General features: G+C 34.0%; 12 protein-coding genes and 1 non-coding gene across 16 annotated transcripts; 10 read left to right on the top strand and 3 right to left on the bottom strand.

The window, feature by feature from the left end:
• Positions 1–5,888: 5,888 nt before the first annotated feature.
• On the top strand, positions 5,889–7,884 carry LOC130985515 (pentatricopeptide repeat-containing protein At2g20710, mitochondrial-like). Its single transcript, XM_057908517.1, has 2 exons — positions 5,889–6,401; positions 6,531–7,884. Exons 1-2 carry the CDS (start codon positions 6,120–6,122, stop codon positions 7,728–7,730), a joined length of 1,482 nt encoding a protein of 493 aa, XP_057764500.1. The 5' UTR covers positions 5,889–6,119; the 3' UTR covers positions 7,731–7,884.
• LOC130985516 (E3 ubiquitin-protein ligase RMA1H1-like) lies at positions 7,769–8,586 on the bottom strand. The gene has a single exon (XM_057908518.1). The coding sequence runs from the start codon at positions 8,584–8,586 to the stop codon at positions 7,885–7,887; it is 702 nt and encodes a 233-aa protein (XP_057764501.1). The 3' UTR covers positions 7,769–7,884.
• A 21,026-nt stretch (positions 8,587–29,612) lies between these two features.
• On the top strand, positions 29,613–32,867 carry LOC130985514 (uncharacterized). 2 transcript variants are annotated; one of them, XM_057908516.1, is made up of 9 exons: positions 29,613–29,763; positions 30,664–30,826; positions 30,928–31,017; positions 31,704–31,763; positions 31,866–31,905; positions 32,011–32,104; positions 32,302–32,361; positions 32,448–32,539; positions 32,629–32,867. In XM_057908516.1, exons 2-9 carry the CDS (start codon positions 30,720–30,722, stop codon positions 32,713–32,715), a joined length of 630 nt encoding a protein of 209 aa, XP_057764499.1. In that variant the 5' UTR covers positions 29,613–29,763; positions 30,664–30,719; the 3' UTR covers positions 32,716–32,867. The 2 variants fall into 2 exon arrangements, with proteins under 2 accessions (XP_057764499.1, XP_057764498.1); XM_057908515.1 differs by having other exon boundaries at positions 29,613–29,828.
• A 1,227-nt stretch (positions 32,868–34,094) lies between these two features.
• Positions 34,095–35,221, top strand: LOC130985513 (CASP-like protein 1C1). The gene is made up of 3 exons (XM_057908514.1): positions 34,095–34,573; positions 34,653–34,755; positions 34,838–35,221. Exons 1-3 carry the CDS (start codon positions 34,245–34,247, stop codon positions 35,069–35,071), a joined length of 666 nt encoding a protein of 221 aa, XP_057764497.1. The 5' UTR covers positions 34,095–34,244; the 3' UTR covers positions 35,072–35,221.
• Positions 35,222–35,315: 94 nt separating this feature from the next.
• LOC130985512 (probable 2-carboxy-D-arabinitol-1-phosphatase) lies at positions 35,316–37,619 on the top strand. 2 transcript variants are annotated; one of them, XM_057908511.1, is made up of 7 exons: positions 35,316–35,803; positions 36,135–36,286; positions 36,600–36,719; positions 36,796–36,895; positions 37,029–37,168; positions 37,239–37,318; positions 37,404–37,619. In XM_057908511.1, exons 1-7 carry the CDS (start codon positions 35,659–35,661, stop codon positions 37,528–37,530), a joined length of 864 nt encoding a protein of 287 aa, XP_057764494.1. In that variant the 5' UTR covers positions 35,316–35,658; the 3' UTR covers positions 37,531–37,619. The 2 variants fall into 2 exon arrangements, with proteins under 2 accessions (XP_057764494.1, XP_057764495.1); XM_057908512.1 differs by lacking the exon at positions 35,316–35,803 and having other exon boundaries at positions 36,605–36,719.
• Positions 37,620–42,812: 5,193 nt separating this feature from the next.
• Positions 42,813–50,033, top strand: LOC130985510 (callose synthase 11-like). Of its 2 annotated transcripts, none has more exons than XM_057908509.1 (3): positions 42,813–48,560; positions 48,758–48,815; positions 49,496–50,033. In XM_057908509.1, the coding sequence occupies exon 1, from the start codon at positions 43,226–43,228 to the stop codon at positions 48,551–48,553; it is 5,328 nt and encodes a 1,775-aa protein (XP_057764492.1). In that variant the 5' UTR covers positions 42,813–43,225; the 3' UTR covers positions 48,554–48,560; positions 48,758–48,815; positions 49,496–50,033. The 2 variants fall into 2 exon arrangements, with proteins under 2 accessions (XP_057764492.1, XP_057764493.1); XM_057908510.1 differs by lacking the exon at positions 49,496–50,033 and adding an exon at positions 49,194–49,489.
• Positions 46,194–46,272, top strand: LOC130987247 (small nucleolar RNA J33). Its single transcript, XR_009089639.1, has one exon. It is a non-coding gene; the product is annotated as a small nucleolar RNA J33 (small nucleolar RNA).
• Positions 50,034–50,818: 785 nt separating the features above from the next.
• Positions 50,819–53,587, bottom strand: LOC130985509 (50S ribosomal protein L21, mitochondrial-like). Its single transcript, XM_057908508.1, has 5 exons — positions 52,997–53,587; positions 52,794–52,874; positions 51,875–51,976; positions 51,267–51,341; positions 50,819–51,165 (listed from the first exon to the last, which is right to left on the bottom strand). Exons 1-5 carry the CDS (start codon positions 53,408–53,410, stop codon positions 51,037–51,039), a joined length of 801 nt encoding a protein of 266 aa, XP_057764491.1. The 5' UTR covers positions 53,411–53,587; the 3' UTR covers positions 50,819–51,036.
• Positions 53,588–57,292: 3,705 nt separating this feature from the next.
• Positions 57,293–59,735, top strand: LOC130985508 (L-type lectin-domain containing receptor kinase VII.1-like). The gene has a single exon (XM_057908507.1). The coding sequence runs from the start codon at positions 57,491–57,493 to the stop codon at positions 59,552–59,554; it is 2,064 nt and encodes a 687-aa protein (XP_057764490.1). The 5' UTR covers positions 57,293–57,490; the 3' UTR covers positions 59,555–59,735.
• Positions 59,736–60,807: 1,072 nt separating this feature from the next.
• On the bottom strand, positions 60,808–62,729 carry LOC130985507 (uncharacterized). The gene is made up of 3 exons (XM_057908506.1): positions 62,341–62,729; positions 61,802–62,024; positions 60,808–61,508 (listed from the first exon to the last, which is right to left on the bottom strand). Exons 1-3 carry the CDS (start codon positions 62,584–62,586, stop codon positions 61,093–61,095), a joined length of 885 nt encoding a protein of 294 aa, XP_057764489.1. The 5' UTR covers positions 62,587–62,729; the 3' UTR covers positions 60,808–61,092.
• A 26,941-nt stretch (positions 62,730–89,670) lies between these two features.
• Positions 89,671–90,823, top strand: LOC130985506 (transcription factor bHLH162-like). Its single transcript, XM_057908505.1, has 3 exons — positions 89,671–90,035; positions 90,133–90,438; positions 90,530–90,823. Exons 1-3 carry the CDS (start codon positions 89,904–89,906, stop codon positions 90,608–90,610), a joined length of 519 nt encoding a protein of 172 aa, XP_057764488.1. The 5' UTR covers positions 89,671–89,903; the 3' UTR covers positions 90,611–90,823.
• A 10,635-nt stretch (positions 90,824–101,458) lies between these two features.
• On the top strand, positions 101,459–102,374 carry LOC130985505 (uncharacterized). Its single transcript, XM_057908504.1, has 2 exons — positions 101,459–101,807; positions 101,904–102,374. Exons 1-2 carry the CDS (start codon positions 101,702–101,704, stop codon positions 102,185–102,187), a joined length of 390 nt encoding a protein of 129 aa, XP_057764487.1. The 5' UTR covers positions 101,459–101,701; the 3' UTR covers positions 102,188–102,374.
• Positions 102,375–106,649: 4,275 nt separating this feature from the next.
• LOC131025458 (uncharacterized) lies at positions 106,650–107,260 on the top strand. The gene is made up of 2 exons (XM_057955250.1): positions 106,650–107,109; positions 107,202–107,260. Exons 1-2 carry the CDS (start codon positions 106,650–106,652, stop codon positions 107,258–107,260), a joined length of 519 nt encoding a protein of 172 aa, XP_057811233.1.
• The last annotated feature ends 8,152 nt before the right edge of the window (positions 107,261–115,412 follow it).

Here is a 115,412-nt window from a genome sequence, read left to right as displayed (position 1 = left end):
GAAAATAAGGAGGAGAAAATGGTGAACATCTTTTTTATATCAAATGTTGAATAAAATATAGATATTTTAAGACATAAATTTTTGTTATTTTTTTTTTGTATGAATAAATTTATTCATCAAAGTAAACGGCTATCGTGCTTTGATTATACAGTGTAAGTAAATGAAATTAGTTTTAGATACCAAAAGTGAAGATTAAGGTGGGCTTGACCTATTAGTTGGGCCCATATTGTGGGGTCAAGATCCGATATGAATCTCGATCTTGTTTGTACACTTTTAGCCGATTTTGGGAAAAATAAATGGAATGGCCGCGAAGTCTGACTCATGCAGTTAGAGGAATAATCTGGCGACATCATTTATTTAGAGGCAATTCGCTCCTCTAACCTCTTACATAGCAAAATTTAATTAATCATCAAAATAGAAAAATAAAAATACTAGTACTATATATATTGAGAGAGAAAGGATATAACGACACTGATTAAATGTGATGATTAAATAAATTTGAACGTAGAATATTCAAATTTTATAGTAATTGATATTTATCTGGAGTGGTAAAAATTCATCTGAATTAGAATCTGAAAGATGACAAAAATTTCACCACATTAGGTGAATACGGATATTCGTGCATTTTAAATAGTAATCTTTTTATTAATTTATATTGATTCTATTTTTTTATGTACCATCATGTTCATGCTAACATAAAACAAATTTATGCCATGGCTCATGTCACAACGCCTATTTCCGAAAAATAGGCATGTGTGCAAGATGAGAGTTCAATAATAGAAATATAAGGTGGTTCGGCGGAAAGAATTTTCTAAAACGTTAGACGTGACAAATAGCTTTGATCAATATAGATGATTAATAATTAATTTGATTTTCCATCATTTAAGATATTATGTGGAACATACAATACTACTCAACAAAATTAGTCGGTAGCAAAGCTTAATTTGACTATTAGATTTAGGTCCTAGCATGTTCCACCAACCGTATACGGTAATATACCAATAGATTGTATGGACCGTATCCGTATGATATTGGTATCATACTGTACAAGGACATCCGCAGGCGCAGCAGTGTGTTAATTTCAGGCTCGAGCCGGTTCATTTTCACATTTTATGTGCTGCTGGTTCGAGTGCAGCTCTTGAATTCGCACCGAGCTTGAAGGAAAAATGAGGGGCACGTGCACTACACGCGATCCCTTAAATTTTTCTTTTTCTTTTAATTTTAAGAACATTGAAAAAAATGATTTCAAATTTAATTTTAACTAAATATAGCCTATTTTTTTAATTTTAAAATTTAATATTTATTTGAATCTTAAAATACATTTAATTAATTTGAAGATAATAAAAATGAAATTTTTAGAGTATGTTTTAGAACACCTTGCTATGAAGGAATTACTCTTAAGTGCGGACCACCCCTTTAGTATGATTACATATACCTTATCCAATTAGCGGCTGTCTTTGAGGACAGGCCAGCATGGATGATAACCCAGGATCCATCATTTTTGGGAGCCCAAATATTTTTACAATTTTTAAAGGGCAATTCTATACATAGTCACCTTTTAACTCACTATGACCACCTATTTAAAATAATACGTAATAATCATATTAACAAATGTACTATAATACCCCTATAGTCTCTAATTAAATTTAAAATAGCTTCATTTAAAGAAATTGAAAAAATAAAACACGTTCTGTAGTACATTTCCAACTAATATCTGATAAAAGAGGAAGATCATAATCACTGAGTTAGTCGATCATTCTCTAACAACAACTCCAATCCACCATGGATGTATGAAATCAGTAAGTAAATAGGTAGATGTTTGAAGTGGATAGAAATTTTAAAATAACAGAGAAGATGCAAAAACAAAAAACGAAAAAACAAAAACAAACAAACAAAGATCATATAAAAAAAATGTAATTCGAAATAGAAAGCCAATGTATTTCACCAGATTGATGAAGACGTTATAATCTTTTCTCTAGCTCAGACATGAAGAACATATGGCGACTACAAAAAAAGGAAATTAAGGCATTCAAATTAACAAAATCGTGTACTTGAAAATTTATTGAAGAAAACATGTTTACAAAGCTCTCAAAATTGGTCAAACCATCCCACGGTTTAAATAAACAAGAAAAGTTGGAGCATGGAGGCCATAAATAATCGAAGGGATTAGATCTCTATTCACGCAATTTCAAGACATACAGTTTGAGGTTGGAATGGAGAACCGATTGAAGTAGGCTCTATAATCGTTTACGATTGGCATCTTTTTTCTTTCTCCAAGTCTTCATGGGAGCGTTTAATTTCGATGATTAGTCTTGATAGATAAAAATAGTAAGGTTAATCTCTTGCTTACTGGATTGAAACTTTAGGATATTGCAAGGCTCTTAATTATTTCTATCATTCAAACTTGTTTTTACTTTATTATTATCTCATAGAAAATATGGGATTGGAGAAATCCTTAAAGATAAAAATACTCAATCATGCATATAATCAATAATGCAAAGTAAACGTCTTCGAGGCTGTACAAAGTCATATCTTAAGTCTCCATTTATTGTTATTCTATCAAAATTTGAAAATGAGGGTAATAAGGCTCTAAAGTAAAACTATTATTAATTTGTTAGTACAGTATTATTTATTACTCCATAAAGAGCAATACTGAGTAAATTGGGCGCTATGCTTAAAATTACCCCTCTATATATACTATTGTTATTATGAGCTCAAAATTTATTTTGTGTATACTATTATTATTATTATTATTATTATTATTATTATTATTATTATTATGGGCATTGAGAAAAAAATGGAGCGCCAAAAAACTATATAAAAAAAAAATGGGGACCCAAAAATGGAGTACTATATATTACTATTATTTTTGGATAATACCGTATGAGAATTAATTCACTTGCTCTGCTGCGAAGCTTCATCTCTCCAGCTCTGTTGTGCCTTTCATCTCTTTCTCTAGAGCTAAAATAATTTGATGAGGGAGAAAATGCTGACGTTTCATCACCCGAAGAGTCATTCGGAATTGCGTATTTTGTAGTTGTTGTGGACATGATGATTGCTTCTTTAATATATAGATTTGAAGAAATAAAATCATTTGATCACATATTTATTTTTTTTGTTTGATTCAAAAACTATAAAATCTTTGGATGGTAAAAAATTAAGACATTGTTGTGTTGATTTGAAATCTACTTTTACCCATAATAATATATCATATGTTAATTTAGACAATTTATTTACTGATTTAAAAATATTACAAATGACATTGCCAAATAAGATGATGTCAGCTATTGAAATTATTGAATTTGTTAAAATTGCAGATTGTTTCAAATGTTGCAATAGTTTATAGAATCATGTTGACTATGTCTGTTACCGTAGCTTCATTTTAGAGGAATTTCTCGAAGTTAAAATTATTGAAGACATATTTGAGGATTATATGTTGCAATAGTTCTGTATATATTATAATCAAGAAATTAAAATAAGTATAATTATATAACATTTTTCGCTAAAAAAATTGACACAAAATTATATATGAACTATAGTTAATATTTATATTTATATATTGAAAATATCACTTAGTTTTCTGATTGTAGTGCATAAGACAGGAGGGCAACTAATTCATCTTAAATGAAAGATATATCATAAATGACCTTTAATTTGATACTACTATATGGTTTGTAAGAAATGAATTAATATAAATAAGTTGTGATAATTTAAAGTTTTAAAACATTAGATAATTTATATTTTTAAGTAATAATATTTTCCTTGAAACTAGAAACCTTATTTTAAACATGTTTAATTTTCTTTTTATTTATTAATTTAAACATTTTAATTTTTTAAATAATGTATTTCTATTTATTTTATATAAAAAATTATTAGTAGGATATTTTGTAATTATTATATACTGTATTTAAAAAAAAACAAATCAATATAACATCTCATTTATTTAATTTATATTTTTTTATTAATTATATATCTCTTTATGTTAATTATTCGTAGTTTAGAATTAAACAACACCTTCAACAACGAATACGATTCTATTCATAGCCCCTATTTTACTCCTTATAGGCCCTTTTTAAAACAATAATAATAATAATTAAATAGAAATTTACTATTTTATCCTATATTCTATAGTCCCAAAATAAATTTTAAATAATTAGAGCATTACAATTTCTTTTTAATCACAGCTCTTGGTTACAATCCCCTACCCGCATCAAGCCAATGGAAAAGCCCTAGCGGCGTTGAAAGGAGTTGAAAGATATAATGCAGTGTGTAGGAATTGGAAGCAAGTAAACCTTTGTGGGCTGTGGTGGTGTTAAAAAAATTTGAACTTTCGGTTTTGACAATCTCCTGATTTCCTCCCCCCCCCATATTTTCTGCAGTTGTAAATCAGTCTGTGAAGTAGAAAATATGAAACTTTGCCTTGAGATTTGTTAATTTTGCAAAGTTTTCTTGTCATAGGAACATGAAGTTATGAAAAATCATAATAGCTCCTCTCTTGGATTTGGAATTTTGACTTAGCCCACGTTTGGTTGGGTGTTTTTAGAGGTTGGAAAGGGAATCAAGTAATTGAATTCATTACTTGTTGTTTGGTTTGGGTAATGAGATAATCATTACCCTTACTTAAGGGTAACCCAATCACCCAATTTGTTACCCTTCAAAATAGAGGGGAAACAAAAGAAAGGGATTCCCTTACTAATGATTCATTTCCATTGTTAAACCAAACACTCAATAAAAGTAATGGTTATTGTTACCATTCCACTCCTTTATTTGATTCCATTCCCTTTCCATTCCTCTACTTGAACCAAACGAGCACTTAGTATTATCGCATGATTCGTAATGGATGTCCCAATATCCATAGTTTATGAATGTACCGTTAGATTCAATAGCATGAAAACATGAAAAAGTAAGCTTTCCGTTTCTATGGCATGTTTTGCATTTACCCCTTTTTTCTAAGGTTGTCTTTTTCTTCATTCTGTAATGCTAGTTTCTACCAAAATTAAGAAAATGTTCTAAAATTGATGTGATGGTTTCTATATTTGAGTCTTCAAAAAATGTTAGATCAGGAAGCTGCAATGAAGTTATGCCGAATAAGCAAAAAAATTTACTTGGTTTTTCTCATCAAGGCACCATTAATCATGCATGACCCCAATATAAATTGGCCACTATACATGATTCTTTAGTTGCAGTGAGGGGGAATGGCTGAACAAATCTCACCGGTACTCCATTTTGATTTTGAGCTTTACGATGGAGATCCTCATCACTTAAGAACTGCTGACGCTACTCCTGCGCTTCCCAACTCATATATTAATCCTGTATCTTTGAAACTCAAATACAGGATTGGCCACAGACTGTTTGGTGATGTTAATTTAGTTTGAGGGCTACACAACATAGGCTAAAATAGTAAATTTTTATTTAATTATTAGTATTATTATTAGGTGTATTGGCCTATAAATACCCAAACTTTTTGCATTTTTTGGTTTTGCACCTCAACTTTAAAATCAGCCTATAAATACCCGAATTTTGTATTCTTTTTTATTTTGCACCCGACGAATTTTTACCCTCAAATCGTTGATGAGATGATAGCCAGATTGAGAGGGAAGTTTGAAGTTCATAACGAAATAGATAAGTTTGTTGTCAATGTGAAATTTAGAACATGTAATTGTAGATTTGGGATATCATGTTAGCAACGATTTGCGGGATAAAATTCGTTAGGTGCAAATCAGAAAAAAAATACAAAGTTCAGGTATTTATAGGCTGATTTTAAAGTTGGGATGTAAAATCAGAAAATAATAAAAGTTCGAGTATTTACAGGTCAATACCCCTTATTATTATTATTATTATTATTATTAAAAGAGGGTTGTAAAGAGTAAAATGGGGTTAATGAATAGAATCACCCTTCTATTAATTCCAAACTCAATTCTAAATAACTCTCAGACAATTATCTCACTGGGCTTACGTGAGTCTTAAATTATTGGGCTCGAAGTAAGTGAGCCCAATGGTAAGATCCCAAATTCATAACTCAACCCTATCCAACGACTGCAGTTTAAGTTTTCAGAAAACTTAAATGTGTAAACTGACATCTCTCGATTTGGCGTCGACGCTCACTCTCACTCGTAGCGATGAAGCTCTTCTCTATGTCTTCTTCTTCTCTGAGCCGGCGCGCTTATTCTTCCTTTAATAAAACCCAAATCCGGACCCGAAACCGAACCAAATTCCGATGGAAAACCTCCCCCGCCTTTAGATCTCTATATCGTAGCATCTCACATTTGGGGGACCCGGATGTTTCCGTAGTGCCCGCGCTCGACGAGTGGATCCGACAGGGGAAGCCTGCAACAAAATGGGATCTTCAACGACTTATTACTGTGTTGATGGGTTCTAAGAGATTCAGACATGCTCTTGAGGTTTAATGCTTTCATTCTCCTAATTAATTGTCACTATGAATATGAGTTTAATGCCTAGGGTTTTCTTAATGCTGTGATCTCAGATTTTTAGGCGTTTCAACTTGCTTCAAGTTTAATTATATTTTTCAGGTATCTCTGTGGATGTGTAACGGAAAACGTTATCCCATATCTCCTTTCGACATTGGTGTACGATTGAAGTTGATACTAAAAAATTTCAACATTGAACAAGCTGAGAATTACTTCAATAAGATTCCAGAACATCTGAGGACGAATCAGATCTATCTTGCAATTCTCAACTGCTATACGATTTCCAAATCTGTGGATAAAGCAGAATCGATTATGCAGAAAGCTAGAGAGTTAGGGTATGCTGACAGACCAATATGGTACAACCTCATGATGAATCTTTACTGTAAATTAGGAAATAGGGAAAAGCTGCGTGAGCTGCTGGCTGAAATGGAATCCAAAGGCGTCTCTTATGACCAATTCACCTACTCAGTCTGCCTGAGTGCATGTGCCGCCGCCTCTGATGCTGCGGGAATGGATCGAGTTATGAGCGTTATGGAATCGGATCCCTCAGTCACCGTGCATTGGCAAACACTGGTTACCGCAGCGCAGAGTTACTTGAGAATTGGCTCATTTGACGAAGCTATGCAACTACTCAATAAACTTATAAAGCAGTTGGCGAGATGCTCTCAGAGAAATGTTTTGGTAGTTCTTCTCCTCAATCTATGTGCTGAAGCAGGGAAGAAAGAAGAATTGCACAGAATCTGGGAGTCTTACAAGGGTAGGAAGGTCGTTAATAAGGTTTACATTAGCATGATACGCTCATTAATCAAGTTCAACGACATTGAAGAGGTGGAGAAGATATTCGAGGAGTGGGAGTCAGGTGCCTTGACGTTTGACTTCCGGGTGCCTAACTTCTTGATCGATGCTTACTCTACAGACGGTCGTGTGGACAAGGCCGAAGCCCTAATAGCTCGAGTAGTATCAAAAGGCGGCTGTCCACTTGTAACGACGTGGTGTCATCTAGCAGGAGGCTATATGAAGAAGAATCAAGTAGCTGAGGCACTGCGATCCTTGAGGAAGGCCATCTCAGCTTGCCCCCCTAAATTTGCGTCGCAGAAGCAATCCTTGATAACTTGTTTAGAATATTTGCAGAATAACGAGTGCTTGGAAGAGGCGGAGGAGTTGATAAAGTCGCTAAGGACGAGTGGTATGTCGGGAGCGCCTGCTTCTGATGAGTTTTGCGGTTTCAGAGAGGATGCCGGAGAAGAACAAGATTTCGAGGGAGCACTTGTGAGTGAAGATGATGAAGATGTTGATGATTAGGGTAGAAACATTGTTCCCATTTTATCAAGTTGAAGAAATAATAGCAAAATTTTCATGTAATTTCTACAAATACTGTATAATCTCATTTGCCCACAGGCACAATATTTTGTACAATGTATACAAACTAGGGAGAGAACATCCTTCTGAAAGAAAATCAGAATACAAGGAGGCACAAAAGGAAAAAACAGAATAAGAAAATTGTGACTCTGTTGAGAGATTTATCAGCCTGCAACTCCTGCCTTCTTAACCTGGGTGACCTACTTACTACGGTGTGGTATGAATTGGGGTAAGTGTATAAGCTTTGTGAGTTGCCAAAGACTCTAGCATAAACCATCTCTCCAAACATTCCTATGGTGGGATGAGAAAGAGACACTGCTGCTGTACCACCAAGATTGAACAACTGAGGCGACGAATCTTCACCATAGCTCGCATGAGCATTTGGGAAATCATGGCGGTTCTCGCGAGAGGGAGAGGGAAGCTGCTGGTCCGGACTAAACAAGTCAGCGAGGCCCCTGATACCACAGGCCGGTGGCCTAGGAGGAATGACTTTGCCTTCGGGTCCTGCTTCAGAGAGGGATTTCCCACGGCCGTATAGAGGGACCATTGTCTTCTCAGATATCTCGGCCTTGCAAACGGGGCACTGAGGACGCTCGTCTGAACCAAGGGACGAACTTTGGGAGTCGAACCACTTGTATATGCAGGGCCAACAGTAAAGATGGCCGCAGAGGGTTACCACTGGATCGCGGGCAAAGTCTAAACATATGCTGCAATCGAAGCAAGCAGAAGTCTTCTCGGATTCTGTGGATGGCTGAGGAAGAGATTCCCATCCCTGCATAAAGTACTGCTGAAATGCCATGTCTCTGTTCAGAAAAATCGTTGCTTAATCTGTGAAATCATATGAAGCATTGTTAGACGAGTGCCCGAATGATCATATTTTATTTTAAACATGTTTCTCAACAACAAAAATTCCTAAGAGGTAGTTGGTAAAAGTTGTTAAAAACTAGTACACGATCATCTTTCCCACTTGAGAACAAGGAAGATATGTAGATACCCTGCTTACCCACCAACCCAGAAATGAGAAATCTACAGCGATTAAACCTCTCGAAAATATCTCACTTGAAAACATTATTGCAAGGTTCACTATATTCTCCAAAACCTACTGCTGGAAATTGCTAAGGTCCACGGATCCTCAAAATCTAGATTGAATAAGTGAAACCCAAACAGATCCAACTCAAGATAACATTTTAGGAAACCTAGCATATTTCCACCTGACAGGTTTGATTCGTTTGAAGCCCTAACCTATCTTCGAGTTAAAATTTGGTTATTGATCAAGGAATTAAACACACGCCAAGCTCCAGATTGTAGATCGTGAAAAAAAAAGGTATTCCCATAAGAATTGAAAAGCAGCTAACCGTGATCGTGGTTAATAAAGCAAAAACCCAGAAGGAAAGGGGGGAAAATATTGTTTTTTACAAAAATCACCACGCAATAAACGCCGAAAGCGATTCTTGACATCAAATACAGTTTGAAATCGTGCACACAACTGCTGTGTAAGATATTAGTTGTTCTTCATGAGAATCAAGTGCACAAATGGGGTTTGCTAGGGTCAGAAATACGTACCAGATCGATGAATAATATGTGCTCCGACGAAGTTTTCTGAGATAACTAAGCGTAGAGAGAGATAGGTAGGTAGAGAGAGAGAGAGAGAGGGCAAATTGATGTGAAACACTAATGGTGGCTGGGGGGTTTTATAAATGGCTCTGAAAACAACATTAGCTGACGCGGCGGTCTCGCTTCGAGAAAATTAGTGCACCCCTCTATTATTTTTCAATCTCAAATATTTTAATACTAGTATCTTATTAGATAATTATTTGGTTGTGTTATAAAATAATTTCGTGATAATTGATGGCTACTAGACCGACCACCAGTCGACCTGGCAAGGAAGCTTCTGATCATCGATGTATTCCTAAAAGCCCTTTTAATACATATACGTCACAATAATAATATTCTCGATCATCCGTAAATATGTTCTTCTAAATTAATTTAGTACTATTATTAAATTTTCACGAATATATAAAAACAAAATTTATTTATAGAATTATAGTACTCTATAATATCATGTATTCCCTTCGTCCCAAACGAAATGTCTTGTTTTCCTTTTTGGGTTGTCCCAAACGAAATGTTCTGTTTCCTTTTTTGGCAATACACTATCTCTCTATACTTAATATTTAAATAATTTTCACCAACCCACTTTATCTACTTTATACACATTTCTTAATCTCTGTGCCGAAAAGAAATAGGACATTTCATTTGGGACGGAGGAAATATTTAATTGGTAGTTTTTATTGCTAAATATTCTAGATCTCGAACCTTTAAAATAATATTTTCATGATCATCCGTAAAATGTAGAACTGACCTCTAAAGGGGAAGGCTTGCCGAACGCAACTAAGATATGATAAAGTCAAAGAAAGTAGAGAAAAAATAAGAGCAAAATGGAAAAGTCTGAATGAGCGTATCTGACCTGAGAGAGATACTAGATCTGAGGAAAAATATAATATGCATCTTTTGGCGGGAACATATGGTGGATCTTCAGTGGTCCCATAAACGTTTTCTGACAAATGAGGACCACTCGAGATTCGTTGTCAGCTAACATTACGAATGAAGATCTGAAAAGATGGAAGTACCCTTTGGGATAAACCATGGCAGACTTAAAGGGACGAAAATGCCCCTCTGTATTCATATTTGAAAAGAACACCCTTCACTTATAATAGCCTATATACTCTCTACGTCCCCCAAATAACTTTCTAGTATGGGATGACACAGATTTTAAGGAAAATTTGTTAGGTGTAATAGTAGTGGAGAAAAAATGTTATAATTAGTATTGAAAATTGTGAAAATATATTATAATTAGTATTGAGAATGATGAAATATTGAAAAAGTAAAAATAAATAAGTATTATTAGTGGTAGGGTAATGGTCCAAAATGGATAGGAAGTTATTTGGGGGACTGTAAACACAAATTTTATTGTATTCCAATTTTAATGAAATACAAAAATGTGTACAAAACCAAAATATGTGGATTGAACTGAATTTGTTGCGGGTTGCGAATCTCCACTTGATCCTCTGATTATCCTCTTCAAATGTTACTTGAAATCTTTGGAGGGAAGTACGCCTTCTTGATCTCCTTGGATTTGTATTTGATGACTTGAACTTGAATTTGAATTTGATATGTTTCTTGAAATCTTTGAAGGGAAGTTCGCCTTCTTGATCTCCTTGGATTTGATTTGATGACTTGAACTTGAATTTGTATTTGATGACGTCAATCCAGAGGACTTCCACCTTATTTCTGAATTAAATGTTGACTTTGATGAAGAACGTGTTGACTTCCTTGTAGAACGCCTTGAACCTTGAGCTTTGGGCTTTATAACGTTGATGCAGAGGGTCTACGCCTTATTTCTGGATCGAGTGTTGGATTTGACTTGAGCTTTTGGGTTGCTTCCACAAAGAATGCCTTGATTGTTGGAGATGACTTCGTTGTAGTGAATTACTCCTTCAATGCTTGAGCTCTCAAATGATTTGTGTGTGTTTAGAACTGATATGAGGACCCCTATTTATAGTTGTAGGAAGAGTCAAGCTTTGGGCCAGAGCCCACATGATTACGGGCTTAGGGCTGACGTGGCACGATCCTATTGGCTCTTGAAGATTGATATATATCAATATTAAATTTGACTTGCTGCCAAAGAAATTGATCTCTATCTTTGAAATATGGTAAGATCTTTATTAATAATATATCATATTTAATCTTGGATTTCATAAGATTTCAAAATAAATAAAGATATAAAATTAATAAAATATTTTTATTTTTGTTAAATTCGTGTGCCTACAGGGACGTCCCAAAAAATATAGGAAGTTATTTGAAGACGGAAGGAGTATAAAGGAAAAATACTCACTTGTAATCTACGTTTTTTCACTGTATTAAATTGATGTCAAAATCAATACAAACTTCCAAGATTAAGAATATTCGTCAGTGTTATTCCTTTACTACCGTTGTAATTCAATTATACACTATATCCAAATTCAAAATATATTCATTTGTCACATTGTTCGTGAGAACTCCATTGATCTTGTCTACGAAAGCTTGAGTCCCTCTCCGACAAAGACTTCTTTCGTTTTGTTCATGTTAAAGTAATACCGATATATCCAAACTACTTAAGAGGTCCATTTTCGCCTTATTTAAATGATACTAGCGAATCTAATTTAAACGAGTATTCACCATCAAGCTATATGTTTTCTATCTTTCAGCTCTAGCGATTTGGTCGAAGGCTGATATTGGTGTCGGTTTAATACTATATGCCTTCAAGTTTGTTAACTATCTTCTTTAAATTTGACTTTTATCTTCTTTAGGCCTGACTTCATTCTTCAGGTCAGACTTTGTTGTCTTCTTTCAGCTCTGATTCTTGCTATCTTCAGGACTGATTCTTTATATTTGCTCACTTCTGCCACACTTTCGTCTCGATTTTAGCTTCGGCTTTTAGCCTTTCATATATGCTGTAATCATATTTAAAATAATTTATAATTATTTTAATTGTTAGCTCAAGCTAAAAAAAAGAAGGAGGAGGAGGAGGAATGCATGACATTGTTCACAATCATATAGAATATTACGAAAACACTAATTACTGCATCTCTAACTCTTATCTCGTGTCTAATTTAAAGTAGAAATACAATCTTTGTTAATAGTACTTTTTTTAAAAAAATCGTAGTAATATATAAAATGCATTTGAACTAATGGAGTATAATAACTAAAAGGTCATGATAATAATGAAAAAATAATTTACACGATAATATAAAAATTAGAATTCGTTGTTTTTTTCAATTATTGTATATTTAGTTATTTTATGTAATTTTGTTGGATTATAGTAATTTTATGATTTGTTGTTGGTTTTATCTTAATGTTATGTAATTATGTTGTTGATGTATTTTGAATTGAAACTTCAATATAACAAAAAAGTGACCAATGATATCATGGAGATGCCTTTGGAGATGATTATACATGCAAGTATTATTATTATTATTATTATTATTATTATTATTATTATTATTATTATTATTATTATTATAGAGAGAGAGAGATAGGTAATTAAAAACGATTATATTATCTGAAAGAAAAATTAGGTATTGTCTACACAAATAAATTTATACTAATACTCTCTGGTTTAGGTGAAAATCAAATCATAAAGATCTCTTCAATTGGCTGGTGGAGCAACAAAATCAGTATGAGTGGGGTGTGTTTCTTTCTCTGTTTTTTTTTTTCTTTTCTTTTTTGTCGATATTCGTCGCTTCTAGATGTCATTATTTTTGTTTGACCTAAAGTCCCAAATCCCAAATTTTATATGATCCTCTTCTAGAAGTAAGAGTAAATGCAACGCCAGATCGCATGCCTCAAAATCTACCAAAGTCTCAATATAATATAACATTTCAAAATTGAAATCAAGGCCTAAACATATTTGAAAAATAAATTGAAAAAGAGGCCTCAGATGCATATTTAAGCTGGTGGTAACCACACTTCTCCGATTAAAGTATGTTTTTTTATTTAAAGTAACGTCTTAAATGATGTCGTATTTTTCTTTTCTTTTCTTTTTTGGGTTACTTTTACTTGTTCAAGTATCCTAATTAATTTTGTATTTTTGTTATCATGAACCGCTAGTAAAAGGATCTTTCGAATTAGACTATTTTTTTTAAAATTTCCACCGACTTACTTCTTGTGCAATTACAGCCATTAGGGAAAAGAAAAAAAAAATAATAAACAAACACCTCTAAAATATAAATTATCTACGCTCCTTAAAGTTAATTTTATTTGATGAAATTTTATTAAATATGCATTACCTGATTGATGCTCTGTCGATGCCGTAATAACTAAGTTGTGAAATGCGCTGTTTTCTCATTTTTGTGATTTTGTAACCAGAAGATTTATTTTCATAAACACATTTTAATGCAAATTACAACCTCAAGTATTAATTAATACTGCTAATAAGGTATAGTTCAAATAGTAAGATTGAGACATTTGAAGACTCTCATTTATGAGAAGTTTTGGGTTCAATTTCACAATTTTTTCAATTTTGTGTAGGTAGTAGTCTCGTTTGCTTATGGCTATTTTTTCACCTTTTGTGGATAGTGGTTCTGCATGTATGCAGCTATTTTTCCACTTTTATGTGAGTAATGATCCCGCTGTGCAATTATTTTTTCATCTTTATGTGGTGTAAATGTCTCATTTGTTGTGCGAATAACTTATTTAATTATATAACTTAAAAAAAATAGTATCAATTAATACTAGTCAGTATAACATTGAAAATACCCCATAATATTCATTAAAAATTCGAACATGAGATTTCGAGATCTTAAAACCTCATTACCTCTAGCTAAAGCCTCATACACGGATAAACTCATTTCTGTTCTAGAAACAAGAAAACATATAAATATTAAATACTAAATAAATAAATACATAAAAAGTGAAATTTGACTTGAGGTACTATAAAATGATGAATTAAATTAAATTTGTTAGTAGGTGGCTCTTAAAAGTTGATTGCAACCTCTGTGACTCAGACATTTGGATAGAAAATAGCAATTATCTTCTAGAAGGCCACCCATTTTTTTTTTTTTTTTGATCAGGCAAGAGAAATCATTTAATAAAATGAGGTACCAGAAGTACCTAAGAGTTCAAAACAAAGAAAAGAGAGAGGAAAAGAACATAACAATTACACACTTACACAAAACAGTTAAAACCACTCCAACACCAAGAAACCTTGAGCTGACGGAATCAATAACTATCCAGACAATGTGGCCGCAACGAACCAACATCTGAATCCTGTTACCGGCAACTTGAAATCGAAAGCCATCCTCCAACTCCACAGTATAGACTTGATTTCTGCAATCAGTTTATCTTTGTTCCATGGCTCTTGATTGAACTTGCAACCATTTCTTTGTTTCCACATACACCAAATAGTACAACTCCAAAGACCAGTAAGAAAGGAAATTTCCTCCTTCCTGCCAAGATTTGTGAAAGCTAAGAAATGACCTTTTGCCGAATGATGATTGACTGCCACTTTTCCAATCCAAACCAAAATCTCATTCCAAATTTCCACCGCCCTTTGGCACTCAAAGAAAAGGTGATCAATCGACTCTTGATTCGACTTACACAGGGTACACCTCGCCTCAGAATAAGAAATAGGTACCTGTCTTCTTAGAAGATTGTCACAAGTCGCCAACCTTTGCTTAAGAACTTTCCAAGCTGTTAAAACAGCCTTAAAAGAAGCCGGGGCTTTCCATATCTGCTGCCAATCAAAACCGTCTGAGCTGGGACTACCAGGCCTTGCTACCATGCTCAAAGATTTGTAAGCCGTTTTAACAGAAAAGTCTCCGGATACGCCCGCCTTCCACTTCCAAGCATCTCTTTTTCCTGCGACCATATGAATATTGCAAATCAAAGAGTTAAGAGAAGACAAAAGATCAAGTTCTCTCCCCCTTAGTTCCCGATTCCACGATAACCCCCAACTCCACACTCCCTCAAACCATTCTCCCATTTCACTAATGAATCCATCTTTATTGGAGCTCAGATGAAAAAGTCTAGGGAAGATATCCACCAAACTCCTCTCCCCAACCCATCGTTGTTGCCAAAATCTGGTCGACTCCCCCTCCCCAACTTGTAAAACCATATTCTCCCTGAACCAGTTCCCTCCATCACCCCAACTAATACTCAACACCTTTTTCCACCACCCACTTGTTCCGCCTCTTCCTCCCTTCACTCGGAACCCATCCCCCTCCTTCTCTATTTCCCCTTGACTTGCCCTGATTACCCTAGCCACAAAAGTTCTTTTTCAGTTAGGAATCGCCAAATCCATTTTGACATGAGAGCGATATTAAACCACTCCAAATTTTTTATGGCCAAACCCCCTTCCTTAAGATCTAAACACAACTCCTCCCACTTGATCCAACAGATTTTTCGCTCCCCAAAACTCCCACTTCCCCACAAAAACTTACAAAAAAGAGAGCGTATTTCAGCCAACACACTCTTAGGAAGCTTAGCAAAAGAAAGTTGGTAAATCGGCAATGAGAAGAGGACCGATCGTAAAAGAGTTAACCTGCCGGCAAACGAGATTTTTTTGTTGTTCCAGTTAGCAATCTTCTTTTTAATCTTGTCAACCAAATACTCCCAGTTCATCGCTCGGCATAAGCTGATCCCAATTTTGACTCCCAGATATTTCGTTGGAAGCTCCCCCTTTGTGCATTCAAGAATCTCTGCCATCTCCCTGCAATTTTCACCAACATCTCCAATTCCCATGAGGTTGCTTTTCTCGAAGTTAACTTTCAAACCTGAGAGGAGCTCAAATAACTTAAGGATGCACTTGAAGGCCCATGCGTTCTCAATCTTTGCGGAAGATACAAAAATTGTATCGTCCGCGTATTGAAGGTGAGATATCTCCAATCTGTCCCTCCCAAATTTGAATGGTTCCAGGGTCCCATTAGAAACTGATCTTTTGACCAAGAGGTTCAGTCCCTCAGCTGCGACGAGAAAAAGGAACGGTGATAGTGGATCTCCCTGTCTCAACCCTCTTTCCATTTGGAAGTCCCCCGAAGGGCTTCCATTTACCAAGACATTAGTTGTCGCTGAACTGAGGCAGCCGACAATCCAATTTCTCCATCTTTCCCCAAAATTCATCACTGCCAACATTCTATCAAGAAATCTCCAATCGACTGTATCGTAGGCCTTTGCAAAATCGACTTTGAACAGCAAAGTGTCAATCTTTTTCCTTTTGGCCTCTTCCACAATCTCGTTCAGGATAACCACTCCATCAAGAATGTATCTTCCCTCAATAAAAGCACTCTGACTTTCTGAAATAATGAAGTTCATCACTTTTTTCATTCTAGAAGCCAGAGTTTTTGCAATTACCTTGTAAAGACAATTGATTAAAGAAATAGGTCTGAAGTCCTTCAGTTCTGAAGCGGCGTCTTTCTTTGGAATAAGAACAATAAACGACGGGTTGCAACCTCTAGCTATCTTTCCATTTGAATGAAACTCTTTGAAAACGTTAATCAGATCCTCTTTGATGATCTCCCAACACCTCTTCATGAAATGGAAGTTAAATCCATCCGGACCCGGGCTCTTCCCACTATCACAATTCCAAACTGCTTCTTTGATTTCTTCTTCAGTAAACGGTGCTTCAAGTAAATCTCTGTTGTCATCTGAAATACTCTTTTGACCGAACACCTCTGGAACAGTTGGTCTCCACCTGTTCCTGTTACTAAACTGCAGTTTGAAATGTTCTCTCACCTTTCTTTTCACTTCCGTTGGATCGTCGATCCAATCCCCTTCGAGAAGCAGCCCCGCCATCTCATTCTTGATTTTTCGCCCCCTGATTGCCTTGTGAAAAACACTGCTGTTGACGTCCCCTTCCTTAATCCATCTAACCCTTGATTTTTGAGCAAGTAGGCTGTCACGATTATTTAGCTGGATAATGAGATCAGCGTTGGCTTCGTTCCTTTTGATGACCTCTTCCTCATCCAGTCCCAAAGCATCATCAATAGCATCCCATTTCATAATCTGATCTTTCAGTTGAATAATGTTGTCCTCGATGTGCCCGAATGTTGATTTATTCCATTTCCTAAGATCCTCCTTCAGCCTTTTCATCTTTTCTTTGAACACGTAACAACTCCATCCGGTGATACCACTTTTTTGCCATGACTCTCTGACCACTTGCTCAAAACTTTGGTGATTAGTCCAAGCATTTAAGAATCGGAAAGGCTTTGGTCCCCAAAAAACCGCCTTTGTCTCCATAAGGATAGGAACATGATCTGAGACCGACCTTTGAAGACCTCTCACCTTAGAATGCGGCCAAGCCTCCAACCATTTATCATTTACCAAGAATCTGTCAAGCTTTGTCTTGCACTGCCCCTGTGGTTGATACCACGTGAATTTCCTGTCTTGTAACGGTAGTTCAACCAAATTGTTGTTCCTAATAAAAGAATCGAACGACTGCACATCTCTCAACTGGAACTGAGACCCTCTACCAACCCTTTCAGATCCGTTTCTAATAGAGTTGAAATCGCCGACAACACAGACACACACATCTTTATTCTGTTCCACCACCAAACTGATCTGATCCCATAACACAACTCTATCTGAAAAACTTTGGGGAGCGTAAATATTAACCAAACAACAATCAACATTACCTGAGAGCCATCGACCGTTAACAATTGATGCTCCCGGCAAATCCCACTGGCTCGAACTATGAAAGCGAACGTTATTCCACATTGAAAGGATTCCCCCTGATCTACCGTCCGCTTGTCTCTCTGCCACTCCCACATTATCTGATCCCCAAATTAGCTTGATGTCCATATCGCTTATCTTCCCCATTTTTGTCTCTTGGATGAAGGAAAAATCAAGGTCGTGATGTTTAACGAGCTCTCTAATTTCTCTCTTTTTCATCTTACTCCCCAGCCCTCTGATGTTGAATGAGAGCATCTTCATTTATCACTTAAAATGTTTTTCTCCCTGACCCCTGCAATCTCTCTACATTCCGCCAGCTCCTTTGCGATTTCCAAGTCCGCATGAGAGCTAATCAACCCCAGATTTTTCCCAAATTCCCATATTTTCTTCCCTTCTTCCAAGGAACTCGAAACAATTTCCATTGAAGTTTCCTCGTCTGCTTGTTCCTTTGCAAACGTTGCAGTTGATCTGTCACTGAAAAGCTCACCTTCCATCTCACTGCCCTCGATCACCCTACCTTTCTCTTTCCTTCGATCTTGTGATTTATTTGGATTCTTCTTGAGTTTGAATTGAAGAAAACGATTGGCCCCCATTTTTAAAGAAAAGTCACCTCCCACTCTTCTTTTTTGATGATTTCGATTTCCACTACCAATCCTTAGGGAATCTGCTTTTTGCTTTTCCTCAATTAGGTGAGTTTCCTTTCCAGCTTCCTTGTCCTTACTCGTCGGTGAAGTAGGCCCACAAAATTCACAAGGCTGAATTTCGCCTCCTTCTACAGTTTGCGGCAATAGTGATTCGCAGATAATTAGGCTGCTCTCTCTTGCACAATGGGCTTTGGGATCCGTTTCTTTTAGTGGGCTTATATCCACTGTTGCTTTGAGAGACTCAGCTTGAGAGCTGCTTGGGCCGAGAACAGTAGGTGAGAATTGATCTCCGTAAATCTCCCCTCCACTTTTCGAAATCTCCACCTCTGGGTTGCCAGCTGTCATTTCTTTATTCAACGTCTCCTCTAGAAACAAGCCGCCTAAAGATTGTGCCGTATCTGAGCCGTAACAAATCTTTTCGGGGTTCGAGAAGGCGGCTGCATGTCTGTTGGGAATTGAAAGCTCGGCCAACTGTGTCGTCTTCCCGCATGAACTTCCTCCGTCTCCATCGGGTGGTGAAATTTCTCCGATCTGAGCTTTTGCCGGTGACGTCGAGACCTGCTCCGCCTCCTCCTCCTCATCCGTTTCCTCCTCAAACTCCGAAACTGACTGTCCATCGTGTTCCATCGGTTGAATCTCTAATGGCAGGTCTTCAACTTCAACAATATTGATCTTAAAATGAGCACCATCGATGATGCATTCAAAACACCTATTAATGGTAACAAATCCCGTTGATAGTTGGATAAATGCAAAATCCAACCTTTTCTTAGATTTTGTATTCTCATGAATCTTGAGTAGCCTCCCCAATCGAGAGCTTGTAATCTCGAAGAACCTAGTACTCCACGCCTGCAAAGGCACCCCATGCCATCTAGTCCAAACTGTTCTTTGCGTGAAAAGGTGTTAGCACTTAGCAGTCGATTCAATAATTTATTAGTATTAAAAAAATTGAGTAGTTTTCCTAATCAATAGAAATTACATGACAGAATATAACACCAAGACGATTTAAATAAATTAAACAATGACAATTAATTGGTGCTAACTATTAATTAAATATCAATCTTTCAATCTTTTTGCAAATAAGATGTAATTTTCAAAAGGGTTAATTGCATGAAAATACACGAACTTTAGTCACTTTTTCATTCTGCACACCGACTTTGAAATTTACATTTTAAACCATAAACTTTGCATTCGTTCCATTTTTTCCTTAAAATTCACCTCCGGCCATCACAAAACCTGAGGTGGCGCCTTTTGGCGCCACGCGTATGTGACACGTCATTAATGTGTGCTGACGTGTCTTTAATTTAATACTCTCTCTCTATCTACTTCTCTCTCTCTCTCTTTCTTTTCTCTCTCTCTCTAATATTCACCTCCGTCCCCGTGCTTCCCTAGTCCCACACAACTCGAGGCCGCCGCCGCCACTGCCGCCGCACGGACCGCCGCCGAGACCCGTCTCCACGTTGCCGTAGAAGACGTAAAAGAAGCCCACAGAAGGACTCCAAACCCAAGCACTGATGCCAGCAGCAGCTTCGTTGTTCTGAAGATTTGTTTGCACGGAAAAATCTGGTAGATTGTACTGAGGCTTACTGGGGTACTTTAGGAGCAGCAGAACAATGCTAAACTCCAAGGTTTGGATTGCGAGCATTAGGTATGCCTGTGCTGCAAAGAATCAGACGAGGTCAATCATATAAATATAAAGATCCGAAGAAGGAAATACATCCTCATAATCATATTCCAAACTACGAAAGAAGTTTATTTGCTACTGACATGAAATTTGGGATCTAGATTTAGACTGTATGCTAAAAGAAGTTAGCCATTAGATTATCTGAACCACTAGAAGATTATTGTGCATGCATGTGTACTATTTTTAATATTACAGCGACGTTGATTTAAAGGGTTTTCGTTGAGAGTTAGTGCAGACGCTAGAATCCATCAAAATAGCATCTATTGAGATAGTAGGGAATTTGCTCACTGTTCAGAGAATTGGTAAAATTGGTATTGGTAGTGAAATTTGGCTCAAAGTTATGAAACTCGCGATTATGTAAGGCTGTGTAATTTCACGTTGTAGATAGTTCTTGCTAGAGTCGATATGGAAAGATATTGTACACTTGAAAAGACAATTTTTGTCATTCTTATTTTTTTGGTTGATTATAAATGGTGTTCATATTGTTGTTACAGCGTGTGTTTTTACTCCCTTTTGATGGAATGAACTTTTTAATAATCTTTTTTGTGAAGTTGATGATATCTCTTAATCTATCATCTTTTTGTTTCTTCATCAACTTTTCTCTTTTGTTAATGATCTTATCCATAGCCTGCAGTTGCTACCTTCTTGTACGGAGCTGCACACGGTGAGGGGAGGTCGCTCGACACAACTTGAAGCGGAATGCAGATGGAAATCAGTGGGTAGGCAACCTCCAATCCGAAACTCTGCAGCTGAAACCCGATGAGGGCCCTCCTCGTGTTGTTCCGAGGAAAGGGGTCGTTGTCGTTGGAGCCACACAGTGGGTCGAAAACTAGAACGTCCCAATATTCTCGACTGACATGGCTGTTGTTCGGAGAATAGCAAAGAGAATCAGCGGCAGAGGCGGCGGGCTTCCATCCGTGCAGTCTATGGCTCTTGCTCACGGTAAAGGTATGATCGAGGTGGATTGCAACCTGTTGGATACGAGTAAAGCTGGTGGCGAGGATGTGCAGCGAGCAGTCGAGTGCCTATACCGATCTTTCTCAGAACCAAAAGAAGTTTATTTGCTTCTTTGACGTCGTCTATGGCGACGTGGAGGCGGGTCTCGGCGGCGGCCCGTGTGGCGGCAGTGGTGGCGGCGGCCTCGAGCTGCGTGGGACGAGGGAAGCGCGGGGACGGAGGTGAATATTAGAAAGAGAGAGAGAAAAGAAAAAGAGAGAGAAGTAGATAGAGAGAGAGTATTAAATTAAAGACACGTCAGCACACATTAATGACGTGTCACATACGCGTGGCGCCAAAAGGCGTCACCTTAGATTTCCGATGGCCGGAGGTGAATTTTAAGGAAAAAATGGAACGAATGCAAAGTTCATGGTTTAAAATGTAAATTTCAAAGTCGGTGTGCAGAATGAAAAAGTGACTAAAGTTCGTATATTTTCATGCAATTAACCATTTTCAAAACATTTAACAATGACCTAATTTTTCTGTTTGTAGTAAATTCACATCTTTTAATTTTTTGCACGGGTTGTGAGCTAAGATTTTAGATGTGCATCCTACATCAAAATTCAAAATTGATTAGGAAGTTTTAAAGTCCAATCGATTATGTTGTGATGCTGTCGATTTTATCATCGAATATCTAAAATTACAACTTGAAATGTTGGAAGCTCCTAAATTCATCACGTCAACTTCCAATTTAATTATTCAACCGTCAAATATTTGTTTTGAAATAGACAACACAAGAGATAATTCATACTCCCTCCATTTTTTTATAAGTGTCCCATTTAGCTCATTTTTTTATTTCTCAACAAGTGTCCCATTTCAAAATTTGAGAATATATTTATGACATTTTTTCTATTTTATCCTTATTTAATACGTGTATGAATGTAATAATTAGTTGTATATATGCATTTATTATGACAATTACTAAAGTTACAAATGTAAAATATCTTATTTTATTGGTATGTGTATTTTGACGGCTGATGACATTTAATAAAAAACGGAGGAAGTATATACAATGAGATTGTGATTTAATTAGCAGTTAACTTGATAGGTTAATATCCCCATCTTTGATGCATCTGTGGGTGAAGATATTTTTGGATTCCTGTATCCAAGATTGATTGAACGACTTTGAGCATTGATTAATTATTAGACAAATCAATTTAAATTCTTATGTGTAATCTTCTTAACCGTCTATGAATACAAAATATAATACTCACTGACCAAATGCCATGCACACAGCTCGCTTGGCCATGGACTTTAAACATTCTAACTTATATAGGAGTATAATACTTCTCTGTTAAAAAACTTATATAATACTTTATTCGTCTATCAAACATCTTCCTTTTTTTTTAGTACACCCTCAACTTATATAATAATACTTTATTCGTCTGTCAAACATGACTAAATGCGTAATTCATTTTTGCCTCAAATTTCAATACATCCTCAAAATCTTAATTTCAAACACAACTTTATGATATTAAAATTCCTGGGATGGATAGACTAGGCAAGCTCATGAAGTGTAATGTCGATAAGAGATTATTTGAAGGATGAATTATAGTTTTGAGTTATGAGAGACGATGAATTTTGAAACGTGGCTTGCAAGCAAATATTCATAAGGCAGGCAACGGGGTTAATTAATTAATTTGCCAATTAAGGTCCCTAATCTAAGTGCGCGTGCACTTTGAATTTTCAAAGCAGACTAATGCCAAACTCTACGTCACACGTTCCATTTTACTCAAGTTTGGAGTATATATTAGTGAATGTGATTAATGATTATTCGTGTATTCACTATAGTTGTCCATTCTTCTTATGTTAGTTTTATACGGATTGAATTTTCTCCATTCATTCATTTCTGTTATTTGTAACCACTTCTCACATTTCTTTGTTTGTGTGAAAATCTAAAATACATTTTGTCAAATTTCAGCCACGTGTAATATCACATAGAGAAGTCTCCCGGAAAATTCGCAAGGAATCATACTTATATAATTTGACAATGTGCAGTTTTCTTGAATTTGAGAAAAAAGATAGCACGCCGCCGCCCATTGTATGGCAACCTAAGGTTTTTTTTTTTCTTGAGATACAACCTAAGTTATTTCAACTAGTTCGATTCGTGTGATAACCCGAAAAATATGTTTTTTAATAAATCAAAGAATTTGACGACGAATGTTTTGGAAAATTTTAATAGTCGTTGACCGGATATGAATATGATGCACATGGCTTTGACGGTCCCTCTAGAAGATTTGCTATTACCAACATTCAACAGCCCATAGAGATATTAGAGATGGGCCCAGAAAATGGTACATAATCGCTCCAAATCTCGATTTATATTTTGCCTTATACTTACCCTACTTCTTTCTTTCTTTATACGATTCTTTGTATAATGTGTATCAAATTATTCATCTCAATTTGTCTCTTATTAATAATGCAATGGGATGTGACCACTATATCAAATTCGGTAGCTCATAAATGAAACACTGTTTTCTTTATTTCGGCATTTTTCAAAAATATGTCCAACTAAATGTTGTTTGTGTGTTTTAGCTTAGGAATGAGGGAGGGCATAATTATAACTACGTTGTTGTGTAACACGTCTCTTTAGTTAATTGATTTATTACTAGTATACGCCCACTCGTGCGATGCACAACGGACATCGAAATCAAACGATAAATTTAAATAAATAAATATAAATAATAATAAAAATAAAATATAAACAAATACAACATATGTTTTAAAAATATAATATAATAATTAAGATCAATTACTCAATAAAATCTTGACTATAAAATTATAAATTTTCAATTTATATAAAGTGTAATGAAAATTTGCATTATGCATATTATTATATAGTATTATACATCATAATAAATATTTTCATACGCAAACATAAATAAAAAGTTGTAATTTTTTAATGAAGAGACAGAAAATAAAATATTTTATACTTTTCATAACTTATTCGTTTTAAATTCGTTTTTGATTATTTTTATACTATATTGAATTTAAGATACATATGATTATTTTTTCACGAATCAAATTTGATGACGTTTAGAAAATAAATAAAATATAATAACATAAAAAGAAAAAAAAAGTGAAAAAATTGGTGGAAGAAGAGAGAAAAAAAGAGGGAAAACATGGAGGGGAAAAACTCCTCTTTTATGTACTATATAGATAAATTGTCAATTCTCAATCTAATATTAAATTTAATTAAGACATAATAATAACAAATATGTTAATATAAAGAAATATAATTTTTTGTTCATACAAAAATTTAATAAATCTAAATCATATTTGAAATTAATTTTTTAAGATTTAATTAATTAATTATCTATAAATTTATATTAATATAAATTTCAACCTTTAAAATTTATTTTTAAGCTAAAGAGTTCTAAAATGAATAAATATAAGTCTAATCTTTTTAGTTACATTAAATTGTTATAGCAAAAAAAAAAGAAATAGAAAATATTAAAAATGATGTCTAACAATATAAAAAATAAAATAAAATAAATATTAAAAAATGAATGAAATAGAAAAAAAATTGAACGAGTTATTCAAAGAAAGGAGGTAGGAGAGAGGAGAGTATAGATGAAAGATGAGAGAGAGAAAAAAATTGTGACTTTAAATGATAATAATTTATTTAATTTAAATTTATTTTTTATAATTTTTACATCAAATTAAAGATCTTATCATTATCTTTAATTTAACATCCATATAAAATATTTTTTTATAAGTAAAAGTTGATGAATTTTAAAAAAGAATCAAAACAAAAAAATGCAAAGTAAAGAGAGAAATTTTTGTAGAAAAAATTCGTGCATGTTTTATATATATAGATTAACTAATAGATATTTAATGAGTAAATAGTGGGATAGATTGTGGGAGAGAGAATATAGTTTTTTTATAGGAGTGAGAAAAATTGGCGGTAAAATTTTACCGTTAAACTGTTCTTTTATATTATATATAGATAATAATACTTTTTTTAATGCGTTGAGATTCTCTCGCGAATAATAATTCGATTTTCATTTATATTTTCTATCATGTTATAATATCACGTTGTTTTTCTTTTTTAGTAGATAACGGTCATTTAGCAATTAAATGATTGGACTTGAGCGTATTTGAACTTTTAAAATTGAATCTATTATAGATATAAAAATGGTTGGACTTAAGCGTGTTTGAACATTTGAAATTGAATATATTGTATAATATTGGTGATTCAAAATGAAAACTAGTAGTAGTAAATGAAAACAAGAAAATATTTGGAGTGCTGCATGATAATGAAACAAGCAACGTTTTACAGCCTCGTTTTGCTGCGTGGACAGTTTCCACGACTTCCACTTTGTCAGCGTAAATATATTCAAACTAAGACTAGAAATTGAAAACAAAAACTGTGATTCGCATACAAATTCAGAAAATTGAGCTTCTAGGAGCAGTGATATGACTAAAATTGTTAATCCATTTTCCAACTTCCAACTTCTACTAACTAGCTAGCCTCTCCAACTAATTTGTTAGTACTTCTTAAATGACAAGTAAAAATGAATGAGTTTTTAAAAAGTAAATACAAAAAATTGAATATTATTCTATATCACTAAAATCGACTTATAAGTTGCTGGAGATTTGATTTGCTAAATAAAAAGGATCATTTTCAATGTATCCAAGGAAGTTGCACACATTTGAATATTTGAATGTATCACTTTCTATAATTTGAAGAAAATATCCCAAAGATAGAGCCTCCATAGCTTGACAGAGGTAACCATTGTGATATATCTCCTGATAAGAATCACACATTTAAAGAAAACATAGATCCCAAAATTAAAGTACATGCATCATACGATAAGGCATGCTCTGAATAACAGAAATACGTAGCAATAGCAGATTATTTTCCTCTTTTTTTTCTGGCAGACGAAGTTATGCAAATGATAATATAAGTGGTTGACCTGAGTGTGAGTGCATAGGCAACAGCAAAATTATTTAGACAATCACCGTGCTTCTCCAGAGAAGCACATTTCAATTTGGGTGTAATCCATTTGCATAATTTACCAGAAAACATTGAGAGGCAGCAACAAAATTAGGATTCAATACATGCTTAGAAGTGAGCAATATTGGAGAAAGAAAAGAAGCGGGTCCGGGAGGGATGTATATTTTGACGGGGATTGAGAGGGATGTCCACATCCACATTTCAGTTCCCATAGACCCTCTCTTTTGATCAATACTGTGTTTCAAATGGATAACAGAGTCATCATCCATGGAATCTTCCTCTTCGATGATCAAAGAATCTTTAGCGGCAACAGACTTGAGCATTAACCTGGACATGATTCATGTAAGACTGCACCATATTGCTCGATGATTTGCAGCAATTTGGGCATGAGTTATCTTGATTTTAGCCGGACCAGATTCTGCAGAAGATGGAAATAGGAGAAGTTGGCGGATCGGGAGTGATACCTCTGCTTGCAACAAAGAAAACCAGTGTAACAAGGATGATTAGTTACCAGAATTAACGTCGCCTTCGTTTACTTAAATTGTCTCATCATCAGAACCAAAAAGAGCAGTCGTTCTTTAATATATATTGGTTGATATTGAAGTCCTCTGTAGGGTGCGTCCCATCTGTTGAGCTATTTCCATGAAACTATGGTTGAATATCAACATCTGCCACTTCTTTGGATACCTCCACGACTTTGTGAATTCATTCAATCTCAATTTTGATGTAACCGTATTTCGTAATAACAGCCTTACAACTAGGTTCTACTATTACGGTGCTATTGCCATTCATAATTATGACACAACCACACGCCAAATCTTCCAACGCTGTGTGCGACAGGCGGTAGAGCTTGGGGCTTAAGTATGTTAGTCACTCCAATACCACCAATCCTGCTCTCAACTTTGAATCCATACTCTTGTTTAAATAATCTTGTAAATCATCTACCATAATTCCCTCGTATCTCAGGTTTAAAATATGTTTCACTCCGAATATTCTCCTCTTCAAAACCTTGCAATTGGAGCTTCCGCTTTACACGATTTAATACAGCTGCTTCTCGATTTGAGACCTCCAACTTAACACTGGATATCTTGAGATATAAGAACCTGCCAAACATTTTAGTAAATAAGGAGCTAGGGAAAACAAAAGGAAAGACATGTGTTGTTTCTATCTTGTTAAGAAAATACACATTTTGTTGGGTCTTCCAACTCACAAATTGGAACAACTGAATAGATTAAGATGTCATAAAACTGAGAACTAACTTCTTATGATAATGAACCCACAACAAATGCTATTTGTATTATCTTTTAAAATGGTATTTTAACATATCACCCTTGGGGATGGATAGTCCTTAAAGCTATACATTATGGCAACATGATAATGCAGAATCAAGTAGAAAACAATGTTGTGAAAATCGCTGGAGGCGGACGCTGAACCGCACCAATATGTGCGCCTTTGTAAGATTTTTGTGTATGCACGCCTCGTCGGCAAAAGGCGGCCGCCTCAACACGCGGATGCGATGCGAGAATGTACGAATCGGGGGATGCTCGGCAACAATTTCAAAATTTCAGACGTGATTACGCATAAACATGGATTTCAGTAATCACACCAACAAAATGCATTCAATATCATCACCATAAAAAAGAGATATAAGGCGAAGTCATCTTTCATAAATACTTTTTTTCTTGAATCTGCTTTTTCTTCTCTTCTTAATTGAAGAGGAGATGAAAAAAATGAGAACTTGAATAGACGGTAACGTCACGCCCCAATTTCAGAAGGAACAACTTGAAGTGATGTCCGGCCAAAGAAAAGGGAAAGGAGAGCAGGCGGCTTGAGGTCTGTACTGGATCCGATTGAGGTGAAGAAATCAGTCGGGGAAACAGGCCGTCGGCGGCGGCCTGCTGTTGAAACAGCAAATGTTAGAGTATTTCTATACTCTATATTGTTGACTTGTTGTCATTGTGTAGATTAGAAAGAGTGTCTCCGTGAGTTTTACTTGCTGTTTCACAATGAGTGGCTTACTGTGTTACAAGTTTTTGGAGACTCCCTAGCAGCATACACTTGCAGTTTTTTGGAGATTTTCTTGAGCTTATTTTCGGATATATATCTGATAGTTCTCCAGATTGTTTTGGAGTCCTTCTACCTAGGGTTTCTATGCTGCAAGTTTCTATCCAAGAGTTCTACTTCAACAAAACATCCTTGTGGGTTTACATATATTTTGAAGACGACGAGAACTGATGCTGCTGCTAACAAAACATCCTTGTGGGTTTACATATATTTTGAAGACGAAGAGAACTGATGCTGCTGCTACGTTTTTGTTATTCTCTTTATTGGTGAGAGTATTTTCGTGCATATTAAGAGCATACAGTTGGTGAGAGTGTACTATTATTTTACGCTTTGTTTCTTTGTAAGCGTGGGTCGTGGGTTACTTTATTCTTTTGTGCTTGCGATTGCTCCAGCCTGTTGGAGTGATTTTGTTTGTTTGGTGTTGAGCGTGGATTGAGCAGCAATCATGCTCAGGAAGTAAGTTGCTATCTTGCTTTTATTTTATTCACGTAGGTGGAGGTTTGGGAAGATATAGAAGCTAGGAAGATTGGTTCTTTGCCTGTAAGTTCTTTGTATATTTTATCATCACTAGTGAATGTTTATACTCATCACTAGTGAATGTTTATACTGGGCGTGGCCCCCCAGACGTAGGTATTTTATCACCGAACTGGGTAACCATTGTTGATGTTTTTGTGTTCTTTATTTTCTGCACGTTTCTATTTGAAGTTCTTATAAGCAGGGACGGAGCCAGGAATTAAGTTCGGGGGCGCCCCCGAGAATTTTTTTTTGGGCATTCTGTATATTTAAGGTTTTTTTTTATTAAAATACGAGCATAATACTAATAATAACTAATAATATTTTCATAGATTATATAGTTTCAATATATCACAAATTTTTTTTGGACATTTTCGTATATTTAAGACATTTTTTATTAAAAGGCAAGCATAATAATAATAATAATAATAATAACAAACAACATGTTCATAAATTATATATTTTCTATATATTACAAATTAGTTTCAATACATTATAATTTTTTTTAGCATTTCATACATATTAGACATTTTTTATTAAAAGACAAGTATATATAATAATAATAATAATAACAAACAATATTTCATAGATTATATAGTTTTAAATAACAGAATTATCCTTAAATTAAGTATATATGAGAGAATATAATAACCAAATACTCTTTTATAAAACAAAATTATTTTATAATAGGTATAAACATATATCTATATATATTTTAAATTTATTTTTTTTAAAAACTCAAAATTTGGGAGGGGGCTCTAGCCCCCCTGGCTCCGTCCCTGCTTATAAGTGTTCTAACTTCCTATGCATGTGAGGCATGCATATGAATTGTGGATAGGTATTTTTTCAGCAGAGATGCTATAGAGATGATGGTGCAGCTGCCGAATGAGATGGACTGAGTGGACTAGTTTGTGCGTGAGTAAAGAAGAAATGAGTGAAGGGTTTGGACTCATTTCATGGGCCTATTTTACAAATGATGGGTGCATTTCCTTTTATCCCTCCAAATAGATGAATTATATTATGATGATATTTAAGTGAATTTTAAAAATATTTAAAATTAAAATAATAAAATTGAAAATTACTCCATTTTTACTGAGTCATTTCTATTAACATAAAAAATTTAGCCATTTTTATTAAATCATCTCTCTCTCTCTCTCTCTCTATAAAACGTGGCATTACTAAAAATGAAATTCAATGGAATTGACTAGCCATTGTATATAAATTATAAATATATAAGTGATGATGAAAAATTTAATTTAAAGTTATGGTGTTTTTTCTTTAAGGTATAAGAAAGGGATAAATATTATTTACCATCTTATACCTTATTTGTTTTGACATAATAAAAAATTCGAACTATAAATTTTGAATAACTTTTTTTTTTTGGATAATGTATAATTTTATATTTAAGAGATGATATTATAATTTTATGTCACCTTATAAAAAATAAGATAAATATATATAATTCAAAATAAAATATAAAAATGCAATTTTTAATTTAAATAATAAATTTATGACTTATTATATTAATCCTCTGTTTAGATGAATGAAAAACAAATACCTACTTGTACTACAACAAATTTTGTTAAGACCCGAAACATTTTAGCCTTTTAGGCCTTGATGTTGTTGGGTTGGAGAGTTGGAGTTGATCCCATGTGTAAATTGAAGTGGTATCAAACAATTGCTCCTACTCTATCTAGCTCAAAAAATAAATTAAAATCATAATAATATATGTCTCCCGCTCAAAATAAGAAAGCCATTTGTACGATCACAATTCGGAATTGCTTCATTATTTCATCTCTCGCTCTCATATTACAGGCACAAAAACTGAGCACTGCGTACTTAGCTGAAGAATAGGGCAGGCGACGTTCACAATGTCGGCGGCAAAAGCGAGCGCGAAACGAGTTTCCGAGTCGGAGAATTTGAAGGATCGGCGAAAGAGAGTCGTTGTTGAAGATGATTTTGATGCTGCCATCTCTGAGTAAGCATTTCGCAAGGGAGTCTTCTTCTTAGCTGATTTACTATAGTTTTATCACCAAATATACTGTCAAAAGTGTTGCTGAAGGTCTCTTCTAAGTGTAGTGAAATTAAAGGTGTTTTGAGCGCTCTTCAGCAGATCAAGGAGAAGGCGCAGAAAGATGGTCAGAAGAAGAACGAAGAGACAATTTCTAGGTGAAAAACTCCGGAACTTTTTTGTGATCTAGGCTGAATTTAGATGTGTGTCGTTTGATGATCCTTCAGAAAGTAATTTAAATTAAGTTACGCTTAGCTCAAACTGATGTTAATTTTATAAAATTCACAAGTTCGATTGGGGATTTACCTTATGTTGTGTATCTGAAACTGATGACCTTACTTTAGCTGAACTTAAAATATTCTACAATTTATAGGATCATTATGCATCGAACGACTATGAGATGTGAAATGTGTAGAGTTGCTACCGAGTCCTTTAACTCGTTTTGGTCTGGTGTTGTAAATGTTATGTATAAACAAACTGCATAGGATCGAAAACATTTGAAGTTACTTGTTCAATTTCAGTAATCTAATGAGTTCTAGTATGTTTGTGTACTAGGATACTTCCCCCGTATAGCTCGCAAACAGATAGTTGATGGAAATCCGGGGTGGATTATCAGTCAATTGAAAGAATGAAACTCATTCTCATTCATAATCAGTTTCATTTCTTCATATTAATGTAGATAAATGGACTCATTTTCTAGAATTTGGTAGTGAGGAGATAAGCAAGCAAGAAGGCTTCTGCAAGTGTTATTTTCCTTTTGAATTAATTATGGCACGAGGCTCATACTGTTACTGAGACAAGGAGTAATAGGCAGTTCAATCAACTTCTGATTTTCTGATTACAGTGTTTCTTCAGAGATCAAATCTAGTTTGGATGAGTTGAAATCAAAACTTGAGAAAGAAAGGTGAGATGAATATTATTTGGGCAGTCACGTTGTCATCATAATTTTCTGGTTATTGTTATTGCCTGGTTGAACTCAAGTATCCTTCTTCATAATATTTGACAGGCAAAGCTTAGCTAAAGGTCTCTTGAAGAGCTCAAAAGAGGTCCTGACGTGTAGTAGCATACAAAAGAGAACTATTTGGATATTGTTAATACCTTACCACTTCCCATCATTGAGACTTTAACTGGATGTATTTGCATCTGTGTAGTGTGAAAATTTACTGAAGAGTGAGGCTGCCAAGTTCCAAGAAGTTTATGAAAAACTCTGCAAGGAAAAATCTTCATATCTGCAAGGTTTGAAAGGTAATCTTCCTACATCTTCTGTCTTTAGCCTATTCCTTATCTAGTCAGAGCTAGGTATTATGCTTGATTAGTAACTTCTAAGTTCAGATTTTAGATGATTGGGAGCACTGGATGCAGGGATTTTGGCAGCATAGCTACCTATATATAGCATTACCTGAAACATTATTTGATGCTATCTTCAACTTGGGTATTGACAGATGTAATTTCCAAGTATGAAGAGGACAAGGAAAAGTTATCCCTGCGATACGAACAAATGAGTGAGCAAAGGAAACTCCATCATATTTCCCAATGTACATATTGAGATTGAGAACATCTTAGAATAATTTCTAAGAATCGGTTACAGGGAAGAAAGAGAAGAATATGATATCCGAAGTGGAGAAAGCAAATGCAGCAAGAATAGCTCAACTGGAGGAATCCCTCAAGAAGAAGAAACAGGTGAAATAAATGTTCTTGCCTTCTGCTATGCTCTTTGACACCTTAGATTCTAGAATGAGCTATCAATGGCATGTTTTTTTCGTGAGCAGGATGATAAGACCTTCAACATTCTGAGAAAGTCACTGGACTCGTTTCTTGGAAGTGCTTCAGATGAGGACTTCCCTACTGATGAGTGATGACTGAGATTTTTCTGAAGTTAATTGGAAATATCACTTCTATTGATGCATGCTGAAAAGCAATATGTAGTGACCTTTTTATGTATAGCAATTGTGAATCTTCTGAAAACTCTTCTCTCATGAACGAGTACTTTCTCAGTTTATTATCTTCATCTGCTGGATTTGTGCAAGCCTGTTATAGAGAACTTGTTGAATTTTAGCAATTACCATTCTTGCTCATATGGATGTGTTTGCTTGGAAAGAAAATGCGCTAGTTACACAAACTAGCACAATTGGTATTTTGTGTACAATTCAGCTTCACAATTACTTCTGCTCAACAAAACTTTACAATCACTATTTTTTGATGCACACAAAGTAATTGAGTAAAGTTATGATTTGTGTGCATCAACAAATACTAATTGTGAAGTAAGAAAAATAGGCTCTTAAAAGTATGTGATAGATTACACCACCTTTAATCATTTGTAAAATAATATAGTTAAATTTTAAAATTTGCAAATAGAGTGAATCTCATGTCAGATAATTACAAAGTCTAATTTTGACAGTAGGGTATGCAGTGAGACATAGAAAGTGGACTCAAGGATCTCATTCGCGTATCCTCTCAAGCTTCCAATCCATTATCTGCCCCTTTGTTCATACGAAGATGTGGCACCCTCTCCAGTTTGCTAAATTTAAGGCTAAGCTTATTTTAAAAAATTTATAAGTTTTTTGGAGCTTATAAGATGTAATTTCTTAAGAGGTTATAAATTGTCAAAGTATTTGGATAATTAAGCTTATAAGTTATAAGCTAGAGAGATAACTTTTCGTTAGAAGTAAATTAAAAATCTTTGATAGAGAGATAAAATTAGAATGATATATGATGAAAATAAAAAAAAATCATAATTGAGTTATTTTTATAAAATAAATATTTCTTAGTATAAGATATGAGAAAATAAGTTGGGGTAAAAGAACTTATTTTTTGTAGAGCTAGCTTATAAGCTCTTAGAGCTTATTTTCACAACTTATAAGCTTTTTAGAAATTTATTTTACCAAACAACTTTGAAGTAGCTTATAAACACCTAAACAACTTATAAGTTGTTTTAAAGAGCTTATAAGCTTGGCCAAACACCGTTTAAGACGAGACACATTTGGAAGCCTCGATAAAAAAACATGACCTAGTCAAGACTACGTATGTCTAAATATAATTATCAATACTAGATTGCATATAAAAACAATTAACAACATATGTAGGTGAAGCGCCGTACACACACAACCTATAGCCAAGCCAGGTAGTTGAACTGATAATAAGTGACGACACAAAAAATGATTCACCTCTATTTAAATAGCTTCCTAAATCAATATATGTACATCAACACTACAATGTATGAGAAGATCACAATTTAATTAACGCTAATATAAATCTTCATGACACAACCCTCAATAATTCAAACAACACGTAATTAATTTTTAAATACACCGTAACTAAGTATGGTAATAATTTAAAAGGAGAAAATATTGGGGAGTTCACGAAAACGCCCCAAATGGCGTAACATATGGGGTGGCTACCATTAGGTTACCTAGAGATTGACCCTCCAACTCAAAATATAAACTCCCACTCATCTGCCTTTCCTAACTCATCTTCTCCTTCTTTAATATCCACACAAATCTTACCAAAAAAAATAAAACCATTAAAATTTTTGTTGCAACAAGAAGCAGTGAAAGCTAGTATGAGTTTGTCCAAGAACATCCCAATCTTGGTGCTGAGGCTGGTGGCGTTGGCAGCCTCCGTTTCAGCAACGGCGGTGATGGTCACTAGCAATGACTCGGCCACCGTCTTCAACATGAAATTCGAAGCCAAATACACCAACTCTCCCACGTTCAAGTCAGTGATCGATTAGTTCATCGTCACACAACATATATATACATTCAATATAGTTTAATTAGATGGTTAATTGTTGCAGGTACTTCGTATTGATGAATGCAGTTGCAGCTGGCTACAGCCTTATATTGCTCTTCTTCCCTTCAAAGAACTCATGCGGCCATTTCATCTTGGTTCTGGATTTGGTAAGCATATATAATTAAGATTAATTTTGCAATTTGGATAAAGATATATGAGTTAATGTGTGTGATATATATGTTGAAGCAGATGATATTAGTGTTGCTGGATTCGAGCATATCGGCATGTTTGGCGATAGGGCAGGTGGGGAAGAAAGGGAACAGCCATGCAGGGTGGCTGCCAATTTGCGACCAAGTGCCTAAGTTTTGTGATCATGTGACTGGAGCTATGGTTGCTGCTTTCGCAGCTCTACTCGCTTATTTCCTCATACTTCTCTACTCCATTCATAATCTTATGAATCTTTTCACTCTCACCAACACTTAATTTTTCTTTTCTTTTCTTTCACCATGTTGTTGGCTTTCTTCATTCAGAATTACCATGTATGGAACTATGGAAGGCAATATAATCATTATATATATACGTGTAACGCCAATTTCTATTTATTCAAGTCACATTATCATGTTTCAATCTCAATATCTTCTTTTAAGAAATCGCTATTTCTCGCTTGCTCATATACGGCAAAATTGTATTTATATTTTGGACAACGGAAACAAGAATATTCCAGTCTTGAGAAATATATCCAAGACCAAGACTAGAAATCAATTCCAACTAACCAAATTAAAATTCAACAATTCCACACCATTACTTTTTTCGCTTCCAAAAGAACAGAGAGAGAGAGTCTACACCATAAGATTAGATATAATCATACAAACAAGATGAATGAATGGTCAGCCTTCTTTGTTTCTGACAGTCTGAAATATGTTTTGCGTTCAGACATTCAGCCAATCACCCTCAAACAAATATCGCACAACATTCTAGCTCAAGGGAGCATCTCAATTCTCAAGCACAAGCCAAAAGATAAGTGGTGAATTTTTAAGTAACAGAGGCTGGAGCAGATACAGGTTTCCGCAATGAGTTGTAATCTTGTGTCCAACCCCTTCTTGTCCAGCTCCGCCATTGGAGAATCAAGAAAACCTCCAAAAATTCCTTCTTGCGTGGGCCCATCTGTTCGAATTCGATGCTCATCTTCCGCTCCAGAATACTCCATCGCCACTGGTATTCACTATAACTTTGCTTTCTTGATTTTCACTCTGTTTTCATGAGCCAAGAACTGGGATATTGCTGCCTGCTTTATATTGTATATGTGCATCCTCTGTTAAATTAGGGCAATTTGAGTACTGTCTAAATTGATTTCAATTTTGGCAAAATAGTTATGATTTCTCGAAGAGATGATATACCTAAAATGATAAGGTTAAGGTATACTTTTGTGGTGATGTTTTCAATTGAATTATGGTATTCTGTTACTGTGAATTTGTATACCTTAAATTCCAAGAGATATAAACAAAAAAGGAAACGCCCATGACTCCCATAAGTGATTTCACCACAGAGGTATCTGGAAAGAACGCTTCACTGACTGGTGGGGCATATGATTTTGGTAGAGCTACTACTTCACTTACTCAGAAATTGCTGTCTTCTCCAAAGAAGGTAACTTTGGTTCGGCATGGTTATAGCACTTGGAATAAAGAAGGTAGAGTTCAGGTTTGTTCCTAACTCCTCCTTTTATGGCCTTGTATCTTCTGCATTTGCCCTTCTTACTTGTCTGATCATTTCTGAATTTTGGTGCACCTTTGGCTTCAAAATATTGTACATATAGTATCTTGTCAAGAATCTTTTCAAATCTATATTTGCTCCAGTTGTAACACATGATACATGTTACATGACATTTGTTGCATAAAACCTCCTTATTTGGAGTTAATAATATGCAGTGATGAACTTATACATATCATCACCCTCTATGCATTTTCTGTTCTGTTGAGTTTGATAGCTGCTTATTACGTAGTCGTGCATGTAGGGCAGCTCAAACCTGTCAGTCCTAACTGAAGAAGGCATCGAACAAGCCATAAAATGTCGGACAGCTCTAACCGAGATGCAGTTCGACCAGTGTTTCTCAAGTCCAATATCTCGAGCCAAGGTTCTTTTTCATTTGATTTTGCTATGAGGGGTGTATAATTCCTCAGCCTCTCAAACTGTGTGAGTTCACTATGCAGTCTACTGCTGAAATCTTATGGCAAGGGAGGGAGCAGCCTTTGGTTTTTCTGGACTCGCTGCAGGAGGCTCATCTGCATTTTCTGGAAGGCCTGAGAAATGGTCTGTGTCATTTTGATTTAGCATCCTTAGATCTTCCATGAGTGTATGCATAAATGAAAATGAAAGTAATTCATGTTTAGATGATGAGTTAGTAATGCTGTAATAGTATATCACATTTAATGTTTGGAGGCAGTGGATGCCAGGAAGCTATATCCCAAGGAGTATGTGCAATGGAGAGAAGATCCCTCCAATTTATGCATCAATGGAGTTTATCCACTAAAGACACTGTGGGAGAGAGCTCGTGAAGCTTGGTTGGAAATCTTGCTTACACCGGTATGATATTTTTTGTGTGTCTTGTTAATCTTGCATGGATATAATCATATTGCATGTGTTTGATGGATAGGGAGAAAGTTTCTTGGTTGTGACTCATAAATCAATCCTGAGGGCATTGATCTGCACAGCTCTTGGGCTTGGGCCAGAGAGGTGAGTTTGAATTTTGAAAGAGAGATTGGTTTGTTTGATTGAGTTTGGAATGTTGAGGGAAATGGTGTTGGTGTTGTTGTTGAAGGTTTCGAGCAATGGATGTGAACAATGGTGGATTGTGCGTGTTTAGCTTTAACAAGAATGGGGAAGCAATGCTTAAAGCCTTGAATATGACTGCACATATGTACACCGATCACGTCTACCATTACTAGCTACCTTTATACTGCTTTTTCTTTTCCTTTTAAAAGTGAACTTTGTATTCATTTTAATATAAATTTATAGATGAATAATTATTTATATACTCCTTCTGTCCCACTGTATCTGAAACTCTTTCTATTTAAGGCGTCCCACTGTAAGCGAGACTCTTTCCTGTTTTGGTAAAAACATTTACCCTTTAAACACATTTTCTCTTTTTCACCTACAAACAAAATACACTTTTCTTAATTTCCATATCAAAAAAAAGGTCTCACATACAGTGGGACGGAGGGAGTATAAAAATAGAATTTCAAATATGACTTATTATTTATTTTTGTGTATGAAAATTTTAATTATTTATTATGACGCTAATATTCAAAATTATATTTTATTATGTTTTGTAAAATTTGAAATTATATTTGTATTTGAATAAGTATATTTGAGGGGAGAAACTTAGATAAATCTTTTTTCAGTATCAACAATTACTCAATTCGTTATTACTATTACAAACTAGCATTTGCAACCCGTGCGATGCACGGAAAACGTTTTTATATTTTTATATATATAAATTAATACCAACTCAATAATCATATTTATAAATATAAGAAAAAAAATCACTTAATATATTTGAGTTGAATATTTAAAAAAATAAAAAAATAAAGAAAAGTTCACAATAATAAAAATTGATATTGTGAAAAGGCATAAATAATAAGTAAAAAGAATAAAATAGAAAAAATTGATTTATTCAAAAAAAAGGAGAGATGAGAGAGAATTTTTAAAAATCATTAATCTTTAAATAAATATAACTCTCCGTTTTAATCAAATATTTACATAAAATATATCAAATTAATGCTCTTATCATGATATTTAATTTGATATATTTTATAAACAATTTTAATTTCACAATTTTAGAAAGAAATAATGTTAAAAAAATAAGAACACGAAGAAAAAATTATATTGTACAAATAAAACTTCAATTTTTTATAACTACAAAATTGTCACTTATTAATTTTGAAATCAATTTGAAATTGAAAATTATCTTCTTAATATATTATAAATTATTGTATAAATATAAATTTATAAATTATTTATAACCAATGCCTTATAAATTGTGTATATATACACATATAAACATATAATTCATTATGGAATTATAAACGTGGGTTATGCAATTTTTCTTTTTAAACGTGGGGTGGTGTGCATTTTTTTAAAAATTATGGGTTATGCAATTTTAATTGAGTTAGTTACTTAATTTTTGAATATATACAATAAGTCATTATTTTTGTAAGAAATCACAAAATTGCCATCTAAATCAATTTGAAATCAATTTCTAATTGAAAACTGCTGTTTTAATATAGTATAGATGAACTAATTCACATTTTAAGCACTAATCATGATAATTCATGCACTAATCACGATAAGCAAATTTTAAGAACAATGCTACATTTTTATATTTTCTTAATTCAAGTGTAATCACGATAAGAAAAATTTAAATTTTAAGCAACATATATGGGCACATTGACCTTTTTCATTTTTGTGTTTTCTCGGTCTAGTTTATATTTTTTTTGTTCAATTTTTATTTCCTTTCATGTATTACCACTTCAATTTATGTTTTCTTTTTATTCTCCACCTCCATTAAATATTGAGGTTAACGATTTTATTGTAAATTTGTAATAGTCCACCATAACTACCAGCCCACACATTAAATAGTGGGGTGTGAATTAGTGCGTGAATGTGAGTGTGAATTAGTTCATGCGTGAGTGTGAATTTATTTATAACATTTATATTACATATATTTTCAAAATTGCCACTCAAATCAATTTGAAATCAATTTCTAATTGAAAACTGCTGTTTTAATATAGTATAGATTTCTATTGGGCTGTGTTTTTTAACGCTTAATATTCAAATAGGAGGAAAATTAAAAATGATACTTAAAAAAAAAACCATAACTCAAATACTCTATATTAGATCCATTATCAAAATCTTTATAATACACATTTTCCTAAAAATCTAAGAGATTTGAAGTCAGATAAATATATAATATATAAATACAAAGTTGAAAATTAAATATAATTTTACTTTTTATTTATCTTAATATTATATATAAAATATTTAAATTATTTAATAGCTATAATTAGTACTATAGTTTATAGAAAGTTAAAGTTTACGTGTTTATAAATTTAGATTTTTCATTGAGTAATTGATATGAAATAATTTAATTTTAAAAAATTATACTTACCTATATTTTAATTATGTTTAGTATTTATATTTATTTATTTAACATGTTCAATTTCTTGGGCGGGCATACTATAGTAAGTTTAGTAACTATACTACTCGCTTAATCAATCAGGTGCGGAGAGCTACGAAGCCCAGACCTTAGCACGGGCCCCTTGGCCCAACTCTTGGCTTCAAACAGGCTGGCTGATAATTAAACGTTACAGCCCAATAGAAATTTGTAATAGTATATATTATTATATTAAAGTATTTCAGTATTTTTGTTTTTAATCCGAAAATTTTGAATATATTCAACCAACTTTTAGTGGATTTATTAATTAAACTGTAATAATAATAATAATAATAATAATAATAATAATAATAATAATAATAATAATAATAATAATAATAATAATAATAAATTGCTGAAAATCTCATGAATCTAGTTTCCACAAAAAAAAAATTGATGTTTCTAAAGTTGTCTTATTAAAGTGTAACAAAATATTACTCCATCCGTTTCATAAAAATATGAACATTTTGCCATTTTGAGGGGTCTCACAAAAATATAAACATTTCTATTTTGGTATACTACTCCACCACAATTTCTTTACTTTTCATAAAGTGTGATCCATTTTCCACTCACACTATACTTTTATCTAACATTTCTTAAAACTCAGGCCACTTACGAATATTCATGTTTTTGTGAGATGAATGGAGTATTTGTTTTCCTGTGGTTTATAAATTACATAATTTTTTCTTTCATGGAAGACCAACTCAATATATTAGGGACTATAAGGATAAAAATATCAAATAAAATTAAAATACATTTGGATAAATTTTGAGGATTATAATGAGATAAAAAAACGATATCCGATTTGAATTATTAATATTTTATCAATAATGGGCCGATAGGGCAGGCTCAAATACAAATTTGAAATATAGAAATATGCAGAAATATTGGTATGGTAACAGAAAGTGGTGCTGACAGCGGAGCATGGCGAGTGGCGCGGAAGTGATGCAATAAACGACAAGCCAACGGTTGCACGCAGATTTGAAAAGCCAGGCATCGGGTTTCGGGCCGAGCCGGGCTGAATACTTTACATTTAACTTTTGGAATTTTTTTTAATTTTTAGGGGAACTTTTGGAATATTTGGTATGAAGTGCTTTGAAGAATATCCATGTAGCTGTACTGTACTGTACATACCTTGCCGCAACTCATCGAGTCGCGCGTGCTTTACTAACAGCGTAAAGCCTCGCTGCAGCAAGTCCCACATTCTCATTGATATTTTTTTATATAAATACATAATTAAATAAGAGATTTAAAAATAACACCATGATTCCCTCAAAAAAAAAAAGCACCATGATAATTTGAATCAGGCATTAATTCTCATTGATTCTTTAGGCCAAATTATATGGTATTCGCTATTGGTGTTGTTCTACATTTTTGGCACTAAATATATTTCTATTTTTAATATCTACATTTTTGGCACTCAATATATTTCTACTTTTAATAATTTGTATTATATGACGTGTTATTATTATTTTAATAATCTAAGCTATCTAATTCTCTTGTCCTAACTAGTAGATCAACTTAATTCATGAGTCACCAATACTAAATTAATACTCCCCCGTCCCAGTTTTTAGTATCCAACTTTCTTTTTTTGGTCGTCCACATTTTAATATCCATTTCTATTTTTGGTGAAAGTAGATGGGGCCCTTACTCCACTTTAATTATTTTAACTCTCACATAAAATATGAGACCTTTATTTCACTCACAACACATCAATCACTTTATTAAAATCCGTGCCGTTCTCAACTGGATACTAAAAGCCGGGGCGGAGGGAGTAATAGTTATTGTATCATTCAAATTAATTATTTTATAGGTGAGATGAAATTATTTATAAAGAGAAATAATGAAATAAAGAGAACTTTAGTTTTATTTGAGATCTAGTAAACATGCACCAACTAAGTGCAGGAAAATAATGTTGCATTATTATACGTGAGTTGCTTTTTTTTTTCTTTTTCTTTTTTTACAGGGAAGGGAAACATTTTAGTTGCTTTTAGAAAAAAATAGAAAAAGTTTTGAATGCTAATGTATACTGTAATTATAGTTCTTTCTGAAAATCAATCAAATATGAATTTAAATCTTATCAAATATGGATTTAAATCTTATCAATTGCATATTTATTTTATTTATAATAATATATTTTTTTAGAGAATTTATAATAATTTTATGAAAATCGATGTCCATCGTAAAATATGACTATTTTTCGTGTGTGGAGTGACTGTGAGTAATATATATTGAGTTGAGAGCTTCTGGATACTGCTGTCTATCAAATTTAGTTAGTATCTATACCTAGGGATGTCAATCGGGCCAACCCACTCAGTTTCGGGCCAGCCCATTCGGTTTCGGGTTATTTTCAGTTCGGGCCAGTCGGTTTTTTTATTTTTCGGGCTAAAATTTTTCGACCCTAGCCCTAACCCACTCGGTTTCGGGCTAGCCCGTTCGGGCCCACAAATTTACGATTTTTTATATGTTTAATTTTTTTGTATGGATAATCATATTATTGTAATTAAAATATGTCGTGCTTTTTAAATCAAAACATTTCGCCTTATTTTAGATACAAAAATTAGTGTTATTTTAATGAAAATTTACATAATATCTAATTTAGACTTTGTTTCCAATAAAAATTGTATATAGATATAACATAAATTACTAGTATCTTTCTTTGACTTTTATATCATAAATATTTATTATTAATCGTTAGAAAAAATCAAAACATATTATACAAGCATCAAAATATTATTATCAAATTAAAAAGTAAAGTATTAAAGTTTAGAAATCAATTATTAAAAAAGTGTTTGGTTAATCGGGCCAACCCTATCGGGCTCGGGCTATTTTCGATTCGGGCTAAAAATTTTCAGCCCTAACCCACCTTTTTTATCGGTTTATTCGGGTCGACCCGTCGGTTTCGGACTTTTTTGACATCCCTATCTATGCCTTTTCGGATGCCGAATAATAAAAGCACAAATAACAATTTCAAAAAAGGAATCATAATAAATGGCAGAACAAATAAATATAAGACAAATTGTTATACGTAAAAATGTTCGCACGTGTAAAAACTGTAATTACGTGCCCGTTATGGCAATACAAAGCAGCGCCACTTTTCACTTTCATTCGCTTCGTCAGCGCGTGAGAAACACTCACCCTCTCACTATACTGTAACTGACATCCATGCCGCTCGACACAACCCACGATCGCCAAAACCAGTCAATCAAGAAACGCAATTTGGCATTTATCTACTCTATTTTTGATTAATTATTCGTACTATGCGTGTATCTCTCTATATCCTCTCAGATACACACGCAGCAGACAGACAGACGATCACACTTTGATGTGGGTGCATTCGACTTTTGGCGAGGCTGAAATGAAGTGTTTGCAGTTGTATTGAGCTCTAGAAATCGCGGATATTTTCAGTGTTCAAACAGTTGGATGCCATGAATCTGAGGCAGCGACCGCCTCCGACGCGCAACCGTGGGCCTTACGCGGCTCAGCCTCCACCACCGCAGCTGTTGTCGGAGCCCTTCAACATCATTCCAATACACAACCTCCTCCTGGACCACCCCTCCCTCCGCTTCCCAGAGGTACGCGCCGCCGCCGCCGCCTTGCGCTCCGCCGGGGACCTCCGCAAACCGCCGTTCAACCCATGGCACGACTCCATGGACCTCCTAGACTGGCTCGGCTTGTTCTTCGGCTTCCAAAGGGACAACGTGAGGAATCAGAGGGAGCATTTGGTGCTCCACTTGGCCAACTCCCAAATGCGCCTACAGCCGCCGCCCTCCGCCCCCGACCGCCTCGACGGCGGCGTGCTCCGGCGGTTCCGCGTGAAGCTCCTGAAGAATTACAACTCGTGGTGCTCGTATTTGGGGAAAAGGTCTCAAGTTCGTCTCCCCAGCCGCCACAACCCGGATCTCGAACGCCGTGAGCTCTTGTATGTGTGCCTTTATCTACTGATATGGGGCGAAGCCGCAAACTTGCGGTTTCTCCCCGAGTGTTTGTGTTACATATATCATCACATGGCGTTGGAACTTAATTTCATTCTTGATGATCATGTTGATGAGAGTACTGCGCAGCTTTTTGTTCCGTCTACTTGCAAGCAGTATGGTTTCTTGGATTATGTTGTTAAGCCGATTTATACTACGATAAAGGGTGAGGCCGCCAGGAGCAGGAATGGGACTGCTCCACATTCCGCGTGGAGAAACTATGATGATATTAACGAGTACTTTTGGAGTAGGAAATGCTTCAAGAGAGTCAAATGGCCTCTTGATTTGTCAAGTAACTTCTTTTTGACTGCAGGCGAAAAGAGGGTGGCGAAGACGGGGTTTGTGGAGCAGCGGACCTTTTGGAATGTGTTTCGGAGCTTTGATAGGTTGTGGGTGTTGTTAATACTCTATTTTCAGGCTGCTGCAATTGTTGCTTGGGAAAGGAGGGAGTATCCATGGCAGGCATTGGAGAGCAGGGACGTGCAAGTGGAGTTGCTTACAATATTCATAACGTGGGCTGGTTTGAGGTTTGTGCAATCGATTCTTGATGCTGGCACGCAGTATATTTTGGTTACTAGAGATACAAAGTTGCTTGGTATCAGAATGGTTTTGAAAAGTTTGGTTGCTATGACTTGGGCAATTGTATTTGGTGTTTTCTATGGACAGATTTGGAGCCAGAAGAATTCGGATGGGATGTGGTCAGATGAATCAAACCAAAGGATTTTTACATTTCTTAAAGCTGCTTTAGTCTTTGTCGTTCCTGAATTACTTGCCTTGATCCTGTTCATTGTTCCTTGGGTCCGCAATGTGATTGAAGAGGCGAATTGGCGAGTTCTGTATGTTTTAACATGGTGGTTCAACACCCGAACATTTGTGGGGAGAGGTGTTAGAGAGGGGTTAGTTGACAATGTAAGGTACACCGTGTTCTGGGTGGCAGTGTTGGCTTCCAAATTCGCTTTCAGTTACTTCCTTCAAATTAAACCTCTTGTAGAACCAACAAGAATACTCCTCAATCTCACAGGCGTGAAATATCCTTGGCATGAATTTTTTACTAGCACCAACAGAATGGCAGTGGTGGTGTTGTGGGCGCCAGTTGTGTTGATATATTTAGTGGATATGCAGATCTGGTATACAATATTTGCCTCTCTGTGGGGGTCGGCAATAGGGTTGTTCTTACATATAGGCGAGATTCGAAACATTGGCCAGCTCAGGCTTAGATTCCAGTTCTTTGCAAGTGCATTGCAGTTTAATCTGATGCCAGAGGATCAGACTCTTAGTTCGGAGGCAAACGTAGTTCACAAACTGCGTGATGCAATTCACCGTCTTAAGCTCCGTTATGGCCTTGGTCAGCCATACAAGAAGATGGAATCAAGTCAGGTTGAAGCTACTAGGTTTGCACTAATATGGAATGAGATAATCATCACTTTAAGAGAGGAAGACCTCCTCAGCGATCATGAACTGGAGCTACTGGAATTGCCACCCAACTGTTGGGATATCAAAGTAATACGGTGGCCCTGTGCTCTATTGTGCAATGAGCTGTTAATTGCTCTGAGCCAAGCTAGAGAACTTGCAGATGCACCTGACAGGTGGTTGTGGTCTCGTATATGCCAGAATGAGTATCGAAGGTGTGCAGTCACTGAAGCTTATGATAGTCTCAAGTACTTGCTTCTTGAGATTATAAAATATGAATCAGATGAACACTCAATAGCTACAAGATTTTTCAAGGAGGTTGATGATCACATTAGCTTCGAAAAGTTCACAGGGGTCTATAGAACATCAATTCTTCCCAAAATTCATGACCGGTTGATATCTCTTATTGAGCTTCTCCTCAAGCCTGAGAAGGATATCGATAAATTGGTGAATGTACTTCAAGCCTTGTATGAGCTTGCAGTACGGGAACTTCCACGAGTGAAGAAGACTGTTGGTCAGTTAAGGCACGAAGGTTTGGCACCTTCCAATCCAAACGCTGCAGTCTTACTATTTGAAAATGCAGTTCAGGTGCCAGATGTTGATGATGCGTTCTTCTACAGGCAGTTGCGTCGTTTGCACACAATTCTTAGTTCACGGGACTGGATGCAGAATGTCCCAAAAAATCTGGAGGCAAGACGACGGATTGCTTTCTTTAGTAATTCCCTATTTATGAACATGCCTCGTGCGCCACAGGTTGAGAAAATGATGGCCTTCAGTGTCTTGACTCCTTACTATGACGAGGAAGTCTTGTTCGGAAAGGAAAGTCTGAGAAGTCCCAATGAAGATGGTATCTCAACCTTGTTTTATCTGCAGAAAATTTATGATGATGAGTGGGCAAATTTTATGGAACGTATGCGCGGGGAAGGACTGCAAGATGATGGTGAAATATGGACTTCCAAATCAAGGGATCTCAGGCAATGGGCATCCTGCAGGGGTCAGACACTGTCTCGAACTGTCAGAGGAATGATGTATTACTACAGGGCTCTTAAGATGCTTTCCTTTCTTGATGACGCCTCGGAGATGGACATAAGACAAGGATCACAAGATATTCCTTCAGCTGGTTCATTGAGAAATAACAGCAGCAGCATCAATATTCAAGGCTTAGGCACACCCAATGCTCGAAACCTCAGGAGGGCAGGAAGTAGTGTCAGCCTGCTTTACAAAGGCACCGAGTTTGGTGTTGCTCTTATGAAGTTCACTTATGTGGTTGCCTGCCAAATGTATGGGGTGCATAAGGGGAAAGGTGATTCACGCGCTGATGAGATCTTATACTTGATGAAAAATAATGAGGCCCTTCGAGTTGCTTATGTTGATGAGGTTCACTTGGGAAGAGAAGAGGTGGAATACTATTCGGTCTTGGTGAAGTATGATCAACAGCTAAAAAAAGAAGTGGAAATCTATCGCATCAAATTACCTGGCCCGCTGAAACTTGGGGAGGGTAAACCTGAAAATCAAAATCATGCAATAATATTCACCCGTGGTGATGCTTTGCAGACAATTGACATGAATCAGGATAGCTACTTTGAGGAGGCACTTAAGATGCGGAATCTGTTGGAGGAATTCAAAGTCAATTATGGCATCAGGAAGCCGACAATTCTGGGGCTTCGTGAAAATATATTCACGGGTTCTGTTTCATCATTAGCTTGGTTCATGTCTGCTCAGGAGATGAGTTTTGTCACACTAGGGCAGCGTGTACTCGCCAATCCTCTGAAAGTGAGGATGCACTATGGACATCCTGATGTCTTCGACAGGTTCTGGTTTTTGACTAGAGGTGGTATAAGCAAAGCTTCAAGAGTTATCAATATTAGTGAAGACATATTTGCTGGATTCAATTGCACATTAAGGGGTGGCAATGTGACTCATCATGAATACATGCAAGTGGGTAAGGGAAGGGATGTAGGATTGAATCAGATCTCCATGTTTGAGGCCAAGGTTGCAAGTGGAAATGGGGAGCAGATTTTGAGCAGAGATATATACAGATTGGGTCATAGACTTGACTTCTTTCGTATGCTTTCTGTCTTCTATACAACAGTGGGTTTCTTCTTCAACAACATGATGGTGGTGATCATGGTTTACACATTTCTGTGGGGACGCTTGTACCTTGCTCTCAGCGGTGTTGAGGAGTATGCTACAAATTCTGAGAACAATAAGGCCTTAGGTGCAATTATAAATCAGCAATTCATTATCCAGATTGGTATTTTCACAGCCCTTCCAATGATTGTAGAGAACTCACTTGAACATGGGTTTCTTTCAGCAATTTGGGATTTTCTCACGATGCAGTTGGAGCTTGCTTCATTTTTCTATACTTTTTCAATGGGAACACGTGCACATTTCTTTGGTCGGACCATTCTGCATGGAGGTGCCAAATACCGTGCAACAGGGCGTGGTTTTGTTGTGCAGCACAAGAGCTTCGCGGAAAATTACAGGCTATATGCCCGGAGCCACTTCGTGAAGGGCATTGAACTTGGAGTTATTTTGATTGTTTATGCCTCCACTAGCCGGTCCACAATAGATGCCTTTGTTTACATTGCCATGACAATATCTAGTTGGTTCCTTGTAGTATCATGGATCATGGCTCCCTTTATCTTTAATCCTTCTGGTTTCGACTGGCTGAAAACTGTATATGATTTTGATGATTTTGTAAACTGGATATGGTACAGAGGGATTTTAGTGAAAGCCGATCAGAGCTGGGAGACGTGGTGGTATGAGGAACAGGACCACTTTAGAACAACTGGTCTCTGGGGAAAATTGCTGGAGATAATTTTGGATCTTCGATTCTTCTTTTTCCAGTATGGTATTGTGTACCATTTGGATATTTCAAATGGTAAGACAAGTATTATTGTATACTTGTTATCATGGATCTATCTAATTGTGGCTGTGGGTATATATATAGTCGTAGCATATGCCCGGGATAAATATGCTGCAACGGAGCACATCTATTATAGAGTGGTTCAATTCCTTGTTATTGTCGTTATAGTGCTTGTGGTTGTTCTACTTCTACACTTCAGCGACGTCACGGTTAGTGACTTTATCAAAAGTTTTATGGCATTTGTCCCAACTGGATGGGGCATCATACTTATTGCCCAAGTGCTCAGGCCTTTCCTGCAGTCCAGTGTAGTTTGGGAGACCGTCGTGTCCTTGGCTCGTATATATGATATGATGTTTGGAATAATAGTCATGGCTCCATTGGCCCTTCTCTCATGGATGCCTGGATTTCAACAGATGCAAACAAGGATACTCTTTAATGAAGCTTTTAGCCGGGGACTTCAAATTTCTCGTATTCTCACCGGAAAGTCTAACACCGAGACATGATTTTGAGGTAATACTTTACTCCTGCTCTTGTTACCTCATATTGGTTATTTCCATGCAGTCATACTGTCTAGGTAGATAACATCTCAATGCATCTCAATGCTTTAAAAGACTAAACCTGATAAGGAGCAGGAAAAAAGAAGCAAGAATAAAGATTGAAGCTCTCCCGTTTGATGGGAAACTAAATAATTTCCATGTGTTTTGCAGGGCTCTGATTATATGGGAAAAGTATGATTGCGTCCAAGGCCCACTGCATTGGTGTCAGGTTAGTCCTTCTCTGTCATCTACAGAATGAAGAATTTTTGGTGATTTTGTGACTTGTGCTTCTTCCTTACTAAGTTTAGGGTTGAAGCCTGAAAATTATCACCCTAGAAAATTCCCAACCTGCCTGTGTATCTGTTGCATGTAACTTCTTTCTTTTTTAATATTCTGGTACATAGCTTTGTTGCATATAATAGACTCGGGCTTTGATTCTCCTCTCCCAGATTGCAACTTTCTTTAACTTAGATTGGGAAATTGCTGAATCGTCTACCCTCCTGGCAAGATTTCAAGAATTTCATACATACTAACATTTATGGAAAAATTAAAGACTACCTTTTTAGTGCTTTGTTTATGGTTTTATATAGCTAATATGCTTTTGTAGGTTGTATGCTCTGATTCAACTGAAGGTTTATATACCAAGAAAATATGGTTTTTGTTGATTCTGGACATGAAGACATGTCATGTTATTGTTTGCTGTAAAATTGTTATTAGAAGTAACCGTATATTATCACAGTAGCTTAATTTTAACTCAATGATTCACATCAGCCATTTGAATGTGGTGCTTTCCTCTCTCTCTCAAGATACATGGGCAACAAGTAAACCACATTCAAAGTTGGTGACTAGGATTGAAGCTTACCAGTTGTATCTTCTTCCTAACAGCTTGAATTTTTTGACATTCTTTAGGAAGATATGTACCTTGTGGATTATTAATCATCCTCCAATTATGTCAATCTTATCTATCTCATCCACCAAACCAAATGCCTCGTTAGAGAATATCATATGACCATATGAATCAAATTGGAGAAAGAAGCTCTCCTGGAGCTGAGTTGAGTAAAGAGTGTTTATGGTGCGCTGCGCTGCCTTGGGATTCTGCAACTAGACTTGTTTCCTAGTGTTTGTGTGGATCATGTGATGTGCCAAGAACCATGTTGCAGGTGCTATAGAATGGTGATGAAGATCATGGTTCCTATTGACATTGTGCAGTAGATTATAATTATAAATTTGGGCTCTCCATGGCAGTAGGTAAAGCAGACAGTCATTGCTGTAGTATCGATTTTCATTTTTGGGATTGTACATGCACAACTAGTCATTTGTTAATAGTCGGCATTTTGTTTTAGTAGCTTTGGATGCTTATGGGCAGGAATTTGACCATCCTAGTTGCGATTCCATTTCAGTTGATGTAATTTTTTGCATTAACAAACATCCAGACTCCATTCGAGTATATCTTTTTTCCCTCCATGTTTAAATCATAATTTACCGTAACCTGTTTATACAGTACAGTTAAATACAGAAATGGCTTAGTTAAAAACTCAGCAAGTTCTTTCAAAAATGGCTTAGCAACCTTTCCAATCTTATACAGAATTCTAGTTTCCAGAAGATGAAAGATTCAAAAGAGCTTCATTCCATCATATTATAATCTGAAAATATATATATATATATATATATATATATATATATATATATATACAAGGCTTGTTCAGCGGTTGTCAAATGTTGAAAGTGACTTAAAACTATGGTAATGAGTTTAGATGAGCTAAAAAATCTGCATCCAATTCTAAGACAGCCAACAAAGAATAGGATAACATTAGCTGTACAGTATGATACTTTCCCAAAACTAAAATACCAAATGGAAACATAGAAAAAGAAGAAATGTGTTTAGAAGCATTTAATTACCAAATAATCTATGGAGTAGCCACAGCCCACAGGGAGTTTCTGATATGTGGATCCTCAATTCTGATTTTTATTACCCCCACCGACGCCTATCAACCTATTTTACTCATTTTTGCCCTTTGCCTACAAAAATAAAAGTTGATTGAGATACTACCTCAACCAAAAAAAAAAAAAAATTGATCGATTTTGTAGTTGCAAAATGTAAATATTCTTCTCTTCTATGGAATCACTTCTGCAAATAGGTCATAATCCTGAAAATTCATTATTCATTAATGATTTAAATTTAAGCCACAATTCCTTTGTTTAGGAGGTTTGAGCTTGTAACAGTAACACAAATTTATTCGATAAAATTAATATTATTTCCACCAAGAAATAAAAACCCTGACTTTAATATGTGAACCAATCCTACAATACAACGATTTGGGCACTGAATGGCTGAATGAGAATGTAAAAGTCTCTGAAGCAGCAGCCACATTAGGAAACAAATTGTATATCAGCCTTGAGCTCTTGGACAAAATGGATCTTCAAAGTTAGTAGAAAAACATTTGTGCCTATTAAGCTTCCATAGCCACCTTCTTCTCTGGCTTCTTTTCCTTCTCTTTCTTTGGAGATGGAGGGGGAGGCGTCGTATTTTCTGGCTTCTCGATGCCTTGTATATCCGTTATCCTTAGTTTAGTTAATTCCTAAAACACGAGACTCGTTACAGATAGAACAACACCACATCTTTCATGGGGTAATTAATTAATTGGTGAAGAAAAGGAATAGGAGATCTCATCTCAATTACCTGGCGATGACCCTTTGTTCTTCTGTAGTTCTTTCTTCTCTTTTTCTTGAATATGATCACCTTAGCGTCTAGTGCCTGCAAACCAAAATAAAATGAAATCAGTATTATAAACTTCTAGTTCATCAGAAAAAATAAAAATCCTTGACTAAAGTTGAGCAGCAATTTCTCTGATGTTGAAAGGACATCTCATTACTGTTATAAGGTCAGATTATGCTTACCAGTAGCTTAAATCAGAAGTTGTCACAAAGAACAAATGTTTACAAATATAAGCATAGCAACCAACTTGATGCATTTCTAAAAAGATTAAGTGAAACAATATCTGCTTACTGTTTTAAATTATTAGGAACCGAAATTGCAAGCACCACAACTCCATGCCAGTTCACCTAGTTTCTAACTTAGTCCCCTGCCACTTAGAATTACAAATCCCTTGTCTTGGAGAAGAAGACGAGCAAATGTTATGAATTAGGATGATCTTAAGGGGGTGAACTTTGTGTTCTCATAGTCATAGTTCTATGCATAACTCCGGAGACACAACAGCCAAGTGTGGCCATACACACAGTCCTTGTACAAACTGTAACTGAAAATGATATAATCATGGCACAACTTACATGCTCCTCAACAACAGCATGAACAGCTGCATCAGGCAAAATTGGCCTACCGATGATTGTCTGTGTTTGTGAACCTAGCATAAGAACCTTATTGAGGACCAACTGCATAAATAAAAATATATAGGTTAGTCCAAATGAAAGTAAACACCATTCAACATATAACTATAAAAACAAATTGTTAATCGACGTGTACCAGAGCTCTGGATTGATTCACATTCACGAACATCAGCACAATTGATACATACAACTGGATTCCTAATGACTAATGAAGTTCTATAAGGGAGAATTTACTTTATGTGATAGGATAATTAGTTAAAGCATGTGATTCAAGTATTTGCAGGATTAGATGATCAAACAAGTTCAAAATTAATCAATCCATAAAAGTAAATGGCAGAAAAGCCTACATTATTTTTACCTATATATCCTATCAAACAAAGCAAACTGCCGCTAAGAGAATAAATTTACAATTAACTATGTGAACTGAGTATGGGTGATTACGAGTCGAATGAGAGGTGGTTTTAAGATAAAGACTGGACAAGTGATATCTTAACATCGAGTACATACATGAAGCCTCCTACAAGATGAGTATCAGACAACACCTTGAGCTTTGAAGAAGGTTCAACCATCATCATGTGAAGTCATAGCCACATGAACTTCATTTTACACACATGAATCATGTTAAAATGTAAAACACACATCATCATGATTTACTGAGTTATAAGCAATCTAAGTTAAAAGATTCATAGCTTCTACCATGGCAATTGCAAACCTAGCAGAATTAGTTTTAAATGATTTTGGCCTAGTAAAAAAGTGGCTTTTGGTTTCAAGAAGTGTAATTAAGCCAAATTTAAAACAAATTAAAATGGCTACAGCATCTAGAAAATAACTATTATCTGCGTTTTTCACAAAATAAACTGACCTTATCATTGACATCACAGTGCTTTAACCTCTCTGTGTAAATGGTATCCCCATTGCTCACCTTGAATTGATGCGATCCAATCTAAACATTTCACATGAAAATGGAAAAGACGAAACATTAAAAGCTCAGTCAAGCTTCCAATTTACCACACTGGGGTATCAAAAGATCAGAACCAAATCCACAAACAAGTCCGACATTTTCACCTGAACAACCGCGAACACGGGCTCATACAGTTTGAAAACCCTGTCCGATTTCTGGAGCGGACCCATGACCGTGTACCCTATCTCTGCGGCCTCTATTTTTTTATCCTCAGCAGACAGAACAACGCTCTCTTCTTCATTTTCACTATCGTCTTCTTCTTCGCTTTCGTAATCTTCCTCGTCATCCTCCTCGACATCGTCGCTGTCGGTGGGTCTCGAGCTAAAGCTTCGCGTGGGCACTGCGGCACGTTGGTAAATGTCAGCATTATTGACGAAAATGTAGTTTGGGGGTGTGGCGGCGATGGTTTGGTTGAGGGCATAGGCGGAGTAAGGCGCTATGGCCTCCGAGAGAGGGGTTAGGGTTTTGATGGACTGGAGACAGCGGGTAAGGGTTTGAAAGCAACGCCGATTCGCCATTGATACGTGCTCCGAACTTCTCACCGTCGCTCTTTCTTTTTACAGGGTTTTGGAAGGTAATTTTAAATCTAGGACTTTACTAGGTCCCAAATTAATTTAGCACAAAATGCATAATTAACTATTAATAGTAAATGACGTGGGATTAAATCCCACCGTGTGTGAACAGTGAGGTCCCGGGTTCAAACCCCACTGCTCCCCCCTCCCCAACTTCCCTAAGTTAAAAAAAAAAAAAAAGTAAATGACGTGGGATTAATTAAAAAGATTATTCAGTTGTACGAAGGGATATTTACCTTAAAATGCATGAATTTTTATATTTTTTTGATTTTGCACTTGATTTTTAAAATTTTGTCTTTAAATATGTATTTTTTTAAAATTTTTATACTAATTTTATACATGATGAATATTTCTACAGCGAATGTCAGTTTATCCAACGTCAGCTTAATTTTTAAAATGATATAGCAAAGAACGACATGGTTTTGTATATATATCATTTACAAAAATAAAATATAAATTATATTGTGACATTCGACGAACCACATCATGATTTTGGGGACCAAAAAATTGACGCGGGGCATTTTTAATACAAATTTAATAGTTTGAGATTGTTAAAAATATTTGTTATAGTTCAGGATATTTTTGATAAAACGAGTATAATTTGAGGTTTAATATGATATTTACTCAAATAGTTGTGAGTAGCCATTTTGAATAAATGTATAATTTTTGGGGTTATTTGCGTGTAAATACACGAACTTTTAGCTTTGTTTGATTTTTTTTTCATGAACTTTATTTTTTGAATCTAAAGACACGAATTTTGCACTCTTCTTATTTTTCTCATGAAACTTACTTTTTCCCAAATGGATGATGACATGTTCGTCGGATCTGTCAACGTGGAATGATCGACTGGAAATTTTAATTATTTTTTGAGTAATTTGTGTAAATACACGAACTTTCAATATTTTTTTTATTTTGTCACGAATTTTATTATTTTCTTATTTTGTCCATGAATTTTTTTTTTCTCACGAAATTTATTTTCACTATACTTCTCACCCAATGACAATGATAAAACTTTTGAATCCAAATATTATATAGTATTAAAATTTTTCAATTTCTCAACACAATAAAAAAATTTGAATTAATATTTTAATCATAACTAACTAAGCACAAATTCGTTGAGAATATCTCATGATAGAATTTTTGGATCCAAATATCATATTAAAATTAGAAATAATTAAAAGTTTAAACATTTATATGCAGATTTTTTATTATTATAAATTATAACTAGAATATCAATATGCTAAAATTTCGTGATTTTACAAACAAATTTATTTATTAAAAGGTAAAATTAATACTCCCTCCGTCCGCCAAAAGTATTCCACTTTGGCCGGGCACGGAGTTTAATAAAATGTGTGATGATGTTGATGTAGTGGAGAAAGGGTCCCACCACTTTATGAGATGTGTGGTTGAGATTGAATTTGGGGTGAGTTTTTTGTAAATAAAGATTGTTTGTAAGGATAAAATATAAAGGTGGATGGTGGGACCATGGCTTAAAAAGGAAAGTGGAATACTTTTTGCGGACGCCAAATATAGTAATTGTGGAATACTTTTGGCGGACGGAGGGAGTATATGTTTAAAGTTCGTTGTTTTATAACGCCAATGAAACGTATTGTAATTGACAATAGAAGAACGCATACTAGATCTGAAAAAATCTCAGGTAATGCGAGCTCTATCCTATGTATTGGGCTAGGCTGCTATTTTCTTGGCCCAAATGATTTTCGAATTAGACGGGGTTGGAGCCTTGGGCTGGCCTGAATTTTGACTATTCTAGTAAAGCTAGTGAACTCATTCACTTTTTCATTTATCACAGAAAACAGGAATATGATTAGATAGAAAAATTTGTTTGTTTACAAGGTCAAATTGAACGAGAGAGAGGCTCGGACTTGTATAAATTTTAATGCATCACAATCTTATCGTTGAAATTTAACTTGTTTTTTTTTCAATAGTCAAATTAAAAATAATATATGAATCGTAATAAATTCAATTAAACGTAATTCCATATCACCGCTGCACGCATAAACTTGACAAAGAGAGCAAAAAGTCCGGGAATTGATTTTGACATTTTGAGTTCCAATAGCTTGTTCAACCAATAAGTTAAAACTTATATGACGTAAAAAGATCTAATACAACCAGACAATATAAAAATAAAAATATATATACCATCTTATAACATTCTATATATTTTTATTATCAAATTCATTAAAATAAATTAACTTATCCAATTTCAACGGAACAATCAAATGAAATAAGTCAAAGGCAATACAATCAAATAATTGTAGGAGTGTCAAACCGCATTAATTTTAGCATCCCCACCATTTAGCATCATTAAATGCATGTGCAACGAATTAGTAAAACAACTCGATGAAGCTAAAGTAACAAATTTTTTCCCTATAAAATAAAGTGGGCCCATTAGGCCCAATGAAAAGTCTCTTACATCTACGTGAAAGTTCCAAAATTTCTCAAACAACCGCAACCAATTAATCTAGCAAAACCGTACCAACTACCAAACCACCACACCATTCCGTACAATGGCAAATTTGAATAAAATGTCAGCTTCACCATAGCAACAGCAAATAGACAGTAATACTTACCATCTCTCAAATTTAAATAAGCCAAATAATTAATTACAGAGTAGTCACTACAATCAGACTATATCAAATTTACCCATATAATTTCACCGTCTTGTATGTGATGAATCTGTGACTGTGAGATTAATATTGATAAGCCAGTATGTCCTATAATCTACATGGAAATTAAATCCATTATACACATACTAACATATTTTGACTTTCATGAAATTAGCTTTTTTTCTACAATTTAGTCCATTATCATGACATATTAACATCATTGAAGTACTACCAAACTCATTTTAAAGTAGGAAATTTGTTCCAATACTACTGCAAATCGCAAAGCAAAATGTATTTGGAGCCCCTTTTTGAACAATTAATACAAAGGCAATAGAAATGCATATTTGTGTTTCTACATGGACACATTCACCTTTTTAGCTTTTTGAAAATTGTAGAATAAATTATCCCTGTTGTTAATTAGAATTATGAAGAAGATGCACGGTGATAGAGAAGCAAGAGAGATGAAAGTTTTTTAGGATGAATGTATAATTTAGAAGAAATATATATGTATGATTGAGAAAAATAAATAAATAAGTGGAGAGATGGTATAAACAATTCTTTTAAATTTATATTTAGTGTAAATAATTAAATTTAAATTATTATTTGAAGTGATACTTATTGCAAATTAGGTTTGAATTTGGTACAAATTATTGGAGCTGGTCTTAGCAAAGTGTCAGTGGGGAAAGAAGTGGATATTTGCCCACCGCCGCCGCCGCCTTCCTCTCATCTTTGACTCTGAATATTCAAACCAACTTAACATTTATGTCAATAGATAAGATCTCCACTCCAATTCCTCAAATTCATAGTACTATGTAATTAGGTTGATTCTCCAACACATGTTATTCCAAAAAAAAAATCAGCCTATCTAAAGGTTTCATATCTATAGATATAATGTTTGTATATGCAAATCCGTGATTTGATACATAAGTACTATAAAGTTTGACATTTAAGAAACTCAAATGAGTGGATGCTATTTGTATATCAACTTATTGTATCTCCATTTCGTTTTTGAAAGCCTTGAGATCTACCACTAATAACGACATTTTTATTTTTATTTTTATTTTTATTTTTATTTTTATTTTTCTGAAATAAAGAAAACTAAAGCGTTTTATTTATTTATTTTTCCCATCTTTTTCATTGTATCATGTCTTTTCGTGCAGCAGCTATAATAGTACAAAAATTTCAAGTTGTTTAATGTGGTTCAAAACATAAACAATTCCCAAAGTCAGAGTATTATAGCTTTTTAATTTAAATATATAAAGGAAGAAGAGCAAGAACAGCGCACGGCAGCTAAGGTAAAGACGACCTATTCCTCTCCTTTCCCATTTAGCAATTTAGGCTCTCCTCCATTGCCATTTCCCCAAACAACTGTTTCCATGAATCTCAAGTCTCGTCATCAATGAAGAAACGCCGCTACGACCTTCTTCCCCTGCTACTGGCAACATTCACCGCGGCCGCTTCCGCCGTTGATTTCCTCTTCAACGGCTTCGATCCATCCCAAGTTTCCCTCTACGGCAACGCCACCATCGAATCCCGCATCCTCACACTCACCAACGACACCAATTACAACATCGGACGCGCGCTCTACCCCTCCAAAATCCCCACCAAGCTCCCCAATTCCTCCCTCCCTCTCCCCTTCCACACCTCCTTCATCTTCGCCATGGCGCCCTACGCCGGCAAGCTGCCCGGCCACGGCATAGTCTTCCTCTTCTCGCCGCACGTCGGGATCGACGGCTCCAGCTCCGCTCAGCACCTCGGCCTCTTCAATTTCACCAACAACGGCGACTCTAACAATCACGTCTTCGGCGTCGAGTTCGATGTCTTCAAGAATGAAGAGTTCCAAGATATCAATGACAATCACGTCGGCGTTGACGTCGATTCGCTCATCTCCGTGCAGTCCCACGAAGCTGGCTATTGGCCCCAAGACTCGAATTCGTTCAAGAGCTCGCCTCTTAACAACGGCAAGAATTACCAAGTCTGGATTGATTACGTTGACGGAAGCGTCAACGTAACCATGGCACCGGTCGGAATTAAAAGGCCTAACACACCGTTGCTCAGTGTTCCTCTCAATCTTTCCGGAGTTTTGGAGGATGAAATGTATGTGGGATTCACCGCATCTACCGGAGCTCTGGTTGAAAGCCACAAGATTCTATCTTGGAGTTTCAGCAACACCAATTCTTTGCTCAGTGAGAGTCTGATCACAACGGGTTTGCCAAATTTCGAGCTTCCGAAAACCCCATTTCATGAAACCAGAGGTTTCAAAGCAGGTTTGGCAGCGGGGGTGTCATCTACCTTGATCGTTTGCTGCGTTGTTGGTTTCTTGTTAGTTAAAAGGAACAGAGAGATAAAGAGGAGAAGAGCAGAAATGGAAGATTGGGAATTGGAGTATTGGCCCCACAGAATAAGTTACCAAGAAATCGAATCAGCAACCAACAATTTCTCAGAAGCAAACGTGATCGGCATCGGTGGAAACGGGAAAGTCTACAAAGGCGCATTGCCCGGCGGCGCAGAGATCGCGGTGAAGCGCATCTCCCTCGACAGCGGCGAAGGAATCCGAGCGTTCCTCGCAGAAATCTCGACGCTGGGACGCCTCAAACATAGGAATTTGGTGGGATTGCGAGGGTGGTGCAAGAAGGAAAAGGGCAGCCTCATTGTCGTGTACGAGTATATGGAAAATGGGAGTCTTGATAAACTGGTGTTTGAATGTGATGAGGAAAAGCAACTGAGTTTTCAAGAAAGGATAAGAATTCTAAAGCAAGTTGCTTCAGGTTTGCTATACTTGCATCACGGCTGGGAGGCCAAGGTTCTGCACAGAGACATCAAGTCCAGCAACGTGCTGCTTGATAAAGAAATGAACGCGAGATTAGGCGATTTCGGGCTGGCCCGGATGCACGACCACGACAAGGTGGCCGGGACGACGCGCGTGGTGGGGACGGTGGGCTACTTGGCGCCCGAGGTGGTGACGAGCGGCAGAGCATCCACTCAGACCGACGTGTTCGGGTATGGGGTGCTGGTGTTGGAGGTAATGTGTGGGAGAAGGCCGGTTCGAGAAGGGGAGCCGCCGCTGCTGGATTGGGCGTGGGAGCTCTTGGGGAGGGGGGAGTTGGTCAAGGCGGCGGCATTGAGGGGTGGAGGGGATGAGGAAGAGGAGGAGGAGGAGGTGGAGAGAGTGCTTCATTTGGGGCTGCTGTGCGCGCATCCGGACCCCAAGGCTAGGCCGAGCATGAGGCAGGTGGTGAAGTTTTTTGAAGGCAAGAGTGAGGTGAATGAATCGGAGATGGAGGAGGATATGGAGATGCACCTATTGGAGAAGATGAAGAACAATGAGTTATGGTCCATGTATCCTAATATTTTCACTAGTGGCTCTACTTTATCACACCCAACCTATGAGGACATCAGGAAGGGCTTCTCCAATACTACTGGCTCACTCTCTTGGTCCACTACTATTGTGGAGGCTAGGTGACAATATGTTCATCAACAAATTTTCAATTTTCTATCATCGATTTTTTTTTTTTTTTTTTTTTTTGATATATTTATACTTACTTGTACACAATTTTTTTCTATTTTTGAATTTCGAGATAAAACAGTGTGTATATGGTGCTATACGGACGTGTATGAATGGAGTATTACAGTTTGTGTCCCAATATGTTTGTTTGAGAAACATGACTTCGTGATTAGGCTTAATAATCATTTCACACGAAAATGATCATAGTAGGTGTTCACTTTTTTAAACAGAAAAGTTACCACCATGAATCTTGAAAATTAAGCTAACCCCTTATTACTTAATTGTGGCTAATCATCAAGGTTGCCACTTTACTTCACATTTTCAATATTTTGGTTCATTTGTTTTGATTGTTGTTGGCCCAGACATGACCGGCCGCCGATGTTTTCTGTTTTTTTTTTTTTTTTTTCGGCTCTTTTGGGCTAAGTTCCGGATTTAATTGCTTTAAAATCCAATTAATCAGTGCAGTTTTCAGCCAACCAGTTCGTTGGTCTGTATATTCCAAGGCCCATTACTAACAAGCCCTTCATGTGGCTGAAAAAAAGGCGCAATCCGCTGGTATATAACATAATTAAATACTACTCCCTCCGTCCCACGAATCTTGACACGTTTTCCTTTTTGGGCTGTCCCACGAATCTTGACACGTTTCCTTTTTGGGCAATAATTATTACCTTCTCTCTCCTACTTTATCACATTTATTATATTCTCTTTCATACTTTATCACTTTTACTACCTTCTCTCTCCTACTTTATCAATTTTATACTTTATTAATTACACACTTAAAACACTAATCTACAACTCCTTAATTCTCGTGCCGAACCCAAACGTGTCAAGACTCGCGGGACGGAGAGAGTACTATAACATATTCATATTCTAAATGAATCATCATATAAAATAAATCTATATATATTGGGACCAAATAAATATTTATCTCATCAAGTCAACTATCCAAAGATAAATTTTTCACTAATTGAGGTCCACACTTGTACCTCTCTAGTCATAAAAAATTTAACTGACTAGACTCATCGAAAAGAATATACAATGGGCCTAATACATCTTACAGCATTAATCTTCTGAGTTTATGTTTTTTTAGATCAAGTTTGACCCTCTCCCTCTCAAAAAAACAAAGATCTAGTTTGACCATGAGTCTCCGAAGTAACTTAGTAAAATCCATCAACTCTTTCTGAAATTGCTTCTGTTGTACTAACATCTTGTTTAACTAAGTGTAAAGGAAAATTTTATTAATTTCCATAGTTTCGATGACGTCGTTCTTAGTAGGCTCTCATTTTTTACAAAGCTTTTATGTACATGATTGCCCCCTTTTTTTCATTACATTAGTTAGTACTGCAAATACAAAAATACAAGTCGAGACTCATCTTCGAAGCAGGACCTTTTGTTGCGATCCTCACTCAACTATTAATATATATATCTCGCGAGAAAGGGATGGCACAGGCAAAAAGGAAAAACAAAAGGGCAAAAAGGTAAAAACACTCGGAATTTCATACGACTGCAACAACGGGTCTATGCAGATTCTCCATCATCAAGTCGACGGTGAGCAAGGATTTCCCGGGGCGGGCGGGGCGGCCGGAGTAGCCCGAGGAGAATGTTTGCGTGGACGACAAGCGCTCGCAAGTTCTGAGCCACTTAGCTTGCATGTAGCGATGCTTTCTCCACGGCGCCATGTGCATCTTCTTCTCCTTCATGCACCTCTTGGCGGCTCCGCACACGATCTTTAGCACGGCCAGCAGCCTCTCCATCTTCCCCACGAATATCTCCGGCAGCTTCTTCACTAATTTGTTGTACTCTTCGTTTGCTCGCGCCATCTCGAATTGCCCTCGGAAATTCAACTCGATGATCACCCGAACTTCTTTCTTCGGATTCGACCCCTCGATTACATCCAAGAACGTGTGTTCCCCTGCACCAACCATGCCCCAAATGTTATTTCTTTCATCAAATTCATAACACCCCAACTCATATTTTGTGTGGAAGAAACTAGAGAAAACAAGTTGCACGTGATTACTTTTTTTACTTTATCTGGAACAGGTAGTTTCTTGTGTACATCGTTATTTAAATATTGACTATATATTAACAAAGAGTAATCACAACAAAACCAGCTTGCAGTTTGATTATAACATTAATATTTATCTGGTTATTATAATTTTGCAGGTTTCATACGTCTCCAAATTAAAGTCAGTAATATAAAATTACCTGAAGGAATATCGGGCGAGCTCTTCCACTTGGACTTGCAAATTGCACTATTAAACCCCGCATTCTGGAGGCGGCGGCACATCTCCGCCATTAGGCATTTCCGGCAACCGTCGGCAGGTCTGCCGCATTCGCAAACGCCGCCGGACTGTTCTGCTTCTTTTAGTGCTTCTTTGCTGATATTTCGGATTCTAGATTCCAAAGAACTCGTTCTGCATATCGTAGACTGCACAAGATACAGACATCAACATTGATTAGGTTCAGCCGTTCACGATCCAAAAGATATGCTAAATTAGGCAAACAATTCAAATGCCTTGATTTGATCATTCACCTTAAATTCAAACAAAATATTGCATCTCAATTTTGTACAGGCTAGGAAACAAATGAAATCAACGTCCGCTCTAACTCAAAATTTACCAAATTCACAGATTTTTAAAGGAACGCGAATTCGAATTCCTATATTATTCTTCAAAACAACGAACGAATTTGTACTTTTTGTTTCAAACGATTGAGGCAAAAAGAGAATTTCCAAAAAAACTTACTTGCAATAATTGATGTTGAGTTTCCCAAAAATTGTCGTCTTCTGCGCCTCGAATTTCATTATCATTTTGATTTTCTTTCTCAACGTCGTCTGCATCATCGTCGAATATGCTACTCAAGCCTTCGCATTCTTCGCTGAGGAACTGGAAGACGGTGTCGTCGGATAAATTGATAGTCGTTTCGGCGGAAAACTCAGATTCCCGGCCGTCGCACGTCAAAATCCTGTGGTTTTTAGAAACTCTGGCCATTTCTCGCTTTTTTACCAGCCAAACCCTACAAATTGTATTTTATGTTTGGTTAATAAAGATTTGTGATTTTCAACGATCCTTGGAAGTGGCTTTTATATACCCGAGATGTGGGGCCAATTAGCTTACGTGGAAAAAGAAGCGGGGGTGCACATGCTTATCATGGATCCCTCCACAAGTTAATGTTGCCCGAGTCGAATGGTCCAAGTTGGTAGACCAGACAGAGAGGATCCACGTCAGTGTGGGGCAATAATGCGATCGGTGAGGAAGCCTTTGGATATACTCGAATATTCTAAAATTAATTTTTAATTTGATATCTGTTGCTATTCTATCCTAATCCCGTGGGCCCTGGCCCACCACATTTTGGATTAATGTGACGTGGGAGCAATCTGAGACGTCCATTTCTCGGGTTTATCTCACCAGCTGGGGCCAGCACCTAAAATCATTGTCACTACTTACGCGGCGCCAGGTTAATGGTTTTTTGCATCTCCCATCTAGGTTCCAGGATTACCCCTCAGTGTTGCCACATATCTGGATACCCGACAAGGGCTATTTTAGTCATTTCAGCCATCAATCATTTTTCCGGATTGAGTTGCTACGGAATGTTGGATGTTTGTCCGAGACAAAATTATACGGTGGTTGGAAATTATTTGTTTTCGGTTTCGAGTTTTGCTTTTGTTACTGAAATTATGGATAATGCTAATCCCATTCTAATTTGGCAGTAATTTAGCATTTTGAATTAGGAATTACATTATCATTTGGTTGAAAGTTATTGTTCGCTTTGTACTCCTTGGAAACAGTAATTGTTTCGAATATTGAAAAAATGAAAAACACTTAAAATTATAAGATTACGAGTAGCATTAACCATAATCAATACTCTATTATGTTATGCACATGGGATCATCTGTCCCACTATTTTGTGTACCACCGTGTACCACTCTTAATTAATTATAATTTTTAATTATATTTTCTTTAATTTTAATTTATTATGCTTTAATATTATAAAAAGATAATTAACAAGGGTTCATTCATCCCATTAGGGTTTATAATTATTTTTTTTATATTTATTTGAATTAATAATTGATTATTTGGGTTCATTAATTCAAAGTTAGGGTATATAATTTTTTAAAATTTCATTTTTTAGTTATAAATATTAATTAGAGTTCATAATATAATAATGTTTTTTTATTTCTATAAAAAAATTATAAAATAGATAAATTAAGAGTGGTACACGGTGGTACATACAAAATAGTAGGACAGAGGATCCCATCTGCATGTTATGTGCATGCATCGGTGCAGTGATAAAATTCAGCGTCTTAAGTTAATACTCCCTCCGTCCCATGAAGCATGACACACTTCTTTTCGGCACGAGAATTAAAAAAATTGGTATTTTATGTGTTAAGTGTGGTAGGTGAAAAAGTGAAAATGTGTATAAAGGGTAAATTTTTTGTCATTTTTAGAAACGTGTCATGCTTCGTGGAACAGACCAAGAAAAAACTGTGTAACGCTTTATGGGACGGAGGGAGTATTTATTTATTCTTGAAACAAACCAACATCCCATTTAAAAAATAAACGTAACCATCACTATGAAGTACTTATTAAAAAGATATACTATCACTACAGTATACAAGTCACGTATTAATAAAACCGATATTCTATTGCATGTCCAAAAAGAAAACGTGTTCATCCATGTAGAAATGAGATATAGACATCGACAATATTATAGAAGCAACTGGCATACATATGTTGTTTTAATTTACTTTATAATTTGTTTAATGAATGCTTAGAAATTAAATAAGGACAAATTGATGGTCCGATGACTGGACCCTGAATAAATGGAATTTATTAAAATTTGAGAAGGTTGAGTAGGTCAATGAAATTAGGCTTAGGATTTATATCAAACACATGTAGTTGTTATATATAACAATGATAGTAATAATAATTACATAGTGGTGTGAATGACTGAATGTGATAAGCTTGTTAAGTGCGAGCAGGTATAACTCAGTATTATATGTCCAAATAATACAGCCAGGATTTAGAGTAATATTGTGACATTACATCTTTTCTTCTAAAAGAAAATTATTTATTTTCTCCTACTGTTTTTAAGACAACCTGCAGTCCCAGCCTTTCAAGAGCATGGCCTATTAAAACAGAATAAAATAAAGTATCATGAGGCAGAATGAAATAAGTATGTATGCTAAATTGATACTTCCTCCATCTCAAGTATAATGTTTCAAAAAAAAAATTAAAAACACACAAATTAAGAAAATGTAGATAAAGTAAATAATGAAATAAATAAAGAAAATAGCGAAAAAGTAAGAGAGAAATAAAGTAAGTAAGGAGAGAGATAAAAATGGTAAATAAGTAACTTATTTCATTTTTGGATTGAGGCATTATAAATGGAACATGACCGTCCCAATAAAGAAATTAAGACATTATGAATGAGGTGGAGGAAGTATTTTTATACATGTGAGCCTTTATGAGACTCCATCCCATCTATTTATGAGCTGGTTTATTTATTACACTCAAGTCCAGAATTATATATGAGGTCACAAATTCAATATACGAGTAAAGCAGGGTTAAATAAGTTTATTTTCGGATACATGCATCTTAAACTTAATTCATATATAGTTAGGGGCCTTTGATTGGGAGAATAAAAAAAGAGAAAATGAATAAGGGCTCGTGATTCTTTTAGTGAACGTTTGATTGTCATTTTTCAATTTATTTTTCCTATCATTTTTAAGTTCGGATATATAATTCCATTATTTGAACTTTCTCTTTTTCCCACTTACAACTTTATATTAATTGGATTCTTTTTTTCCCACAATCCTTCCATTACTATTACTACTACTACTACTACCATCATATTATTGAGGTTGATGTGAGCTTGGCTTGTTGGATGAACTGTAAGCTTTCTTGTTGGCTGCTGTAATCGTTCTTCGGTACCCCTGGTACCTTTCGTTTATGCTATAATATATTTCTTTTCCTATCAAAAAAAAAACTACCATCATATTATTATTAATATCGTTGTTATTTATTACTACTATTATTATTATTATTGATAATAATAGCAATTATAACAAAATAATAAAAATAAAAGAATAATACATATGCATACTAATTATATATACTTATACTATAAATTACGCCACCGCTACATTTGTGTGTGTGTATATATGTAGCATATATATGACATAATTGTCACGTATTATATAAAACACAAAAATATAATAGTTCAATATATTAAGTAGCCCCCTCATTTAAAACCATCCTCCCTCATTTTTTCAAACATATAAGATCAGTGCATTTAATTAAATTATTAATGTATTTGAAAAGGCACACGAGTTTAGCTTACTTTTATGTGTGGTCTTATACTCTTATTTATCCATCCAAAATATAATTATTAATATAGTTAATTAGAAAGAACATAGTACAGTGATAAAAACGAAATTTTAATGCATATACGATTATCAAAGAAAATGCTTCATATAATTTAGAGATAGAGATAAAATAAAAACAAGTGAGTTTATCTAATTATAAAAAATAAAAAGTGAGTTTGTGTGACGGAGAGAAATTACTGAGATAAAATAAAAATAAGTGAGTATGTTTGTGAGACAACTTTCCATATTTTTAGAGGTAGGTGGGTCAGTGGGTGAGACTGAGAGTGACTATGTGTTGGTACGCTGAAAAGGATTCTACAAATTCAAGTTGTATAACTTTGAAACTGTCTTCATTTTCAGCCTTAGAGATGTCAAGTTCATTTTGATTAATTCATATTAATAAGATATTATGTAATTATAAATAATATCATATTATATTATAATTTATTTTAAGAAACACTAAATCAATATATATTTAGTTTTTGTTTATTTTCTTTAAGTTAGTTATATTTTTTTCGGCTATAACTATTACTGTGCATCGTGCCGAGGGTGATCTAGTAATAAGTTGAAAATAAATATAAAATTAAGAGGTATAAATAAATTGTATCATCTAGGATAAAGAATAACTGTAGTTGCTAATATATGTGTAAAGATAAAAAATTCGCTGAAATCCCCATATGATCGGTGCGAAAAAATGGGGATTTGATGAAACTTACCTTATAAATACTAACGAACGTAAATGACGCATATATCCTTTTTTATTATAAAATTCAATTGCAGTATAATTTTTTATCAATAAATTGATTTCGTCTATTATTTATGAACCGTTAGATCCTTGTAAATCAATGGGAGAGATACCTTCTTACATTTTACTCTTAAGGGGTTTTTTTAATAGAATCTAACCTTATATATATAACTAATAGATTTTCCCCTCACAGTTACTACATCCTACACTGGTGTTGTTGATCCAAATTAATATTAATATTTCATGCTGGCTCAGCTTTTTGTCTGTTGTAGTTATGAAAGGTTAATTTTCCCCAAATGAAGAAGAAAATATCACATTTTACTCTTAAGGGGTTTTTTTAATAGAATCTAACCTTATATATATAACTAATAGATTTTCCCCTCACAGTTACTACATCCTACACTGGTGTTGTTGATCCAAATTAATATTAATATTTCATGCTGGCTCAGCTTTTTGTCTGTTGTAGTTATGAAAGGTTAATTTTCCCCAAATGAAGAAGAAAATATCACATTTTACTCTTAAGGGGTTTTTTTAATAGAATCTAACCTTATATATATAACTAATAGATTTTCCCCTCACAGTTACTACATCCTACACTGGTGTCTGGTGTTGTTGATCCAAATTAATATTAATATTTCATGCTGGCTCAGCTTTTTGTCTGTTGTAGTTATGAAAGGTTAATTTTCCCCAAATGAAGAAGAAAATATCGATCACCAACTGAGCTATATAAGTACTAATTAAAAGTGTTTTTTTTTAGGGAAAATTAAAAGTGTTTTAAAACCGTGGTTGTCAAAAGAAAGAAAATGGTATTTTGGAATTTCTACAATTTAATTTATAATTTATTCTAGTCGATACAAAAAATAAATCAATATTAGGTGCCATGCATTCTGGTTTAAAAGTTTCAAAATTGTGTATCCAATTGTAAAATCTGAAAAATGTATATAATTTTAATAAAATTGATAGTGTAAGATGCTCTTATCAAAACGTAAAAATTGTACTATTTGTTTTCTCTTTTTCTTGGATAGTGACTTTTTAGAAATAACGTCAATTTCGAGAATTGATTGGAGAGTGACGAAGAACATTATTTCCCTCTTGGTTGTAAGATAAATTATATTAAGCCTGAAACCACTCTCACCCTATGCAATATTTCGTAGTAATGGAATATCTTCAGCATAAATTTCTGATGTCTCAGTTTAATTGGCAACAGAGTGGTCCAAACACTAAATCATTTTAATTGGATGATTTTCAAGATCACTAAATACATATCAAGTTGGTTGTATTTAGTATTTTTACATACCTAACAGCTTGAACCCATTTCTTTATATCTTTATCTATGTATATACTTGTATTGCATAGATAATGTAAATCATTTCTTTGTTATGTAAATTTGATCCGTTGTCATAACGTGACAATTGGAATAAAAAAAACGTAAAAGATGAAACGATAATCTGATGTATATTGTATATAGAAAAGAAAAGGAGAGAACGAAATCTGATGGTATATGATCATCATGATTTGAATACGATTTTTATTACAAAAATGGACAGGCTGTCCAAGATAAAATAATAACTGCACACGTGATTGTGATGGTGGTGTGCTGGCTTAATGTGGCATATCGAATACAAATATGCCTTATCCTCACACATCATTCATTACTCACTCCTAACTTCTCTGCCCCAAAATTGGTGCCATGAAATAAATATGCCAATTTTCTCATCCATCACCTTTATCATCGTAAAGGACTTGTTATTTCTCTTATGGAGCTTAATTTGTGGATTATATTGAACTTGAGTTTTATCAAAAATACATTTATGTATTGTGGTAGTAGGGCTCTTCTCGTGCAAATTTAAATAAAGATTAATATAAGGGTTGAGTTTACCTAGAGATCGAAGGATAATAAATAATTTTGATCTTGATGCAGGTAGAAGCGTGAAATATATTTGATACTCATAAATATACGAACTCTGTTGATAATCACTATATACCGGAATACGTATCCGTTGATTCACTCATGAATACCGGAAGAACACTGCGAGATGGAAATAATCCCACCCTCTACATTTTAACTATCAGTTCGATTCCCATAAAATATAAATAAAGCTCTTATTTATAATAAAATCCTAAATATCTAAAAGGAAACAAAATAATTTAACCAACAAAACAAATTAATAATTAAAAATATACATATGTTATACGATTCTATTTTCATCAAATCTACTTTTTGACCCATGAATGCTCCCTGATTGCAAAAGCCACAACAAAAAGGCCGGCATTTCAAGTCAGTATGTTTTATTGGCTTTGTTAGTTGAGTGGATTTGGTTTAAAGTCCAATGATTATTATGGTTGATTATTCCATATAATCAACTTTTAAATGTAATTCGGCCATTAGTTTATTTATAGTAACTCACCAATAATCCATTATCTTTTTTTCATGATATAGAAAAACTATTAGCCTGGAGGATTATCATCTAATAAATTCAACTTCAAATTATTCACGGCACAAATTAAGATCAGTCGTTGAGTCCTACTTCGGCGCAAAACTATTACTACTAGTTTTACCCAAAAACGTTAGAGTTCGAGAGTTTTTTAGGACAGTAATTTAGTTTGATTTGGAAATTAGGATAAAAATTTTTAAATTTGTAAAAATAGGACATTAATTTTTTTTAGAGAAAAATAGGACACTAATTAATAAGTGTTGCATCCGCAGGACATTTCTCGGCCAATTATTGGGCCGAAAAATGTCCTATTTTTACGACGCTTATTAATTAGTGTCCTATTTTACTCTAAAAAAATTTAGTATCCTATTTTTACAAGTCCAAAAGTTTTTGTCCTAATTTCCAAATCAACATAAGTTACTGTCCTAAAAAATCCTCTAACTCAAAAACGTTATGTAGTGTTCATATAATCATATAGCTAGGTTTCTATCATTTTGATGTAACAAAAATCGTAAGATTATGTTCAAACTCTTAATGATTGAATAAAATGTTTATTTGAGGATCCACGTGTATTTAAGATAATTATATCAAACAAATTAAGTACTCCTAAATAATTCAGTAAAAGTTAATACAAAGAGATCAATGAATAAAAAAATTAATAATATTCACATTGCTTGATAGATCCAACACCAAAATTGTTCATAGCTAGGAGGATATAGTTGACTAGCTAGCTAGACTTCAATAATAAACAAAATTTGTAAAAAACCTAAAATATTAATAATAAATTAATTACTCATGATTTTGATAAATTACACGAGTAAATAAAAAATTTAAAAACCGCAAAATAGTAGACTCAAAATTACCACATATCGTTATACCAACACACACAAGTGAAACTTATAGGTATTATATGTTGATAAGCGGGTACTTACAAGGAAAATCAGATCAATTCGAATGTATGTTTATTTATGGAAAACTTATTTTAATTTAATTTGTGAATAAACCGTTGTAGATATATGGTCTGCTTCTTCAATTTTTATATAAAATATCCGTTGGTAATTTTTCGTGTGAATTTAATTTCTTGTAAACCACCACAATATTTCTTACAATTGTTAATTACCGAATCACACAAGTTGAAACCTAAAATAATTAAGCACTCGATTAGAAAGAATTAAAGAAAGATGTATATGAATTATTGAAGTTGGAAAAGGAAATGTATATTAGTTATTCCCATGGTGGATTGAAAAGTTCAACTTAAATAATATACTTTTGCCAAGTGAAGCAGAAAAGTGTAAAAAGGTAATAATCCTAAAATGACTGATAATATAAATAATTAAGAAGTGATAATTACAATTAGGGGTGGGGTGGGGGGGACCGTGTAGCGTTGCAGTAATCTTATCTGTAATATTTGACGCATACCGGCCCGCTGCAAAAGGATAGTTAAAATATGTACATAAAGCTTGACGCCGTGACGTCTTGTAATATATAAATAAAAAGAAGAAATTTGATGTGAAATCTTGTAAAAAATAAATAAAATGAACAAAATTGATGTGAAGTGTACAACCGGATTGGTTTCAGTTCTATTTCATTTCGTTTTCATGCGTCGATTATTTTCTAAATTAAACATATGCATACGCGAAGTTTATATCCCTCTAAGAAAATATACACCATATTTTCGTTTAAAACAATAAAATACGTACAACGTTATGATTTTTCTTCCTACAAATGTTATAGTGATCTTGTATAACTCAATGATATTTCGTTAGGCACAAATTACAAATTTCTCAAATTATGCTAAGACATTAGATATGGCATGCTTGTTGAAGGATAATACAAGGATTGTCTAAATCATGAACGATTTTATGGTGCAACACAATATCGAGAAATATAATACATGCAAAAATATTATAATAAAGTAGCTACAAGAAAATGTAAAAAATAATTAAAAAATTAGACACAATCAAGTATTTTATAAAAATAATGCTCATACGCTTGAGGCTAGTATATTACGGGTAATTTGTACTGATTAGGGTATATAATTATATATCTATAACACTAAAATATTTTGTTTGGTATATAAAAATTCAAAAATATTATACAGATTTTTATGATTCTATATACTCAAAGATATCTGCTAAATTCGCAAGTATGAAGGCATTGAATATCTCAACTGCAGCTTAAAACATCCGAAGAGACTGACACATATTCTCAGAGAAGAACATCTGAGGCAACTATGACATGTCTACATAATGACAATATAATAGAGTATAAATTTTACTTTAACAATACAAATCATAATTATAATAATTAGTAATTATATAATATAATTTTAATACATCATAGTACTGGATAATGATTTACATATTACATATATATTCTATTAAATTTTTACCAAGTAATCTACAATATATTAAAAATGCAACTTTCAGTTTAAAATAAATCTTAATATTGAGTGACAATTTCGTAATTATAATAAAATTAAAGATGTATTTGTAAACTACTCCATATGTTTTCTTTATCTTCTTATTTTTTTTTATTTCTTTTCTAAAATTATTCTAACCAAATTATCTCTCATCTCTCATCCTTTTTTGAATAAATCTATTTTTCAATTCTTTTTTATTTTCATTTTTTTTCTTTTAACTTATTTTATTTTCTTATTTTTTTTGCTTTTTCATAATATCAATTTTTAATATTATGAGTTCTTCTTTATTTTTTAATATTCAACTCAAATATATATAGTTAAAATTAATTTTTTATTACATTTATAAATATGATAATTGAGTTGGTATCAATTTTATATAAATATAGAATATAAAAATATTTTTCGTGCATTACACGTGGTGCAAGTGCTAGTACATTTAGTACACGATGAACGTTCATGTAATTTTCATCGAATTCTCAGTATCTCCAAAATAGCAACTAAATATTAAAACTATTTCAAAATTGGAAATTTGTCTACAAAAACAAATTCGCAAAAGTGCTTGGATTTTTCTCTTTTTCGTTTTTGTTTTACAAACGGTATATATAAAAATCCTTTAGTTTAGGATCATAACCAGATAGAATCCAATAAACTACTTTCTTTGTAATTTTGGAATTTGTCCGTCGTGAAATTATGCTGGTATAATGGGCTTTGATCTAAATCGTATTTGGTCCAGCCCTATGATTTTTATATTGGGTTGAGTTGAAAATCTTTATTTGGAAGCCGAGGATCGTTTTTTGATCGGGAATTCATTTAATTGTAGTTAATCTATATAAAACGATGCATTCCCTAACTAGCAAATTTGCACCCGTATAGACGAGAATTTTTTTTATATTCTATATTTGTATAAAATTGATACCAACTCAATTGTCATATTTATAATTATAATAATTAATAATAAATAATTTTAATTGAATATATTTGAGCTGAATATTGAAAAAAATTTTAAAAAAATCACAATAATAAAAAGATGATATTATGGAAAGGCAAAAGGAATTTAAAAAATAAAAATAAAAAGAATTTATTTCAAAAAAAGATGAATGAGGAGAGAGAATTTTTTAAAATTTTAATCTTTAAATAAATATAAATTTTTACATTTTAAAATATAATATTTACATAAAATATATCCAATTAAACTTTATTGTGATCTTTAATTTGATATGTATATTAAATATTTTATGATTAGTCGAATTTTACATTTTAAAAAGAAATAAAACAAAAAAAAAAGATGATAATTAAAGAAAAAGAAATTAAGAAATTAAGAAAAAGAGATGATTACAATGCGCTGAAATTCCTTTTTTGAAAAGAGACCCATCAATGATGAATTATTACTCTCCATCTTCTTTTAGTTTTCTGTTGATTGATTCTTACAATTAACATTGCTTCATTATCAATACAACTTTGCATTTTGTTTAAACCCATTACCTTAATAAAAATATTTCTATACAATTATAAAAAAACCGTAACACCATCACTTTAATATCTGCATGCAGCCCTGCAACGTTAATCTATATTTCTGATTTTTAAGTTGGTAGAAATCATGTACACTAGTATTAGTATATAGTATATATCATAACAAACAGCGGCCCAATCGAAACGATTATGGACAGTTTGTGAGAAGTCCAAGTTAGGGTGTAAAAGTCTGTTTATTATCGGGGCGAGTTTAATTTAATATAGGATAATTCTATTCATCCTTATTAAATAAATAAAAAATAATTATATTTTTTTATTTTTATCATATAATCTATAGCTTCAAATTAAAGATAGTTCTTTTCATAATTAAATTCAATTTCAAATTTTATTGTAGCCGCTAACCCGAAAAAATTATGTGATAAATCCGGCAAGAGCTTTGGATAAGTTTCAACATTTTTTTTTATGAAAAGGTTTCGACAAGAGGCACCCAAACTTCTTTATGAGAGGTCTTGGATTTAATTTCACTTGCGTGCGATGCAGTTTTTCCATCTTTGTGTGGGTAGTGGTCCCGCCTGCATGCGATTATTTTTCTACCTTTATGTGGTTTAGAGCCTGCATGCGGTTGTTTTCCCACGTTTCTGTAGTGTAGAGGTCCCATTTACGTTTGGATGACTTATTTGATTATATAATAGATACATCTTGTAATTAAAAAAAACTAATTGAAATCATAATCACCGTGAAACGCAACCCAATCAAAACAATCCCATAAGAGAGATCAAGAGCTTAGCAAAACGGTTAACATAAATTGTTCACTATTAATCAAAACTTTGTCTGCGTCGTTGGGAGATGCTGGTAACGAGTGGCCGCATTGGAAGAGTGTATGATGCCATCGATCATGATGACGAACAAAATAATTTTAGGATTAGGTCAGAGTGAACTGCTTGCAACCGCAACACACAGATCAAGTTTGGTCTATTCATGACATTGTTGTATAAGGTGGTAAGTGTTGAAAATATTGTAGCAGACAATCAATATATAGACAAAAATAAAATTATTAAAACGAAATAAAAATAATAATGTTATCTAAAACAACAAGGTAAGGAAAGAGTTAGACTTTTCTTCGTAAGATTATAATGCTCGGCTACATAATGCTCGCGGTCCACAACATATGTCCCCAAGATAAGATGAAATCGAGATGTTATACCACGTGTTGATGTTACAACGAACTATATGAAACATATAATTCGAAGATGATCGAAACTGCATGTTGAAGGAACATGATCTGACATGCTGGGGCCCAATTTTATATATATATATATATATATATATATATATATATATATATATATATATATAATTATTTTTGTTTAACAAATAGTATTCCAAAAATATATGCAGTAACTGAAAAGATATTCTAATAAAAAGTGAATCTACGATAAACTATATCGCAAGACGGGTTGAATGGTTTGGTTATGTTATCAATTGAAAGAAAATTGGTTGATCAGTTAGATTACAAACTTGATAAATACATTTGCCTCTAAAACTGTAATACGTGTTGTATTTAGATAAAGTAAGAAACATATCTTTATTTTGAACTAATTTTTATTGTATGTTCTATCAATATTTCATATTATTTATTTTTTCTAAAATTCTAATATTTTTGTCCTTTTTATCCTTGCTAGATATATTCAATACTGCTACTATGGTGAACCATATTATAAAGTATTTATTTACATAGCTTTGTCTTATGAAAGTTCTTTTCTTCATTTAGATCATACCGTTAATGTTGAATTCTTAATAATTTATCTTTTCTTCTCTTTTGATTGAAAACTCTTTTGAATAATTGGTTGAAAAAGTTTGTGTTAATATATTATTGTTGTTTTATCGATATAAAAAAAATTATAAGGGCCTATTTTTTAATTTTTGCTTAGGGCCCTGTGAGATACAGGACCGGCCCTGTCTATCTATAGGAGGAAGTGGTTGACTCGAAAGGTACGAATTTTAAACAACTCTTAACTGTTGGACCCAAACAGATGCGAGCCCTGACCCTGGGTTGGACCGACGTGTCAATTCAATGTGCCTAGGTCAAGGACGTGCCACCTAAATGCCAACTGTATGTGCAACCGCATGTTCGCACGTCGCTCGTTCACGTACACACTGAACTAAGTCTAGCGCGAGCCGCGACCGAACCACTTGGACCGTTATCGAGCCATTTTCACGAGTCACTTTTTGTAAAAACTAAAGCCTCCTCAATATAAGCACGCCTCAAAGCGCCCATTACGACAAGTGCACGTGCCCAGATTTGAATGGCGCTACTCGTAGGAAAATGAGCTTGTCATAAAATGACTAACACAAATTTTTACTAGGATGCACTACAATAATTAATGCACACTTGATTATCTCTTTCTAGTGTCAATAGGGCTGTAAATGAACAGAGCTACTCGCGAGCTATTCGAGATTCGGCTCGAAAAAAGCTCGTTCGGAGCTCGATTCGATAATAAACGAGCCGAGCTCGAGCCTGATTCCGAGCTCGAAATTTTTATTGAGCTAAGCTTGAGCCTGACAGTGCTCAGCTCGTTGAGCTCGCGAACATGTTCGCTAGCCTGTTCACGAACCTTCAGTCGAGTCTTCAATCGAGTTATTACACGAGCCTTAAACGAGTCGAACTTGAACTCGAATAACATATTAATTAAGAAGATTTTCTTAAATTTATAACAAATTCGAGCTTGAACATCATATATACGAACATCTAACGAGCCGAGCTCGAGCTCAAGCTCGAATTCGACATTATCGAGCATCACCCGAGCCGAACTCGAACCGAGCTCGAGCTTAGTATGTGGGTGACGAGCCGAGCTCGATCATCAAGATAAAAGCTCGAATCGAGCTCGAGCCGAGCTCAAACACCCTAATACTTAAATGAGCCGAGCTCGAGCCTTCTTGTATTCGGCTCGGCTCGGCTCGTTTACAGCCCTAAGTGTCAACATGGAGATGGAGAACGAGTTTCGTCGTGCGTTGTTGAGGGCTATAGTAAACTTTGAAATATAATTTGGTTGTTATTTTAAATGAAAGATTAAAATGAGTAAAATGTAAGTTATAAATAAAATACCCTTTGACATATTTTGTGCGTGTGTGTTGGAGACGATGAAATCTTAAAAAAATAAATAGTTTGAAAAAATGAAAGGAATTTTGGCAAATAAAATCACGAAGTCGAACTAGTTCAAGATTGCAATTTTAACGCAACTTTTGAATTGTTGCAAATTAAATCACCACTTTTTTAATTTTTATAATTTCGTCCCTTCAATTTTTTTTCGATCGTCGGAGTGTTGAATCTGAACTTACGTGAATTAGTAAATACAACGTCAATTCTACATTTAAGGGGATTTTTAACGGTAGATAGCATATCCTTATTGAACCACCAATATGATTGGAATCACACTTCAAAATTAGTGCAACGACATCAATTTTTAAGCGTGATTTTAACTACATTCGAGGTGAATGACGATGGACTACCAACTATTAAAAATTTCATTTAGTGCAAAATATACATTAGGCTCTAATTTCATGGCGATCGGTCATTGATTCAGGTGTTATTTTGATTATAAAAAAATAACTATTACCACATATTCAATATTAACATGATTATTAATTAAATAATTTTTCAAAATTAAGAATATACAAAATAAATTAAGATTGAGCTTATAAATTACCAAATATAAAGAAATAAGTGGAAGCTCCACTCCTGACCGAATTAAGGAGTATAAGGGATGTTCATCCGATTTTTGCCCCCGAGAAATTTTTATGGGCATTCTGTATATTTAAGGTATTTTTTTTATTAAAATACGAGCATAATACTAATAATAACGAACAATATTTTTATAGATTATATAGTTTCAATATATTACAAAACTTTTTTTGGACATTCCGTATATTTAAGACATTTTTTATTAAAAAGCAAGCATAATAATAATAATAACAAACAACATGTTCATAGATTATATATTTTCTATATATTACAAATTAGTTTCAATACATTATAAATTTTTTTAGCATTTCATACATATTAGGCATTTTTTATTAAAAGACAAGTATAATAGTAATAATAACAAACAATATTTCATAGATTATATAGTTTTAAATAACAGAATTATCCTTAAAATAAGTATATATATGAGAGAATATAATAACCAAATACTCTTTTATAAAACAAAATTATTTTATAATAGGTATAAACATATATCTATATATATTTAAAAAAAAACTCAAAATTTGGGAGGGGGCTCTAGTCCCCCCGGATCCGTCCCTATATATATATATATATATATATATATATATATATATATATATATATATATATATAAGAATCATTTTCAGCCTTTAGATTATCAAGATCTACGGTTGATTTGTAATCCTGTTGGATGGATTTATGGTCTTGTATTCGAATCCCAAAGCTAACAAAAAATTATTTTTCACAATTCATACATTTATACAACGAATTCATACGTGTTCTACATAAAATTCATATATTAAAAATTGCTCTTATTTCTTATTTTAAGATGTGTCCTCACGGTATATATGTATATATTAAATAAATATAATTTGATTTTTGATTTTATTCAGTTTTTGTAGAATCAAATCGAATCCAACCGTAAAATCGAATTTTTTTTCAAAATATCAAATCGAGCAAAATTTAAAAATTAAAAGAATCGAATCATATTTTAATTTGAATCGGTTTCGATTATATTTGCTCGGTCGCAGTATTAGTTTTGCAGCGTTTTATCTTTATGGTCCATGGATTAGTTGATGGACAGCGAACACTACTTCTTTTTTATTATTTCAAGACGATATCGATCGATATCGACATGACAATGTCAGTAATAAGGAACCACATATCAATTCTACTAAAATTAACTTAAAAGTGGAAAATTATAAGTATACTCACTAGTCACTACTCACAACTGACACCACAAAGACGAGCAAATGCTTTCGACCATAGAAAATTTTCATTTCTTCGAGCCGTCACATTTCCTTTTTAGTTCGATATATTTCCTTTTGCTATTTTAGATTTCTTTTAAAATTATGCGCTTTTTATTTTTAATCATTACTCATCATAATTCCTTTATTTATTTATTTTCATATTTTTATATTTATTCAAAAAAAATCATCGTGATCCACCGTTACTTTTTGTTAAAATAACATATAATACTATATAAAGTGGGACCTTTCTCTATTTACAATACATTCATCTAATATTTCTTAAAATTCATGTCAGTTACATCCCCATACGTTTTTCACATAGACGGAAAGAGTATTTGTTTTATCGTTTTCTATCAAACGTTACAAGGGATTTTCTGGTTTCCATATATAAAAGGTAGTAAAAAGGAAGCCACAGAAAAAATTATGCGTTATCTTTGAGGGTGGTCCCTTTGCTTTCGTACAAGATAGAAAATCCGAAAAGAGAATAAAAGAGCATACTAAGGTAAAGTTAAAGGCAAACAATATACTACACACACTATATAATATAATACTATTAAAGTGAGAGTCATGTGATACACACCGGTTCTCGTATATCAACCAAATTTCTCTTTACCACAATATTTTATGTACCAACATCTTTAATGCAATTTTTACTTGTATATTTGATAACAATATTCTATGCATAAATGGCATAATCGTACATGATTTTGGATATATATACACATAATTTGTAGTGAGAGATATATGAACAAATGTAGAAGTATTATCTAGAACCGGGTAAAATTGATGACACATAGAAATGGGGACACTTGTGAGAAATGAGTAGCTACAGATAGGATAAGTCATTTTCGAAGATGAAGGCCAAAAACCGATCCTTTTACGACAATAATTTTTCCTTCTAAAGCTACTTTAGGAATTGAGGGGTCGTCACTACGTTCGTCTTTTTATTTACATGAAGATTTTAAAGTGTTTTATTTGTTTATTGCTTTCCACAAGACTTGGGATCGTATGAACTAAATGACTTAATTAATAATATATATATATAGGGGAGCGCTTCAATGTGACCTCCTATTTTAATGAGATCTTAGATACGATTTTGTGCGTTTATTTTATTAATCATATGACTGATATTGTACTTAGAGGGCGATTTTTTTTCTCAGTGTTCGAATTGAGGGAGCGAAATATTTTAAATTTCGTTGTTCATCAGTATATATGTCTTATACATTACCGATTTTTTAAATTCGTTATTCATCAGTATATACTGCCTTGTTCATCAATATACATGTCTTATTCATTGAAAAATAAGGGTCTTATTGGAGCGCTCCCTTTATATATATATATATATATATATATATATATATATATATATATATATATATAGGGTTGCTCTCCAATGAGATACCCTATATGTGGTGAGATCTTACACTGATTTGTGGGTATTTATTTCATGTATCATATGGCTGATATTTACTTAGAGGACGAATTTTTTTTTACCAGGGTTCGAATTCTGGATGGAGCAAAAAATTTACCAATTTTTTATTAATATCGTTATTCATCAGTATATACCGTCTTATTCAACACTATATACTGCCTTATTCATTGTACTCATGATCTCACAAAAAATAGCAATCTCACTGGAGTGCACCCCATATAGGTTGCTTATCATGAAATCATATTTTATCTTAAGAACTAATAATATTTTACTAATGCATGTGTAAAATTATTGCATTCATTGTGAAAATAACTGCAGTAAAAAAAATTAGTAAAAATAAAATTTTGCTCCTTTCAAAATTTAAACTTAGGTACTTTATTCATTTATCAAAATAATACATTTATTGAAAATCTTTATGATTATGATTAAAATTGATGAGGACTGAAATATGCACCAGCGCTGTGCACTATATAATGGGAACATTTCTATTTATGTTTATGATTAGTATTATTATTAAGCTAACCAGTGCAGGTTTAATTGGAGATTTGGGATAATAAAAGAAATAATAGAACTTCCGGCGTAGTCAAGCAAGCATAGGCGATTCAGACCAAGGTCAATGTATTAAAGGGGCTTAAGCCCAGTTATCTTAGTAAATGGGCTTGAGGCCCTAGGGCTTATTTACATGCTTATAAATAGAGACTTAGGAGTGGGTTAGAAGAGGATCATATTATTATTCATTCATCTCTTGTAAAATGTAATACTCTCTCGATTATAGTGAAAAATCCCCAACACCCCGTGGACGTAGGTCTTCTCGACCGAACCACGTAAATCCGATGTCGTTTATAGCTTTCTAGTTTAGGTGTTGGTTTCTCGTTTCACCAAAAATCAATGTGAGCCTTTATCTATCCAAGATTTTCCATTGTCATAAAAAAAACATATAAGAAACATTATAATACTTCTTTTCATATATAACAATAGTTGGTCGTGAGAAAATTAATCAATAATTCTGATTGGATTCCTAATTTATATATATAGGAGCCGGGCAGAGTAAGAATATACCTTATTTTAAGAAATGAGATGACTTATAGACCATATGATCGCTATATTACGGAAAAAAATATATGTGACGAAAAAATTTAATAAAATCTATGTTAATACAAGTCTACAAACAAATAAATTATAACACATGAACAACCAGATTGCATTAATGTGGTAAACTTTCGCTCATTTCATGATTCGAACCTCAGATCAAATGTTGTCTGTGTCATCTTATTAACTTGTGTTCGTTAATCTCAATTCACATGATTAATCTCAACCGAAGGATTTGAAGTCAGATTTGATCTCATTTTCTAATTTTGAAGATCAAACATTTGTATCCGTTCTCTCTATCTCTATCTCTATCTCTCTCTCTCTCTCTCTCTCTCTCTCTCTCTCTCTATATATATATATATATATATATATATATATATATATAGGGTTGCGCTAAAATAAGACTTAGTCTTAACCTATAAAATAAGACACAATCTCAGCGCTTCATCTCACTAAAATAGACGGCCAGATGTTGTTTGAATGGATTAAAATGTAATCAGCCGAAAATGTAAAACAAGGTTAACAATGTCATTACATTTTCATTAATTAATTGCATCCCACAATTTAAGGGATCACGTTGATACACTTTACAATTTCATATCTTTTTCATTCATCCATATTTTCCCACGTCCGCTAATAGAGGTAAAGGATTCGAGTGTCTTCACGCTAGCAGCCTTCCAGATAATTTGGAAAATCCATGTTTTCATGAATTCTCCCAGAATTGATTTTTATTTTTGTTTTTTCGATGACTTCGATACCTGTAAGTAAGACATGCTGTTGCATTATTATATATACTATTTTACTTCTCTGAAAATCCTTCCACTAATATCAATGGTTGTTTTATTGCTTCACAAAATATAAAACCAAATACGATTATTAAGAGTTTTGTTTGTTTAATTTATTATATAAGCGGGATTTTTATTTCACGATTATACACGTAATTATTCATACCGAGAGTATATTTTGATTCATTAATAAGATTAAAAATCATACCCTGTAATCATGTATTGTTTGATTTGTTCAATAACAGCGTGTTCCAAGGATGATTCCTATACGTATTAAGATCAAAGATTAGCTATTTAGATTCATGCACATACAACTTTTTATTCACGATGTGAATAAGTATTGATTCAGTAATATATCTCATAATATATCAACTGTACGAACTTGATTTCATATTAATGGCCATCAATATTGGATTGTTTAAGATATGTAGCGTGCACATTGAAATATCTAAATATTTATACTATATATTTTATCACAAAATATGGATATGATATAATTTTGGTACTACTTTTCAGTTAATTCATTAACCATTTTTTATGCTTCACTCATCAAGCTTTTCACCTGTTATGTTTGCTAATACAGTTGTTTTTTGAACGATGAAGGCTCTCAAAATGGTGACCACTTACATTTACCAATTTGTGATGAATCTATGAAACCATTTGTGGGTCAAGTGTTCAACTCTGAAGAAGATGCATTTCAGTTTTATAAAAAATACGGATATTCATCTAGATTCGATGTTCGTAGAGGATCCTCTAAGAAGGGGAAATATGGTCAGATTATATATCGCCACCTTGTTTGCGCTAAAGAAGGGATTAATCCCGGTACACGTGATGAGACATCCGAATCACAGCCGAAGAAAAAAAAGAGACGTCGTAAGCCATCTACTAGGAACGGTTGCAAGGCACGTGTTATTGTCATCATAAATAACGAGAATCAATATTGCATTAACAGTTTTGATGAAGCTCACAATCACAAACTAGTAATCCCAGAATGCCGCCACTTGATGAAATGCAATCGGAATGTTGATGCGGCCCATCACATGATCATGCTGAAATGTGCAAATGCGAATATTGGACCATTCAGAGCATTTAGAGTGTTCAAGGAGTTGGCTGGCAGCTACAAAGATGTTGGATGCACAAGCCTGATATAGTTTGCCCAGTAGGTACAAGAATATCGCAGCGCCTGATATTGAATGCATCCAAAACCCAGTAACTAAGTCGACCCGGGAGATCTTGGATGTTCAGATCTAGAAGATGCTCAAAACCCAGCTTGTCAACTAAATGGTGCTGGAGGTCATTCATCTCCGCAATCCCTTTCACAAGAGCACATGTCTTTGTGCGTGTAAACAATGAGGCGTAATCCTTCTCAGGCTTGATTACTTGTTGCTTGTAGTTAACTAACATTTCCTATCTCTTTTCGTGATACGTTTTCTTCGTAACAGCAATAGGAGAGACGGGAGCAACCTTTGCCTCAGTCTCAGCAATTTCTCTAATAACCACTCCCTCATTACTTGGTGCAGTGCCATTAAGCTTCCTCTTTCTTGCATCTCCTGCGTACCACACGACCAAAACAAACAAACATAATTAACTGATTATATTTGATACATAATACATTCATTCAATAACTATATAATATTCATCCATTCAAACAACAATATTCATCCTAATTATATTTCACATGTAATACAATACAAAAACAACAAACACTGTCATATAAACAAATAAAAGATAATCATGAAAAAAATGCATACAAATACTTGGATTGATTCATTACGATAAAAAAAGAACAACATCTGAAAGTAATACATTAAAAAAAAATTCACACACGGCACACTTAAAATTCATTTACATCGTCTAGAATATTCAGACTTTTTATATAAAAACCAAAATAAAATTCATACAAAAACCATGCCAACACATGTATAGCATTAATAAGTTCTCATGAGACAGTTACACCAATACATTTAGTTATTTATGTAGTTAAAACCTATCCCAAGATATGTCAGCATTACAATCAATATTTCATACATTAAATTATGATACTCTGTGCATTGTTTCAAACACTAATTGTTCACAGAAAAATTAATATACCAATACATCTATTTAAATAATAGGACAATAATAAAGTCCAACAACTAACCCTTATTAACCGGAGAGTCAGGAACAACATTTGCCTCAGTCCCAGTATTTTCTCTAATAACCACTCCCGCATTATTTGGTGCAGTGCCATTAAGCTTCCTCTTTCTAGCATCTCCTGCGTACCACCCAACCAATTTAACAAAACAAACTAACATAATTAGCAACAAAATAAAAATATTTACCATTATTTTTGTCACAATTAATATTATATGCTATATATGTTTAAAATGATAAGCAATACCAGAGAGGTTACTACTTTATTTTTATAATGCAACCATAATGAACTGATATATTATGTTTGATGTAGAATCAATTCACTCAATAACATTATAATATTCATTCAATTAAACAACAATATTCATCCTAAATATATTACATATATAATACATTATAAACGAATAATACACTATATATATAAAAAAAAACACTGCCACATTTACCTAAAGAAGAGTATCAGGAAAACAATCATCAAAATACTTATAGTTTTTCATATATATATATATCAAACCCTGCCTTTATAAAAAATACTTACAAATACTTGTATTAATTCATTTCCATATCAATGAACAAAATCTAGAATTTATAAAACAAAAATGATTCACACACCCACCAATTAAAATTCACTCACATTAACTGGAATATTCATACTCATCCCAAAATAAAATTCATTTAAAAAACATGGCAGCACATATATAAGATATAAAACATTATCCTGCATTATAACAATAGGACATTCATATTAACAATAATTTAATTGAAAATAATACCTTAAGCTATCTTTACAAACGAAGCAAATATTGGATCATTCCGATATTTTGATCGAACTGGAAAGTCAATAAAAAATAAAGTATTTAAAACCACATAGTGCAATTAGATATTGCGCCCCCTCACAAGTCACATGATTTAATGATTTACCTTCTGTTAAGATATTGCTGGATTCACCAATGTCCAAGCTTTTTCCAGCTTTATTCCTTAAAACATTTCCCACCACACTGCACAATCAATAAAAATAAATATTCATTGACGCATACAAAAAAATGCATACACAAATCAAATGCGAACTAATAAAAAACATTCCCACCGGTCCTTATCTCCCTTGGCTCTCCACGTTCTTTGACTTTCGAAGCTCTACGACGTGTGTAGACTGCCCCTTCATAATCTCCTAAACAACCAAAATCCATTGGAAAAAAAAAATCAAAAAACCTAAACCAGAAAAAACTAAAAACACAAATAGGGACCACAAAAAAAATATAAATCGAAAAATTATGCATTTCTTCTACTAGATCTAGCCATCTCAAACCCCAAAAAATATTAAATTTTACAACACGTGCTATCGGATCTATGCACCCAAAAAAACACAAATAGGGACCACACATTACTTCAAAACCCCACAATCTATATGAAAATTGAATTTTACAAAAGTATGTAAGGAAATCAAATGAACCCAAATACAAAAAAGTTTATGGAAACCTCAAACTTTACAAATCTAATCATTATAGAACAGATTTGCTCATCTCACCCGGTGTAGAAGCTTTAGTTCGTCCCATGGCAATCGATATTTTCGCACAATTGATGAAGGAAAACCCCACTCCTCCTTCGGCGGTCTTGCTTTGCTTTGGACAGAATGAACTTAATTTTTTTTTATTCAGAAGATATTAACTATTTTGTGTGGATACATAATATTTTACTTCAAGTTTTAGTTCATTCAGATGAATTTTTAGGTAGGAATCAATTAATTGAAAATCGTGTAACTCCCTTGAAAATAACGAGTTGTAATCATGGCAAATCTTCACTTTCCTATTTTTCTGCTGCTTGAGAATCGGAAGGGAGAAAATAAAAAATATGGAAGGTCAAAATTCAATGTCTATAATACCCTTACGTTATCATGTCTGCTGAATATTATATTTAATGGCATGAATTATACAGCCCATTAAAAAAGGTAATCCAGCCGTTGAATTTATTTAATAGAGGGTGTTGATTTAGTCTTATATTATAGACTAAGGGAAGACCATTGAATAGCACTACCCTATATATATATATATATATATATATATATATATATATATATATATATAGGGAGAGGTTCAAATAAGAACCACTAAATAAAATTATAACGGAGAACCATTTTAAGCCATTCGATCATCAAGATCTACGGTGGATGCATCATCTTGGTGGATGAATGCAGATCCTGGGTTCGAATCCTGAAGGAAGCAAAATTTTTATTATTTTCGGATGCATTAGATTTAATAGCGAATGCATTAATTTATATAGCAGATGCATTGATTTTAATGGTTCTTATGTTCTCACGATAAGTGTGGTTCTCATTATAACCACACCATATATATATATATATATATATATATATATATGTATGTATGTGTGTGTATATATTATACTCCCTCCGTCCCACCGAAAGTGGTGCGTATTTCTTTTTGGGTTGTCCCACCGAAAGTGGTGCATTTTCTTTTTTGATAATAATTTTACACTACAAAAACAATGTGGCCCCACACACATTTACACACCTTTACACTACGATCTTATTCTCCTTAAATCCTGTGCCCAAAAGAAGTGCACCACTTTCGGTGCGATGGAGGGAGTAATTGATTCATAATTTTTACACAAGAAATAGTTTTTCTCAAAGCTCATAATATATAAACCCTAGAATCAGAAAAGAAAATCTAGCCAGATATAATTAAATAAACAAGAGATAAGATTAAAATAAAAGCAATTGAATTAAATAAACTGATAAAAGTACTCGAAAAAGATTTTACAATGAACAAATCTTGAATCTTCAATCCTGCAGAAAATAAATCTAAGCTCCAAAAACTAAGAAAAATAATCAAATTCTAAAGCTAAAAATATTATAAGGTGTGTTTAATAGGTCAACAAAAGGACCTATATAGACATAGGGGGAAAACACATAACGGGACTCGAAAATACAGAGAAAAACTAAAACTTTGGGCAAAATTTGGACAATATTGGCGACCATGCTCGTAGGTCGCCGAAATTGTCCTTCAGGCCTTTATGAAATCGGCGGTCGTTGTTCCGATTCCCATTTTTCACTCAAAATCCAGAGAAATCGGCGATTGCTTTGACGATCGTCGAAAATTTTCTTCGATTTTTCAAAAAAATGGCTACCAACTAAGCGATCGTTGAGTTGGTCGTTGATTTTTTACTACTGCGTGCGACTTTCTTATTTCGAACATATCTCATTCGTTTGAACTTCAATTTTGCGACCCATTTATGCCGACGAATTCATATCACGATTATCTACGACTTTAATTCAGACAATGCATGTTTATTAATTCAACTTTAATACTTTTGTTAATTTCACCAAAGTACAAGTAAATATCACATTTCACAAGATAAAGCAGAGTCAGAGGGTTTTTTAGGACAGTAGCTTGGGTTGATTTGGAAATTAGGACAATAACTTTCGGACTTGTAAAAATAGGACACTAATTAATAAGTGTTGCACTCGCAGGACATTTCTCGGCTAATTATCGAATTTTTAAACTTTCCCGCATAGACCAAGCACATGACATCCTATTTGGAGCCGTAAAAATGACGTGCTTGCCACATAATCATCCCCTCCGTGCGGGTTGGCATGTACTTGGTCCGTGCAAAAAAGTCCCAAAATTCAATAATTGGCCCATATATGTCCTGCGGGTGCAACGCTTATTAATTAGTGTCCTATTTTTACAAGTCCGAAAGTTATTGTCCTAATTTTCAAATCAACCTAAGTTATTGTCCTAAAAAACCCTCTGACTCAGATAAAGCAACTCAAACACAAAATAATTATCAAATACTCAATTTCTTATAAAATTGACATCTTAAGAATATTAAACATCATAGAAAATTGAGTGTTATCATTAGTATAGATAAATAAAAATAGTAAGGCTAATCTTTTACTAATTTGGTTGAATAGAAATTTTGTGATATCTCTAAGGCTCACGATAATTTCTATCATTTGATAAACCTATCTTATTGAAAGAGTGGGCTATATTAGAAAATTCATAGTTTTAAGAATAAAAATATTAATCATGTATCTTATTGATCATGCAAAATAACATTTATAATTTTGGAAATCATAGTTTGGAGTATAACTAATTAACTATGTCCACTTCAAAATCATAGTTTGGAGTATAACTAATTATCACCCTCAAATTTTTTCACATATTTATACATCTTATTACCACTAATGGACTCAAAAATCAACTAACTATCACAACGTTTCCTAAATTATGGGGTCTATCATCCACTTATCAAATACATAGCTAATTACTTTTCTTAAAATTTATGTCCACTTTATCGAGGAAGAGTTTTTATGGACGGATGAATTATATTATATCATAAAAAAAATAAACAAAAATGACTACTGTGTGCATGTGTTGCTTATAGCGGTAGAGTGATTTATGTTTGAGGCCAAATGACTCGTATTTGATGAGTTTATCGTGACACAACCAATCTTTAAATTTAATTGTTAATTCATAAAAAAAACTATGTAAAGTCTCGTAAATTATGAATTACTTAGTATACATGTAAAACAAAAAAATATTATATATTTTAAATAAATAATTTGTTTAGTTTTAAATGCAATTAATTAGTTTATTTAAGATAATCGCAACAAGCTTTCATGTATCGCCCAATTGAAAACCCTAGCTACATGCATGCTACATTTTTTTAAAATCATTAATTATCGGTACCCATGAATAGGGTAGTAAATGAACCAAATAGCATTGAATATCGTAATTTTGTATTCGTATTTGAATACTAACCGAATCGAATTGAATCAAATCGAATAGAATATGTAAATTTCGAATCGAATATTTATCAAATACGAATATCAAAATTTGAATATCGAATCGAATACGAATTATTTGATTAGTTTACAATCGCAATGAAAAAGCGCGACTTGTGGTGGAAGAATGACTTCAATTTGAAATTTTGATTTTATAAATTGTAAAATTTTACTTTTTAAATTGTGAAGAATGACTTTAATTTAATACATGTTTATTATGATGCTTTGCATTTTCGCTTTTTAAAAAAATACTCAGTGGGGACGAGCCAAAGCTACATGCATGTATACTAAAGCTGTAAATTATCTTATCAGACTATTTTTCTTTGTACTCTACCAAATCTGCAATGATAACTGTGTGCCGAGAAGATGGCCACCTTCTACGGTCACTGACCGGCTGTACGCTAAACCGGCTCACGGTCTCTTATGTACACTAACCCTGTCTAACATCTAGATATAACATGATCCGAATTCGATTATAATAACTCTGGTGCTAGATAGGTATATATAATACATAAATTTTAAAATTGATAGGCAATGATAATAGTTCGCAAATCTTGTGTAACTACAATTTAATGTAAACTTTAGATTTTATATAAGAAAGCCCATGCACCTGATCGTGGTCCGACGATCTAGGTGATTCGGAACTATGGCTCACCTTCTCTTGTATATGACCTTCAATATAAATTAAAATTATCAATTATTATATAATACCATAATTATTTTATTATATTTCTTTTATAATATTATACTCCCTCCGTCCCACGAATCTTGACACGTTTGATTTTGGCATGAGAATTAAGGAGTTATAGATTAGTGTTTTAAGTGTGTAGTTAATAAAATATAAAAGTGATAAAGTAGGAGAGAGAAGATAATAAAAGTGATAAAGTTGGAGAGAGAAGGTAATAAAAGTGATAAAGTAGGAGAGAGAATATAAGAATTATTATCTTATTTGAAAATGTGTCAAGATTCGTGGGACGGCCCAAAAAAGAAAACGTGTCAAGATTCGTGGGACGAAGAGAGTACTATTTATATAGTAATTAAATATTTGTGAATATAAAATTAAATTCATCCAACAAAGTAATAAATTCACTGTAAATTTTACAATCTAAGAATAAAAAACAGTTCATAATTTATTTTAGCTCATTCAAACACATATATATATAATATTTAAATATTTAATTAGGTATCTACGAACATCGAATCGAAGCGAATAACAGAATTTTATATTTTTATTTAAATAATAATCGAATCGAATCGAATATAAAAATTAAAATTTTAAATTGAATATCGAATCGAACTAAAATATTTGATTCATTTGCAACGCTACCCACGATACATTTTGACATATTAAGACGGAACGCCGAAATTTGAATAGTGGTGGATTATATTTTAGGGAAAATCGCAAAATTGGAGAAAATGAAATGGTCAAAAATCACTCCAAACATGGGTGCCACAAATAAAGCGCAAAGGCCCACTACTACTCCTTTTTCTTCCCAAGAGTATTAGTACAATGTTATGGAGTATTTAGCAAGTGCCTTTTCTATCCATATATTCACCTTTATCTTCTCAATCTTCAACATTACTGATTCGCAGTTGCAACAACCCAAATATAAATAAAAAAAATACACACACATCCACTTTGCATCTGGAGATGGATCATCAAAACCCTAGTTGTTCGAGAGCAGACAGAAAAACCATAGAGAAAAACCGGAGAAATGAGATGAAGGCCCTCTACACCAACCTCAACTCTCTAATTCCTCCTCAATCCCATTCCCGACCTAGGGTTAATTGATTGTTTTCAATTTAGTTAACTAGTATACATTCTTCCTTGTGTTTTCCCATTGTCTTATGTATACATTAAGTGTGGTCTGATGAATTAGGAAATGGTTTCGTTGCCGGATCAGCTGGAAGCAGCGACGAACTACATAAAGATGCAGCAGGCTAAGTTGGAGAAGCTGAAACAGAAGAAAAACTGCCTTGTTTGGAGCAAAGGAGGGCCTAATAATTTACCAAACATCGATTTTCGTGTATCGGGTTCAGCCCTAGAAGTGGTGCTCATAACTGGACTTAATTGCCAATTCATGTTCACTCGAATCATACATTTGCTGCATGAAGAAGCCGCTGAAGTTGTCGCCGCTACTTTCTCTGTACTCGACAACACCGTTTTCCACACTATTCATGCCAAGGTGTCTATACTTTTTTTTGGGGGGAATTAATGGTTTTATATGGTTCTGATCAATTGTCTATATTTTAATTTACTATTTGATATTTGACAAGATTGGAGATCAGTCTGCACAGAATCATGGAGCTGCGGGGATTTCCGAGAGATTGAAGAAATTTGCGTACGACTGTATTTAGGCATTTTTGGTTTTGAATTTGAATAAGCTGATGATGAAATTTTGTGTGATTTTGACAAGAATTTGGTGTAAGGCAGTACTGGTCTCTTCTTCAAGAGCTTGCGCATATGAATTTATTAGTTCTACTGTTTTTGAAAAACAGTGTGATGTGTTATATATGTGGAGTAGAATTTTTCCAACATTTTGCAACAAAATGGAAGGATTAATGTGTCAATGTTTGCTGACAGAATACATGTTTTACTACCATCTAGTTAGATATATTTACAGGTTCGGCATGAAATTAATTGTTGGTGTAGTGTACCTAGCTAGAAGAGTATGCGTTATTTTATGAAATCAATTTATCAAGTATTTTATCATCCGTTTTAGACCTAATTTTTTAGCCATTCAATTCTCCCTGTATATTCCAAACTTCCAATAGAAATATATGAAGCCATTTTAGCAATAAGTTGTTTAATTGAGACTCCCAAAATATATGACTTGTGCCTATCCGGATATGGTTATAACAATTGTTTCTCATATGTACAATTGTTTGTCAGCATGTAGTCTGAGTGTGAGTTTTAATGTATGCACAGTGTGGTCAATTCTGAAATATCAGTTGCTTGATTTTACTAGCCAATTACCAACAACATAAATAGTGGATCAAAATATTTCATGTGATGAAACCAACATTGTTAATGTTGGGATCGAGCTCGCAGTGAGATTTGAATTTTTTGCAATGTGGGTGGGGCTTGAGGGATTGGGGAAGCCCTCACTGTATGGATCGGACCTATATAAATAGACGAAATTTATTCTAGGGTTTGTGGTTGATTCTTGTTGCTCATTTCTACCTTATTTTTAGCACATAGTGAAATTCTCTCATCTGTATATGTCACTTTTTTTTCATTTTGGGTTTCCACGTGTTCTTCATTTTCTATTTGTCTATAAATATATATGTGATATAATTCACCTCCTACGTACAAATCTAGAAATCCCTTTTTTGTTTGGTAATATTAATTGGCTAGATGGCTAATACATGCGTGTGGGCTTATCAAATAATTCAGATTATACATATATATCTTTACATAATTTTTCCAGCAGATGTTTTTATGTATGCAAATTTCAGATAGTACTATATATACACCAGAATATATTCATAAAGCATCCTGATCTACTCCATATGTACTCTTTAGAAATTGACTTTGCAATCATAGTCCCACATCAGCTCAGATTTATACGACGACGAAGACTTTATTTTTTAAGTGTAGAGTAAATATGTAAATTTGTAAGTGGTTAATTTCCAAAAACTATTACTATCATGCAGGAGTTTCAAACATAATGTTGTGATAGCGACGACATGTATACATGTTTGCAAATTTGTTTTTTAGTAGACGATTGCCAATTATGTAATTACTAATGCAAGCAATTAATGTCCAAGTATTAATTAGAGTAGATATAAAACTTTTCATTATTTTAGTAGTGGGAAATCTTTCCGCAAGTCTATGGTGTTTTGGGTTAAAACAAAAGACAATATTATGATAGTGGGCTCTGCAGAGACAAGAAAGAAAATTTAACTGTAGAGAGAGCTAATATTTGCTGTCCTAAATGGGAATAATTAATATGGTATGTATATTAAGGGGCGGTGCGGGCAAAAGTGGGTAAGCTGGAAACGTGGGAAGCGCCGAGGCCATGCAGTGTGGTGACAATTTCTACCCCTATTCATCATATATGCTCAAACCACTTCATGTGGAGTATAACTTTTTGTCAAATCTTACACCAAAGCCGCATATGTTGTTTTTTTCGTGCAGAACAGCACATGCCTTACACACACACACACACACTGGGGCGGAGCTAGGGGTGGGGTGGGGCAGGGGGGTCACTGGGGCCCACCGAGATTTTAAAAAATACTATATTTTCGTAATTTAATACTCCATCCGTTCCCAAAATAAGTTTCTCTTTGAGGACGGCACGGGTTTTAAGGAAAAGTAATAAAGTGTATTGATAATGGAGAAAAATATGTTATACTCCCTCCGTCCCATCATTTTAGTCCCTTATTCTATTTTGAGATGTCCCAAAAAGATAGTCCACTTTTCAAATTAATACTATATAAAAATATTGTTTTTACTAAATTAACCTTATTTAATGCTTCATTTAAATGTGAAAAGAATGTGTGAAAATAATAAATAAGGGTATAAAAGATAAAAATATAAAAATTAAATGCATTTTCTTAATATGTGTGAAAAGTGGGAGGGGACTAAAATGGTGGGACGGAGGGAGTAATTAGTATTGAGAGTGATGAAAAGGTGAAAAAGTGTTATAATTGGTATTGGAAGTGGTGAAAAAGTGAACAGTAAGAATAAATAAAGTATTATTAGTAGTGGGGTAGTTGTCCAAAAATGAAAAGAAAGAAAGAGAAACTTATTTGGGGACGTCCCAAAAAGGAAAAAGAGAAACTTATTTCAGGGACGGATGGAGTATTAAAAAAAAATATGATTTTATCTTCATCATTATCGTATTGAGTTATTTTATACTGTAATCGATATGTAAGCGTTAGAATTGGAGCTTAAATGGATTAACACAGACGTCGTCGTGTTTGTGAGGCCCAAACAACGTCGTTTTGTACAATTTTAATTAAAAAAAATCTTCAAATTAGAAAGGGATGTATCCTGTATTTACACCATAATTTTCAATATTTAGTAATTTTATTGTAAACTACATCGTAAAATGAACATTACGTGGAGAATTAATCCACATAAACTCCAAAGTCAACAATTCGATAATCGAAAATCCCAAGTTTTATCTAACTTGATTTTTTAAAGTTGTTTTGTATGAACTTGAAAATTTGTTTGAAATGTATTTTTGTAATTTAAATAATATTTATAATTATATTAATGATTATTATTTATTTTTAATTTAATTTAATTTAATTTTAATTTTAATTTAATTATTACTTTTATTTAAAAAAAATTGGACCCCCCTGGATCAAAAGTCTGGTTGAATGTTCTAATGAGATCGTCTATATGTGGTGACATCTTAGATTGATTTGTAAGTGTTGATTTAATATATCCTATGGCTGATATTTATCTGGATCGCAGCGAGAAAATTATACCTGAGTTCGAATCTTGGAAGGAGTGAAAATTTTACTAATTATTTAAATATCGTTATTCAACACTATATATTGTCTTATTCATTAGTCTCACGATCTCACGAAACATAACAATCTTAGTGAAACTTACCCCTATAGGGAGAAGAACCGTAGAGAACTGCAAATTAAGTAGAGAATGGAGAACAAATATAAAGTTACGAATTGTCTATAATTTCAATGAATAAATCAATGTATCTTATGAATAAGTTTTAGCCTGGGTTCGAAACCTGAGAGGGGCCAAATTTTATATTTTTTCTGTATTTTTACTAAATACACATATTTATTAGTTATGCGATATATTCATTAAATTTATAGATTTATTTAGTGTTCTCCATTCTCTACTTATTTGCAGTTTTTTACGAAACCCAACCCTATATATATTCTTTATTACTATAATGATATTATAAGTTTTGTTGTCAGGTGGTTTACACAGGCAATTACTAGCTATTTATTTTTAATGACTGGTCCGGCACAAAATTTGAAATTCCATTCTGGTGGAAGTTTCTATATATAATTGCATTTATATCTGGAGATAACCTTCTTTCTGCTAAATTAAGACTTCTAGTTCTAGCTAGCAATGCAATGTATAGTTTTAGCTGTAAATTAGAATATGGCAAGACCAACAAGAATCTGATACTGAAATGTACTAATTTAGGTAAAAACAGAAACTAAAATCATCTGAAAAAACTACATTTCACTTTTAAAAAAAAAAAAAAAAAGAGGAGACATTCACTTGTTTTTTTTTTTGAAGGGAAAACAAAGTTTGATATATATTTCAAATGCCCTGTTCTCTTAATTAGCAGCAGCCCAGACGCATAATGGTCCTCACACATAATTATGCGGCTCAGCAAATGGTTGCCGATAGGTCCAAATAAGGCCCAAATCAGACACACTTATGGGGAGATTCTATCCGTGTTGTTTTTTGTTTTTTCTTTCGTTTATAAGTTAAAAGCGTTATATTAAAATTAGCACAATTATAGTGTGTTTTGAGAGCACAAATTACAATAAATGGTTATAACGTGCATTTTAAACGGAGAAATGATTCCACCAAAAATATTGCATTTGACAATAAAGAGTTAAGTTTTTGTAAATATTGAGTATAAATGTATTTACAATATAAAAAAAAGTTGTACGAAAATGGAAACATTACAATTTTTATGAATGGATGAAAATAGTAAAAATATCATAATTTTCGTAGACAAAAGTATAGATATTAATAGAACCGAATTATTTTGACCTTTATCAGTTTCAACCCCCAACTATCTGCAACTGTGACCTTCTCCGCTTGTAATTTCTTCGTTATTATTAAACAAATAAATCGCATTGGGTCATACAACTCATCCTACCATGCCATAGATACCTAGCTAAATGATATAGCAGTAACAAAGAAATTAATTAATTAATGAAATCCATTTACAAAAAAGTAATACTCCATACTAAAAAATTTCAAATATATATATATAGAATAGTTTAATCACAGAAGATCTAATTAAAAACATTATTACAGACATCATGCTAATGACTTGTATAAAATTTTAATACCACTAAATTTTCAATATCATCTTGACGAACTTTCAATATTACAACTTTATAAAATAACCATAGATTAATATTATCTACTTCTAATCTTGCATGCTATTTCGAGAAAGTAATATTTTAACTTCAAGCTAGTATTAACCACTTTATCACTAAATTAACATACATACACTTATCAGCAAAAAATATAGAATTAATTGAGAAAGTTGCAGCACATGCATGGAAACTTCACATACAAGGGAGTTTGTGGAATCCTCAAATTTGGCACGGTGTGCGAGCGCGGCAAACCATAAGTATTAAACACCTAATTAATGAAATAATTGTTTCAAAATACAAGAACTTTCACACTTTTCTAATTTTGCACATGAATTTAAAATTCTGCCTTTAAATATACAAAACTTTTTTTTTGTCTTCCTGAATTTGCATATGATGAATATTTTCGGTGAATTATTTTTTAAAATATTTCGTATTGTTATAGTGGAATTTACCTAATGCCCAACTACGTCATTTATGAAGACTTTTGTGTAAGCCATATTGACAGTTCCAACTTCTACCTCAACTTGCATTCATCGAAAATGTTCATCTACGTATACATCCACCATAGATTTTGATGATACATCAATTATAGAGAGATCTTGATGACTAAAGAGATAAAAATGAATCTAAGTTCTAATTTATATAATGGTTTCATTTTAACCTTCTCCTCCCCTCATGTATATATATATATATATATATATATATATATATAGCCATAAAAAGAGCAAGCACAAGATACACACGCAATGGCTTTGGTCTCTCGTGCTGAATATTGGTGCTTCCTCCTCGCGTATGCGGTAGCGTTGGAGTGCATGGCGGCGGCGAGCCTCCCTCCGGCGAGAATGAAGGTGGCGGTGGAGGGCGCGGTGTACTGCAAAGTGTGCGTGAGCAACCCGAACAACAGCTTCCACGAGGTGGCGACGCTGGCTCCGCTGGAAGGTGCGGTGGTGAAACTGCAGTGCAACAACACAAACAAGGGCCCTTGGGAGGAGCAGATGAAGACGGACGGCCGTGCCGCCTTCTTATTCATGCCGGAGAAGGTGTCGAGCTGGGGGGCCCACAAGTGCAGGATCTTCCTGGTGTCGTCTCCCAGGTCGGACTGCATCGCCCCCACCGGCAACGTCCCCTACTTCGACTACACGCCATGGAGGTCCGGCTTCGCCTTGACCAAAACTAATACCACTTCGTCTTTGCAGTATTACACTACTGCTCGCCCCCTCCTCTATTATTCCTACTGGCCTCACTGTATCTGATCAAATTTCCCATCCATCTCTCTTTCCAATAATTATCTTTTCTTGTATTGTATGGCTTTAATTATTAATCGAATTCAACTGCGTCTAATTCTGTTTCGTTCAAATCAATACCAATTTCCTACTCATAATTTTTATATTTTTTATTTTTTGGCGGGTGTTGAGATTCGTATCAAAGTCATGATCTCACACCATTAATCTATAAAGCTAAAGCATAAGATGCAGCCTACATTCATATATGTTCTCAGAAACCAGCTCCCGTTGTACTTTTGAGAAAGGAAAATTGGTTGAGAAATAACCAACTTCCAAACTTATTTTAAATTTAAATATGGCGGAATGAGCCTAAACCCTTATCTCAGCCCCAGAAACTCCGGCATGCATGGGGGCCAATGCTCCGCCGCGTCCAGGTAGTTTGGCTGCCACATGTACTTAGTCTTGTATCCTGATATTGAAGAAGACTAGCACAGAGTCAATTACATGTCTTCAACTACACAAAAACTATCACGGTCAACACCCTCAGCAAGTTTCAACCCAATTGACATATTTATTAATTATCCATCAGTGTATACATATATACGAGATTGAGGGGATGTATTCCATTCAAAATTTAAAAGATTTTTTTGTATTTCAAAAGTCGATAGGCAGGGACGGATCTAAGAATTTAATTAGGACCGGGCGAGATTTCATCGGATGTTTTTAATGAATTTTTAGTAAAGAAAACAGACCGGGCGACCGCCGAGATTCATCAAAATATATACATATATATAGGTAATAAAAAAAATTTGACCGGGCGACCGCCGAGGCTGCTCGGCCTCTAGATCCGTCTCTGTCGATAGGTATTCAATTTAGATTTGAATTTTTTTTTTAAATCTGTTTGTATTCATGAGTTATGACTCTTAAATATTCATCGAAATCTGGTGATATTGAAAATTTGTAGGACTTTAATATGTCATGAACTCTATATATAGGATTCTAATGCCCTAATATAAATACAAAATTCCTCCAGAAATATCACCTCTACATAAGAGGTTTTGACATTATCCTCTCTCCATTATCATCGACGTTAAATTTTCTAGCTATTTTTTATCTTTTTTATTCAATTTTTTTTGCTCTCTTCTCTCAAATATTGACTATTGTTCTAAAATGGTGCAGTGAAAGAGGATTTTGACAGTTTTTTTGCGAATAGATATAAGGACATTTTTTCTCTCATTTTTTGGCTTTCTTCTCTCAAATATTGACCATGGTTCTGAAATGATACAGTGAAAGGGGATTTTGACAGTTTTTTGTGAATAAATATAAGAACACTTCTCAATCAGATGTATTTCCTAAAAAAAAACAAAAAAAATGGTCCCTTAGCCAAAAAAAATTCCTTATTTTTTCTCAATATATATTTATAAGATTTTTTTTAATGAATATATATTTATAAGCTTGACCAATCTATATATATGTATAAAAGCTAAATCAATTTTCCGTCAAAATTTTATAAAATCTATGAAAATAGAGATACATCAATCTAACATAATTTGTTAAATTCTACATAAAATTAAACGATCCATGAAATTAACAAAATCCTCATATTATAAAAAAATGTCAAAATCTTTTAAATTCTGAATTGAATACACCCTTTAATGGATTAATAAATGGATTAATATGGATAAATATAATTATAATAATAAATAAAACATGGATCTAAGTATCCATGCAGATGATGGGCGGTGTTTTAATTGTTAGCCAATTTTTTCCCCCTCCTGCGAAATTGTCACATATTTATATACATAAAAACTCATAATAAATGTTAGTAAAATGGTTAATGATCTTTTTCTAGTGTCAGTCATGATTCTCTCTTTCTTTATATATTTATAATAGTTGTGGTTTAAATGAAGAAGATAATGTTACTGTATTTAATTGTTTTTGGAAGAAAAATTTAATTTGAATTTGCCTTCATTTTTTTGGAACTAATCTGAAATTTAGTGAAATTTTTTGGAGCAAGTAATGAAATTTTCGATTTTGGTGGGAATGAATCCTTATATGCTTTGTTTTATATGCAAATTATTTATTGCAAAATAATTAAAGGCATTAATTTCGGAGTGATGCTAAACAGCCACATTGTGACCACCCACAAATCACTAGATAGAAAATATTTTAATTTATTTAACTTACTTTTTAAAATAAAAATAAGATTTAGTAATTTTATTATATTTTCTACATTGTAGTTATTTTTTGTAACTTTTTTATTTTTATTATAAAATAAATTAAAAATAAAAGATGCCGTTTATGTGCAGATTATTAAAGGCTTCAATTTCAAAATAATTAAAGGCAGATTATTAAAGGCATTAATTTCAGAATTTTCAAATGCAGATTATTAAAGGCATTAATTTGAGAATAATTAAAGGCCCCAGTAAATAAAATTAATTTTAAAACTAGTTGTTATTAACACTATCTCTACAAATATTTAAAAGTTGTTATTAACACTATCTCTACAAATATATATTTATTTCATTTATGCCTACTTTAATAATTTTATTAGAATTTTTATTTACTCTCAAACGAGACTCATTTTTGTGGACAGAGCTAGCGAATGAAGTAATGAAGTACATAATATAGTAGTATTAAAATAAATGGAAAAAGAAGATAAAACAAATAAAACCGTCAACTGGTACTTCTTTTGGACGCCCCATGTTTCCACAATTGTGTACTTTGAAAAGTCGACTGTCATTATTTGGAATATAATAAAACCGTCAGCTGGGAGTAGTATTTTTAATTGTAACCACTTTGGCATGCTAATAAATCCATGGCCTAACTTTTCTGTGTACAATTGGAAAATCCTTTCTCAGTCATAAATGACATATATATAAATCCCACCCTCTTCCAGTTAATTAATTACGTTAATTCATTCATGGCTTCTCTTCTACTTCTTCTCTCCGAGCTGCTTCGTCATGAAAATCTCGACAACCTTATCTCATCCCCTTCTCCCTTACACGCCGCCGGTGCGCCGCCGCGTCCAGCCACCAAGACCGCAACAAATCTGACCGACAAATGCAAAAGCTATGGGCAGGATCGATTTCAAGAACAACTTATTCCTCGGATCTGCCTCGACTTAGTTTGGCCCTAGCCGATCATTCACCCTTAATTTTACATTTTTCTTTTTATTTCTTCGTCTTCTTTTTTCATTTTTTTTTTCTTTCATCTATGGACCCATCGCTTCTTTTGTTTATTGCAAGAATTGTGCGTATATATATAATAGTATCAATTTCTCTCTCTTTTCTATATATATGTATGCGTGTGTGTTATGATTAATTTATGAGAATATTGTATGGATATATTAACTCCGTGGTTGTTGGTCAATCCTTGCATATTTAATTGCTCCGCTTTTCCGGAAGGTAGCTTAGGAGGATCATTAGGAATATAACGTGACTCGACATGGAAACTCACGCGTAGAATTACTACTTTTACATCGAGCTGAGAAAAATCTCAACTTACCCACGGGATCCAATGCACACAGATCCGTTATCTAATCAAGGATTTTCATGTAATTTAATATAGTGCGTTGATCATCACATGCATGGATATATGAATAGATGAGAGTTGAATTTGAATAGCTAGCTCATCGATCATATTGCAGCAATTGTCAATAAATAATAGGGCTATTTCGCGCTTAATTAATACAGGAAATCAAGTTTGGTTCATTTCAATGTTTCTCATGAAATTTGAAATGATCACAAAATACATAAATTTTATGTTTCTAGCAATTTGACCACGATTTTAAATCACGCCCAAATTAAAATTGGCATGGCATTTCGAATGGTAAAGGTCCAATGATCGTTATGTGCGACGTGGAACTAAAATGAACCCCTCTTGAGAAATTAATTAGTACATAGTCCCAGTTTTATCTATTATATTTGGTCCATGGACTGATACTGCTTAAGCCCAAGCCCAAGAGATTTAATGTTATAACTTCACTCCATGTTATTTAATTATAATATCCCTCTCCTAAATTTATAATTAATTATTATTGGGCCAGAGCTTCAGTACTATAGCGCTTAACATAAAACATTTAGAAAAATATGTGTGTTCTTAAATATCTCTCTAATAGTTGCATATTTATTACTATGTAAGTCGATCTTAAATGACATTCATTCGTGTGTATTGTTTTGTTATAAATATAGAATTATATATCAAGAAAATGATAATACATTAAAAAAATTCATGAATTTACAAGCTCTTCTGACTCGATGAGTTGGCTCAAAATCCGAAAATTTAGGGTTAGAGTCGAAAATTTCTAACCCGGATAAATTTCAACAGCATTTAATTCGATAGAGCAGGCTAGGGGGGCTAGAGCCCCCTCCCAAATTTTGAGTTTTTTTTTTTTTTTAAGTTTTAAAATATATATAGATATATATATTTATACCTATTATAAAATAATTTGTTTTATGAAAGAGTATTTGGTTATTATATTCTCTCATATATACTTAATTTAAGGATAATTTTGTTATTTAAAACTATATAATCTATGAAATATTGTTTGTTATTATTACTATTATACTTGTCTTTTAATAAAAAATGCCTAATATGTATGAAATGCTAAAAAAAATTATAATGTATTGAAACTAATTTGTAATATATAGAAAATATATAATCTATGAACATGTTGTTTGTTATTATTATTATATGCTTGTCTTTTAATAAAAAATATCTTAAATATACGGAATGTCCAAAAAAAAATTTGTCATATATTGAAATTATATAATCTATGAAAATATTGTTCGTTATTATTAGTATTATGCTCGTATTTTAATAAAAAAAATACCTTAAATATACAGAATGTCCAAAAAAAAAAAATCTCGGGGGCAGCCCCCATACAAGTTCAGCCCCCGAACTTAATTCCTGGCTCCGTCCCTGGTGCATACTGATATCGATCAAAGAGGGTTAATTACATGTCTCGAAACTACAAAAAACAATCGCAGTCAACACCTCCAGCAAATACTGCACAGTTGACGATGTCCAATCCATTTCTTAGTTACATTTAAATACGCATAGAATGGATTAGGTAATCAATTCCCGGCCGGCCGTGAAGTGTGGTGATGGGTGGTGTTTGGTTAGGTAGTCTTTTGGGGATTTATCTGGTATTGTGCAGCTGCATGGGCGCAGGATGGCTCCGGCGAGGAAGAAGGTGGTTATTGAGGGGTCTGTGAGTTGCGTGTATTGCGTGATGGAGGGGGGGCCCGGATCAGTCATCAAAACCGACCTTCTTCCTGGTTAATTAATTAATTACCTTCTTCCTTAACTCCATCTATATATGTATCAATCAATCCATGATCACACTGATAGGTATCTGAATTAATTTGCTGCAGGTGCGGTGGTGAAACTGCAATGCAACAACTCGAGGAAGGGCAGTTGGGAGGAGCAGACGAAGACGGGCGGCAAGGGCGATTTCTCCTTCACGCCGGTGAAGGTGAGCAGTCGGGGGGCCCACAAGTGCCGGGTCTTCTTAGTCTCCTCTCCCAGAGGTGTCTGCCCACTCATCATCTCCGACGGTGCTGTCTTGAAACCAGCCCCACCAAACGCCACCTCCCCCTTTCAGCTCTTCACTCTTCAACCTCTCTATTTCTATCCCGCTCCCTACACTTGCCTATGAATTCAATCATCTCTTTCTTTTTTTATTTTTACTTGTTTTTCAACATTTTCAATAAAGTATAGCTAATTCGTCTCTGTTTGTTCAAATATGCTGAACCGACTGCAATGAAGGAAGTAGATGATGTGATCAACGAATTATTCTCCTATATATATTCTCTTTTCTATTTTCCGAGTTTGGAAGAGGATAATTCAATGACACTTATTGTACCAACTTCACATCTTTATTATACTAGCTTGTTGTATATATTTTTAATTTAAGGGTAAAGTATAGTTTGTGGTTCCAACTTTTTAGTAAGTTTTAATTTTAACGCGAAAAAATTGAATCAACTCATCAAATTCTCGCATGAATTATGTAATAAACGAGTGTAATTATAGAGCCACGATACATATCGGAGGGAGGAGGGAACCACGGTACAATACCTAAAAAGAATAGTGAATTTTAACGGACGACTTTTGTAATAGGTATCTAGCTAGGATATCAAACAATAAGTTAAGTCCAAATAACCGCTTTGTCATGAACTAAGATTCAATTCAGTGTGGTTCAAGATGTCTAGACCCGGGGAATGGTTAAGGCATCAAAATAATCTCTTTCAAAAGTTCATTAATTTAAGTCACAATAACAATATGCGAATTATATCATAAAAAAAAACTCAGTGAGCAAAATGTATGTATAGTTCATAGACTTACTTGAGTCAGATCCAACTTAAATAATAACAGAGTGTAATTAATATTTATGTCTAGTGTTAAAAGTTAAACCTTATATATGAATGTGTAATTAACTTAATTTTGTTAATATTTATGTCTTGAGTTCAAAGTTAAACCTTATATATGAATGTGTAATTAACTTCATTATGGTTGGTCGAGAATCTACTTTCATTCCTTTTTATTTATGTTTCCTTTGACGTACTTTTAGCTAATAGTTTAAATCAATAGCGATGTTCTTGAGAGTTGGTTAAGAAATCGGCTTGCGACTTGTGACAATCTTGCTAAGAGGAAGGTGGCGCTGGTTGACGGAGAGGAGTGGTGTAATGGATGCATTTGGAGATTCGAGACGGCGGACCACCTTTTTCTTCTTTGTCCGAAAGCCCAGCAAGTTTGGGATGCTCTTGAGAGTTGGTTGGGGTATAGCTCGGCCAGACCTAACAATATTGCTCAGCATTTCATTTTGTTCATCAATCAAGGAAGAGGTAAAAGGACTGAAAAGCTACTTAAAGCTCCTTGGATAATGTGCACAATTTGGCTTATGTGAAAACGAAGGAATGAAAGTCGTTTGAAGGGAAAGTTTGGGAGGTGCAAAATTTGATCTCGGAGATTAAAGGCAGATTGTGGAGCTGGTGTATCATGTTCAGGGTTCTCGAGGCGGATGTTAGTTTCTCAATCTGGTGCTCAAGCGAGTTTTCGCTCTCTTCTTGTATCAAATTGTAGGTACCTCTGGTACCATCGGTGTTTTCAATAAATTCTCTTTTCTTGATAAAAAAAAAATAGTGATGTTCTTGAGATAGAAAATATTTGTGTCAAAACAAAAGAAAATTATTTTTTTAAAAAAATAAACACATAATTAAAAAAATGAGGGGGAACACATATTTAAAATTTTAAATGAATTTGATTAAGTTCGATCAGAATTCATATATATAATATATCCACCCAAACGGAGACTAAAAACAATAAAATAGAATCAAATTAATTAAATAAGTTCCGCCAAAAAAGCCCACTTTTGATTCGGGTAAAATCCTATGAAATCCAAAATTATTTTCTGGGCTTATAAATCTATTTCTTGTCCTGGGCTTACCATTTGCTACCTTTTAGTTTTTGGGTGACTGACTGATTGTATACGTATCTTTAATGAGAGAAATCTTATTATAGCCATCTTTCATAAAAACATATATAAGTTTTATATCCTAGTTTATAATAGATAAGTTATATAGCCATTTTAAATTTAAAAGACTATAACACCCTTTGACTTTTTGTACTCGATGGCGCCATCGTGTACATCATCGAGTACTCGTGGTGCCATCGTGTACACCATCGAGTACTTCGATTACTCGATAGAGTTGTAGAAAATCTTCATTTTTTTTCATTACTCGATGGTGTACACGATGGTGCCTACGAGTACACCATCGAGTACTCGAAGTTTCAAAAAAAAGTCAAAGGATGTTATAGTCTTTTAAGCCTAAAATGACTATATAACTTATCTATTATAAACTAGGGCTATAAAATTTATGTTATTAACAAAAATGGTTATATGTGATAATTCTCACTCCTTTAATTTTCTCACTATATATAGCCTAACATTTAATTATAATTATAATTATACTATTGTATCCTTCTAATTTTAAATTCTAATAAAATAAATAAACCCTAAAGTTTATAACCATCAATATAGCCTCCGAAATTCATTAAAACCAAATGGAAGAAGAACGAATTAAATATTGCATCAAATTCAAATTTCTTTCTGTCTCTTGCAAAACGAAAAAACGTGAGGCACTCTTTTCATGCAGCAACCTTTACTGCATGTGCTTATATCATTTTTCTTTCTGTAATTCGATACATATTTCATTTTCGTATAAGTGAGTTTAATGTTTGAGACACAATTCCTCAAAATTCAAATTCCAAACTTGTAATTATTCATTTCGATCCTAGTAGTTGACCCGATTCTAAACAAGTCTTTCGTGATCGTGCAAGTATATTTCTGCGAATGGCGATGAATATATATGGTTTTTGGAGATTGGCAAGCAGGAGGGTAATTCTGACAAAACGTGTGACAAAGTATTTTACAATGTTATCCATTTTTTTGCAAAAATGTGTAATAATACTAAAAGTGTGTAATTGTCAAAAAAATGTGTAATAATTTAAAATACACTATCGCACACTTTCTCAATTAAAAATTGCGTAATAATATATTTTATAATGTTACGCACTACAAAAATATTTTGGTAAAAAACAAGTACTACTATTTTCATAATTTTATTCGTATCCTTAATTAGAATTTCCCATAACTAAAAGCTTTTTGCAACATGAGGATGCTGTCTCATCTCATCTGATCAAATGTGTGAGTTTCCACGTAAAAGATTCTCCCAAAATATCAATGATATTGGGGCGCGCAAGTCTAGTCATCCTAGAGTTAATTAAACAAAATTTACAGTATATATAATTTCCAGTGAATGGAATATAATAACGGGGATAAACATTTTATTAAAAATCAAATTAGAAACCAGAAAACAGTGTATGGGATTTTGGCGAAATATTCCATGCGAGATCCACAATGAAACACACCACAATACTAGCCCCAATGCCCTCAACGAAGCATTGCAGAATTTGATGCAACAATTGCGGTGATTATAAAATATGTTTAAATTGAATTTTAAAATAATCAGAGAGGACTTCAAACACAAGAAAAATCGCGGGATCTGCGTAGGATTTAATAACTAATACTACTATATCTGCAGCCAGGGACCTATTGGTTATTATATATACTGCTAATTACTCCTTTTTCTACTTCTTCATTGGTTGCATTGAATTAGGTTGCAATCTCACGTGATCGATAATAATTATAATTCTGATCCCCGTTTACTTCATTTATTAGATTTACGTAAGTAGTGATTTTATTTTATTTCCTGCATATTGACTTCGGCAATAAGCAAAAACTAGCGTCTGAAATGCGTATTTTCCTTTTAAGATGTCACATATAATTAATGTAAGATTTAGCGAGTTGATTTAAGTGTTTGGACTTTAGGGTTTGTATACCCTTGGTAGCACTTAATTTTGTAAATTGTAACATATATATATATATATATATATATATATATATATATATATATATATATATAATTGTGCCACATTTTGGTTTAGTAAAAGCCAAACTAGAATATAATTCGATTTTGTATAATTTACTTGTGTTACCTTGATTCAAAAGGGGCCACAACACTGAAATGATATAAGAGAAACTTAACTTGAGAACTCCAAAAATAGATATATAACAGATAGTGTGATGTATTTATTTGCTCCACGTGAATTCCATCTATCATTTTAGGGTTACTTGCGGTGCAGAAGCACTTGAATAATGTGATAAGAGTTACTAAACACATTAATTTTTTTTAATGAATTAGATTATATAGTTATTAAACACTTGAATAATGTGATAAGAGTTACTAAACATATTAAATTTCTTTGATGAATTATATTAGATCTCCTCATGATTTGAGTTTTGAAATAAGGGTTAAGGTCCAGATAGGCCCCTGAAGTGTGAGCCCTTATAGCGATTTGCTCCCCTTACTCACTGTGTGTGCAACTTACCCCCTAAACTTAAAAAAATCGCACATTTAAGTCCCTCTAACCTAACTCCGTCAGTCAACGTTAGTTAGTCATTTTTTTTTATTTTTTTTAATTATAATTGTGGGGTCCATCTTCTCCTCCGCATCTAAGCCGCTCTCTCCGCCACCGCAGGAGAAAGAGAAATAATTTTGATGTCTAGGAATTACGACAACAGGGAGAGGCTGGTGGCGGCGGTGGTGAAGAGAGAGCAGATTTGGAAACTCTGTCATCAAGATTCTATCTCCACCATCTGCGCCTCTGACTACTCATCAGATCTAGAATTGGGTTTGCCACTTTCACTTGGGAGCTTCCACATTACTGCTACTTTCGATTTGGTTCAACACCTCAACTATGGGAAAACGGATCTGGTTCAACTGTTGCGGGATGTGCAGGTGTCGGACCAACAATGTTTTCGTTCGGGAAGTAGAGCCGTCATCAAGTTAATGGATACTGCAAGCATAACAAAATATGAATTCGAGCAGCATATGATTGTGTTGAGAGATTGTAAGCATGAAAATGTGGCCACACCATGGGCGTACCACTTGTCTGAGGAGAGGAAGCTCATGGTCTATGATTACTATAGCCAGGGAAGTGTGTTTGATATGTTTCGAGGTAATCCTATATACATATGTGCAGACAAGACAATGACTCTCCATCTGCTGATCCTTAAATTAATACTCCTACATGATATGTGATGGATGCAGGAAATGGAAGTAGGCCTGATTGGGAAAGCCGCGTGAGAATTGCGGAGAGAGTGGCTTAGATGCAGAGGACAAGAAGGTAGAAGAAGAAAGGAAGGTGGGCCCCACAATTATAATAAAAATAATAAAAATAAAATGACTAACTAACGTTGACTGACGGAGTTAGGTCAAAGGGGCTTAAATGTGCGATTTTTTGAAGTTTAGGGGGTAAGTTGCACACACAGTGAGTAAGGGGAGCAAATCGCTATAAGGGCTCACATTTCAGGGGCCTATCTGCACCTTAACCCTTGAAATAATAAACAATATGTATATAGCACGTACTTAACAACCAACAAAATCTATTAAAATTATATATGAAAGCATATAATTTAAGCATCACAATAATTCACAATCTTACCTTACATGTCATCTCCTCCATTATTCATTTTTAGATATTTTATATAAATCCATATTCCCACATTGAATTCATATTAAATTTTAATAGTCCATATAACCTAAATAAAAACCTCAATCATCATCATATATTCTCCAATCAACATTACATTGATGTTTTATTAGGGTACGTTATCTTTGATGGTATATATTTTCACTAGCAACATGTTCTCTATGGTGGATAATTTTTTAGGGAAGCATGGAAAAATATTCGGGCAACTCATTTTTCCTTTTTCTCACCCCAATTCATGATAATATTGAAGTTGTCACCTATTCAAACACATAGAATCTCGCACACAAGTAAAGTAAGTGCGTACGCAGATATTGTATCATAGATGGTACTAAAACAGTAAAAAACAGTAAAAAACAGTACTCCAAGAATAGTTACCTAGTTCGGTGATAAAACCTCTACGTTTAGAGGGCTCACCCAGGATAAACGATCCACTTGAAGTTAAGATATACAAGAACTTACATAATAAGACTCGATCTTACTTAAGCCTCTATATATTCCCAAAACCTCACCAACGATGGACAATTGGAAGCAAGACGGTAACTCACTCCCTAGGCTTGAACTCAGTGCAATCACCACCTAAACCCTTAGAAAACTTTCACCAATCACTTAGTGAAATAATCAATTACAGGTTCGCACAACTCAACCGATCGCTCAATAACACAATGAAAAGGCGATCGAATAAGATCACACACTCAAGCACAAAAATACTGCAAAAACTCAGGAGAATAATAATAAAATTGGCAGCATCAATCGTCATCTTCTTCGTTTTAAATAGGCGAACCCTAGCAAGAGATCCAGCTCATATATGGCTTGATTAATGAATGCAGAGCCTATATGTATTTTCCATCCAATAAGGCTTCAATAATTTGGAGATTAGAAGTCGTGCATATATAAAAGATTCGCTAAAAGACAACTCTGAAATATGCTGCTAAAGATCTGCGAGAGAAAACTATCATATTGTTCAGATCCCAACTAGTACATCGGATGATAAATGCAGATTGTCTACATAATGACAATATAAAGAGTATTGATGTATACTCTAACAAATATCATCATGGGGTAACGATGTGATAATATTTTTCCAAAATTTGGAATTTCAAGAAACCAATGCGGCCATGGGTGGATTCGTCCGGCGAGCGACTAGAATGCACTGGCGCGTGAGTTTTGCTCCGAGCTACGAGTATGCTAGGTTTAATAAGTTTGACACAATTTTGGGTAAAAAATCGATATTTACTTGAAGCATTCAATACCTTGCACTTCTTGGCATATAAATACCTCTTAGAAGGTTTGAAGGAATACACTTTACATTATCTTACATTGTGGAACTTTACAGAAGAAAATATTTGTGGAGTTGAAGCAATCACTAGCGAGATTATGCATTTCTTATACAATTTTTTTGTGAATAATTTTATCCTCCACTGTTTATAGTTTGCTAGTTTACACGTCTCTGCGTGGCTAGTAATCTTGTACTAGAGTTATGAAGTAAACAAATGATGATTTTCTGACTTTATTTTGATTGCATTAATCTAGACATGATTTTCCTTTTCATTTTCTTGGATTTATTGTTTGCTTAATTGATTGATCACCAATTTTGCATGATTAATTGCATTGATTTGATATCTGAAGAAAATTATTGACGCTTGAATAAGAACATGGAACCTATTTTTCAATATTAGTTAGGAGGACTTGAGAATTCTGTGAGGATTATAACTTAGGATCTAATGAGAGTTACACGTTTGAGTACGATTTGGGACAATAGGCATGTAATCTACGATTTGTTCACCAGGGAGTAGTTTTAGAGTTCAATTATAATTGCTCTAAGAAGAATTGAGCTCTTGAATAGTCGATCTTAATTTGTTTGATTTCATGAATCTGTTGAAACAAAAAATCTGAGATATTTTTCTCTGTGTTCAAACTCTCTTTGTCTTTACAACGTTTATTTGTTTTATTTGTATGCTTTTAGATTTAAAACAAACTCAAGATTTCCTTAGTCTAGATAAAGGATCTTAGTTCAGGATAGTAGTTAATTGTAATTTTTCGGTTTGTGTGGGATATGATCTTACTTCCTATTATACTCAATTGCACTCTTACATTTGCGGCATATCTAAAAGTAAGCGAATTGAATAGTGATCTTTGGTTGAATTTTACCATTTGAAAACCCAAATAAAAGGACACTTAGATGTATATGAAATAATTAGGCTACCATATAAAATTTATATTAAACTTCAAATTTTGAACCTATATGAAAGGGTCGATCTTCATTTATACATTGATCTTTGATTTTATTAATTAAATTACCACATTTGAACATTTAAATAAAATAATACATATATGTACTTAAAATAAATAAATTCTTCAATTAAATTTAGTCAAATAACACTACTTTATTATATTTAGATTACAAAGAAAATTAATATCGAAACTTTCCTTAATTAATAATTGTCCAATCATCAAATATATAATATCATTACCATTAATAGCTCTCTCTTTAATTTGGAGTTCTACGTGACATTTTTTTGTATTCATTGATTTATATAAAAGACTTCATGATATGAAAATTTATCTAGAAATTAAAAGATATTCATATTTTATAAGTCTTACTAAAAATTCTCTTTTAAGTTTTAATTGATGCAATGTGCTTGAAACTAATATGATTTGCATTAATTTAATTACGTCACTTAAATTGTTTATTTACTTTTGACTGAGCTTCACATATATTGCACCGAACCAAAATGTTAGATTAATTCATTTGTTTAATTTTCTTTCGCTTTTTGCACTAAGAGGTCCTGATAACTAGACAATTTAAGTCCTATTTTCTATTGCCTAAAAAAAAGTCCTATTTCTTTCGTTTTTCAGTTACATTATTTTGTTGCATTTCTTTTTACAACCGCACATATGTAGCGTGCAGTGATTAGTTAGGTTTTCGCTAATAATTTTACATTGATGTGTAAAACTTATAAAAAACCAGCTTTAATTAATAAATGGGCTAATTTCTGCTAAAATCATGAAATTTGATCCGATTACGAAATCAAAAATCCAATTTTTAACTGATCTCGAATATAAATCGATATGTACTACATAAGTTCTTTATAATATTTCATCTTTTATTGTTTATTTTAATCATTATTAATGTTTAACTTGTAATGTTTAAATTATTATTGTAACAGTATTTTTTTTTTACCTGGGGGTGGGGGAGCGGTGAAGTTTGAACCCTAGACCTCACTGTTCGTAGATAGGAGTTCGCATATTTTGGTATCTTCTTGGAGACACTGTAATAATTAATTTATTTTTATAAATTCAAACGTTCAACTAATCTGCGAGTATTGTTACATAGGGTTGGAATTTAAAGTACCCACTTTGGTTAGTTATCTTACAAAATTACTCACTTTGGTTAAGATGTCTTATAAAACTACCCACTTTGCAATTGATGGTGATAGGTTTGCATCGTTTTCCGTAAAAGTTCTTACACTTTTCTTACACAAGTACACTTGTGTAAGAAAATGTGTAAGAGAGGTAGTTAAATATGACTCTAAATCTGAGGAAATGGCATTATTTGCTAACTTACGTCATTATTTGTAACCCTAAATGCCTTCAGTTCGAAAAAATAAAGACAGGTTTTCATGTTATTAAACATCTATAAGAAAGTTGAAAAAAAATTAAATGAAGCGTATTATGAAACAAGTATTTTTTTAAGCTAATACAACAATTACCCGCCGGTTAATCGTAGCCGTTAGCAGTAGCCGGCTGGAAATGGATCCCGGCGGCTACTGTAACCGGCTAGGATTAACAGGCGGGTAAATACTTCATTAGCTTTATAAAACATTCTAGTTTCATAATACTCTTGATTTTAAATTTTTAAACAGACCTAATTTTTATTATTATTATAAACTTAAAGGGGGATTGTACAATTCACGGGTATAATAGCTTTCTAGGGTGGGAATCTATTTGCAGTAAATTCACGAGAAGGAGATTGACAATATAAACTCAATAAGTCTAAATTTATTTAGTTTATTTGATTGTATATTAATTAATATTGTAACACATAAAATAATAGCAAATGGTGCATAAAAAAATTACAAAATCATCTATTATGAATCAGTGAAACATAATACACCTTACCAAGTGGGTACCCACCAGAAATATGTAGCCGGCTGCCGTAGCCGTGGGTAAGAAACTACTCACGGCTACAGCGTACGGCTACTCAGTACTGGCGGGTAAGCTATTAAATATTTTTAAAATAATATTTCATATCATTTTATATAATATTCGTATTTTTTACCCTTAATTTACTACTATTTCTTCTATTTATACACGAAAACCTATTTTTTTTTTTTAAATTATAAGCTTAAAGGGTGATTGGACAATTCATACGGCTACAATGCAGCTTTATAGGGTGGGAATCTCTTTGCAGTAAATTCACGAGAAGGAGATTGACAAAATAAACTCAATAAGTCTAAATTTATTTAGTTTATTTGATTGTATATGAATTAATATTGTAACACATAAAATAATAGCAAATGGTGCATAAAAAAATTACAAAATCATATATTATGAATCAGTGAAACATAATACACCTTACCAAGTGGGTACCCGCCTGAAATATGTAGCCGGCTGCCGTAGCCGTGGGTAAGAAACTACTCACGGCTAAAGCGGACGGCTACTCAGTACTGGCGGGTAAGCTATTAAATGTTTTTAAAATAATTTTTCATATCATTTTATATAATATTCGTATTTTTTACCCTTAATTTACTACTATTTATTCTATTTATACACGAAAACCTATTTTTTTAAAAATTATAAGCTTAAAGGGTGATTGGACAATTCATACGGCTATACAGATAGGCGAGAATCGCGGAAGCTTTATTGGGGGGATATACACGGCAATTTAAAGGCTTGTTTGACCAAGAAACCCATTTACATGTATAAGAATTGAGTAGAACTTTTAACCTAGCCGCACGGGTAAAGTTTATTTTTTGAGAGAGAGTGAGAGAGAGAGGCAGCCGAGAAAGAGAGAGACAGAGGAGAAAGAGCATCGGCTACTCATTTTTAAGAGAGAGGAGAGCATTCCAAACCCAAGGTAAATTGGAATGAATTTTTGTTTTTTGCTTGGTTTTCTTGTTTGTCCATGTTTGAATGAGAATCAATTTTTTTGAACTTGAAGGAGAGCATCCACGATTTTTTCAACGTCCGAAGGCATAGACCATGGCTTCTTCTTCAAATCAAGTAAGTATCCTATTTCGTTGATTTTAAATTCGTGAATAAGGATGTTATTTTCCACAACAAGTAGAAGCATGTTATTTTCGTGATTTTTTTTGGACCGGATTGTTTAATTCGAATTACTTGTGTTTGTGAATTAATTATGTTGGGACGAAAATTACATTGTTTAATTATTGGGACGGAATTTACTTATGTTGGGACGAAAATAATTAATTATTGGTTGTATATTCATTTTGGTTGTAGTCATTATGTTTAATTATTTTGTTGGGACGTGAATTACTTATGTTATTTTGTTGTAGTCATTTTGGTTGAATTAGTTATGTTATTTGTGAATTACTTAGTATATAATTTGATTTAGTTTAATTTTAAAATCATTTCAATTATTTAAATAAGCTGAGATGCCAAAGAATTGAATTGGGTAGTGCATAATTATTAAAGTAACGAGAAGATCCTCTACATGTACATAATTATTTTCGTGAATTATTTGATTTAATAATAATTCTATTTGGTTGAATTAGTTATGTTATTATTAAATTTTGTGTTATTTTTCTTAATTAATTATATGTTGGCTTTTTAATTGATAAATTTTTGGTATTGAATAGATCGGTTATCGGAGGCCCGACACAATAAATCGCCCCGGGACGCAGATCAGTTCTTACTACAAGACCAGTTATATGTCCCTGGTACCCGAGCGACTGAGGGAAATTGGGGGCGACGCACTGGAGAATACGTTCAGGCAGGGTTGCTTTGGACATTTGTTGGATTGGGAGCCAGGCTACAGGTGCAACATGGCATTGCATCATATTGTCTCTCGTCATCTGCTGGATAGTGACGATGTGATGTGGTTCTACATCAACGGCCAGAAGGTTTGCCTTGATCACGCCGCTTTCGCTCTTGTGACCGGATTGTCATTTGGGCAACATCATTTCGATCCAACAGCCCGCCACAATTTGAATAGTAATGTAGCATACAGACGAGTTTGTGGCGGGCGGCGCTTGTCAGTTAAGGAGTTGGCAAGCATTTTTTTTGAGCAGTGGACGGAGATTGACGACCTCGACGGCTCGATAGCATTGCGTGTGGCCCACCTGTTGGTGCTACACGCATTTATTTTGGGCGTGGACACGCCACGACCCGTGGAGATCTGGACGTGGGCTTTGGCGGAGGACTTGTCGGAGTTCTCCACATTTCCTTGGGGTGCAGCGGCATATAATCGCTTGAACTTCAGGATGAAGAAGATGTCGGAAGAATGGAAGTACCACTTCTATGGGCCTTCTTGGGCTCTATATACTTGGGGTCTTGAGGTTATTCCCAGCTTGGGCAGCCACATCGCTATACATAATGCCGGGATATTACCTAGATTCAAGAGGTGGACCTTCTTGAGTCACAACATTGCAGACTTGCAGCCCCTATTTGAGTCACCGGTAATAATTTAAGTGTTTATTAGTTAATTATATTTGATGTTATGAATATTAATCATCATGTACATATATTTTTTATTGCAGGAGACCGGGCTTTATGAGTTGCAGCCCGAACAACAGGAGCTGACGACGCATTGGTGGCTATCGGTCGCGAATGAAGGAGATGTCCAGTTTCCAGGTCCGGGCGTCTTCGGCCAGAGGAATCCTCGACCGGATACGGGGGGTGGGGACCGCTCTGACGCATCTATTCAGATGGAACCCCGACGTCGCAGTTCGAGGCGCAGAGACCAGGGAAAGCGGCAGAGACCACAGGTGGTTTCGTCCTTGTCGAGCAGTGGCCAGCGGGATCAGAGTGGCGGCGGCGATCGCCCCGTGACTTCCGACCGGAGGTCACAGAGTCAAAGGAGGCCCAGATACGGGGGAGAGAGCAGTGCTGCTCATGGGCCTTCTGGTTTGAGCGAGCAGGAGTGGCAGCGCATGGAACAGATGGTGCGCGAGAGTGAGGGCCGGGTGGCGAGGCGTGTGGAGGAGGGCCTATTCACGAGGCTGAAGAATTGGGCCGAGGAGACCTTTGGGTGTATGCGTTGCCGATGCTCGCATAGCACCGATGTACGTCAGCCCATGCCTGCTCCAAGACCTCAATCGGACAGGCGACGTGAGCCCGAGCCCGAGACGGAGCCCGAGCACGAGGATGCGCCATCGCAGCAGAGGTCCCCTGCACACCAGTCGCCTGCTAGGGACGTGGGTCACTCTGCCAGTGATGATTATCAAACCCCACCGGGCCCGCATACTGGTTTTGGTGTGCCCACGACTTTTGGGGCTGGCGGACACTTGACCCCATATCTGGGGCCACGCTACTCGTACACTGAGCAGCCTTCGAGCTCAGCACACCCATTCGAGCCGCCTCGTTCTTCGCTGTCGATTCTTCTCGAGGCTGGTTATTCTCAGGGAGATATGGAGCATTTCTGGCAGCAGTTTACTGGGGTAAAAGCTCAGTATTTGTTTTAAATTTAACTTCTAATTGAAATTACGTGTCATTGTTAAACTGTTTATATGTTTAACTTTTGTTGTTTTAATGTAAATATAGGGAGCTTCTGCTTCTGGGGCAACACCTGTCCTTCCCGTCAGTGTTTG

Source organism: Salvia miltiorrhiza, chromosome 5 (genome assembly GCF_028751815.1).
Source record: "Salvia miltiorrhiza cultivar Shanhuang (shh) chromosome 5, IMPLAD_Smil_shh, whole genome shotgun sequence".
NCBI lineage: Eukaryota > Viridiplantae > Streptophyta > Magnoliopsida > Lamiales > Lamiaceae > Salvia > Salvia miltiorrhiza.
The sequence above is the reverse complement of the archived record's forward strand: the minus strand, read 5'-3'. Positions and strand labels throughout refer to the sequence as shown.

Coding starts and splice junctions, on each gene's coding strand:
- LOC130985515 (XM_057908517.1), top strand. CDS start 6,120: ATGAAGCTCTTCTCTATGTCTTCTTCTTCTCTGAGCCGGCGCGCTTAT. Junction 6,402..6,530: donor GATTCAGACATGCTCTTGAG/GTTTAATGCTTT, acceptor TATATTTTTCAG/GTATCTCTGTGGATGTGTAA.
- LOC130985516 (XM_057908518.1), bottom strand. CDS start 8,586: ATGGCATTTCAGCAGTACTTTATGCAGGGATGGGAATCTCTTCCTCAG.
- LOC130985514 (XM_057908516.1), top strand. CDS start 30,720: ATGTCGGCGGCAAAAGCGAGCGCGAAACGAGTTTCCGAGTCGGAGAAT. Junction 31,764..31,865: donor TCAAAACTTGAGAAAGAAAG/GTGAGATGAATA, acceptor AATATTTGACAG/GCAAAGCTTAGCTAAAGGTC. Junction 32,105..32,301: donor ATATCTGCAAGGTTTGAAAG/GTAATCTTCCTA, acceptor GGGTATTGACAG/ATGTAATTTCCAAGTATGAA.
- LOC130985513 (XM_057908514.1), top strand. CDS start 34,245: ATGGGGTGGCTACCATTAGGTTACCTAGAGATTGACCCTCCAACTCAA. Junction 34,574..34,652: donor ACCAACTCTCCCACGTTCAA/GTCAGTGATCGA, acceptor TAATTGTTGCAG/GTACTTCGTATTGATGAATG. Junction 34,756..34,837: donor TCATCTTGGTTCTGGATTTG/GTAAGCATATAT, acceptor ATGTTGAAGCAG/ATGATATTAGTGTTGCTGGA.
- LOC130985512 (XM_057908511.1), top strand. CDS start 35,659: ATGAGTTGTAATCTTGTGTCCAACCCCTTCTTGTCCAGCTCCGCCATT. Junction 35,804..36,134: donor AGAATACTCCATCGCCACTG/GTATTCACTATA, acceptor ATTTCACCACAG/AGGTATCTGGAAAGAACGCT. Junction 37,169..37,238: donor TGGAAATCTTGCTTACACCG/GTATGATATTTT, acceptor TTTGATGGATAG/GGAGAAAGTTTCTTGGTTGT.
- LOC130985510 (XM_057908509.1), top strand. CDS start 43,226: ATGAATCTGAGGCAGCGACCGCCTCCGACGCGCAACCGTGGGCCTTAC.
- LOC130985509 (XM_057908508.1), bottom strand. CDS start 53,410: ATGGCGAATCGGCGTTGCTTTCAAACCCTTACCCGCTGTCTCCAGTCC. Junction 51,342..51,874: donor ATGCTGTTGTTGAGGAGCAT/GTAAGTTGTGCC, acceptor TTTGGTTTGCAG/GCACTAGACGCTAAGGTGAT. Junction 51,166..51,266: donor GAACAAAGGGTCATCGCCAG/GTAATTGAGATG, acceptor CTCGTGTTTTAG/GAATTAACTAAACTAAGGAT.
- LOC130985508 (XM_057908507.1), top strand. CDS start 57,491: ATGAAGAAACGCCGCTACGACCTTCTTCCCCTGCTACTGGCAACATTC.
- LOC130985507 (XM_057908506.1), bottom strand. CDS start 62,586: ATGGCCAGAGTTTCTAAAAACCACAGGATTTTGACGTGCGACGGCCGG. Junction 62,025..62,340: donor CTCAACATCAATTATTGCAA/GTAAGTTTTTTT, acceptor TATCTTGTGCAG/TCTACGATATGCAGAACGAG. Junction 61,509..61,801: donor CTCGCCCGATATTCCTTCAG/GTAATTTTATAT, acceptor TGGTTGGTGCAG/GGGAACACACGTTCTTGGAT.
- LOC130985506 (XM_057908505.1), top strand. CDS start 89,904: ATGGATCATCAAAACCCTAGTTGTTCGAGAGCAGACAGAAAAACCATA. Junction 90,036..90,132: donor AATCCCATTCCCGACCTAGG/GTTAATTGATTG, acceptor CTGATGAATTAG/GAAATGGTTTCGTTGCCGGA. Junction 90,439..90,529: donor TCCACACTATTCATGCCAAG/GTGTCTATACTT, acceptor ATATTTGACAAG/ATTGGAGATCAGTCTGCACA.
- LOC130985505 (XM_057908504.1), top strand. CDS start 101,702: ATGGCTCCGGCGAGGAAGAAGGTGGTTATTGAGGGGTCTGTGAGTTGC. Junction 101,808..101,903: donor CAAAACCGACCTTCTTCCTG/GTTAATTAATTA, acceptor AATTTGCTGCAG/GTGCGGTGGTGAAACTGCAA.
- LOC131025458 (XM_057955250.1), top strand. CDS start 106,650: ATGTCTAGGAATTACGACAACAGGGAGAGGCTGGTGGCGGCGGTGGTG. Junction 107,110..107,201: donor TGTGTTTGATATGTTTCGAG/GTAATCCTATAT, acceptor TGATGGATGCAG/GAAATGGAAGTAGGCCTGAT.